The sequence below is a fragment of the Protomyctophum bolini genome (genome assembly GCF_963924005.1).
Source record: "Protomyctophum bolini genome assembly, chromosome: 7".
NCBI lineage: Eukaryota > Metazoa > Chordata > Actinopteri > Myctophiformes > Myctophidae > Protomyctophum > Protomyctophum bolini.
The window spans coordinates 8,008,511-8,152,689 of record NC_137868.1 but is presented as its reverse complement, the minus strand read 5'-3'; the positions used below and the strand labels follow the sequence as shown (position 1 = coordinate 8,152,689).

The 144,179-nt window shown below is 43.4% G+C and overlaps 6 protein-coding genes across 11 annotated transcripts; 4 read left to right on the top strand and 2 right to left on the bottom strand.

Moving 5' to 3' along the window:
• Positions 1–19,482: 19,482 nt before the first annotated feature.
• prdm13 (PR domain containing 13) lies at positions 19,483–24,695 on the bottom strand (the record flags this gene model as incomplete). Its single annotated transcript, XM_080767867.1, has 4 exons — positions 19,483–21,053; positions 22,666–22,786; positions 23,030–23,161; positions 24,519–24,695. The coding sequence occupies 4 exons, from the start codon at positions 24,693–24,695 to the stop codon at positions 19,483–19,485; spliced, it is 2,001 nt and encodes a 666-aa protein (XP_080623993.1).
• A 14,833-nt stretch (positions 24,696–39,528) lies between these two features.
• tstd3 (thiosulfate sulfurtransferase like domain containing 3) lies at positions 39,529–45,231 on the bottom strand. Of its 2 annotated transcripts, XR_013964394.1 has the most exons (5): positions 44,703–45,231; positions 43,607–43,792; positions 42,347–42,506; positions 39,842–40,282; positions 39,529–39,806 (listed from the first exon to the last, which is right to left on the bottom strand). XR_013964394.1 is itself a non-coding variant. In XM_080768670.1 (4 exons), exons 1-4 carry the CDS (start codon positions 44,857–44,859, stop codon positions 40,225–40,227), a joined length of 561 nt encoding a protein of 186 aa, XP_080624796.1. In that variant the 5' UTR covers positions 44,860–45,231; the 3' UTR covers positions 39,529–40,224. The 2 variants fall into 2 exon arrangements, 1 of the variants encoding a protein (XP_080624796.1); XM_080768670.1 differs by having other exon boundaries at positions 39,529–40,282.
• Positions 45,232–45,386: 155 nt separating this feature from the next.
• Positions 45,387–92,692, top strand: usp45 (ubiquitin specific peptidase 45). 4 transcript variants are annotated; one of them, XM_080768667.1, is made up of 18 exons: positions 45,387–45,676; positions 46,871–46,973; positions 50,186–50,355; positions 51,563–51,663; positions 52,439–52,539; positions 67,746–67,897; positions 71,572–71,667; positions 72,081–72,211; positions 82,472–82,559; positions 85,069–85,150; positions 85,584–85,675; positions 86,450–86,506; positions 87,172–87,303; positions 87,435–88,179; positions 89,411–89,508; positions 89,648–89,734; positions 89,902–90,046; positions 90,852–92,692. In XM_080768667.1, exons 2-18 carry the CDS (start codon positions 46,871–46,873, stop codon positions 90,980–90,982), a joined length of 2,511 nt encoding a protein of 836 aa, XP_080624793.1. In that variant the 5' UTR covers positions 45,387–45,676; the 3' UTR covers positions 90,983–92,692. The 4 variants fall into 4 exon arrangements, with proteins under 4 accessions (XP_080624793.1, XP_080624794.1, XP_080624792.1 ...); XM_080768668.1 differs by having other exon boundaries at positions 46,865–46,973; positions 87,438–88,179; XM_080768666.1 differs by having other exon boundaries at positions 46,865–46,973.
• A 2,610-nt stretch (positions 92,693–95,302) lies between these two features.
• On the top strand, positions 95,303–103,260 carry pnisr (PNN-interacting serine/arginine-rich protein). Of its 2 annotated transcripts, none has more exons than XM_080768562.1 (12): positions 95,303–95,415; positions 95,918–96,021; positions 96,293–96,463; positions 97,152–97,387; positions 97,785–97,944; positions 99,209–99,405; positions 99,503–99,643; positions 99,773–99,872; positions 100,511–100,564; positions 100,828–101,025; positions 101,184–102,288; positions 102,897–103,260. In XM_080768562.1, the coding sequence occupies exons 2-12, from the start codon at positions 95,934–95,936 to the stop codon at positions 102,928–102,930; spliced, it is 2,484 nt and encodes an 827-aa protein (XP_080624688.1). In that variant the 5' UTR covers positions 95,303–95,415; positions 95,918–95,933; the 3' UTR covers positions 102,931–103,260. The 2 variants fall into 2 exon arrangements, with proteins under 2 accessions (XP_080624688.1, XP_080624687.1); XM_080768561.1 differs by having other exon boundaries at positions 99,188–99,405.
• A 964-nt stretch (positions 103,261–104,224) lies between these two features.
• coq3 (coenzyme Q3 methyltransferase) lies at positions 104,225–111,999 on the top strand. Its single transcript, XM_080769264.1, has 6 exons — positions 104,225–104,467; positions 105,447–105,584; positions 107,232–107,328; positions 108,373–108,621; positions 109,948–110,107; positions 111,437–111,999. Exons 1-6 carry the CDS (start codon positions 104,304–104,306, stop codon positions 111,619–111,621), a joined length of 993 nt encoding a protein of 330 aa, XP_080625390.1. The 5' UTR covers positions 104,225–104,303; the 3' UTR covers positions 111,622–111,999.
• A 1,133-nt stretch (positions 112,000–113,132) lies between these two features.
• Positions 113,133–136,523, top strand: faxcb (failed axon connections homolog, metaxin like GST domain containing b; the record flags this gene model as incomplete). Its single annotated transcript, XM_080767509.1, has 6 exons — positions 113,133–113,395; positions 116,102–116,237; positions 117,012–117,208; positions 128,898–129,115; positions 133,557–133,673; positions 135,922–136,523. 6 exons carry the CDS (start codon positions 113,133–113,135, stop codon positions 136,242–136,244), a joined length of 1,254 nt encoding a protein of 417 aa, XP_080623635.1. The 3' UTR covers positions 136,245–136,523.
• Between the last annotated feature and the right edge of the window lie 7,656 nt (positions 136,524–144,179).

Here is a 144,179-nt window from a genome sequence, read left to right as displayed (position 1 = left end):
AGGGTCATTTTCTACTAAAACGTCTGGTATGAGTCTCAGAAGCCCAAACACATGCAGCCACATACATAGGTACACACACGCACCGTGACGCACGCACACACACCTCCAGACTCGTACACTCAAAACCACTTCATTCTGAAACCCAACGAGTGCCTCCTGGTGCCCTCGCCCTCGTCATTGCTCTTGTGAAGACAAGCAAGTGTTCATTGAAAGCGCATGAGAACATTGATATAGCAAACAGACGCTTTTCTTTTTTTAAATCAATTTACATTATACTACAAATGAAAAAGCTCATCTTATTTTCTGGTTCTTATAGATAGTTGTGAATCGTGCTGCTTTTTCCAGTTAGGTCACCCATGGTCAATGTCAGCCAGCGTCTGAATTAGAGTCTTTAAACAAAAAAATATTGAGTTCATATTATATCACATATTCATTTAGGTGATTCATTAGGTGACTACAGAATAGTCTAAAGCAGGGGTTGGCAATCTTTAACTAATTGCCATGTTTTGTCTTGATAGTCATTGTGCCATATAGCCATTGTGCCATATCAGCATTAACATTGACACCACATAATTATATTTCCAACAGATTTTGAATTCCCTATACATAACAACCCTTTTCCCCCCTTCTTCTTTTCACATCAGGACATTGTAATGATCATTCATTAGACTCCCTCGCCAGTCAGAGTTTGGAGTTTAAATGAATGTAAATTAGAATGAATTATGTACAGGTTGTAAAGAAATAATACTCTCTCAATGACAGCTGTGTCATTGATGACCCTCCCCTGTTGGCACCCGTGCCTATGGACCGATTCCGTAACGGGTTTCATGGTCACAGCCTACGTATTTCCTGTAGGTTTCCCCTCACCAAGCTTCTACTACAGTGAATGGAAAAGTGACTGATGTTAGTCTGCCTCAAACGTTACTCTTTTACCTGCTTTTTACTAAGACTAACATTACAAAGATGCCCAGAACATCGGGATGAACCTGTGTAGTTTATGGCTGCTCCAACAGTAAAACATAAAAAAAATGGAATATCAAAATATCTACTGCTGTGGCTGAGACCAGAGCCATTGAGTAATGGTTGAGACAAAGCAGTGAAAGGTCCTGAAAGATACATAACGTCAGTCTTACCCAATACCCAATCTTTCTGTTTTAGGAACACAAGGCTGCTGTACTTTATACCTCATACTAAGCATTAAAGTATGAGGTATAAAGTACAGCAGTACAGTACTAGAGTACAGTACAGTAATGGAGAAAAACTGACGTGAACCAGGGGATGAGCGAGTGACGTCCGGACTTCGGCGCTCTATAATAAATACTAACTACTACACTAGTAGACTACTAGTATAACTCTTGACAAACACATCAACCAGTACTGGACCTATATATATATATATATATATATATATATATATATATATTCTATATTATTTCGTGCTTGTTGTGTCGCTTGGCTTCAGCGTTGCCTGTCATGCTGCACATTGCAGATTCATTTTCTTCTCAATCCGCTCGGCCAGAGAATGGGTTGCCCGTTTTGGAAACTGTCGTGACAGAAATAAGCTAACCAACCTCCAAAAACCAGGCAAGCAACTGTGGGGGAAAAAAACAATCCAAGGAAATAAATAAGCAGACTTGGCAACCCTGGAGTCGACTATAGGCGAAGTGGTCGTGTGTACATTTCATGATCGTTGTCTAACCAGCTTGCTAAAGCAGCTGGTAATAATATTTAATTACTGAAATCAGTTGTTTGTAACCAGTTTGAAGTTGTGTATCTGATGCGGTAAACCAATGATGGGTCATTTGTGTCATCCGGCCCTATCAAAGACAACCGCTCAGCATGCTGTATGTATTGTATCCCCTGTCAGGTGCAGCAGTGGAGGTGACCCGGTCCAGACATCAAAGGGTGCGGCAGCTGTTTTCTCAAACCGGGGGGTGGAGGGGAGGTGACTGCTGAAGAGGAAGATTGAGATGGTATGTTGGATCTCCAGGAGTGTCACTTGGCGTAATAGGTGAGTGGTGGGCATTCATCTTCCTTGACGGAGATATGGCGTGTTAGAGAGAGAGAGAGAGAGAGCACTACGCCGACTTCAATGAGACTTCAGTAATTACTTATTACTGCCCATATGGACAAGAAGGGCAATGAGAGGCCTTGAGACGTGCGTGCCTCTTCCTCCCTCAGAAAACCACCTCCAGAGTGACTTTCAAGAACATATCCATAATGCTCCAAGACAAAATGCTCATTACAGGAAATTATGGACTGCCTGTTTTGCCCCCTTCCAATGAGGGTCCTATACCCCCTCTACCTCACCCTCAATACTTGTATTCCCTCATTCAACACAAGAGGAGAGACGGAGAGGAATGGAAAAGGAAGGGGCCCCCGCGGCTATTACCTGAGAGCCGACCCTGATCACGGCCACTAATGCTATACTGCAGTTCCATTCATGTGGAGTGGTTCACTTGCAGGCAGCAATTACCGACCAAATGATTCAAACTGAGCCTTCTGATGGAGTGACTGGCAGAGTGGGGCTGGCTGGCTGGCTGCCTGTAGCTGGCTCGCTCGCTCACTCACTCACTCCACACTTTTGCCCTCTGCTCGTGGCCACTTTCAACAAGTTCTTCTATTTTACATAGTTGCACACTTTCTTTGCACCTTTTCTTTGTGCGTGCGTGTGCGTGTGCGTGTGCGTGTGCGTGTGCGTGCGTGTGTGTGTGTGTGTGTGTGTACTCGTGTGCATTAATTCAGGCTACAGGCCCTTGCACGCGCCCTGTTCCCCTCTCACCATGCTATCCCCAGTCTAGAACTGGTTGCAACAAGCAGGGCTGTCATCCACAGATCAGAGGCAACAATGGCGTCTTCCTCCGGCCACCTTTGAGTATGTCACTGTGGGAACAGCATAATCAACCCTGTGTCACCACCAGCTGCTCCCCCCAGAACACATTAGAAGAAAAACAACAGGAAAGGAAGAGGTATAAGGGGGGGGGGGGGGGTAGAAAAATAGGGAAAAGAAAAAGAGCGTTGGAAAGATTGCAGCCCCACTTGTTGTCTGCAACCGATGGCCTGATGATATTGTCTGGTTATTTGGCTCACTGTCAAAGCCCCGTGCTCCATCTGTGGCCTCTGTGAATGGAGTGACATAAAGCACAAAATTGAGCCGGTGATTGAAGTACAGCGAGACACGAGGACTCTCCGGTGTGCATCTGTACCCGGCAGACCACATCTCTTCTCAGACAAAACTGGTGGGCCAGAAAAAGGTCTTGAGGGCTTTCACTCAGGAGCAAAACACTGGAACTGATGGCGTTAGTTTCCTTATTATTGTGTTCTTTCACAGCTGTCTGTATATATATATGTTATACTGGTGAGTATAGTGCATAATATGCTGTATATATATCCATAGTATGCTGAGAGAGGTTTACTCGCCGTTTACCAGTGCCTTCGCTGAATAAAGGCCGGGGAAAACAGACAAAGAGAAAGAGAGAGATGAACACAGAAATTGTCCAGCGCCATTACCAGACAGACTATAGACAGACAATGGGATGTCCTTGGGAAGCTAAGAGAAAACGCAAATCAGGGCTTGTCATTAGCTTTGACAAAGGACCAGTGCAAGGCATACGTCCAATTTATCGGTGGGTCAAACACGGGTCACTTTCAAAGTGAAATTTACACCGGCCCGCCGAACATTTTATGATGAGTGCGTCTTCAAAAGTAAAAAAATAAATGAAGTCAGGTATTCAAAATGATAAAATAATGAATGGTAAATGGGTGTGGTATGTAAGTTTTGCATAGACCACTCTTGTTTCAAGTGTCATCTCACATGGCAAGATCTGTTCCCATGCATCTCTTGTAGGCCTACCTTGAATTAGGCCTACAGAGAATGGCACCAAAAGGATGATATATTCATTCACCATTGATTTTATCAGTCCATGTACGGTTCCTGGTAATCTCATTATAATGTGCCCTTTAGTACAATAGCCTCATATGAACCGAATTAAGGCCATCTTTTCTTTTCCTAGTCAAATAGGCCGTCTTGTAAATTATTATTTCACAAGTTAAAAGGCCCAATGCATAATCAGTCTATTATACCAGACGAATAGATGACCAGTAATTGCTACTAATAACTTATTACTCATCTACACAAATATTCTATTTGGGAGCCAATTTTTTCCCTTTTCTTTTTTTTCCCATTTTTACCCCCAATGTACAGCGAGCAGAGAAGAAAAACCTATTCACACACTAGACAGGCAGCGACACAAAGGCATGCTAACACAAAGGAAGCTTAGAAAGCAACCTGTAGAATGTTTTTCATTCTCCTGGGCTTGGATTAATATCTAACCTTATTCATGGGGATGTGAAACCCCTGCTTCATCTTCGCCTTCAGAGCTGTCTAGCAGCAGGGCTTTGTTTGCCGCGTGGGGGCCCTTTTGAGCGAGACGGACGCAGGGAATTATAGATAATGTCCTCTTCTCTCTATCCTCTCCCCCTGCTAGCCCTGCTAGGCTGCAGACACAGAGCCCACAGTGGGGACCAGAACGGTGGAGACACTGTACATGATTTGAGCTACAGCAGCCATTGTAGCCCCGGCAGGGGCTCACAGGTGGAAATGCATTCACGTGCAGCCAGGCGGTGAGGAATTACCCACATGAGGCTTAAATAATACACCCGAGTGTACAGTATTCACACTCCATTGTCATGTCTCCTGGTAATATCCTAGTGTTGTTGAGGGAATTCAATCCGGTTTTTTTTCCTCTCGTGATTTTATGTGAAAATGACCATTAACAATATGTCTATTGTCCACTAAAGAAAGAGGCTATCACTGGCATGTTGTACCGACAGTATACTCGCAGACCATCATCACAGCCATTTGCATCAACACTGTAAAAAAACCCAAAAAATAACCCACAAGAACCTGCATATAGTATTCATTGCGAAAGTCTTTCAAGTAACACGTCGCTGCGAGTCAACATGTTGGATAAGACGTCATAAAGAATATGCCCATTGACCATAGCAGCACATTTGGGAATTGAATTGGCCCGAGTACAATAGGGGAGGGGGGCAGTTAAAGGGGCAGGACACACACACACAACCCACTGGGACTATAGAGCCCCCCGCTGATCAATGACCTCATCCAGAGTCAGTTGCTCTTTCAAAGGCGGCGAGACCAAAGAGCAGAGGGGCCTTTTCAGCCCGGCAGATAACAAACCAACACCAGACACCCAATAAAGAGACTTCCACTTCATTTAAAAGCAATTAATATTCTTGGCTGGCTGGCATGGTCCCTTTGGTGTGGCAGGTCTGTACACGCCCCCCCTGCGCTGTAATGGAGTTGACTGGTTAACTCTGAGGTCCGTGGCCAGGCAGTGGCTGCCTGGGTGACAGCGCTGATGCGCAGTAGGACACAAGGTTTAAGATCACCCTGAATGGAGCCGTCTCACAGCTCACTGCACACCAAAAGATGCGCTCTCTCTCACTCTCTCTCCACATCTCGTGTGTGTGTGTGTGTGTGTGTGTGTGTGTGTGTGTGTGTGTGTGTGTGTGTGTGTGTGTGTGTGCGTGTGTGTGTGTGTGTGTGTGTGTGTGTGTGTGTGTGTGTGTGTGTGCGCGCGCCTCAGTCCTGTCTTGCTTGCTGCTTCTCTCGTCTGTGTCTATCTCGACCCAATCTGAGAATCCCATCGTCAAATATTCGGGAAAACAGCGCCTCCCCTGTTGTTCCTCGAAAGTTGACGCGAGGCAACAGTCTGTCTTGAGAGACTAATCTCGACCTTCATAGGCTGCTCATTTTTGGCTGTGCTTTTCCTCTCTCTTTGGTGGAATCGTATATTCCCGTCAACATAAATTGCAGCAGTAAAATTGCCCCGTGTTACTTTGACTTAACTTCTTCACTGACAACTTCAAGTTTATTGTCACATCGGCGAGTTTATCAGTTCTGCCAAGAGTGGGTGAAGTTATTTTCCGTTGTTTTTCAGTTACACAATATAGTCATGAGAATAGAATCGAAACGAGGGAAAGTAATTATACATATTAAGGTGCATGCTAAAAGAAATCTAACCACAGTCTCTTGTGTACAGCTACAGCCAAACTAAACGGATGAAAAGGGCTTTACCTACATATACATCAGGGGTTCTCGTTTTTGGCTGGCGATCCCCGGAAATGCTTTGGCCATGTCTCGCGACCCCCGCCCCCCTCCCCAACCCCAATACAAATAACCTTAATAATACAGAAAATACATCACAAATAAATACTGAAACCATAATCATTAAGGAAAGTTTATGCATGCACTAGCCTATATGTGTACTATGTAAACTCTTAATTTCCATTTTCCAGCCATTCAGTTGTAAAAACCAGCCACAGGTTGAGAACCCCTGACCTACAGTAGGCTCAATGTAGCGTGCGTGCGTGCATGTGTGTGTATATGCATATCTGCATGTATGTTATTGTTCATCCTCTCCAGCCCCGTGCAACCAGCCCTGCGTATTTGTGTCTACCTGCAATGTTCTCCTGCCTCACCTGCTCAGTCGGCTGTCAGCAGCAGAACAGTCACAATTCACACATCCTGTCTCGCATGACTCCCTCCCTTTGATGGAAAGTACATGACGGGATGTTCTGTTCCTTCACACGGGGAGGGAGATAGAGGGATATCAGATATGGGAGATGGGGACCCAAAACAGGACCCAAAACATAAAGTTCTAGCCTGTATGTACTGTACCATGATTATATCTCTGGTGTCGGGAAGAAACTCATTTTTCAGGAAAAGAAGAAACCCTTATATATTTTAACTAAGCAATACTGCCTCATCAAAGTTGGTATTGTGACTTTATATTTTGTCAATTTCTTGCAAGACATTGGGAGAGGTGGTAGAGTTAGCTGCTTTAGCAGACAGTTTGAGGGTCCAGTGGAGTTAGGTGTTCTTGTCCGAAGCACTTCTTAATACTTGGTTCCATTTTTTTTATAACCAACACACAGATGTAAAGGGTGGTCAATAGCATTAATTTATGGAAAAAAACAAACATGGAGTTAGGTGGTTTCTGCTGGACAGCGACGGTATTATAATTATTTCAGTACACTTGTATTACTGTCAGAAGTCAAATCATTGTGATGATATCTCCCTAGGGTGGTCCTTGATGTACCCTGGGGGCAGTTGGAGGGCTTTGGAACGCCTCGCCTCGCAACTAATGTTGCTCTGGAGAGAGAAGTCTGAAGCTCTCTGGTGGAGCTGTTGCCCCCACAACCCGACTACGGATAAGCGGTTGAAGATGGATGGATGGATAGACAGGTAATTGTCACACTGATAACGTGAACTGGTCTGCCATGTGTCTTCCTCCTGTCTCTCAGTAGCAGTATACGTAAATATGAAAGGCTACGCTTCTCCCAGTTAATCACCCGCCTGAAAAACAGCCAAGACTTACACGGCAATGACAGAGAGTGACAAAAACAATGCAGAAAGCATGCACGACCGCACGTACACTTATCGGCCAACACACACCTGCACACACACATCTGCACTGTACAGTGTACGCAAACATGCACAAGCTGCCATAATATGCAGGCAGAGAATTAAGTTACATTCAGTCCAATGCTATTCTGTCTTTGAAAAGAAATGAGCCTTGAACATGTTTTCATATTCTCAGCCAAAGTTCAATGACCGTGGATGGAAATTGTGTTTTCTCAATAAGGGAAAGCCACCAAGTTTGTCAATTCTCAACCAGCCAGGCTTATTCTCCATACCCAATAGAATACCGTTTTATTTTTATTTATTTTCTTTATTAAATAAAAGTCTGACTTCAGTGACACACGCACGTTCCTCTAATATCCCTATAGAATGTGTTATAATGCTATCTAGGAATACTGAACAATACATAGCTGTCCTTGTGGACTGTGGAGCGATTAGGCCTGCATTTGAAGAACTTGTGCGCAGTGAGTGAGTCAGAATGGTAAAGACCAATGCATTAGCAGTCGCCTGGTTGTTTATTAGGCTGAGGTTAATGAGGAAATCAATGGCCCAATTCAACAGATCTTTAATTATAGACACTGTTAAAAGCTTTAAAGGGCCACCTAGCACTTTCACTCTGATGCAGCAGTCACATACAAGCGTAAGCGTTAGTACCACATGCCGTGTTTTAACCACTTAACCCTGTAAGACCTGGATATATTTCTACTTGCAAAAAAGAGATTTCAACCTTACTACTACTTTGTACTACTAGGACTTATGTTAAACAAATATGTAAAAAATAAAAATAAAAATAATTTACATTCGGTGGATATCTTTCACAATAATACTACATGTTCTAGACATTGTAATGATCACACAAATATATGAATATATGTATTACATGCATTTTTGTTACTTTTATCAGGGTTAAAGATTAAATGTCCAGAGATTTGGAAGTAGTGTAAATTTGTGCCTCTGTGGGGGGTATTTATATGCAAATATCATGACCAATGGCATTGCAAGACTAAACAATGAACATCAATGATGATGTACGCCATAATGTGCCTCGTTACGTCATATGGTCTCTTTATTGTTAATGAGCGTTTAATGTTTGTCGTTTTAAATCACCATTACATCACCTAATCAACATGAGTTAGACTTTAATATATTAGCGCCCCTCACTTCACACGGGTGAGATTTTTATGTACTATTTCAGTCATGTTATCTAAATGCATTTGAATGGAAACACAGTGATTAGGTGCAACACCCACCCACACCCACCATGCAGCACAAGCAGCACGTCAATAGTAGCCTGTAGCAGCCTGTGGTTTCCAATGAAATCCAACTTTGATTCGGTCAATCGGTCAGTCACATAATATCACTTGGTGTGAGACTGTTTCCTTCCTCCCTATAAAGTTTTGTTGGCATTTTGTAGTAGCCTACTTTATGCAGAAGCAATTTGGTGTCAAATTGAATACCGGTATTTCTTTATATAAATTATTATAATATCAATGTCATCAAATATTTTTAGGGGTATAAGCGGATGTTCATTAAACTGAACGCAGGGCTTGTTATTCTAGTAGTACTTTTGTAAACGTGTGTGCCAGCATGTTTGTGTGTGTGTGGGTGTGACATCACGTGTATGTGTGTGTGTGTACATGCATGTATGTTCATCCTCTCCAGCCCTGTTCAACCAGCTCTGTGTGTTTGTGTCTACCTGCCTCACCTGCTCAGGGTCGGCTGTCAGCAGCAGAACAGTCACTTCACATCCTGTATGACATGACCCCATTTGATGGAAAGTACATGAGTGTGTGTGTGTGTGTGTGTGTGTGTGTGTGTGTGCGCGCATGTGTTTTCTTAGCTTTATGTAATGTGTTATACCTGCGTACACAGACCTGGCCACAGGTCACGTTTGGTGTGGAAAACGAACAATACAACATTAGCCGCTTTCAGAACCCAGTGCAAATGAAAATGCATGCTCATTATTCGTCACATCAAACAGGGTTGTGGGGCCCGAAAGCGGGCTCATTTGCAGCTGAATGTGGGAGACAGTGGGGTCTGTGGCCTGTTTAGCATGTGTTTGTGTTGCAGTGGGTGGTGGAGGGACTGGAGAGGAGCAGAGGGTACCAGTGGGCTACAGCTGGTGCGCTGCGGCCTTCATGCTTAATTTATACTTTGGTGTCGTTCGTCGAAAGATCTAGAAGCTCACAAGACGCAGCAGAAGTATAAATCAGGCTGATTCCTTCTACGTGTCACTCTCTCTTTACGAGTGCCGTGTTAATGAGGTGACAGTACTTCATTAGACCCCTTGGTGTAGTTCTTATGTGCAATGTCTTCCCTTTGCATTTAGGATTTCTTCCTGGAGGCTGAAACCTTGACAGTCAATCGTGCCAATGAAAAAAAGCAGTGATATAGTGACACCACAAGCTCATCCCCTCTTCAGTTCAGGTGGATCACCAGTCACCACCCACCAGGCAAACCAGGCATACTTAATGAATTGGTGGGCCTGTCCATATATAAACAACATTTTAACAAATACTGTACACTTCTTCCTCCTATATATAATAATAATACTGATGATCATGTTTTAGGGTGGGAAAAAACTCACGGCACTCCATCTTTAAGCTTCCTGGACTGAATCTTAAAATCCTCAGTTCCACTCTCATTTTACGATGTGTCAGCCTTGCTGTTGTTTTTCCCTGACTTTTACACATCTTTTACACACAAATGGATCGTATAGGGATCAATTATTACACTGTCAGAATTCAATTCACACTGGATTTTGCTGGTAAAGACAAATGGCAGCCAATTGGCAGAACAGTTGTTACTGTTGCTTTCAATAGCATTTTCATCAATCTTCTTACTGTGTTACTCTGTGAACCTAAGCTTGTCACCAACAGCACGAGAAACCAAAATGAACACCATGCCAAAGATCACGAGAACACGAGAAGCATCGCTTTAACCTATTGATGATTTTTAATCAACTGATTTAACCTGACCTTCAAACACGCACGCACGCACACGCACGCACACGCACACATTGCCGTTTGATTCTTTCCTTCTGAAGATCAAATGAAGAGTTTGAGGGTCCTTTTGCTTTGAGGCTCGATAGTGTCCTTAGTCAATCATTGACCTGCAGATCTTTTGACGTCTGGAGCACAAAGAATACGCTTGTAATCAAACGCAAGAGGAGTTTGAAATGGTCTTGACTGAAAGAAAAAAGGACCCCGTTAGACAGAATGTGCAGAAAACATTTGTTTCTATTCAAGAAATATTAATTACTGTATTGTGATACTCTCCTTTATCTGAACATCTCAAGGAAGACTAAATACAGAACATCAGAAAAACAACCCTAATACAGTTGTTTTTTTTAGCTCTGGAGAGAGAGGGAGGCAGAGAGCCACGATAGGACATCACGCTCGGGTGATTGATGGCAAGTACATCCCCTGTCATCAACTCAGACAACTCAGCGCACCTGTGCTCATCAGCACACCTGAGCGCATCAGTATAAAAGGGAGAACTCTCTGCCTCACTAACGGATCCACTTTCCAGAGACGAGGCGAGGCTGTGGGCAGGCACGTTGGGCGGTAAGCAGACAACCACTACCGGGCATGCGCTCTTTGGCCAACAAGCGCGTGCATCAAACCGGCTTATATGAAGTGACTATTCGGCTTATGGAAATGGAAGGAAAGCAACCAGAGTACACGGATATGGAAAAGGAGTAGAAATATACGGCCCCAGTACACAGCCTACGGCGAAGGAGTACAAATACTAGAGTACAGGCTGAGTAGAAATGCTTATCTTTCTGAAACCCCGTTCTGAGGGCATTTATTGACATTTATCCACCTGTTTGAGTTGACCCGTTGATATCTGACCTGCGGGAAGGAAAACCTATACGCTAAGAGCTACGCTAGGCCTAAAGCTAAACCTGTACCTACCTCATATACTCACCTCTGGAGTACTTATACCCGAATCCTCTGTGAAAGTAATCCAAACTTACCCGTGACGTCCAGCGACGACGATCCTCCTCATCCCCCTGGAAACGAACTTTAGGTTGAAATCTCACCTTTGACTGCATTCCCATGAAAGAAAGAAAGAAAAGTTCATTTCTGATTTGAATTTATGTTCAATAAATGCCTCAGTGAATATAGGTGTTATAATCTGATCGCCCATGGCTGTGTACTTGTACGTAAGTACACAGTGTACTTGATATGTATTGGGTACTGCCTGAACTGTAGCATACTTTTAGTTGGGCTACGAGAGACATCTCAGACAGCATGAAGGTCAGCTTGCTGCAGTTAGCGGTTATTATGTCTCAAATGTTGTTGTCACGTCATTGGGATCCAGCTCTATATATTTCCTGTATGTAATTGCGAACGCAGTGAGCACTTACTATGAGACCTAGCAGATCATGTCTGTCCGTGTGTGTGTGTCTGTGTCCCCCCCCTTTGTGCCCATATATGGAGCTGAGTGATTTGTTTGTGATTGATGCAACACACTCCATATTTGGACGTATAGCTGCTTTGGGGACTCCTTATATGGTTATGGCTAAAAATAAAAACTTAAAAATAAATCTTAAAAAAACCCAAATATGTACGAGCTGCGTTCGCTTCCCGCGTTTGCGCGTCTTACTGGTGTGTAATGAACTTTGTGAACCTTTAGCGTGATACTGTCTCGTGTCGCCATATTGTTCTCCCGGGCCTGCCGCCGCAGTCGTCATACCAAAGGAATAATTCAACTGGATTGTCACACACCACCCAGCCGGCACACACTACCTACCTGTCTGTCAAACCAGACGAGGGTCCAGTACTTAGAGTTTACAACAATAGGCAACCCTGACTTTCGCTCCTGAGTTATCAGTCGCCACATTATATATTCACACCCAGTCTTTTCGGAGCATTCAACATTGCCACTTCTTGTACCACATGTTGAAGCTCTCAGATGGTCCATAGTGTCCAGTACATTACCTTTCTTAAACATACTTGAATGACATGTCCAATGTTCGTTTCTGTGGTGTGGGTGAGTGTACTGTATATAAGGCAGCTGCAAGATATCAATAGCGACTCTGTTGTATGAACGGTCGTGTGGCTTTGCTAGTTTGCTTGTTTTATTGTTATGTCTGTCTCTCCAGAGAATGGACTGGTCGATGAGCGAGAGAGAGCAATGTTGAACGAGATACTGATACTGAAACCTGAATGATGCTGTACCTTGACAGAGTTGAGTGGGCGAACATCGAGAGAAGAGGAACTTTGTGATATATAATGCACATGGAAGGCTTGCCTGCTCCAATGAAACTGATCGACTTAATGCTAATGTTTTGCTGGTTTCAGCCCAATTTACCAAGTATGTTTTGCAAACAACACTGTTCCAAAATGTAGACTGAACATTGCTGTTAAACATTATATTCCCAAAATATGTACCGAAAACAATGTTTGAAGTGCATACAGTGTCCAAAGTTTGACATTTTTTATGAGCAATTACTGGAAAATGCATACATGTTACATGCATTTAACTGGTCTGAACCAACATAGTGACTTTATCTTCTTCGACTATTACAATATCACTGATGATGGTCTGACCCATTTAGGTGAATGAAAAAAGTACCTTTTTTTCTATGGAGTACTGTAGTGCCGTTTTAATACGTTGTCTTGTTGAAGCTGATAGTTGGATGTAAGCTGATACTGCAAGAGTTAGGCGAATATCATGATTGTGGCTTGTTATAGCGCCACCTTCCATGAGATTTGAAAACAATGGGGTAGAGGTTCCTTGGCCTACTGGTAGTGCCTGTGAGTTACCACTTACAAACATTATGCCGCTCGAATCGATTCGGCCTGGCAGAGAAAATGTTAATTATAGTGTTGCTTTAAAGTTACCTTTTTTTGTAGTTTATTCTGTCAGACATAAAGGCTGATTTATACCTGGCAAAATAAATATAACATGCTATATATCATCAGATATCAGATCAGATTAGATCTGTCAAAATGTATTTTTCTTTCCATTGACAAAAAAAGAAAATCCTTAAAATATCAAATTGTAAAATAAGATTTATTTTTCTTCCTTCCATAACACTGCAAAAATGAGTAACAATACCGTCTTTACCCCATGGCACCTGAAGGGGTTCCAATACCATTAACCTTATGTGGTAAATTGGCTCCTAAAGCTTATTGTGTACTCTTAGCTTCTTGAAGACTACATGTAGACATAAATACACACCCCACTGGCAGTGGCAACCAAGCCACCTAAGCCTCTCACGCTCGCTCGCCCGTGCGTGCGTGCCTGTGTGCGTGCGTGCGCCTGCCAGAAAAGTGTGCCCGTGCAAAAACTGGTCCCTTGTCTATTCTGCACGCAAGAATCATGCTTCAAGATCAGGTATTTTCCAACCAGGTCTAATCAGTCATAATTGATTGATTTATTGAGTGAATACTTCATTAACAAGTTTGATAACGGTACATGAAGTACAGTCAAACGTTATGCTAAAAGGATAAAACAAAAAGCCCGGGGTGGATTGTTTCCATTGTGATCCATTGTTCTCGATTCATCAGTAAGTCATGAACGCACGCACGCACTGACAAATGTTCCCTATGACGTTTCCACATGTCCTACGGACTGAATGTGTATTAATGGATTTTGCTAAGGCATTGACATTTTTCGTTGGCAGCATAGTAGTAGTAGTTATCCCCATGTTTGAGCCAAATTTTGGGGGAACACCCTCTGGTGTTAATTAATGACAACCTCTCAGGCATCAACTAACATGCTTCTGAGAAAATATGTTATGTGGTAAAGTGAGCGGGAGTTGCTCTTTAACTTCCAAGTGCTAATGTGTTTTTCACATCAAGGAACTGATTATTTGCTTTTTGACTGACTTTATTAATAACTTGATAAATAAGACTAATCGTGTAAGTGTGTCACTGTTGCTGCCTCTTGTCTTAAACTGAAGAGAATTTAAAATACTCTGGCATGTGCGTGCCCCCTCCATCCACACACACACACACACGCACACACACACACGCACGTGGTGTGTGAGGATGTGACACTGCATACTACTGCATGCTTTCATTACTTAATGCTCTCTGGCAGCTACCTCTTGTATTTTCCCATCACAACTCCTCAATAGGCACCACTGAACAAAGGCTGTGTGATTTCACACCGCATGACAGTCACGGGCAATATTGGAAAAACACATACTGTATGCACAATAATCATCTGATCTCCCCCTCTTTGTTTTACTTTAAATCCAAGGTCACTCACCAAAAAAAAAGTTTCAGTTTTTCGGTTCACGTTGATTTGATTCATTTAATTGCACGAAAACATTGTGACATCTTTCTGTGTTTCTGTTGTTCAGCGGATGTTTGAACTATAGAAGTACTGTACCTATAGTACTACATTTATCAGACTTGTGTCTTTTGTTTTAAATTACTTTTCATCTTTCTCTACTACTTCAGTCACTGCCCATTCCCCCCTTTGTGTACTGCAGTCACTGTTGCTGCCAAGCCCTTGTTGGTGTGGGTGAGGGGGCCACTGTTTCATCGGGAGAACGGAAAATATGTGGCAGACAACAACAACAACCAGTAGGAGTCACTAGTGCAGCAACAAGTTCAAAATCCTCAAAAATAACTATTGTGGTCATTGAAATGCCAAGCAAGATTCCTTGCTCCTCCAACCCAGGATTTTGGCTGTGTCAGTGGAATATTTGAGATTGTTCATTCACCCTCAGCATAACCGATCAGCATTCTGCTCTCACTTTAAAATGTGGAGTAATCTACCTCCTTTCACATGGCAGGAACTATTGATTGAGTTACATATAAATCCTGAAGTTCTGTTACGTCCAGCCCTCCAGGCTGTTAAGAGATATCAATGATATCAGAGTTCTGTACTTCTGTTACATCCAGGCTGTTAAGAGGCCCACAATGATATCAGGAACTTTACAATTACAAGATCAACTTTCTTAATAAGTTGTTCTCCGTCGATTCTTAAGTTAAACCAACTTTGTGAGATGGACCTGAAGGCTGGCGGTTGTGATTGTGTCATGTTTCCTCCACAAAGTACCAACATCTATGGTTCCCTTGCCAGGCTACTGAAGTGCAGTGCTTGAAATGTTCTTTTTTTATGCATTCAAAATGGAGAAAAAACGAATTGCAATTACACCTGATAACTAGCATATTCATCAAGAATCTACAAAATAATCTATCTTGAAACAAACAAAAGTGTTACAAATTTGAAGGGGAAATAAATTGTGGAGAACAAATAGGCTTGTTTTGGTGTGGTGGTTGCCTGGTTGGCCTGGTGTGACCAGCCGGTGGAGTCTGGTTTTGGATGAACATCTAGGCTACGAATCAAACTCTCTCAATCAAACTCTTTTTTTCCAGTGTTCCCTCTAATGAACGGCACTAATTGATTGAAAACGCTGGTGGGAGGGGATGGGGGTGTGTGTATGTGTGTGTGCTCGTGTGTGTGTGTGTGTGTGTGTGTGTGTGTGTGTGTGTGTGTGTGCGTGCGCATGCGGTTACTTTGAACAGGATGTTAGTGTGAGAGAGTATTGCGAGCCAGCCTGAACAGTGGAGAGGCCATGCAGTCCTGAGCATTGTAAGTCCAAAAGAGTACAGTGTGAACACAAGGGAGCTGATGCATAACGTTTTAGTGGGAGTTTTGTTCCCTCAGCCATATATATATATATATATACATATATATATATATATATATATATATATATATATATATATTTATTTGGAATGATAGTTTTGAATGAAGAAATTGCATTGTGTGTATAGCATATTGGACAACATGCTTATTTTTTAGACAAATAGTATAGTATGACCTTGGTGTTGATGATGATGACATAGGAAGTTGAAGACCAGCATGCCTCTGACATTCTATTTTTTTACTGTTCTTGTCCCCTGTTCAGGTTTCCAACGCAACATGACATGGTTTGAACCACGGAGGAGCACAGCGAGCCAGGAGAAACGGAGGCCACACAGCACAGGGACAGTCAAACAGTGAACATTGACGTCGCTGAAGGGGGAGAGATGTGCTCTGGTAATCAGAAGGTCCTCGGTTTGACCCCCAGGCCTGCCTATAGTCTATGTTTTGAAGTGCCCGTGAGCAATCCACTTAACCCCTCACTGCTCCACGGGCACTGTGTTAATGGCACTGCTATACCAGTTTTATAGGGTGGGTTAAATGTAAAGGACATATATTTAGGTTGGGTTTAGGTATAGCTTTTCATGTTAGGGTCAGCTATATTTAAAATTCTCATTTGTTAAATCTTATGTGAAATACTGCCGTTGTGGTCGGATGTGTCCCATCCCGTCACCACTATATGGCTTGAGGTTGTGTTGGTATGCAAACATAAGTGAAAGTGAACTAATACAGGGGTTTGACACCTATAGCGGAATGACCTGCATAAGCTGCCCATTCCAACAAATAATTCAAGTTGAAACACTAAATTAAGTAAGAACACATGCAGTTAATTCACAAGCTTGTTTTAAAAGTTAGGCTGCTGAATAGGTTTTTGAGCTCCACGGAGCACACCTTGATTTCTCGTTCCAAAATGTATAGATCTACTCAGAAATCGTAATAAAATCGCTAATATTACTAACCAGTGGAAATAGTAGTTGACATAGGATAGGATATTTTCAAGTGTGGACCAAGCTGCAGAAGTGCCAGAAATAAGTGCTCGGGTGGTGCAGTGGTAAAGTCCCTGCCCACCGTCATGGAGGTTGAGGGTTCGAGTCCACCATGCATCCAGTGGTAAAGTCCCTGCCCACCGTCATGGAGGTTGAGGGTTCGAGTCCACCATGCATCCAGTGGTAAAGTCCCTGCCCACCGTCATGGAGGTTGAGGGTTCGAGTCCACCATGCATTGCTTGTTGGGAGGGGGGAGGGGGAAATTCAGTGGTGGAAAAAGTATAGGCTACTCAAATGTTTTACTTAAGTAAAAGTATACTGAAATACTCCATTACAAGTACAAATGCGGAATTCAAAATGTACCCGAGTGAAAGTACAAAATGTACTTAAAGTACTAATTTTCCTATTTGAAGTATATATTTAAATGTATAAAATCTTTTGAAAATAGTCAAAATGTGCTGAAGTGGTTAATGTATATGTTTTGTAATAATTATTTAAAACTACAAAGTATCGTATAAAGTTTTCAAATAATTGTAGTAAAAGTACAATATTTGCTATATGGTAAAGTACTCATGGAAATAAGAATATAGGCCTATAAAGTATACAAGTATCCAAGTTCTAAGTGCAGTACCACATCATGATATTGGTCATTGCATTTATTCCTATGCTGTGGCACCTGTCAACAGTGACTGTTGGGCGGGAGGCGTAAAGACCCCTGCACGTCCTCCCGGTGGAGACTCCTCAGTCCTCACTGGCAGGTATGAGTCAGACTCGTGATGCAACAGTGACATGCAGCACAGCACAGAAATGTGCAGAATTAATTGGCATAATGACTATAAAGTCAGGAGAAAAGGCAAGAATAAATGGGTATTATAAATAAAAATAAAGGAAATGCCAGCAATTAAATATTTGATTAATTCAATTAATTAACGAATTAATTAATTAAATGTAATGGAATTAAACCTTAAATCTCGCGCAGTTTAGCCATAATTGCAAAAAAAGAGCATGCTGTTGGTTTTTACTTTTTACTTATTATTATCTAACTGGCCGTGGATATGCACGAATGCAATTCTTTCATGTGGATTCCAACTGAAGGGATTCGATTTCCCAAAAGTTGCGTAACTGATCTGACAGCGCCTGTTCCTCTCCGACGCTGATGTGCATCACTTCAATGTCCACAACTTCAGTTATGATATTTAGCGTGGTGACTTCTCCTTGCACCAGCCATCCAAATACACTTTCCAGTGCAACTATAGTCCTTCATTCAGTCTCTCCATTTTTCCTGTGACCATTTTCCAATATTGGTCTCCGCCAATTATAAACGATTATAAGATTAAGACCATAGATTTGTTTTAAGTTTAAAATGGTCAAATGTAAAAATCGAGCAATCATTGCATTTTTAGAACCAAATTACATTTATATTATGTGTAATTATTTTTAATAAATTAAAAGCCTGCTACTCAGCAGGGAAAGTGAGTATATAGCCTTGCAATTTCTTAATGGCAAGAGGTGCTCCTAACTAAACCACCATCTTCGTGTGCTTTAGCCTGCCTCCACAACAATTTAGCTAAAATACAACTTTATAAAACAAACTTATTCTGTATAGAATGTCTGTTGTCTAGATTAGAAAACAATCGAGAATTGGGTGGCAATGGTGTTGTGGTGGTGCAGGTGCTTGTTGACATGTCTTAACAGGTGTTATTAATTTATTTTCGTTTATCACTGCAGCAGGTCTTTCGGGCATCACATGCAAAACAACGCTTTGATATTTTAAATTAGATTTATTTAAAAAGGAACGACTCAATGAACAGGAGGACAATAATGTCAATGTACAATAGTCTATCACTTATATATAGGTATAGGGGTAGGCTATACACAAACGTATACGACACTCCACCGAACCTTGACATATCAAAATGTATATAAGTACATTTTCTAAAAAGTATTTAAATAATTGTGTGCCGCTGCTTCTTTAAGAACGGCGTGCATCGACAAGAAAGTGCAAATTTAAGTACAACGTTATTCAATGCAGGCTTGACAGTATCAATGGAAACAGTTTATGAATTCTATCACGCCAATATTCAACTGAGCTGGACGGAGTAAAGTCAATGTCCTTGATGTTGATGCTGTTTTAAAGTGCAACTGGGGACAAATTGGAAACAAATGCAATGTAGGCAGTTATATAACCATTGGCATGACAGGTAATGAAATCATATTAACCCGTTGGAATGAATTCAGGCCAGAAACAAAACAAAAAAATAGGCCTGCAATGTGCATATCAGTTTGGGGGAAATCCGAGACATAAACAGTGAACATGGCCATGGGTGGGGGGGGGGGGGGGGGGTATGCTTATGCTATTTATTATGGGTTCAGGTTGTGCTGTGCATATAGGCCCTTATATGTATATCTGCAGGCTGGTATATAGGCTATATCTCAATCATTGTTTTTGCCCGATTCTTGATCACTCTGGTCGTCCGTGAAGCACACGTCCACGTCGCTGTCATTGTCACTCTTGTGCTCGTTGTCCTCGAACATGTCCCCGTGCTTCGTCATGTCGTCGCCGGCCTTTTTGACAGTCTGCCCCGGGTGCCTGGACTTGACGTGGCGCTCCAGGTCCCTCCGGCGCACCAGCACCTTGCCGCAGAACTCGCACCTGTAGGGCGTGTTGCCCTCCGCGTGCAGCCGGATGTGCTTGTTCAGGTTGCTCGGGTCGCCGAACGGCCGGAAGCACACCTTGCACTTCAGCGGCTTGTAGCCGGTGTGAGTCCTCATGTGGATCTTGAGGCCGTACTTCCTCGAGTACAGCTTGCCGCAGTACAGACACAGGTGGCCCTTCTTGGGCTTGCCGGAGCCCGCCGTGTTGCCGTGGTGGTGGTGGTTGTTGTTGCTGTTGCTGCCGGGAGGCATGGCGTCGAGCCTGGCCCGGTTCTTTTCCACGGCTATCTCGGAGAGCTGCTGCGTGTGCATCGCGATCTCCCTGTCGATGTTCGTGATGGAGCCCAGGTCCTGGCCCAGAGACGGCGACGCGCCGAAGTAGGACATCGACTCGGGGTACTTCAGGAGGTTGCTGAAGTGGAATTTGAGCGGATAATAAGGGGGGCTGTAGAGGAGCTCCCCGTTGTAGACGGTGAACGGCATGAGGGGGATGTTGCAGTCGCCTCCGTAGGGCTTGACCCCGTCGAACGGGGGCAGAGAGAACCTCTCGAAGTGGAGTCCGGAGGGCATGTGGGCGTAGCGGGACGGGGACACCACGCCAGAGTGCATCCGACTCTCCACGTGCTTGAAGGCCGAGCTCTCCTCGATGTGCGGGAGCAACGGGAAGCCCCGCATGGCGTTTGCCCCGCACGGCACCGCCGGAGACGAGGGCTCCATCGGGTGCCCGCACTTGGCAGGGTGGCCGCCGCCTTCCAGAGAGTCGTTCAGCGGGCGCGTTGGTGTCTTCATGTTCCCCACCATGAGTTTGCTGCTGAACCCCAGTCCGTTGTGCTTATTCCCGCTGGGCTCCTCTCTGGAAGGCTCGGCCGCCACCACCGGGGCCTTGGAGATGATGCCCATCGGCTTGAATGCAGAGCGGACGCCTGGATGGAAGCCCATGTTGCTGAGCACCGAGGACGCAGCGCCATGAAGGCCGAGAAGGTGGCCTGCATGGTTCCTCGCCGAGGTAACGCTCATGTCTAGCGCTCTGTCCTGTTCCTCGGAGGAGCTGCTTTTCTTTGACAGACCGACCACTTTGTGGCTATTAACAAAAGGCGACGAAGACGACACCGCGAGCCGCCTGCCAGAGTCTGAGATGGAGGTGTTTTGGCCGCTCCTCGGAGAGGTCGAGGTGTTGGGGATGTCGCCGGATTTCGGCGACCTGCTGAAGTTCTCCGAGCCTCTCGCCTGCTCACTGTTCACGAAGCCCCGGCCGTTGCTTAGAGCGCAGTGGAAGTGAACGTGGGCCTTCAGTGTGTTTGGGTACTTGAATATTCTCCAGCAGTACCAGCAGATGTAACGCTCCTCACCTGGAGAAGGAACCGAAAACATGTGTTAGAATAATGATGATAATAACACATTTATATATATATATATATATATATACTTTAATGTTTTTCATTTTACCATACGCAACACAAGTTGCATGCATGCATGCGTAAAGGTGGCATGCATATATGGATGTTCACAAATCTAAATTGGCTATCATCACCCATGTCTTAATGTTTGTATATCATGATCATACAAAATAGCAGTTAATATAAACCTTTAGAATTATAAATCTCCATCAAGACCCATATAAACGACACCAGTTGAGAGCTGGTTAATAGAGATGTGCGGGGCTAATGATTTTGTAATGCGCATACGGGCCATTCATTGCATATTATCCACATCAAAAGAGCAAACGCCCTCCCCAATCTGGCGCTCGGAAACCAATGCATTGAATATAGACTCTCTCTTTTGCGTGGAAGTGACGGCAGCTGTGCCTTGAAATCGCAAGTCGCCAGAAACAATGGCGCTTACGGCGGCTTGCCCATCTGTTGACGCCAAATAATGGGGAAGCGTATGTCAAGGAGCGCACGGTGTGTTTGGCCGCGGAGCGGCGCGCACAGTGGATTCGTCGCAAATCAGGGCAATATACACCCCACATAAAAGTTAGCTTTCATTAGGCAACAATACCTTCCGCTCCCAGCTAATTTACCGTGAAGCACCTTGTTTGAATTTATTTGCTTTTGAATACATGAATAATAATGATGCGATGACATGTGTTAACCCCTCTGTCTCTCTCTCTGCCGCAACTGAATATAACCATCCGCTACTTCGATGGTCATTGAGACACATCAATCTCCGCTTTTAATTGCTGGTTTTTAATCCATGTTTCGTCCACTGTAATTAATTAGTTCAACACACTTATCATTTTGATTAATATGAGGGTCAGGCTTGCATAGTCTATAGGCCTATATGTCCCTAAAGTATTTACATGGCTTACCAGGTTCGTATAAACAGTAGCCTATTTATAATGCAGCTGAGCAGCCCCCCTGGAAGCTTTGCGTTGATAATAATCTTTATAAACCAATTAAGTAACCGGATTAGTCTGATGGCAAGAAAATTAATACTTGAAAAGATTAATCCCTGCATCTTCGTCCTCAACGAAATGTTTACCCTATCATCATCGGGTATATGTATAACTTAACAAATTCATCAATTTAATAATGGTAAAAACTAAATGATAAAACGAAATCACGTTTGTTTTATATTAATAACAGGCGCCCATCAACTAATACTGCAATATGCATAGCGAATGTTCATATAGCCTATAAAGCTGCAGGTCTGTGTTTATAGCTATAAACTAATTAATTTAATTTAATTTACCATATAATTTATATATGTATTATATTATATATTTTGATGTTTTGATTTGTGAATTGAAAAGTGCAGCCTGCATACATGGGGAAATGTAGCAGGCCAATTGATTGACATGATGACGTTATTGACAGTCACTTAAAGTTAAACCGATGAACCGTTACCTCTCAATATATCAACATGTGTTCCATGCTTTGCACTGTCTGCAGCCATGCAACATTATATCAGGATAGATAGCCTATAAATTAGATGCATATATATTTGCAATCCTATATTTACCTTTCTCGTCGTGCGTTGGAGTAGCCGTGGTTGGGATGTCGTACCATTGGGCTAGCGTGTTGGAATACCACACACTCAGCTCTTCTCCGGCAGGAATCTCTCGGAGCACACGGTAGAAAATCTGTATGGTGGAAGATGAAGTTTAGCAGTTTCCCCAAACAAACAGCATGGCTAAATATCCCTCTTTTTGTCTTAAATCGAAAAGATTTTAAAAAAAGTATGTCACAAATAAAATAAATCTAATAATCTGGGTCTTGAACTATACGTTTCAGTTGGTTCCCAGTTTGGGAACCACTGCAGACATAAAGTTTTAGACCATTTGCCTAAAATGTGCACAATTTCATAAGAAAGTCAGAAAACACACCTGTCCAGCAGGTAAATCCGAGACCGCTTCCAGGTTTTGTTCTTGGCTGTTCCTGGCGGCACGTATGAACCCAATCCAGTCTGGGACAGGACAACCCGATTCATCCACGAATTCTCCCCTGATCAAACGAATCTATAAGGGACACACAATACAATTTGAGAAATTAAACAGACATCCCACCACCAGATAACATTCAACAAAATATATTTCGAGACCAATGATTTAGTTATCGCTCTGCGTATATATATAGCCCTCATGAATAAAATAAAAATAGTTTACTATATAGCTACACCGTAATTATTTTCAAATTCACATCGTTCGTTCCAACAATACCTGGAGGTGTGCCCATAACCAAACCCCGTTTAATGCGTCTTTATCCGCTCTGTTGGGCCGCTGTTGCTATAATGTATAGCCACTAAGGAGAATGACATATACGGGCCTAATTGAGTTGATATGGGAAACGAATTTGAGGAGTGTCAAAGCGTTTCTAAACTGTTCAAGCAAATTAAAGATTGAAGCGTGACATTTGACACAGAAATTGCACCTGATGATCGCGATGTAGCCCGGGGCCATGCATTTAGACGCATCAATCACAAATCGCTGACAGCTTCAACAATAAGAGGGGTGTATTTATGATGTTAGTTATAGGTTGAAAATGTTCGCATCCTATACATTCAATACATCGTTTTGATAAGTGTGATGCTGGCCTAAAACAATATTGTGTATAGCTTCAAAAAAAATCATGCTGAATATATTGTTGTTATATTTTTGTCAATTTTTGTTTTGATTTAGAATGCTTTTTAGACTATTTCTCAATTTCCTTCGCTTGGGGCTATATATATATGGCCCAGGCTGGAGCGGCATCCTTCGATGGCCGGATCACATTAAAATTAAATGGCTCATTGGAATAACTAGCCCCGTAGCCTGTGTGAAATGTGAGGCGGGTTGAGGGCATGAAATCCCACACAACGTCCCAGGTCACCCATTAGGCCGGTTAAGTAGAAACACAGACTTGACAGTCAGCCCACTAATAGAACTCAATTATTTCCGACTTGACATGCAGCACACACCAATTAATAACCAAAGGTCCAATGGGCAATGACAGCTCTGTTGGAAAATGTAGAAAAATGTTCTATTCCGTTCGTTCCTTTTACTTGGTTTATTATTATTATTGAAAGAATATCAAAACAATAGTTTATTTATTATTTTGATAAATGTATTTTCCATATAGGCCTATAGGCATCAATTTATTTATTATCAAAGAATTATACGCTCATAAAGTCATCGAATAATTCAATTTAAACATGACTTTTGAATAATAATAATAGGCTAAATATGATATATCATTAATTATTAAATGCAATCATTCCACTTGGACTGAATGCAAATTCACTTCGATAGCAATTGAATTGGGGAGAGAGAGAGGGAGGGAGAGAGGGAGAGAGAGAGAGAGAGGGAGAGAGAGAAAAAAAAGTTTTTAATTCTGTACCTTTTTCTTGGGTCCAGCAACTTCTTTACGGTCCGACACGTACTTCCCTAGTTTGAAGATGCCCGGCACCGGTCCTATCCGGAGCCCAGCCGAGATGCTGCAGTCTGCAAACACACTGATAGTGGACGCCCGTGTGGCTTGCATGGCTGGCGCTGCGTGTGCTGAGATGAGAACCATGAAGCCCACAGCCAGTGACTGATTGAGACAAGTAGAGAGAGGGAGAGCTGAGAGAGGAGGAGAGACGAGGACAGGCCGATCTCCGCCCGCAAAGTGACGCGGTGGCGTATGTGGTCCTGCTTTTCTAACGGAGCGGGGAGCAAGGTATCCCCTCGACACATTAACGCGCAAGGACGAGCAGGGGAGGGGAGGGGGGGATTTGTGTTGTGTGTGTGTGTGTATAGTATCTAGGCTTATGTGTGTGTGTGTGGGAGATTTTGGCTCTCCCAGCAGCTGTGTGGGAGAGAAAACGGGCCGGGGTTGGTCACATGGAGACTTTCCCTCACCCCTAGCACATAATGAATTGCACCAAAACGGTCAAGAGACAATAGGCCAGGCGACCTTCCCATCCCCAAAATCCAATTTGTCAAGGGCAGAGAAAAGAGAGTGCAGAATCAAAGGTCTGGAGCAACCATTAATCCTCAGCATGTGGCTTTGTCCGCCAGACAGTTCCGATATTTTAACTGACAAATCCACTGTATAATTTATCCATAAATTCTCCCCCTTTTCATTCTTCCCTTTCAAACCTGTTTTTGGAAATCAGTGACTACTTTAAATCTACTTGGCTGGCCCTCTTTTGGTTTTTATATACTTCAAAGCACTTTATTCTCCTCCTTTTGTGCTCGTCCTCGGACAAAGGCGGCAGGAATGTTTAGAGGACTTGTTAACTTCTATTGACTCTCGGCGTGTGCCGGGTTGAGATCAGGCAGGTACTCAACGGGAGAACGACCAGGGGGAAAAACAGCTAACCACCACCGTCTTTAATATTTCATATACACACACTTTATGTCATGTCGTCGTCTCAACTGAAGATATATTTTTTATAGATTCTTTATAGATTTATAATTCTTTTTTTAAATTTATTTATGCAAAATCCACAATAGGCCTATTCATTAATAGATAGATTAAATTAATTTACACCCACAATTAAATACATTTATATGAATACCTTTTTAATTTGTTGTCGGAACGGTTAGGATATGGCAACTTGAATAAAGTGATATACACAATCAATCTTCTCTGATATAGCTTCTGTTATGGCACGGTGCAATATGGATTCTAAATATTTTTCAAAACACAATGTATACATAGTAGGCCTATACAGTTATTGGACGTATGCCTTATGGCCTGGCTGAACTATAAGTATATCGAATAGCTGCTATCTCCGAAGTATTGCTCATCGGTTTATAAACAACAACAAAAATAAATCATTCCATATATTTAAATGGCATTCCATTATGGACAATGCATGATGCCACCATCACCGGTGATGGTGGTTTGTGTCTTATTGTCACAGAAAGCTTAAAAGGGGGTGACAGTGCCAGTGACAGTCGCTTTGTGGCCCGCAGGTTTTAAAACTGTGTTTGACCCCTTTGATCATGTGGCGTGGAAGCCTCGCGGAGAACAAGAACCTGTGGGCGATAAATTCAGGCCATGAACGTGTCTTTCTAACCTCTGCCCCTTCCACTCGATGACACTGGGCAGCAATGGAGCAAGAAAAAGATTGTTTTTCTCTCTCTCTCTCTCTCTCTCTCTCTCTCTCTCTCTCTCTCTCTCTCTCTCTCTCGTAAAGGCATCCCACTGCTTCATTCTCTGGGGCTTCTCTCCTCTCCGCTTCACAAGTCAAAAGAGCGTGAACGACACGCGAACAATTTCATCAATAGGCGCATGTTATCGCCGGCTGTGCGGATGGTTATTTATTAACGTGTTGCCCATTCGTGGCTGGTTCCCATCCACTCGGGATGAACGGGTCCATGGGCCTGCCCTGCCTGCACAAACCCTCTCTCACAGTGGCCGGGCCGCGATTCTCTCGCATCCTATAATGTGGGGCTGCTGAAAGTCCTATACAGTTACCATAAGTGAAATTAATTATTCGAGGAGGGGAAAAGGGAGACATTTCCTTTCTGTTTGCGATGCCTCTAAAAGTAGAAGGGTGAATCCCGCTCCAATGCGCACTGAAGCACGGCGAAATAGTCAAAGGATGGGTGTCAAAGTGAAAGCACTGTTCGAAGCAAATGGGATGGAAAATTAAATGAAATTAAATGGCTTGACCGGCGGCATTGTCCCTCTCCCTTTCAAAGACACATTAATTACATGGTCGGATCCTTATTCGGGAACAATATTGCGGAGTCAATCACGGCATTCCACAAGTTCCCTATTCTCTTAAATGAACTCCCCATCTCTTTAATGAACTTAAATAACGACCTTTTCTTTGAAGAAATCGGAGCTTGAGCGGTTGCGGACGTTTTTATGGGAGCTGGCCTTTTATACCGTTGTCCCTGGAAGACTGGAAGTTGCCAGCGCTTGGATTTGACCGTCCAGCGATATATATGGGGCTCTGATTTAACTGGTTGGCCATTAATGAGCCATGAATATAGAGGAACAACCTGCCTGCAAAGCAACGTGGTAAATACAAGGAGTAATGCTCCCACCAGGGATCTCCATTCAGGCTCGCAAACTACTTTGGCGAGCCAAGGGGTCCACCACCACCTCTCCTGGACCGGCTTCAATAGGGCTGCCATTTGAAACCCCTCCGAGCTTAGAAAGAAAACACATTTTTTATGTCGACCCATAAAACGTTGTTTGTATCTTTTTTTTTTTTAAAGGGCCCTTAATCCAATCATTGTCCCGGGCACCGAGCAGTATGGTCCAATTGTTGAAGATTCCCACGTTTTATAAAGTGTCAACATCTTCCCTGCACCATGCATATGCTGCAGGTGCACTTGACACACACTGGTCATATTGAACAAAAATACATATAAATATAGCCTTATCTTCTGCGGGTGAAAATCTAAATTCTAAATAATAATAATAATAATAATAAAGAGACCTATAGCATATACTGCCAACAAACTGAACATTTATTATTATTTATTTGTCTATATTTAATTCGTAATTTTGCATTGGCCTATATTTTAGGCTGAACCCCGTGTATTTTTTCTTCCTAAAAGCTTATGGGAGATGCGGGCTTCACAAAAGGCCAACCAGCTGTGTTGGTGCGGGTGGGACATTACTGGCGCGTTTGAATAGTAATTATGCTTGTATGGGACTCCCACCAGATGACATGATTGGGATTTTAACCCAGACTAATATTCAAAATCGCATTAGAGAGCAGCCAAATAAATGGCAACCGATTCACTGCTGTTCATGCGTGCTCTTATTTTCAATGCTTTCTTTAAAAAAGAAAGAGGGGAGGGTGAAGTGGGCTGCCCCATTTTGGTATTCAAAGTCCCTACAAAGTTTGCGACGGGCTTTTCAGAGAGATTTCCCTAACTTCAGCTTACTTGTTTCGGTTGAGAAGACGCGGATAATGGCGTGTAACGTCGTGTGAATTGATATGTTTCGGTGTACCTTATAAATTCATACCTTTTCTCACTCGACCGCCTCAGAAAGAAACTGTCACTCCATGCGATTCTCTCTGCTGTCGAGCGCATTTAGCGTGAGGTCTATTTGTGAAGTTCATTCCTAGGCAAATGTATGCAAGGGGGCTCGCCATGAATAGAGCAGCGTGTCAGCCGACCCTAATTGGGATTTAGGCACTTAAAGCATATGCAGAACGTGACAGAAAGTCACAGGTTTCAAAGAAGTCAAAACTTTTGCCCTCCTCGTTGAATATGGGAAACGTTCCTTATAGTATTTTAACCAGCATTTTCTTATACGGAGTGAGGGTTACTGACCTAAGTGGCAAGTGCAACTTGTTTCGCCTAAACAACCCACGCCAATGAAATATAAACAGCTGTAACCTTGACTAGAAAACATTGGCCTATGCTTGAAAAGGACCTGCTATTTTTTTAGTTGTATATGATTCTGCCTTCTTTTGAGTCTGATCTTTTCTTTTTGAGTGCAAAGCAATTAGTATTCCCTTTGCATTTGGTTTGTCAGTTTGATTTAACTGATCTTGTGTATATATAGTGCAAACAAAAAGGTCTGAATTGTTGGACAATATCGTATAGGGCAGAATAAAAATAAATAAATAATCAAGAACCCAAAAGAGCTCAATTCAAATACCACAATTGTAATTTATTTCCTCAAATTGCAATGCTTATTTTGGTGATTTAGCAATCTAAGCTAATTTAGAGAACATGTAATGTAATGTAATTTCACAATGTAAGTAATCACAATTTAGAGGTTTTAACATTTTTATGTAAACCGTTTTAATGTAAATGCTAATTCAAATTGCCACTTGTTGTTCAAGTGGCAATTTGTATTTATATAATTACAATATAATATTATTTTAACAAATTACAAAACAAATCATTTTTATCAGCTTGTTATTCTATTTCCACTATTTTTTCACTATTTTTCCATGCAGTGGCCCCATCACCACACTTTAAAATTAACATGACAGTAGCACCATGGACAGCTCCCGATTTGCAGCCTACATAATTCTAGGTCTATATTGGTAAATCACCTCATCATATTGATGTTTTTCGTGGATCAATGTGGTTGGCTGCACATTACTAAGGGTATTAAAGTGTTATCTCATGATATGAATCGGGGCTAAACGGAATGAATAGATTAGAAAATGTCTTGTCCCTCATTAGAGCGCTCGTTTGACAGCCCGTAATCCGTGTTGCGTTTCTGCACAAAGCGGAAAAAAGGGGAAGCGACTATAATTGTCCCTATACGTCTTCGGGTGGGATGTGCTTGTGGAGATGATGACCCTGTAGTTCACAGAATAGACTAACTATGAAATTATAGAGATTATGTGTGTGTGTGTGTGTGTGTGTGTGTGTGTGTGTGTGTGTGTGTGTGTGTGTGTGTGTGTGTGTGTGTGTGTGTGTGTGTGTGTGTGTGTGTGTGTGTGTGTGTGTGTGTGCGTGCGTTTCATTGAAGCTGACAATTCATTGATAATTTAAATGTTTGCTATTTTATTGATATAGAACCACATGCTTATATCTAGCTCTATAATGAGAAATATGAGTCATGGAAAAACTAAATGCCTACTTCAAACATCTCACCAAGGTCAATCAAAATGTATATGTGTATACCTTACCTTGTGATTATTTCCTATATTGTTACATTATAATACATCCATATAGGCCTATAGACATTTTCAATCAATAACAGGCATGCACCAGCATGAGCAGTGTATTCTCTCTTTGTATTATTTATTCTCTCCTGAAGGACATGCTGATCAGCAACAGGAAGAAAAGGTGGACAGAATGCGGCTGCCATCACTCCACTGTGGGAAAGGATCTGACTGATGGCTCTCTTCTCCAAGCGTGGGCAGGATACCAGGTGACACACACATGACTTCCCTCATGACCTCCTTTAGCCCAGTATGCTCAAAGTGTGGTCGGGAGACCCCCAGAGGTCCTTGAAGAGACCCATGCAGCAAAATGAGGAACAGTTTAGACTTAAGCCATATTCCCCCCTCCCCTTTTGTTTGCTATTCGAAAATATAGCTGATTTCCAAATGTGTTGCAATGTGATGTGTTGGGAGCTTGTATGTGTTATTTTCCCCCAAAATATTGAAACGTCTTGACAAATCTTCTATCATGGGGGTCCCTGGCAGAGAATATATTCAAATAGGGGTCCACGGATATATATATATATATATATATATATATATATATATATATATTGTTTTGAGAACCACTGCATTAGCCTATTGTTCCCACAATGTCTCACTCTTATCAAGTGAAAATATATATTTAGCTTACTGCTTTGGCTTTCATGAAATTTGTTCTCAAAGTGGGATGGGTCTTCCAGGGGGTCCCCTATACAACAGCGGTTCTCAACCTTTTCAGGCTGTTAAGCAGTTCAATTTCACTATTATTTCACCATGTAAAAAGTATATAGCCAATAAGAGAATTTATAAGAATGACTATTGTGACATTATTCTCTCCCACTTGTATTTATGTATTATAACAGCAAAATTATTCTCTTATGGGGTCCCTGGGACAAAATCCTTTTAAATGGGGGTCTGCACTAAGTCTATACATATCAATGTGGGTGTCCTTGACATGAAAATGTCTGAGAACCACTGGCGTAGAAAGAGCCGAAAAGAGCGTAAAATGTAATCTATGCGACATTGTCAACCTGGCATCCTCACAGATTGGGCATGTCATATATAGGCGGAAAGTTTCAAAACTATTTCAGATCATTTAAACTCCGAAACAGTAAAAATAGCTCATGTACAAGCTCACACAGTGTTAGTGGGCTTTAAGCATTTTACATATGCTATTTTCAACGAGCAACACAGTTGACAATGTATAAGATTGGGCTTAAGTGTTTAAGGCAAGGGTTCAAAATGAATGAGATATCAAACAAGACAAGGTAATTGAATGCTGATTGCTTTATTTGTGGCTAATAGGAAAAAAAAGGGGATAGGGGGTGTGTAAGGGCACACAAAAGTTTCAAGATCACATTTCAGGCCTATATGGTCAAGGCATGACTCGCTAGAAAGGGGTCATCCATGGTCTTGCATGTCCAGGTCAAAGGGCAAAGGCCAGAGCCCAGACATGGGGTTTTGGTCAATGCAAAGCTCAAAGGGGGGCGTGGGGGTTTATAGGGTGCGAGAAGGTCACACGGCCACTCTCGCTTCATTCACAGTCCGAGTCGCCTGCTCCAGTGATGATGTAGGTCTGCTCCTGGTGGTCCGTCTCCATCACGTCTTCAGTTTTGACAGTTCTGGAAGGGGGATATCGGTATTATGTTCATATATCTTCACTTGAATGCATGGGCTATATGCATGCACGCCATTTTGGAAAGAACTTGGGCCACTTCCCTATATACTTCCTTCACAGGTGTTACCGCCGGCGATGCTACTAATGAAGGCTCTGTTCCATTCTGGTCAAACGGAGCAGGGCGCTGCTGCTATTGTGCATGTTGGCTATTTGGCTTGCTGGAATCACTCTGCTACACCAGTGTGTCTCAAAGTGTCCTTGAGTGAGTTCCAAATGGCCCGGTACGGGTGTGTAACTCTGAGTGTACAAACGGAACCAAATGGGTCCATTTTGGGTCCATTTGTGCACTCTCAGAGTTATAGGGGCCCTTGAAATAAATTAAAAGTTTGAGAACCACTGCACACTAAATGGAAAAGAGCCTTAATTAGTATCATTGGTATAGGGAAGGGGCCCGGAAGTAGGAAGAGTTTTTCTGTCTGCATATATATAGCCCATTGAGTGATTTTCTGAAAAACCAACCGTGCATAATTTATAATGTATAAATTGCTGAAAAACCAACTGTGTAGAACAATCCCTGCACGTTCTTACCTAATGAGAACAGTCCTGCGCTCTGTCAACTCCACGGCTTGTCCTCCATAGTCCTCGAGGGTGGCGTCGTATCCTTCAGAGGAATATCCCAGAATTCCAATACCCATTCCCCCTGAGCCGCCCTTCAGCCCGCCGGTTCTACTAACAGTGCAGCCGTCTCCGCCCATTCCTCCCTTGCCCTTCACAGCGCACCCGTCACCTCCCGTACCACCACCCATCCGTGCAGCCCCTGCTGCCCCAGAGCCTAGACCCCCATGAGGACCACCTGCCCCAGAGCCTAGACCCCCATGAGGACCACCTGCCCCAGAGCCTAGACCCCCAGGACCACCTGCCCCAGAGCCTAGACCCCCAGGACCACCTGCCCCAGAGCCTAGACCCCCATGAGGACCACCTGCCCCAGAGCCTAGACCCCCATGAGGACCACCCGCACCGGCATATCCTCCATCACCTCCAGCACCGCCCATACCGCCAGCTCCATCATGGCCGCCGGCTCCCATTCCTCCTACCCCACCAGGCCCTGTCCTTGAAGCAGCATTTACTGAATCTCTGCGGCCGTCTCCGCCACTACCCCACATACCAGCACCGTCCGTGCTGTCTGACCCTGTTAGGCCACCATCACCACCCCTACCGCCTGCTGCTCCAAGACCTCCGCCTACCTGGACACCCTTAGAGGTACCGAAATCACCAGAAACCCCGTCTGCACCTGCCCCTCCAGCCCCCATACCAGCCCCCATCCTACCAGCACCCATGCCGGTACCATCAGCACCCACACCACCAGCACCCATGCAGGTACCATCAGCAGCCATACCAGCACAAGGAGCACCCATACCTGCAGCTACACCTCCAGCACCCCTAGCTGCACCTAAACCGTCAGCACCCATGCCGGCACCACCAGCACCCATACCACCACCAACACCACCAGCACCCATGCCGGCACCACCAGCACCCATACCACCACCAACACCACCAGCACCCATACCGGCACCACCAGCACCCATACCACCACCAACACCACCAGCACCCATACCACCACCAACACCACCAGCACCCAAACCGGTACCATCAGCACCCATCATACCAGCACCCATACCGGCACCACCAGCAGCCATACCACCACCAACACCACCAGCACCCATACCGGTACCATCAGCACCCATCATACCAGCACCCATACCGGCACCACCAGCACCCATACCACCTGCACCAACACCACCAGCACCCAAACCGGTACCATCAACGCCCATACCAGTACCACCAGCACCCATCATACCAGAACCCATACCAGCACCACCAGCACCTATACTGGTACCATCAGCACCCATCATACCAGCACCTATACCACCAACACCAGCACCCATAACGGTACCATCAGCACCGATCATACCAGCACCCATACTGCCAGCACCCATACCAGCACCACCAGCACCCATACCGGCACCACCAGCACCCATACCGGCACCACCAGCACCCATACCGGTACCACCAGCACCCATACCAGCACCATAACCACCAGGACCCATACCAGCACCACCAGCACCACCAGCACCCATAACGGTACCATCAGCACCGATCATACCAGAACCCATACCAGCACCACCAGCACCCATACCGGCACCACCAGCACCCATACCAGCACCATAACCACCAGGACCCATACCAGCACCACCAGGACCCATACCATCACCACCAGCACCACCAGCACCCATCCCTGCACCATAACCACCAGGACCCATACCAGCACCCATCCCTGCACCATAACCACCGACTCCATCAGCACCACCCATTCCTCCTGTACCACCCATGTCTCCTACACCTCCCACCCCGGCAGTGCCCATCCCTGCAGGACCCATTATTCCACCCACTCCTCCGGGAGAGCTGCCCATCCCTCCTGCAACGCCCCCACCCATTCCTGCACCCGCCATGCCTCCGATGCCACCAGCAGCCATTCCTCCACCCATTCCACCAGGACCACCCATGCCTCCTCCACCCATTCCACCAGGTCCACTCATGCCTCCTCCACCCATTCCACCAGGTCCACTCATGCCTCCTCCACCCATTCCACCAGGACCACCCATGCCTCCTCCACCCATTCCACCAGGTCCACTCATGCCTCCTCCACCCATTCCACCAGGACCACCCATGCCTCCTCCACCCATTCCACCAGGACCACCCATGCCTCCTCCACCCATTCCACCAGGACCACTCATGCCTCCTCCACCCATACCTATTCCACCAGGACCACCCATGCCTCCTCCACCCATACCCATTCCACCAGGTCCACCCATGCCTCCTCCACCCATACCCATTCCACCAGGTCCACTCATGCCTCCTCCACCCATACCCATTCCACCAGGACCACCCATGCCTCCGATGCCACCAGCAGCCATTCCTCCACCCATTCCACCAGCACCACCCATGCCTCCTCCGCCCATACCCATGCCACCACCCATGCCTCCTCCACCCATACCCATGGACATGCCACCATACATGGTGCCGCTTGTAATGGCCATGGTTTGCACGTGGCCAGCAAGTCGCACGTCCTCTCCCTCGATCAGTTTTCTGTGAATAAAAATAGATAAATAATGTTAAATAATACATTTTTTGACATGATAAAGCAATGCCAATGTACCAGTTCATGGCACCAAGCTAGCATAGCTTCAGCTTGTTCCCTCACCTGTAAGTTGTGATCTCAATCTCTAGAGCCATCTTGATATTCAGAAGCTCCTGGTACTCACGCAGGTGCAGTGCAATTTTCCCCTTCATGGATTTTAGCTCAAGCTGCAGGGCTTCAATCTTTGCCTGTTATGTAAACAGGACCGACAATAGACTGTAAGACTGCCATTTTGTCTGTGTGTCTATCTGTGTGTGGCAGTTCAAATTAAAACATTAAACGGCATATAGTGAATAGTAAACTACACTAAATGGTATAATAATATCTTTACCTGCAATTCCTCTAGTTCCTTCCTGTATTTCTCTTGCGACTCTCGTATCTTGGCCTCAAGACCATCATTTTTAGTCGTCATGCCATCCAGGTCTCGCTCCTTATTTTGTATCTGGAGGAAAGCAACATTTCAACATGCTAACCTTTTTTAATTAAATTGAAATAAACAGTTTTAAACATTAAATGTCATCACTTTTCACACTCACGTCCTTCTTGGCGTTTGTAATTGCTTCTCTGCCACTTCGCATTTTATCCACCTGGTTCGATGACTTGCTGGTCATGTCTTGAAACTTATCTCCATACCACGAATCCATTTCCTGAAACATATACAATGGATATTTGGTATTTGGTTGGAAGATCGAAAACACATTTGGCTTGGCTGTATGCTGCAATCTAGACGGGGTCAGCGTAATAATTGAGTCATACTCAGCCATTAAAAGTATAAGTTGTGCATTGTTATTATTTTACCTGGAGATTCTTGGCTGCAATGTCGTCATACTGACTTTGGATTTGTTTCAATGCGCCTCCAAGGTCAGGCAAGGCGAATGCACTCTCTGCCGAGACTTGAGCCGAGTAGATCTGTTTCATTAATTCATCAATTTCCTGAGAGAAAGAAAGATTAACCAATCAGAAAATAATTGAACAAAGTCTGTAACTATGGATACAATCTTTATTTAAAGATGTGACCCACCTGTTGATGGACCCTTTTCAGAAATTCTATTTCTATCTCCAGCTGCTCCAGATGTTTCTCCAGGACGATGCGGGAGGTGGTGGCTTTGTCAACATCCTGTAAAATGCACAGCATTGTCATGATACGTGAACTGAGGTTAGGGAAGAATTTTGTTGACAAAAATAGTAATTTAACCCATTCTGAACGGGAACCCATTTTGGTGTTCGCATCATGTCGTGCTTTAGCTATTGAAAAATAGCAGATCTACAAGCTCATAGCGCGCCACCAAGTGGCGCGCTACGAGCTTGTAGGTCTGCTATTTTTTTTAAATCAAAGAACGACTGACATTTTTAGAATCTGATCTCAGGTCAGAATGGGTTAATCAGACCAGTGTGTGTCCAGTGGAAACCTCTTATGAATCTGATCTCAGGTCAGAATGGATTAATGGTAACATACTGGACGGAAGACTTCAATCTCCATCTCGGCTCTGTGCCTCAGCTCAAGTGCCTCTTCATACTTGACTTTAATTGCCGCCAGTTGACCATTCATGCCCTCCTTACTAGCAACGGCTCCATTCTGAGGACCAAGAAACCATGTAATAGTGTCATCCATCAGATGTTTTAGGTATGAGTAAAGCTTGTGTAAAACCTAGATCAGTTTATTGCATTCCAAACATGTGCTTAAGACCCGTGTCTGTGTGCACGTGTGTGTGTGTGTGTGTGTGTGTGTGTGTGTGTGTGTGTGTGTGTGCGTGCGTGTGTGTGCGCTCGCGCATGTATTGAGTTACTTCTGTGCATAAAATCTAGCTGAACTCGAAGACATCCGCACTGCGTCTTAACACACGCAGGAACCTCTGTATTATTTGCCTGCCAGAAATATAAGCCTGTTTCCAGGTTAAGAATATAACAAATATAAATAGACTTGACAAATTCTGTCTCACCCGCTGAACTTTCATCTGCTCAACAATTTTCAGTAATTCCTTCAGCTGTTCCTCGTACATGTTGCTGAGAGCTGATGGCTTCTCAAAACGGTTCCTGTAGGCATTAATCTCTGCCTCCAACATTAGGTTCTGTGCTTCCAGGGACCGAACCTGTGACAGTGGGAAAGATAACAACTTGTATTGTAACACTTCATGTGTCCCTGGCTGGAACAGACCTCTCATAGTAGTGAAAATAATATTCCTTCTTTTTAAGGATGGCAATGTCAGTCACTTTGGTGGTCCAACTAGAAAATAATGGTTGATTAACTTTGATGGGGATTGTACCTTTTCGATGTATACGGCCAGCCTGTCATTGAGCACAATCATTTCCTTTTTTTCATGTGTGCGCGTGGTTAGGAATTCCTGATTCTCTGCGGAAGCCACTTCCAGATCAATAGCTGGACGTCCATCATACCCCACGCATGCCATTGCTCCTGCTCCTGCACCAACACTGCAATAACAAGTGAGAAAGCATTACTCAATTACCTGTTTAAAATCCATTATATAATTAAAATACTGTATTACAAACTATGAGAATTATAATACACTATGATGATCCTTGCCAAACAGACTGTGTGTGAGTGTCCCACAGCTATGAAGCCTTAGCCTTTCATTTGGCCATCCTTTTGTGGCTTGACCTTTTGCTGACACAGCTTACCTGGCTCCGCGGGATTTGCGTGCAGCGGAGGCCGTCCTCCGTCCCGCTGTCTCCATGCGCATGTTGCCGGCCCCAGCGCTACGCGGGCCGTTGGCAGAGGCATGGCGGGGCTCTCTCTTGGTGGGGCAAGGGCTGGTCACCCTCGACACCTCGTAGGATGCGCTGGTGTCCGTCTCCTCAAAGTGACGGCGGTAGGACGAAATCCTCTCTTGGCTGTGGCTCATGATTGCTGGTAGCAGTGCAAGGCCTCTTGTTCTCTGGAATGGAGTGGAAGAAAAATGCACCTCGGTTGTACTGTGTGGTACTACTGTCGCTGCAGCTTTCTCACAATGTTAGCTCCGGCCCTTCCTCTGGGTTTTATACTTACTGTCCAAGTCAGCTGGGCTGTGACGACGGGACTGGACAGTGTGTGGTGCATGAACCAAAGCCTTTGGAATCTCTAACCTCCACACCACCCATGGGCTTGACCTGCTTGTCTGATATCTGTCAGCACCTTGTGAAGAGCTGAGCTGGGTTCATGAAACGGCTGGGTGGAGGCAATAGTTGAGGCTATCAACGTAGCTGACATGGCTCTATCTCATATAATATGTAAAGTACACACAAATCGGGCTAATTTCCCCGAACCTCAGCATCCATGGCATCGTTGGGTGACAGGCAGAGTTCGGTCTGTCACGGAAGCCAGTAGGTGCACTGCTGATGTGATCCGTGGTGATGGCATGAGGGACTTTAATTGCTAGCTGAGCAGAAGCTTGAGAGTGACTCGATTAGGTCATGGCAGAGGGACAAAGGACCCCTGCGAAATTTGACATAAATTAGTACTTATTAGTCTGGTCTGTTTTCTACATTAAAACATTGGCATGCAGGAAAAGAAAGCTGAATTAAGTGCTTTGTAGAGGAAATGAGGAGCCAGGGGAGGGGGAAGGGTGGTCTTGGCTGTAGTCTGGAGTTCACGGTTGACATGGCATAGAGATATGAGAGGGGAAAATAGTGTTCTGGCCTGTCCAGCAAAACGCTCCATTGACACCTATACTGCACAGGCCAGGCCCCACTCTGACTGTCTGACACAGGTCAGCAAACACTGTCTGCTTTACTGTAGGCCTAAACATTAACTGGCCACTGCCATGAACTCTCTTAATCCTTAAACACAAATATAAAACATTTATGCTGTTTGAATTATTTAATTCACCTCAGACTTGAAATTATTTAAGAGGCCTTTCCAATCTCTACTATATCAGTGGTTGACTGAATGTCCAGTTCCTTCCATTGACCTCAGATCTTGCAGTTGTGTGTCACACTGTCACTCTACGTGTTTCAGAGATGTGACCACGAGTCTATCTTCACACACCAGCACTTGTTGGCATACAATAAATATGATATCACATAATAAATCATTGCCTGGGGCACTCTGGCTATTATATTATTTCAAGTTAATGCTAGGTTGTCTTTTTCCCTCCACCGGAGGGGGTTTCTCATTTTGCCATTCATTGTGTCATTCACTGTGTCCCACAGTATGAGGGTACAAAATGTTCACTCCAGAATCCTTATTTAAGTTTTCATTCTGTAGAAAGGCCTACATTAGTTTGTTGTTGATACTAGACTATTTATGGACAATATATGTTCCAGGGAGCTCAGATGAGACTTATCTGCTCCAGGAGGTCTTCCACTATTTTTGTGTCCTCATTGAATATAGTCATTTCTCAAGTAGCCATCATAACGTCTCTGAACAAGAAATTGCATACCATTATCCACAAATCCAGTATCAATAGTTCCCTGGCCATAGATGAGAGATGTGCTATGATCATACGAGCAAGACTATAGTGAAATGGAAAACAATTGTCACATTCGTCATCATCATAAACTAGGAACCTGTGAATGTCCTCTGGAGGGCTAGTGACAAATTTGTAGAGAGGCAGTGGATATTGGACATGGTTAATTGAATGCCGTAGATCATGCTAGCCTTTGTCAGATACATATTTGGTGGGTGTCTTTATTTAGCTGCCAGTGACATCACCATCTTAACCACATTACACACTAGCCGATCTACAAGCTCACAATGTGCCTCATTGTGACATGTTGCGAGCTTGTAGAGGGGGGGGGGGGGGGGGGGGGGGAGTGTACCTAAGTAGACCTCAGCTCTTTTTATGTAACAGAATTCTGAGGAAGACCTGAATGTGTCACTCAGGCAGGTGAAAAAGAAAACTTGTAATCTGTCAAATGTTTGTGGCTGTAAAATAAATGAAAAAAAACAAAACCCAAACCATCACCTTCAAGCTGTCAAGTATGTCAACTGTAATGTAGTGTAGTCCTCAAAACAAAACAAATCAGATCAAAAGATTTTTTTTATTTTGATTATGTTGACAAACTATATTAACTGAGGCACAAATGGATATCAAACTATGGTTATTTACAATATATCAACCTGAAATGTGTATTGTTTTCTTGGTAATTTGCAGTGGTGGAAAAAGAACACACAATTGTTAGTAAAAGTATCGCAATTGCAGTATATAAATACTGTTACAAGGAAAGGTCTGGAAATCAAAAGATATTTTAGAGCATCACAGTTCATTAGTCGTTTGCATAGAAAATCTGTATGCACTTAAGAATCTGAAATTAAATCTTAACATTTTGTCCTATAGTACTGTATGTGTATATACATTCTCTCCCAAAGCGTACAGTCTAGGTATACAAGTAGTAAGGTCTAGAACTGAACCCTTGCATACTTAGTTGTGCCTATGATAACCCACTGTTCAGTGGTTGTAAATGGTTGTAACAGTATGGCAGCAGTTATAGCAGCTGGTAGCAAACAAATGGTTGTCGCAGAGCTGTGGGGAAACCCCTGCGGGTATTAAAAGTCTTTGGCAGTCATTCACACAGCAGATTTATGCCTTAACAATCGTGTATTATATAATAATAATAATATAATAAGTGCACAGCCCATCTGAAAACCTTTTATAAGAGCCTTTGAGAGAAATTCCAGTTATAGACTGATTAAGATGGGACTTCAAGTTTAGCGGTCCCTCCATCAGTTCAGCTGTTCGTTTTTTGCCCAGTCTTGCCATCCACCAGGGTAATGCTGCACACTAAAAGAAAGAATGACATTTGTGAATATAGTGATAATACCTTGAGATCAATACATCATGTTATTCAAAACAAAACAGTTCAAAGGTGCCACGAAGCCAATCAGCATGTTCATTTTGTATAAATGTTCTGGCAACACACTTGCGTGGGCTATTTTCGGCAAAGCACAATAGTGTAGAATTCTGTAGATATAGTAATTCAAAAAGCAGGTAGCTGTCCGGGCACCTAGGCTGCAATGGAGTGTGTCATGGGTTTGAGGAATCCCAATCCCGATGACATTTGCTGCATTTCACTTCCATCTCTCTCCCCATTTCCTGGCAGTATACTGTCCTATAAATAAAGGCACAAAAGGCCAAAAACAAGAAATCTTGGGGGACTCCAGTCAATGACATAATATGGGAGTTTAAAACATGGTTAAAACATTAAAAAAAAAGTAAAACTATTTCTACCCTGATAGTTTGAATACAGTGTGTACTGCAGCTCTCTTATGACATTGACAAGCTACTGTAGGTAGATACTGTAGTAAAGATATTACCTATTGTAGTGCTAGTCCGATACTTTAGGACGGTGCTACAGTCGAGGATGACGTTTAGACGTGTCCTTGAAAAGACTGATGTCTAGAATGGTCTCTGAGTTCAACATACTGTAGATATGTAATAACTAGGTGCTACAGTCGAGGATGAAGTTTAGAGTGACGTGTGCTTTAGAAGACTGATGTCCAGAATGGTCTCTCAGTTCAACATAGATATCTATTAACTGTTCAAAGTCCTATACTTACGTTCTCATACATGGATAATAAAATAAATAAATCAACAATCAAAGTAGAGAATCAACAGCTCTGAGGTCTGTTTGCCTCCTTCTATCAGCAACAGCTGTGCTTGATTACAGACCTTCGTTAAATATCAGGGAAACCTCATAGTAACTGTTTTTGTATTGGCTTTTGTTTGAAATGTACCCAGTCTGCATACTGTAAAATACAATTATCATTTCTCAATCAATCAAACCTTGGTCTTGACTGACAATGCATTGACATCATCAAATTGGCAGCTCAACAGCTCAAATGGCTCTTTAAGTATTCTAACATCAAACCAGTGCCAGCTATTCATCAGCTTGCCAAAATTATCCAATATCCATAGAGGTAATATATCGAAAAGTGAGAATCCAGCCAAAAGAATGTCAAGACAACAAAGTACCAAAGTGCATATTGCTGTGTTTGTTGGTAGCCCCGTTCTGTTATCACCAGATAAATGTAATCTCTTCTAAACACGTGTACCGAGTAATGCCATGGGCGCTGGCACAGGTCACTTAACTTTACATGCACACAGATAAGATTGTTATAACCTACAATTAGGAGTAAGAAGTAAGAACCTTGTGCAAAACACCATCAAGAAAGTCAAGACCTAGGACAATGGTCAAACTATTAATTATTCTTCTAGATTATTCTTTATTTGTGAGGGGCGTTAGCCCCTCCTCCTATATACAGGTTTAATGTTTGTCTTCTCTAGACAAACATTAAAAACGCCATTGACAATGGACAGAGTTTAATGTTTGTTTTGTCACTAACACAAACATTAAATGCCATTAACAATGGAGTTTAATGTTTATTTTGTCTGTCACTGAGCAAATCGGCATATGATGTTATGTTATCGCGATGATGTAAGATGATAAGGGTTGGTAAAGCGCCCCTCACTTCACACAGGTGTGATTTTTTAATGTTTACTTTGGGTCTTTTCTCCTTTATTTAGATGTGGAGAGACAGGGGGTGAGTCAGGGGTGACATGCAGCAAATCTGCCTGCCACTGTGGTTGGGAATCGAACCCAGGACATGCTGTCAGGCATCAAAGCCTATGTGGTATGCACCATAACCCTCGCAATTAATGTTGCTACTAAGTCGTGACGACTTGTGAGTAACCAGAACAAAATACTTTTACTCTTAAGTAGCTGCGCAGAGGGCTTAACAAAAAAAGAACACCGTGGTTCAATTTATGTCAGGCTTTAGGCAATTACAACATGATTATTTTGATGATGGACAGTTGTCTGAGAACTGTGTAGCAAGTCATTCTCACGCTTTATATCCCAGTGAGGTGGCCATGTCGAGGGCTTTCTTGCTCCTAATCCCAGCCAGGCAGCTGAAGACGATGTTATCCATAGGCTGGGGCATATCTCCACCATACTTCTCCTTGAACTCATCTGGATCCAGTTGGAGGGCATGGTCTACCTGTCCCACTGCAAAGTCAAAGGAGCACATTTAGCTAATAGTCCAACACAGTGGTCCTCAAACCTTTTGTGCCAATGGCACACTGATAGGCAAGTCAAAATCTCAAGACACACAAGCTCCAATACAATATACTGTACATGCTCCAAACGCTGTAATCTAGTATATCTGCTATTTTTTCCCCAGCCTTTATTTTATATAAGGACAGAGAGTAGGCGGACAGGAAATGGGGAGGGAGATGGGGGAGTGACTGGATTACCAGCCAAGGTGCCTGGACCGCTGAGCCACGGCCCAGGCCTTATATCTGCTATTTAAAATGTTCCCCTATAACAGTGGTTCAAATATACAGTAGGCCTACGGTATATATATATTTTTTTATGTTATAGAATTTACCTTTGGACAGTGTGAAATGAGAGCTAAATTACTGCAGTAAATTAAAAGATTCATAACAATTGGTATACAGTATATTGCAATAATGTGTGGTTGTCACAAAACCCCACGGCACACCTGGACAAATGGTGTGCCTTGACAAACCATGAAGTGAACTAGTTGTCACAGCACACTTATATTTGTGTTGTAAACATGTGCTCTCCTCCTATAGGATTACACTAACCTGGTATTTATGGTCTTGGTAGTACAGTGGAATCACCTGACAAGACTTATCAGCAACATTATGTCACATGGGTCTTGTTATGAAATGTTTTTTTATAAGTAAAAAAAATGCAATATGATTAGATAATTACACCTTCACGGCTTCACCTTTGATACACCATGATAAAGTCCTCAGTGTTAATTTGATTAATTAAACATGCTATAGAGCAGTGGTTCGATCTACAAGTTGCCTCTTTCTTAGGTGATATTTGACAATTTGTCCAATGTTTGGCAATTTGAGTATGCTTTGTTTATTTTTCATTTTAGAGGTAGTAAAAAAAGGTCTTAAAAGTCCTTAAATATTAATTTTAGAAATGTGCAGCCAGATACCATATATAGACGTATACTTTTATGTTCGTGGTGTATTCACTGTCGGGTGAGAAAACATTTGGGGGCCACCCTGGGAGTTCAGAGTTCCGACCCACAGTTTGAGAACCACTGCACTAGATGAGGAACTCACAGGGTACGTTGATGGACCCCGGGATGCTTCCATACTCTCGGAGCTCCCAGGGCTCCCGCACATCGCAGACCACTGCCTTGTGTCCAGCCAGGATCTGCTTCAGTTGGTCATAGCTCACGTCTGCTGCGTTTCCTGACGACGAGCTGTAACACCGTAGCAACAATTCTGTCTTTGAGGTCAGTGCATCTATAATGTAAACAAAGGATGCAAATAAACAGATTCCATGTGAGGATTGAGAATGATGCTATTCTTCTTCTCTTTTTTTTTTACCTGGACCTGGGTGATATTATGGACAAAATCAACTCAATATTATTATGACTGTTGGTGCATTCAAATCATTTTGATCAGTATAGTATAACCATTGGTGCGCAGTATTTAAGTACATTCACTTGAGTAATGTACTAAAGTACTTTTCTTTTTACTACAGTACATTTCTAGTAAGGAAAGTAGGCCTATATATGGCGAGCCTTGTCCCATTACAAATAATAGTGAAAATAGCAGATCTACATCAACATGCCCACAACGCGTCACATTGCAGTGCATTTTGTGAGATTTCTCCACAATTATTTGATAGAGCAAGGCTTCACTGTAGTGTATTTGACCACCAGTAGGCCTATTTATAATTTCACTCTGGGGTTTGTTTAGCCCCGCAAGCAGAACCCGAATGTAGTAAAGTTTCTGACACTTTTATGACTTTACGTTAAAGCGCCCATCAAATTTCATAAAAGCTTTATGTAGGGTTCCGAGAGGGGCTAGGGTTTGTTGAGTACTGGCGGTTCGCGAGTGTCGGATAGCGTTACGCCAGTCTTTTAGTCCAACATGCACTGACAGCAAATAACAGAACAACAGGAATGCAATGCAAAGAAATGCCGTCGCAATGCAAATATCTATAGTCTCCTCATCACACAATACCATCCCAGCCCTCGCTGCTTACTTACAATAGAATAACATCTAGGCAACGCCTTAATTGACACACACATTAAAGTAATTTACGACTTCTGCCGTTTAATCACTACTTTACTAGCCCCATATGTGCCCTCTCCCTACGCTCATTCTGGAGCTACAGAATGAGCACATATGGGGCTACTTTACTTACATGAACAACGAGCGTGAGTGTTGCTGAGCAGACTGGACACCGTGGTGGTGGACAGTGGAGATCTTCCCGAGGCACAACACGCACCACAACGAACTGGGTTCAAGATCAGACGAGGAATGACACCCGTCGCAACCCGCAGGCACCTTCTGAGAGCCATAGAGATAGATAGATAGATAGCACCACTACAACTTTCTTTCTACACCTACTACTACACGGATTTCGTATGCCAGATGAGATCCCTGCCTGTGTGTACACAATACACACACCGACCGACTGTTATGGTGAAGCAGGAGCTTGCAATGTTGCTCTTCAGTTTGGCACTGACACTGACATGCGCGACGCGTGCTTTAGGTTAAAAAAAAATACGGGTCACGGTCAAGGACACACCGTTTAAGGCAATTCCAAACGCAGCATATACGTAACAAAACCGTTTGGGACCGACATCATATATTAAAGTTGGATCCCACGTATGATCGTGCTCCTCAAACAGGACCGCTGTGCGCTGCGAGCGACGGACCCCCCTTCAAGTCTTCAAATCGATATTAGGCTGTTTAAATCAAAGGGCACGGCGTGTCCACTCTGAGCCACCGTTATTGCGTCACGTGTTGACGGTGGTGAGTTGACCATGTGACTCTTGGTCTTGGTGCCCCCCCCCCCTCCCTCCCTACCAAATGCTATCGATTATTATGATGCTATCCTGATTCCTGACAGGCTAAACTCCTGATGATCGATTTGCTTTCTGATCGTCGCTGTGTCGCAGTTGGTAGTACCGCATGTACCTCGTCAATAGACCGGAGTTACATCGTTGCGATTGACCCAATTAAACCCTCTATATCTGTCTACTCTTCTACACCGCTGCTTTCTGGGATACTAAACTAAACTATATAGCTAGCTTGGTGGCTAGTTAGGAAGTGTTCCAACTGTTGGCTCACATTGGCTGATAAAATAATAACCAGGGGAACACAACGAACGAGGTGAGAGTTTACTTTTTGAGATATGTGTTGTTATTATTGGGTACGTGTTTAGTAAAAAAAAACGTCTTCTACAGGTTCGTTGTTTTTTTTGTTGAGTAGTTTTGATGATAAAGCATGATGAGCCAAAGAGGCCTTTTTGCTGCTTATCTACACTGACTGAGCCTCCCATCAGGTCCTCTCCTTATATATCTGATTACTAAACACCTATAGGTGGACTATAGCCTGGACACACTACCCTGTTAGCCTTGGGCCAATGTATTTTAATGCCGATTGACTGATCTGTGACATCTGTCTGAAGAATCGGCCAAAGACCTCTCTGTTAGCCTTGTATTGGTCGAAGGTTACTACTCTACGTGGTAACACCTGTGTCACCTGATGCTTTGTACTTGTTTAAACACCCGAGTGTAGTAGTGTACACTGTACAGTATGTACAAATGTAGTGTCCATTTATTTTTATTTTTTTACTTGTACACTCGTTGTGTAAACACATTTACACAACCCATCACTGAGGAATGAGGATTGTATGTTTGTGATCATGATACTAACAGCTGGTAACCTCCTATGTTGACATTTGACACCTGGACTTGGTGTAGCTGTAGCCTAAGATTTAGACTCTCATAGAGATATCGTAGGTATAGCAGTATTTTTATTTTATCGATTCTGACTAATTCTCATCTCAAGGATCCCCAAATAAATGTAGATTCTGAAAAGATTTTGTGCCTGGCACTGGTAGGTAGGGCTACCAACCCACGTTGGTTCTGCAGGAGTTTCCTTGATTTCACAACCACATCTCCTCCCAGATAAAATCCACCAGAACACAGGAAATGACTCAACATTACAAATAAACCTTGATTCTCACAGTTTGATGTTGGCAGGCCTGCCTGGGAAGGACTTCCATAAATGATAAACAAAACGTTTCAAAAATAATTACAAGGTCACTTTTTTATAGCCTATATATATATACGTATGCATATGTATATATAGGCTGAACGTTGGTTTAGGTTTACTAATTTTGCTTTAGGACCCCTTGGAACCTCTCCAAGGAGGACCTCTTGAGAACTTTGAGAACCACTGCAGTAAGACATACACATATTATCTAGTGCTGTGACTGCTGTCCATGCTGTGTTGATAATGAATGAAATTAATAATGAATGAAATGAATCCTTACCTGGCCTGCACTCTGCCCAGCTCCAGATGCGACTAAAGGACCCCTTCTCCCTGAAAGCCGCCGACATGACCAAGCGGTCTAACAAGCCGAGGAAACCTCGAGACGAGGAGTCATCGGACGAAGTCAGCGGTAAGCTACTGATAAAATATCGTACCAGTCCGCTACCAAGTAGGGACTGGGACGATTGGAAATCAGGGCCGATCATGTGTCATGTCATTTTCAAATGATCAGAATTGGATCGGGAGCAAATAAATGTGATCGGGACATCCCTAGTATCAATATAATTTATATCCATATCATGATATTAGACTGGATATTGTCTGTGATTATTTGATATTGTACTATTATTATGGCCTAAGTGTTATCTGGCTCCAAAACTGTGGAATGCACTTCCCATTGCAGTCAGAACTGCAGCATCACTCCCAATCTTCCGCCGTAGTCTGAAAACCCACCTTTTCAGACTCCATCATGGCCCATAGCACTTACCCCACCCCCTTAGATAGCATTTCTGTAGACTTAGATAGCATTTGATACAGACTTATAGCATGTTATATAGACAGCACTATAATTGCATTGTATGTAGTCATAGCACGTCATAGTACATATGTATAGCATAGTAGTATAGATGTATAGTTTATATGTATAGCTTCATTATATAGATATTCCACTGTTACTTTCTTAGCTTACGCATGTTTCTTGATAAATGTTTTTATGTGATGTATTCCCATGCTTTTTTGTTCTTGCTTAATGTAAATCGCTCTGGATTAAGAGCGTCTGCTAAATGCCTAAATTGTCATTGTAAATTGTTCTGTAAAAATATAAATATCGGATCGGGAAAATGACATTCGGGGGCTGTGAGTGGTAGTGTATAGAATAATGTAATGATCCAGTCAAAATGGATTGGATGTTTTCAGGTTTACTTGTCTTCCCATGTTCTCTCTGGAGCTTTTCTGTTCTGTCTTTTCACCTTGATGTGACTCATGTCCTGATAAAAGGCCATTCTGTGGCCGAAGCTACCAGCTCAGTGGCCTTGTGGTTAGAGTGTCCGCCCTGAGACTGGGAGGTTGGGGTTCGATCCCCGGCCGGGTCATACCAAAGACTCTAAAAATGGGACCCAGTGCCTCCCTGCTTGACACTCAGCATCAAGGGTTGGATTGGGTCCCTGCGACATACTAGCGTCATGTCCAGGGGGTGTACTTGTACATCAAGCTGCCTCACGCTACAGAAACAGGAGATAGGCTCCTGCCCTATGGGCCTCATGGCTCGGCAAGGCTACTTACTTACTTTACTGTGGCCGAAGCTACTTAACCTTGTCGTTTTCCACTCAAAGTAAATGTAACATGTTCCATTAGAGAGCCTGTTATCTGTTTTTGATAAGAAGAGACTTGAACTTCTAGTTTTCTTTACCCTGTCGTCTGGTCAACCGCTGATCCGACCGATTTCACGGCCCCACACTCCCTCGCTAGTACACACACAGAGTTGGAAGTAGGACTGTCACCATTATGACATTTTACTTCACGAATAATTGTCACTCAAATAATTGTGATGAACCTTTTTAGTTGTGTCTGTCATTATTGGAACGTTACAAATACAACTTTCATTTCTATTTGGCTTTTAGGCTTTGTAAACAAAAGTTGCACAGGGCAAGTTTAGAGGGTATGCGCATGCATAAAGTGAAAGGGAAATCGAGTGGCAAAGTGAGTTTAATGTCGTTTAATGCAATCAGATAGGACTTTTCTGTTTGGATGTGTGGTCTGTCAAGGCCAGAAAGTAGTTTTTTGCGGGTGCAGGCTTTAGTTCCGACATACTATTGATCCGAAACCTCAATCCTAACCTAACCCTAACCGCAAGCACGGGAGCAGCGCATGTCGGACCATCGCTTTTTCGCATCGCATCGCATGTCCCCCCGCTTCGGATCTTCGGTGTGTCGGAAAAGCGTGCACACCCCGTTTTTTGCAACTTAGTAGTTGTTCCTGCATAACTTCCGCGTATGATGATGATGTCACGCGCATACCCTCTATTAACTAGAAAAGAAGCTCCTGCAGAAACCCGGTGGGCTCGCTTCACTTTTTAAGCCCTCGGCCAATCAAATCATCGCTATGGGCTACACACAGACACACAAAGCTGCGCATAGGAGCCCCTCAAAAAGGGTAATGACATCAGGGTCCATATATGAGCATAAAAGCGACACAGACAGACGGGTACTCTGACAAAGTCCCGGCACTACAATTCATGGACATATTGGTTGGATAGTTGGAGCAACATACTATACTGTAGATGTGAGAAATACGAGCATAAATAACTGCATAAAGCTGAACATATTGAAGTTTGAACTAGATTTCTAGCACAAAGTATGTGGAAGTACTTAGATTCCGGAAAAAGTGGCAGAATGTAGAAGAATAAAGAAATTATGAATATAAACGGTAGAGAACTAAATAGTGTGTGCTGCTCGCTGGAGCACACACTCGAGAAAAGAAAATATATTCTTGAAAATATATGAACATTTTTAACATGGAAATGGTTAAGACGATTATGAAGGAAATGATTGTGAACAGTCTGCCAGACAGAATATTCTCCCTAGGGGGCACGGTGGCACAGTCTGTAGTGCTGTCGCCTCACAGCTAGAAGGTCCTGGGTTCGATTCCCCCGCTGGGGATGCTGTGGGCGTGTTCCCTCCTCCGCGTCATCAGTGCCCATACCCGAGGCGGGGTTGGTGAAAGGGCCTTTCTGTGTGGAGTTTGCGTGTTCTCCCCGTGTCCCCTAGGGTAGGTATACCCTCACAAAAAAATGCAGTTATCCTGGTCTCTAAACTAGCTCCCCCTGGCTAGCCGGGCGCCTGATGGAGGGGAAAGGAACTGGTCGGAATAATGTGTTCCTTTCACGCGCTACGTCCCCCTCTGTCAGGTGAAAAGAAGCAGCTTGGACTCTTCATGCATAGAAGGAAGCATGAGGTCAGTAGTGCGCTGCCCCCCCCCCCCAGGTTGGCAGAGGAAGCCTAGCGCCCAGGATTTACATTCGATAATTGACACTGGGTGAAAAAATGGGTTGCAAAATTGTCAGATAAAAATGTAAGAAAAACTAAATAATATTCTCCCTACAGTATAGCAATTGAGCAACTTACATTTTTGATGCCCACGGTTCCACCCACAACAAGGCAATTTTGATACAGGATGAGTGAGTCCCATGCTGTTTTGAGATGCTGCATGGTTGCCCATAAGCAAATTATTTAGTTTATTCAGAAATTCTGAACTGCGATTGTTAGAAAATAACAATTTTGACTGAGTTTTACACTGTGTGTGTGTGTGTGTGTGTGTGTGACGTGTATTTGTATTGTTTTGCAGGGCTGACATGCCAACATGTGAGCAAGGCGGTGGACCTGAGTTCAGTGAAGAAGTCTGTGATCTCCAGTCTGTGGTCGGTGTGCGCCGAGTGTCTGAGAGACCGGGTCCTCATCGACGGAGATGCAGCCAGCTCCCACGACATCCTCGTTTGTCTCAAGTGTGGATTCCAGGTCAGAGTTTAGCCTGAAGCTTGACTTTTATATTATATATGCATACCAATGTCACGGACCGAAAATAGTTGTGAAAAGCTCACAACGCATCACATTGTTCAAGCGTTGTGGGTTGAGTTTTAAAGGACCACTTCACCACATTTCAACCTATCTTCATATAATATGTCCTCACTAATAATCATGATAAAATGGCACAATTCTTTTCTACTCAGTCTGTGTCTCATAGGAGGGCTGTGGGCAGTTTAGAATCCTGTCCACCAGTGACATGATCATCGTTAGGAATGTTTCGATTTTTATTATCGTGAGAACAATGGCTTCCATTTTAGCATTGCAACTTTTCAGGACTAGAAAGCCTGCAGTTTCTATTAGCTTGAATTCCCCATCGATGATGTCACTGGTGGACGGGTTTCTGAACTGCCCACAGCCCTCCTATGAGACACAGACGGAGTAGAAAGAAATTGTGCCATTTTATCATGATTATTAGTGAGGACCAATTATATGAACATAGGTTGAAAAGTGGTGAAGTGGTCCTTTAAGATCAGCAATTGGCTGATTGTTGGTGTGCAACTATATATTAAGTATGTTTTATATGCTGTAGTACAATGTTGTCGCTCGCTGAAAATAACTGATTTTGAAGTTTGCTAGAATGCAGCCACGAAATCTATGCAGTGGAAAATATTTCCAGAAAGACTGATTAATGCTTAATTTTATTTGAACATTGTTGGCCTTGTAGGCTCTCTTAATACTGAGATGGTTGGCTTGTGCGCTCACACTAGTCTCATGTTGCCAGACTGTTGCCTCTCGCAATTTCCAAATGCTTGTATTTATGTCATACAGTCTGGAGCAACGGAAGCTCTATCATGAGTAAAATATAAAGCGGAAGTGGAGCCTCCTCCCCACCGTGATTACAGTTTATACTAATATAAATAGAAATCATCTAATAATATATATAGCTTGTTGCTTAGCAGAAAAGGAAATAAAACAATGAAGATATTTTAAAAGTATTTTCGTGAACGGAAATAGCAGCTTCCTTACTCAGATTTTGGGAGGTGTAGTTCCAGACTCCATATAGCATTCGGAGATTGTGTAATGGTTGTCTGGCTACGCAAGACTACGCTCGCATTGAATTGCTCTAGATATACAGTAACTCAGTTTGTCTCCAGAGTAGTGTTTTTGTTTTAAAGTCCATGCTGTGTTCCTTCTACAGGGCTGTAACCAGTCAGAGATCCAGCACTCCGCCAAGCATCACCAAGCTCTCCACCAGGAGTCTCACTGCATCACCATCAGCCTCAATACCTGGAAGGCCTGGTGAGAAGCCTTCCCTTGTTCAGATCTGTAATGAAAAACCAAGCTCTGTAAACATTGTAAATGCTCCCATTTACATTAAAACAAATCATGTATGTGATTGTCAGTGCTGGAAATCTAGTAGGTAGTAACAATTGTTGCGCATAGTGGCATCTTAATAATTACTTAACACAATCAGTCCCGGGATTCCTTCAAAATAGGAGCTCTGGGGTGCCGGGACACGTCAGATAGACGGAACCTGTTAATTATGTATAAACCAGGCATTTAGCCCAAACCACACCAGTTTGCAACTAGTCGCAACTCCTTGCACCAAACCGTCAACCACACCAATGCAACTCCTTGCACCTGCCATTGGGGATAATGGTTGCATGTTGTAAGGAGTTGCGTGGCGATACATTGGTGCGGTTTGGGCATTAGAGTGGGCAGACTAGACTGTGTGATATACTGTATATACTGTGTGAATATGTTTCTGACAATAGTTTTAGGGCGCAGTCACACCACACCTTTATTCTACCTATGAGGGCCTATGCATTTCAATGGGAATGGAGTGTTTTTTTTGTGTGTTTGCAGAAAACAATTCACAAATGGAAGCAAACCACTCCATTCCCACTGAAATGCAATGGTAGAATTCGCCCTAAAAATTAATAAAAGAGCTTTGTGACTGTGTCCTCAGGGAAGTGTTTGGTAAACGCTCTGCTATTCGAATTATTTGTCATCATTTAATAATGTTGTTCCAACAGTTTTTAGTCATTTCGGTGACCTTCTGTCTTTTTAACAGGTGTTTTGAATGTAATGAAGAGCTCTCCACTCACTGTAACAAGAAGGCTTTGGCCCAGACCCTGGACTTTCTACAAAAGCACTCAGTCAAGGCAGCATCAGGTAATTTGTTTGGTTGCGGACCTCAAGGCCTTGGCTCCTCTGCATCTGGTGAAAATGAGCTTTTTGTCCCTTTTCTTTCCCTGGTCTCACTGTGTACACCAGGGAAAGACTAGATCTGGTGTTGTTTTTGGCAGCAAATTACGATTTTAGTTTTAGTCATTGTCTCTTGAATAGTTTTCAGCATGCAACCAATTGTAAAATGACTTATAGCCTACTGGACCTCTTGTCCACTATAGTCCCTTCCTAACATTTTAGTTTTAATTTGTTGACGAAATTGTCAGTATATTTAGTCTTAGTTTTATCATCATAGCTTAGTTTTCATTTCGTTTCCATTTAGTTTTCGTTAGTGAAAAAAGGTAGTCGACGAACATTTTTTGTCTTATTTTATTCATGAAATGGGTTCTAAGCCTGTATTTAATATGATTTAGTGAAGTAGACCGCGACGAGATGTCAATATAGCTGTTCCATACCTGATGGAAAATTGACCCAGACCAGTATGGAACTTTGGGAGATGTAAATGAGTTGCCTGTCTTGTATTGAAATGGTGCACATCATTGTTGAACTGGAACATTTCTGAGCTGAAATGGATTAGAAAGAGGTCTTGTGTTCAGAGGGAGTGAAACGTCATAATATTGTAGTGGCCCAGGCAGAGTGATCACACACACACACACACCACCGTGTTTCAATTCAATTCCCCTCCCAGTCAGTGACCACTTACTAATAGCTAATACAAAATGTTGAGAGGAAGCGAGAGCGATGGAGAGCAGGTTAAATGACTAAGGAAACAGAGAAGGTGCTATTCCAGCAGTCTACTACTTTTAAGTGATGAGGTTATTGCAGCTCACCTACCCCCCCTAGTGGCAACTGACATATACCCCCCCCCCCCACAGATACACACACACACACACACACACACACACACACACACACACACACACACACACACACACACACACACACACACACACACACCACCCACATCTTTTAAAAGACAGTTTAGACAAGTTTCAAATGTGCCAGTCAGTAAACTTTTTATCTGACTGGCACATTCTCTCTGAGAGAGAATGCATTCCATTAACCCATTCTGGGCAAGAACCCCTTTTGGTGTTCTAACCCTTCTGGACGGGAACCCCTCTTGGGGTTCTGTACAGTATGTACAGTATTCAAACATCTTAAAACGTTTTTCAGAAAACCTAGGGCAGTATTTAGAAGACATTTTTAGAATCGGCCTCAGTCCGAAAATGTGTTAAGTAAGCAGATTGTTGTTTGTTCCAAGTGATCCTGCTGTATAAGTTGGATGGATATACTGTAAAATAATGCACAACCATTGTGGCGGTGCTGAAAAAGATTCAAGCTAAAAGGCCTTCTGTTGGAAAAAACACACACTTTTTTATATACAATGCAAATGCAAGCTTTAAACATTTCATATATCCGTCCACACAGTGCTGTCTGAAACTTGATGTTTTTTTTTAATGAAAAGCAAGTTGTAACTTTAATAGGAAAATGGCTTCCCTGTTGTATAAAGACACAATTTAGTGGTTGCCTGTACAAATATCAGGAACTGAGGTGCAGAGGTTTTGGAATTAATAGAGAATGTCCAGTTCTTCAACTCTCTCACACACAGCCATTACCATTTTATTTATGGCTTACTTTCTTTGCAGTTCTATTTCCCGTTCACCTTACTCAGGCCATCTGAGCCCCCTCCACTCAACCATATGAATATCCACAGATGCCCCCCTCACCCTGTTTGTTCACCCTCCTCCCCAACCCCCTGCTGTCCGACCCGTGCCTGCATCCCTATGCTTCTGCCTGGGGCTGGCATGACGGGACTCTCCGCTCCGTAATCTGGTCGGTGGGCTCTACGCCATGTGTCCTTTTTTGCATCCCCTCTCTCTGCTTGTGCTCAGCCTCTCCTCCTGCCCGGTAGGCAGTGTCCAGCATGGGCCTGGTCTCGGACCAAGTCAGACTGGTACCCCCTTCGTTCTCTCTCTATAGCCAGACTGCAGAGACGCGGGGATGGCACTCCAGCCCCCCGCCCGTCCCTCCGCCTGCCGCATGGCTGCACATATTAGAGGAATTAGGCGCTTGAGCGACGCTTCCCGGCTGGGTTCCCTGAAGAACGAGTGCAGCTGTGTGGGCTCCAGCCACTACTCTGTTGCTCTCTCTCTATCTCTCTCTCTCTCTCTCTCTGGCATACTCTCTCTCTTTCTCACTCTGTTCTGCCACCTCTGTGCCTGTGTGTGCTGTACTTGTGGGATCCAGGGTCCTTGATAAGGCGAGGGACAGGAGTCCAACAGCTGTAGTGCACACATTTTCACTGGACACAAGCACTCATTCACTCACTCACTCTCTCAGCATATAGAGCTCTATAGACTTGCAGCAAAATGTTTAGCAAACCATGATGAACACATGACTGAATTCCGAACATTTCTGGGCCACAATAACCTATACCTGACCTGTCCTTCGAAGATCACTTTCTCTATAGTTTGTTTATTCAGTATAGTCAGAAAAGAGATACAAATGAATGCACACCTGTGTTTGTGAGGTGATATGACCTTGGCTATATCATATGTGCCTAAAGGAAAAGTAAACAAATGTTAACCCCAAGTAATGATTTGCCCTGTTCAATATAATGCAAAAGAATATATACCGGTATATAAAAAAATATTAAAAAAAGTACATTTACTTAAGTACAATTTTGAGGGATTTGTACTTTACCTGTACTTTTACTCGACTACAATTATTGGAATACTTTAGTTCCTAGTTACTTCGTAGATCTTGATTATCATCGCGAAACGCACATGAACTACTTCAGCCCTATTATATATACATTTTGGCCGTTTGAAAATAGCCGATCTACAAGCTCACACTGCGTTGCATTGCGACGCATTGTAGAGCTTGTAGATCTGCTATTTTGGAAACATTTGAAAACTTGAAATGGGACTGGATAATGATGAGTATACTTTCTACTTTTGGTACTTTAAGCACATTTTTATACCAATACCTTTGTACTTTTACTCAAGTACATTTTGAATTCCGGACGTTTACTTGTAACGGACCATTTCTACATTCCAGTATTCATACTTTAAAATTCAAGTTTTAAAACACTTGAGTAGGCCTACTTTTTCCACCACTGCCCACACATTAGTTGAAATTGTAAATACTGTATTAGACATTTTAGAGGTCTATTTGACAAATCTTCTGTTAACCCAAACCAGGAAAGCATCTGTGTCATTTTAGACTTTAGCGTTGGTTATTCAAAAATGGCAGATATACAAGCTCACAGCTGCGAGCTAGCTTGTACATCTGGCTTTTTTTTTTTTTTTTTACATTTTTGAAAAATCTTGAAAGAACTACCGGATTTAGCAGACATTTGTAGGGTCGTCCTCAGGACAGGTCTTTCAATTGTTTGAGTAATTTCTTCCAACTGCCTGCCAAAGGTATGAATTTGCACAACTGGTATGATATGAGTTGCATTTAAATAAATAACATGAAACAAATGGATGAAGGTAATTAGAAAAATATATTCTTATACCGTACAATTTTACATTACATTCATACCAACTACACATTACTTAAAGACACTAGACTTATGATAATTATGTTAATAATAATAATAATAAAAAAAGAAGCATTGTCGTTTTAAACATAACAACCACATATGAAACATGCATCTCTATAAGAGGTTAGAAGGTAGGAAGACTGTATAGTTTATTAATTTAACATTTTGCAAGGACAAGCACAGGAAAGTACAGTTCAATACAAGGTCTGGTAATGGGATTAAATACCCAAGAAAACACTATGGCTTGTTTGAGCCCACCCTGACTTCATCAAGTCAAGTTCCATCATACAGTTTCTGCATGCATGTTATAGTAGGCGAAGATTAGGCCAACATTGGAAAACATTCAGCAAAAATCTACAAGCTTGGTGTAGAGGGGAAAAAAAGTACAGACCCCTGGGGGACCCTGGTCAACAAAGTATTTACTTTATAGTTAGTTGCTGCAACTTTACTTTATAAGTGGTCATTTTGCTAAAAATCTGTTTGTTTTGTCACCCACCCACCATCTAGTTCCTACATTCTTCCTCTTTGCCTCTCTGAATTACCTGTCACCTACCCTGCACCTGATTGTTCCACCGTCTGGCTAATTGGGTAAAGAAGCAGGCAGCCATTGTTGTATTGAAATTGACTGTCACTGTCTCTTGGGGAGCTTGTGAAATTGCATTCTAGCTTGAAGGCCAGGTTTTAGGCAGCGGCTGTTGTTGCGCTCTCTCCCCCCCTCCGCCCCCCCCATAGACCTCGGGCACAAAAGAGCCCCAGAAAGGAATTTTTCAGAATGTATAATAGTTTGTACAACAACAGCTTGTGGAAGAAAGAAAATCTATTAACTGTGCGCTCTCACCATCAAGGCCTTCAGCTCAAGTATCAGAGTCCCGGTAAAAAGCAAATTGACCTCTGGGAGCCCAGCTCAGTCTTGTAACACAGCTGGGGTGTCTTTGTGGAGTAAATTAAAATGTTGCCAGACGCCAGTACTGAATAGACATCAGAGCTTGCGGCACTCTGCCTATATTTCTCCATTTTGCTTTCCTTGTGTTTATTGTTATGAATTTACCTGAACGCCACTGTCTCAGGAGGTGGAGTGAGCGTTTGACAACCGGAAGGTTCCCGGTCCGATCCCTGCCTCTTCCTCGCATTGTGTTGCGAGTGTCCTTGAGCAAGGTTGGTCCTGATGAGCAGGTTGGTGTCTTGCAGGTTCGCCACCGTGTGTGAATGGACGAACGTGACACACTGGATAAAGACGCTATAGAAATGACAGACCAGGCATTTATCAATATCAATCAAGATACTTTTTTTGTGTTTTGATTGACCAGAGTGTGGACACTCTATCACAAAAGCACTGTGTGTGTTCCTGCCGTGGTGTTCAAATAGCAGGCTTTAGAATCAAACAAATCTTTCGTTTTTGATCAAGGTAAGACTTCCGAAGTAAAGTCTGAACGAAAAAAAACAAATTTCACCCACTTTTTACGTGTGTGTAAATGGTGATGTGACAAAACAGTGTATAACTGTCCGTTTCTTTTGCCTTCTTATTGTTAACCCATTCTGACCTGAGATCAGATTCATACGAGGTTTCCACGGGACACACACTGGTCTGATTAACCCATTCTGACCTGAGATCAGATTCTAAAAATGTCAGTCGTTCTTCGAATTTTTCAAAAATAGCAGACCTACAAGCTCGTATCGCGCCACTCGGTGGCGCGATATGAGCTTGTAGATCTGCTATTTTTCAATAGGTAAAGCATAACATGATGCCAACACCAAAATGGGTGCCCAGTCAGAATGGGTTAAGACCTGGCCGAAAGCGTAATAAAAAAAAATTCAGTCCCCTAACACAGCCAGTCAACACCAGTTTAAAAAAGAAAAACAAAGTGTCCTTGAGCAAGTTTGGTCCTGATGAGAAAGGTTGGTGCTTGGTTTTCTCCCCGCCGTTGGTGTGTGAATGGATGCATACATACAGTATAACACACAATGTAAAGGGCTTTGAATAAAGACGCTATAGAAACGACAGACCATTTATCAATATCAATCCAGATCATGCATTGGGAAGGAAGAAGGCACACAAGGAACTACACATAAGTGTAAACGCATGATCCTAGGGTCATAATACAATATATACTATTGAAAGGGCTGAAGGTCATGGATATGTAAAGTATATATACATTTACTGTGTCCCTTTAGATACAGAATTAACCCATTCTGACCGGGAACCCATTTTGGTGTTAACATCATGTAGTGCTTTAGCTATTGAAAAATAGCAGATCTACAAGCTCATAGCGCGCCACCGAGTGGCGCGCTACGAGCTTGTAGGTCTGCTATTTTTGAAAAATCGAAGAACGACTGACATTTTTACAATCTGATCTCAGGTCAGTCAGAATGGGTTCATCAGACCAGTGTGTGTCCAGTGGAAACCTCGTATGAATCTGATCTCAGGTCAGAATGGGTTAAGGTGACATCTTCCAGGTCACCAGGGGTACAGTATTCGGGGTCCATATAGATATGCACTTTTGTATCTTTTTTCCACGTGTAGCCTAAAGATGTTTTTGGCCCCCACAGTGCTTTTGTGATCGAGTGTCCACACAAAAAAGCATCTTGATTGATTATTGATAAATGCCTGGTCTATCATTTCTATAGCGACTCTTTATCCAATCTTTTAAGAATTGCTCTTCGGTTTCACTTCAACTAATGTAGTATATATGCAATACAATGAAGAGAAATACATTTCATTTTGAGCAGCTTTGGATAAACATTGGTGTTGGTTAATGCCTGCTATATCCTGGATGGCAAATGTAGAGCTGCTGTTTTCGGTGTGCAAACAACCAGTCTTCCAAAACACAGCATGTAGAGACAACAAGGTCGCATCACGCTGCGCTGTGACGCGTAAACCAAATCTACAGTAACACAGGCTTTAGAGAAGACTTATTTATTTTTTCTGTGTGTGCTTATTGTTCACGTCACGTAAGCTTGCCTATCAGTTATAGGCCTGGTTATCAGTCAAACAGCCAGCAAGAAACTTGTCCCCTGGTGGTGGTGCTTTCACGGAGGTAATCAAGGGTGATTCCATCTTTATTCCCACCACCGCACACGGAAGTAGGCCAGATAGTGGGCAGTGTGTGTGTGTGTGGCTGTGTGTGTGTGTGTGTGTGTGTGTGTGTGTGTGTGTGTGTGTGTGTGTGTGTGTGTGTGTGTGTGTGTGTGTGTGTGTGTGTGTGTGTGTGTGTGTGTGTGTGTGTGTGTGTGTGTGTGTGTGTGTGTGTGTGTGTGTGTGTGTGTGTGTGCGAGACTGTGCGCGCGCGTGAATGGAATATGCTGCTTCAGTGTCTTCTTGGCCTCAGATGGCAAAGAAACGGGCTTTTCGTGCCCCGCAGTCACAACAAATTAGCAAAATTAATAAGACATTTGGTGTTGCATGGTCTTCCTCTTGACTGGCCGTTCTCTGACTGCATGAGGGGACGTGGCCTTGGCTGTCCACACCGCTGCACTGTATACATGAAACCAACTGGCCATATACAATGTCTGAGCAGATTATAATGAACACCTCGTTGGTCATCATTCATGATCCTTGTAGGATTAGGGCTGCAACGATTATCGATTATCTTGGTGATATCAATTACTTTTTTTAAAATTCATTGAATAATGGAGAAGCTTTAAAAATATATATTTAGCTATCCGATATAGACAAATAGATATCAATGTGATTTAAAAAATATATTATTCTTTATACTTCTTTATACTAAATTGTCCATTTACAAGCTTACAACTAATTCTAGATGGACTCAAAATGATTGTTATTAACTGATACCTGAATTTGATTATGATAATGAATTCATATTTGTATGCTGAATTATTGCTGCACTGTAGCTTCCTGCATTGTACTAGTAGGCAGATTTTCTTTTTTTCTACAATTTAGTTTTTGGCATGTAGCCCATTTTAATACAAAAAAACACATTTAGGTTTCTTTTCAGTTAATGGAGGTTGTGATTACTACCAATACAAAGACCATAGCCATAGTAATGTCATATTGTCATATGTAGGGGGGTGAGGTTGTCTGACCGAGTCCCACTGTAATGGACTTTGTCTGGTGTTGGCTTTTGTTAAGACAACAGTCAACTGTAAAAATCTACACAAATTGGATAGTGCACAGAATTCTGTCACCTTATTTCATCTATGCTTATTACTTTACTGGTGACTGGCAACTTTTTTTTTAACCCATTTTGGGCAGGAACCCCTTTTGGTGTTAGCATTATGTTATGCTTTAGCTATTGAAAAATAGCAGATCTACAAGCTCGTAGCGTGCCACCGAGTGGCGCGCTACAAGCCTGTACAGTAGGTCTGCTATTTTTGGAATAATCGAAGAACGACTGACATAGAAACATAGCTTTTTCAGAAAACTGTCAGGATGTAGAAGACATTTTTAGAATCTGATCTCAGGTCAAAATGGATAAACAGTCAAATGTAAAACATACAAAAATGTGATAGTGCACAGAATTATGTCGCCTTATTTCATCTATGCTTGCTTATTACTTTACTGGTGACTGGCATTTTTTTTTTTTTTTAAGTTTTAAAGTTTAACCAACAACAGCATCACAATTCCAAATTCCTATTGCATTCCCTCCTGAATGGCATGTGTGGCAAAAGGGCAGTCATTGGAGGATTCTCGAGCGTTTGTGTCGTGCGGCACGTGTGTTGCGCTCCGCTCTGCGCTCTGCTCCGCTCTGCTCTGCCCTGGGGACAGGCTCCACAGTGCTACTGCTGTCCACACACACACTGGGTGGGTGAGCACGGGGAGGGCCAGGTGGTGGTTTGCCGAGCGCGGCACAGTCAAGCGTGGACGCGGCGCATCCAGACGTTCGCCTTCCCCGACGACTGCTGCAGGGAGAGGAAAAATCTGCTTTTCCATATGCTTGTGCTCGTCGGCAAAACCCTCGTCCCTCCTCCACCCACCCCACACACACACACACACACACACCCACCCCTCGTTTCCCTTACCAGATGGCTCTCTGAGCATTGTTTACCTTGGGAGACGGTCCCAGATGCAGAGTAGTGTGTGACCATGCTGGGCATCCTCATTCCGCTAGGCTTGGTCCTCTGCCATTCCTCTGCTGCTTATCCTGGCAGCTCAGGTTGCACATCCAGGCCTAATTGGTTTAGTGTCTTTGACTCTCTGACATGGAGCACGGCGACGTGTCGGATCGATATTTATGATATGAAAGTTCTAGCTGTGGTCTAGGACGGTGACGAGTGGAAGAGAGGGAGATTAACACATTTTGGGGTGGGAACCCCTTTTGGTGTTTCAAGCATTATGTCATGCTTTAGCTATAGAACAATAGCAGATCTACAAGCTCATAGCACGGCACCGAGTGGCGCGCTACGAGCTTGTAGGTCTGCTATTTTTGAAAAGTCGTGAAAATGTGGTGCAAATCTTTGAATATATATATATTTCAGAGCGAACATTTTTAACTAAAATATTTGCTTCTGGGGGGTCCCTGGAACTACATATTTTGAGATGGGGGTCCCGTGGCCCAATAGAGATAATTCTGGGGGTCCTTGACATGAAAAAGGTTGAGCACCACTGACATAGAAACATGGGTTTTTCAGAAAAAACCCATGGATTTTGAAGCCTTTTTTTTTTATCGACCTCAGTCCAAAATGGGTTAATAAAATCAAACAATATCTACATATTTGCACATAGTGCTGTATGTCTGTGCGGTGAGTACCTGAGGTAAGGAATATCGCATCGATATTGAGGTATAAAGTATATTTTATTTGGTCCATATCGCCCAGGGCCAGCACTAGTTGCAACATTCCCAAAATCAAATATCTATAATATTTGTGGGGAGGATTATTTTCACAAAATATAGTGAGATTTTGGATCAGTAAATAATAAATATAAGTACTAAATGGGTAAACCAAATAATAGAACAGCTGGAATAATATATATAATAATAATATAATAATGTAGGTTCAGATAATTTGATCAGTTTACTGTAATGCATAAATATTATATCACTATATATAAATATGTAGATATATTTTTTTACAGATCACCACATCCGGACACCACTCATATTATTCGCACGATAAAAACTGTACAACAACAAAGGTAACGTTATTAAAAGACAGAATTAAGTGCAGGTGAGAAAGTAAACCCATAAATGGCTTATACGTGGTTCTCGTCTAAAATGATAAACAAGTAAGTTAAACATAGTAATCAAACGTATTGACATGGCATCGACTAAACTAATACACTATTACACTCGTGTTGAGGTGTGTGTGTGTGTGTGTGTGTGTGTGTGTGTGTGTGTGTGTGTGTGTGTGTGTGTGTGTGTGTGTGTGTGTGTGTGTGTGTGTGTGTGTGTGTGTGTGTGTGTGTGTGAATGCGCATATGTGTACACGTGTCTGCACATGCGTGTACGTATTGTGTATATGCAGATGTAAGGCTACATTATATGGTAGGCTTGAGTCATCAGGCTGGCCCTCAATCTATGTTTAAAGTTTCTGCGTGAAGATGAGGAGTTGGCAATAAGTGTGTGTGTGTGTGTGTGTGTGTGTATACCAGGGTACAGAACATGGACTGTAAAACCTCTGTCTTTAATGGACAGTACTGGCGGGAGGATGGAGATAGTCAGATTGTCTGGTATTAGACAGTCTAGACAGTCTATTATCGTGAACTTGAGAGTTGGCCTTAACATATTCTTTGAAAGGTGTAGCGAACTAGCGTGTACGGAGGCATATTTGAAAGGTAAGGCATTTATAGATGAAAGAAAGAACAGGACTGTGTGTTAATGTCATAGATAGACAATACATTTAGATTTTTAACCCATTCTGAACGGGAACCCATTTTGGTGTAAGCATCGTGTTATGCTTTAGCTATTGAAAAATAGCAGATCTACAAGCTCATAGCGCGCCACCGAGTGGCGCGCTACGAGCTTGTAGGTCTGCTATTTTTGAAAAATCGTAAAAATGCGGCACAAATCTTTGAATACATACGTTTTCTTTTTTTCTTTCTTTTTTTTTTGACGGCTGGCCTAAATGGGTAAAGTGAGAGTTTTGTGTCCGGGTAGCTCAGTCGGTAGAGCTCTCGTCTTTGGACCACAAGGTCGTGTGGGAAGTACTGGGAGCTGATGGTACTGAATGGTACCATTCCATCTCCCACGGGTCTAGCCAGCGCATTGTAATGGGGATACATACAATATGATAAAGCCACTCCCAGTCCCGACCGACTTCTTCTTGAAACTTTGTTGGTTACTATTGAATTAATAACATTGTAAATGCTGCATTTATATAGCGCTTTTATCCAAATCACTTTACTATACATTAGATTGTGCATTACATTCAACCATTCACATACACATTCATACACCGACAGCGGAGGAAATCACCATCCGGCCGCTACGGGCCACTCTACCCCTGAGCCACTGCCACCCCATTAATAGACGACAATCACAAACCAACACTATTATATTGATGTCACTGTGTTCACTATGACATAATCGATATTCCCCAGCCTTCTCGCATACATAAGAAGTAGGCATTGTCCCCCTCTCTCTCTCTCTCTCTCTCTCTCTCTCTCTCGCTCGCACACACACACACACACACACACACACACACACACACACACACACACACACACACACACACACACCACACACACCCTCACAGATATCCATGCATCATTTCACACCTGCTTCACACACATTCCAATATACGACGTTTTTGTGAACCCCCTCCCTCCCATTTAAACCTTTCTCCGTGTCCTGTAACCACAGCCATATGGGTGTTCCCATATGGCTGTGGTGTTGGAGGGAGAGGGAGGAACAGGAACCAAGCCCCCAGATGTTTGCCCATCGTGGATAGCCAGATGCTGTTGGCACCACTGGGCGGATCGCCATGACGGCCATCGGTCCTGCCAAGCTGTAGCACATCTCTGTCCTCCTCCCTCAGGCTTCACTTCTCTATACTCCACCCTTTCAACAAGTGTCACTCACTGTATGTAGGTCTATAGAGCGCCGCAGTCCCGCCCCCCTCTCAGAAAAACGAGTGGCCCAGGAAATGAAACCCCAATGCATTTCCCATCGGCACTTCTAATATAATTTATTTAAAGACGGTTACGCCGCGGACAAAGCCAACTCGGATCGTGACAAATCATGACAATGAACACAATGTTTTGGGCCGATCAAATAATTTATAAGACGAAGAACAAAACAAATAGTGTTGTCTCCTGGCTTTCTTTTCTTCTTTACCGTCTTTAAATAAATTATATTAGAAGTGCCGATGGGAGAATGCATTGGGGTTTCATTTCCTGGGCCACTCGTTTTTCTGAAATGGGGAGGGACTGCGGCGCTCTATAGTCTCACACTGTAGGAGTGTAGGTATAGTCTCACGTAGCCATAGGCAACTATTCCACAATCTCCGGCATTTCCGTTCATGAAAATATATATTTTTTAATTAAAATATCTTTACATTTAACTTTTTAACATCCATTTCCATGGCTATGTATGCTTAGATGGTATCTATCTATCCAGTGTTCATTTAACGCTGAACGTGTACAAATGTGCCTAAAAATGGACCCCATTTGTGTTACTTTTTACACTGAGGATTTTTCTTTGTTTAAACATTTTCATTGGTCCAGGCAAGAAAAAGACAAACTTGGCCTTGGAGTACAATTATCGTTTTGTACTCAAAAGCGGATTTTTTTAGCAGTTTTTCTACCACTGTAAAAATGTAATAAAGAAATGTGTACCGCGCAATTGAATGTGGATTTTTCTTCCGAGTTCCAGTTTAATAGAGGAGTTGCCATTTTGTTTTCCTATGGCTTCACCTTCTCATGGGGGGGAAAATGGAATGAGTGTGTTGGAGGGCCACGAGTAAAAAGCCCTCGGTTTGCTATAGCGTGGCCAGGACACTCCTGTCAAGGTCCTTGTCCTTGGAGAAGAAAGCTTGCTGGGTAGAGGCCAGTAGTGGGCTGCTGACTGGACTATTGCATGAAAAGCCTTTCAGTAAATGTGTTGTGCTCGCGGAGAGTGGCTCAGCTCTATATGAATCAGAGAGCCAAGCAAGGGGCAAGGACAGGCTCATGTCGAGAGGAGGATTGGTGAGAGCAAAGGGCAGGTTGTTAATTATGACTATAAAAATTGGTTGGTTGGGTTCAGTTTCCATGGTTTTGGACGCACAGGTGGGTTTAAGCCAGAGAGACCCTATAGGCCAACCTGCTCTTGTGTCTTGTTTTATTTGGGTGAAGTGTGTAGTTGGACCAAAACCATTTCACACATTGTACTGTGAAGAGATGTAAAGTCAGTGGGCCTTTGAAGAATTTAAGATGAATAGTATAAATTCAGAGTTGTGTGTCATCGATCTATCTATAGCTTGTTCTTTACAGCAGGTTGGTGCCTTGCACCATCAGTGTGTCAATGGTAAACGTTCCTTTACAAGTGTAGCACATTGTAAAGTGCTTTGGATAAAAGCGCTATAGAAATGCAGAACATCTCTTCTTCCCTAACTGCAGAGATATGGCATTGGAACTGGCTGGCGTATTGAGCTGTTTACTGCCTTGTTTATATGCAGTCTTGCTTCTGGTTTGGCTTCATGTTGAACTAGTGACCGCAGAGGACAATTCTGCACCTAAGCTTCCTCTTGACTCCTCTGTATTAGTTCAAAGACTGTTAGCTACCAGTAGGGATGGGTATCGTTAGGATTCATGAGTCCGGTACCGATTCCACTTCTCAACATCCATTCCATTTCCTAACGGTTCCATATTTCGGTTTCAAAATGGTATTCCGATGAAAGGAGAGCTCAAGTTGTTGCAAATGAATAGTTTTATTTCATAAAAGATAACGTTCTGGTGATTAGACTCTAATTGCATTTAATGTATAAGATTAGCTATTAATAGGGGGAACCCCCCATTAGGGTCTAGACGCTGGTGGTGGCAGTGCAGATGAACATTCTTCCTTCTCAACACTAGATGGACAAGGTGGAGTTGAGGATGGAGGTGGTTTGCTTGTTGCAAGCTGAAAAGAGAAGTGTCTGAGGCAGTGTTCAAAAGCTGAGTCCAATCGCCTGACTTTTAAAAGGGAAGAAACAGTGCGTGACTTTGTGTCTGTGGGAACCAATGGGGAGAACCAGAAAATGGAATTATTTTATCTTTTTATAGGTACCCGGTACCCAAGCAAGTTCACTCATTCACTGCCAAGGACGAGTTTGAACGAGTTTTTCCAAAAGTTCACACTGCCAAGGACGAGTATTTTTTTTATTTATTATTTTTACAGAGCTTTCATCCAGGTGGCCGTGGTTTGGAGGTTATTCTGTGAGTTTAGGTTTATTCATAGTTTTTGAGAGGTTAAAGCTCTGCGAAAAAGGCAGTCCCTTCAAGTCCCAGTGAAGCGAGGAACAAGGAAACTGCGTGGTCGCAATCCACCCCAGACTATTCTAGAACGCTCATGTCTTCCTTCCGGTATAGTTCCACTTTTTCCGCGACCACCATTTTCAATTGACTCTTAACTATTGAACAGATGAATATGAATATAGCATGAAGATACATTTTCTGTGACCACTTACACTTACAGCGCTTCAAGTTTACGATCGTCAAAATAGTAGTTCTACCGTATATATGTCTACCTGTAACCTCGGGTTCTGGCCATCTAAGTGAGTTCCAGACAGTTTTTGGTTAGTTTGCACAGTGGTGTTCAGGAGTAACAGCTGGCTTCAGAGAGCTCTCGCCCTCGCCCTCTCCCTCCCCCCCTCCCCAACCAACGGAAACTTCTCCAGCTGTCATCTGCTGCCCCAGATGACCAGCCTCTCCTTACAGCTGTCACCACAGCACCCTACTCCCAGCTACTGTAACCAGACTGTTTTTTTCAGCTCCTAGACCTGATTCCAGTCTCACGATCTGATGTTCCCTTCCAGCAGCCACGGAGTCTGTAACAGTATCCAGTTTACTTGTGAAAGCTCGGCATCAGTCATTGATTGATTGATTGATTGATTGATTGAAATATTTATTAACAGTTTGCAGAATTACAATACAATTCAAGCACAACTCAATACAAAGACTGTTAACTGTGAGTGGACGACCCAATAAAGCATTACACTTGTTTACAAGAGGGTCCACCTTGTTCAATTCATCAAAACATTTAGGGACATACAAATATACACTTCTATATAGTAAAAGAGCAGAATGGGAATTCATCATAAAGGAGGTAAAAAGGGAAAAGTAACAAACAGTGAGGGGGAAAGGGGTGGGTGGGTAGGGGGGGGGGGGATTCAGATTTTACAGGGGCCAGTTTCGAATTGCAGCCGTCCGTAGGTGCCCTTTGAGAGTGGATTTGAAGGAGTCAGGGGATTTGCATGTCTTAATGACTGTTGGTAGGGCGTTCCACATAGGAGTGAAAATAATTTAGTCCCTTGTTTGTGCCGAATCTGGGTTGCACATGGTTTGTTGCACTCCCTCTGGTGTTGTGGGTGTGGACTTCGTTGGATCATGTCCTATATCACGGTGCACCAGATCTGACTCACTCTACTGTAGACGTTGTATAACAGTCCCTTCCCAGACCCAAGGCCTATTGGCTCAGCCCTTTGCTATTTACTAGTTTATATTCTATTATTATTCTATTATTATTATTTATAGTCGTCTTTTTCTGGCCTTCTCTCTCTCCACCAGGGTCGTCATCCAGGGTCATTAAACTGCGAGAGGAGCCTTTTGACTATGCAGACCCGCCCAGAGGGAAGAGTCCTGCGATCAATAGCACACTGGCCCCTGTTAAAGGCATCAACAACCTGGGTAACACCTGCTTCTTTAACGCTGTAATGCAGGTTGGTATTGCAAGAAGTACAGTCCTATGCATATATTTCATGAGCACATTATATAAAGGGCAGTTAACCAGTGTACTATTGTTATTATGACTGCATTTGTATAAGCAACCACGGTTGTTGCAAATACATTATGATAAATCCAAGGCCTGGCCACTTTGTGCTAATATGTAGAATGAATGTCATTGCTTCGTATTCGATTTGTATACCGGTAATATATTATTATGCCACCCTTTGGACATAATTGCTTTTTCACGCTGCTTTGACATTTATGATCATGCATCATGTGCACTGTAGATCCATACATATCCCACTGTCCCTACCTCTCTGTTCAAGTGGAACCTTTTACAAGACATGTTCATTACAGCTGCAAACCAGTGTAAACAAGCTAGGCTGCCTGTGATGCGTTTCGGCTTGCTAGGTCATTTTGAAGCATTGTCTGTGTAGCTAGCAGTACATCTATTATTTCAATTGGGAGAATTCCACAGCCACATTCCTCGTGGCGACAGTTTTGGCGACACATTTCTGGCGACTCTTCACAAGCGTTAACTATAGGGGTGCATGATTATGAAATTATGACTGATATCCCATCTCCGATTATGTGTGCATGGTCGTATATCTGCCGCTACCGTTTTCCGACCGATTCCGATATTATACGGATTATGCTGCCCTCGAACATTAGAAATACACAAAACAAAAGTGACAGTCAGAGACATGGTCACATTATTATTGCATCATCAATCAATCTGTGAAAATAATCTGTGTTATTTTGAGACTGATCTGAGATGGCATTTTTGTGACCGATTTCGATAAGCTACCGATTTATATCGCGCATCACTACCATTAACGATTTAACCGGGACGCAGCATGACGTCATAAATGAGCCCAGAATGTCCACGTTCGGAATCGCGGGACGCAGATGCAGCCTACATTCCGAGAAAAATAGTTTTTTTCATTTTCTTTTTTTCAATTAGTTTATTTTATTTTCATTTAATTTGTATTTACGCGCAGTGTTAGACGTGAGCACTCCGAAGCAGTGTTGTCAAATATTATATTTTAGTCATAGTCTTATGAATAGTTTTCATTTAGTTTTAGTCACATTTCAGTCACCTGGAATTTTTAATTTTAATCGACTAAATATCATTCGATTTTAGTCGACTTCATTTAGTTTCCATTTAGTGTTCCTCAGTGGAAAAAGGTAGTCGTCGAGCATTTTTCGTCTTAGTTTTAGTCGACGAAATCACCACCGCTCCGAAGGCGTGTGAACTTAACCCATTCTGACCTGAGATCAGATTCATACGAGGTTTCCACTGGACACACACTGGTCTGATTAACCCATTCTGACCTGAGATCAGATTATACAAATGTCAGTCGTTCTTCGATTTTTCAAAAAATAGCAGACCTACAAGCTCGTAGCGCGCCACTCGGTGGCGCGCTATGAGCTTGTAGATCTGCTATTTTTCAATAGCTAAAGCATAACATGATGCCAACACCAAAACGGGTTCCCGTACAGAATGGGTTAAAGAACCGCCATTCTTCTGTGCGTTAGAATCTGGTCTCAGATCAGAATGGGTTAAGGCACAAGGCTGGAGGCAGACGCTTTCACCTGCCCACAGATGAGTGGCTCTCAGGTGGTCTCAGGTGTTTTCCATCCATCACGGCGACAGAGCCACGCTGGTCCTTTTCTGGTCATGTCGTGGTGACTGTAAGCTGGCATTCTTCCTCCACAATAACACTCTTTGTCTGCCATTTTGGTAATCAACCTTCAGGGTCGTCTTCGTTGATTGAAAATTTTCGAGTGAGCGCAGATCTACAAGATCACAATGCGCTGCAAGCGCTGCGTGTTGTGTAACGGGCCTTTCGCTCCCATTTGTGTTGTGTCTCTAAAGGAAATTGCAATCTTGCTGGTGAAAACATGTAATTGTCAGCAGGAGAGCCATGTCGGTACTCACAATGATGGCGCTATTGTGTGTTCTCCATAGCAACTGTCTTCATTGCCAGAATGTGACAAAACAAATATCTGTTGAAAGGGTAGAAAGAGATGCTCCATTATCACGGAGGGGCGATGTTGTCTCCTCACCAAGGATCTTCTCCTCGTTGCATTTCAAATCAGATCGTCGGTTCGTTTTAAGCCTCTCTCGGCTGAAATGAACAGAAGCGAGAATTATTTCACAAGAGTACATTTTATCGGCCACTTTTACGTTTTCCACTAGCTCAGAGAGAGAAAGCCGCAATTTAGTCTCTTTTGAGTGTTTTATTTTATTCAGAAGGCTCGTCTTCTTTTAATTTTATAAACTCACTGTTTGATGACATACAGACGGGTGACAAATTAAAGCAAAAACCGAAATAACTGACAAATGCGACGGACTGCATGATACAATTAAGCAATTAACATCCTATCATGCTCTGTGACATGTATAAAAATGCTGAGCAGGCCCGCTTGACCTCGATTTGGGATTAAAGATGACAAGAGAAAAATATCTAAATGACTCTGAAAGAGGGTCTCCTTATTGGGGCAAGTAACGTCAGGAGTTCAGTCATAAATACAGCTCAACTGGCTAGTGTTTCAATAGGAATGGAGACTGCGTTTTATGAAATAATATAGAATAGGATAGAAGAAAAGTGTGTTTGTGTGTGTGTGAGTGTGTGTACGCACACACAAGCTGCTTAACGGTGCCATCCAGTGGTATTAGCGAGGTGTTTCAGCTGTCGTGCTCGTACACAGGGACACGTATAGGGACACATAATACTGTAGCTGCGTATAGGAGTGGCTAGCACCGCTCAAAAATAAGAAATATCCAAGATTTTTTTTTAATCCTTTTTTTTTCAAAAATAGCAGATGTACAAGCTCACAGCTCAACACATTAATAATAATAATAATAATAATAATAAATTGTTTAGCACCTTTCATGACATGAAATGCAGCTCAAAGTGCACATTAGTGCTCATTAGTGATGTGATTTAGTGTAAGTGTCTCTGCAAATCAAACACAGTTATTCTGCGTAATCACATTTATCCTATGATACTTCTATCCTGATGCGGTGGTGGTCTCTCTTCCAGGATGACATTAATGCCCCTCACCCACAGACTAGTACACGAGGGCTCACTGAATGGTTTGATGAGTATGACAATTATGTGAATCATAATGTTATGGCCTTCGCAGTCACCACCAACCTCAACCCACTTTAACGGGACGTGTTAGACGGCACTCTTAACACCATCAACCACCACCATCAAAACGCCACACATGAGGGAATATCTTTATTTAGAATGTTCCATCTCTCTAGTAGAGATGCAGAGACTTATAGAGAATGTACATATAGTATAGGCAAAATCTGTTGTTTGTCATAGCTTCTGCTTTATTTGTGTTCTTAGGCTTTAACCCATTTTGGGCGGCAACCCCTTTTGGTGTTTCAAGCAGTATTCTGTTATACTTTAGCTATTTTTTTTAAATCGTGAAAATGCGGCACAAATCTTTGAAAATTGAAAATATATTCTTTCAGAAGACTTATTTATTTATTTCGACGTCAGGCCTAAATGGGTTAATTTTGTTATTTTGCCAGTTTTTCCTTTTTCCCAGCTCCTTTTACCTCACATAGTACCTGTTAAATAACTGAAATGATATAATGCAAGTCTGTAATTATTTGTATGAAAGTATCTGTATTCTCTCTTCACAGAACCTGTCCCAGACACACATGCTAAACGACCTCATCCAGGAAGTAAAGGAGAAAGGCCACAAACTGAGGATCAGCCCCCCTGTAGAGGCCAACCTGGTACTGCCCATAAACACACACACACACACACACACACACACACACACACACACACACACACACACACACACACACACACACACACACACACACACACACCCTGGTCCATTACTAATATTACTTGTTATTTATGATTTAACGAAAGTTGCTTTTTGTTTTATTGCATCTGTTCTCTGACAGCATGACATTAAAGTTGCATTGTTTAGAATTACCGTGAATGGAAGTGTGAAATGTCAAAAGCGTGTTCTCTATTGTAGGCATTCAGTGCTGGGGGGGAAGAAAATTATTCCTGTAATTTGGAGCTGGGAGGTGGAGATCATGATGGGACATCTTATCCATTCCTCACCTCATCAAATTGGTTGGAAGTGCAGTTTTGATATTCTTTTCATTTGAGACGGTTTCCCCTCCCCCAGGGTCTGTTGACGGTGTCCCTGCCCAGCCCGGAGCCTCTGACCTCAGCCATGTTCCTGTTCCTTCACACCATGAAGGACACGGGGAAGGGACCAGTCAACCCCAAGATCCTCTTCAATCAGCTCTGCCATAAGTAAGATGTGCACCCACCCACCATTACAGAAACCTGATTATAACCCCAATATGGCCATTTATATTCAAGATCAGCAATGATTTGTTTAAAATAGGGGGTAAGTCACTATGGACGGTATGCACACATGAAGTGTGAGAGGGTTTAGGATTCATATCCGTCACCAGATCAACTGATCAAGTCGGATCCGTTTGATTTTTTATTGTAATGTGGCCAAATTTGAACGTGATCCTATTCCTAATATTAGTTAGTTTGAACTGGTTCTGAACAGTCTTGGAAAAGTGTGTTCAACGTGAGTCTTTTCACTGTCTCTGGATTTCAAATGTCTTTCAGTGTGTTTGAGGTATCACAGATGGACGCTTGTTGCTTTTACTGGGTTACCGGGTTTTATTTGAGCTGATTTCTTTAACAAACACATTATGAACTTATTCATGATACAAAAGTTAAGTCCCCTTTATTGTTTTGCCAAATCATTGAATCAAAATGACAAAGGGCCAAAAATGTTCTAGCATCGACATCGGTGGTCCACTCGAAACAGTCGCGCGACCTTAAACCAAGCCTTCAAAGTGAACACCAACTGTTAGCCAGGCCAACATACTGGGTGTTTACAACACTCGGGGGCCACAGCTTTCACCTGCTTCTACCCCCCCTTCCTACCATGGTGACCACTTCACCGAGGGCTAGATTTCAACCAGCCAGTCCAAGCTCCACCTGGTCCCAGCCAGTCCAAGCTCCACCTCGTCCCAGCCAGTACACCCACGACTCGCGCTCCATAAAGAACAGCGGTGAACACCCACAAACACACACACGCTGACGGCCTGACACACACATAACATCAAACGGAATGCAGACTAGTCTACCGTAACCAAACAAATGGGAGCAGCCAACTATTTGTGTGTCCTTTGGCCCCATCACTGCCGCAGCACCTGTGTCGTGATTGATCAGCGGTGGGCTCTAACCAGCCGTGTGACAGGCAGGCAGTCACACCGCACGCGGCCCCACATGGTAAACGTAGCCGTCCACAGGCTTGTCTTTGAACTCTCTGCACGGTTGGATGGCTGTGTCTTTTATTGACGAGTGGTGTGTGTGAGTGGTTTGGCTGGTTGGGCTCTTGTTGTTTGAACATGGTACAGTGCTGGTTGGCCGCGCGCTGAGTCTGTGTGATATATAGAGAGCTGCAACTATCCATTATTTACTTGGCTATTATGATATCCATAGTGTGTGAGTTTTAGTAGTTTTTATTTATCGAGGGTTACTTCCCACTGTCACACTGTGACCGTGATATGTTGTTGGCTTGTAGAACTGTTCTTTTTGTCACCTTGGCTTCGAGTCTGTCTTTGGGGCACTGATGTAAGAGCCTCATCATTGCTCTTCCATCTATGATTGCTACAGGCCTGGACATGGGGCTCACAATGTGTCCCTAGAGGGGCTGAGGGCAGTCTGCTGCTGCCTCTACAGTGTGTTTGACTGTCTAAAGACTAGATTGCTCTCTGGTGCTGCATTTTCAAGTGCTCAGGTACCTACAGTAGCTTTCCTAGCTTCCAGTGTGTGTGTGTGTGTGTGTGTGTGTGTGTATGTTTGTGTGATGCCACCTCACCTGGTACCATCTCAGCCTGCAGCATATACGCAGTCACTGGTGCGTTCAGACAGGCAGACATTGCATGCTTATTGCTTATTGCTTACGCACGCACGCACACACACACACGCACGCACGCATGCACACATGCACACACCTTTCCCTTGCACCTTGAGACTGGTAGGAATAGGAGGAGTAATAGAAGAACAGATTTGCACTTTGCACTCTATTTTGAACAATATTGAAAATGAGTTCAATTTTGTTTTCTACTGCCCGTTGTACCATGAGCTACGTCAAAAGTTATTTAACAGGTGTAAAAACATATATGACTTGCTTGGATTTTTTTTTAATGATTTTTGCACTTGCAGAATATTTAGAGACAAACAGTCCTTTCTTTGAGTATCATTCACTTTACTTACACAAATGCACTTGCTTTAAGGCTAGCAGTGTTTGTACATTATGGAGACTTATGGAGACATGACTGTCTCCTACCTTTGTTTTCAAGTCGCCAGCCAGCGCGGAGACAGATAAGTTGAGTCGACGCACGTTCAAAAAGTGTTTGTAATCACAGCGTTATTGAACTCTTTGGATGCCAAAGAGGAGATATCTTGTTTTTTATTTGCTGAATTATATATATATATATATATATATAAATGTATGTGTGGGTATATGTGTGTGCGTGTGTGTGTTTATCCTACACCAGCCACTCAATCACAGCTACAGTAGGATAACTGCTAAGGACGAAGGTTTACTATGTCATCTGTACACGCCATGTTCCATTGTGTTCTCCCCGGGAAACCTAAGCTCTCCCAATCAACCGAGGAGGAACAGGAGGAAGCAAGGTCAAGAGTTGCCCTCTGTTTACAGGAAACCTTCTTTTAATTATTTCATTTCTCCAGTGCAACGGCCTTCAGAATAGCTATAGAGAGATACAGTACTGACACTGTGCCCTCCGTCGTCACCTCCTCTCCACACAGAGAGCCGAGAGGCTCGGCTCTGACCTTGACCTTTAGGGCGACGGCTTCCTTTTCTCCTCTGCACACCGCCCTCGTGTACAGTATGTTTGTGTTGAGAGGCAGGTTAATAGGCAGGTTAATACGGCTTAGACCAGGCTCGGTGCAAGTGTTTGTGACATTGGTGGTATGTGTGTGTGTGTGTGTGCGTGTGACCGTGTGTGTGTGTGTGTGTGTGTGTGTGTGTGTGTGTGTGTGTGTGACCGTGTGTGTGTGTGTGTGTCTGTTAACCCATTTTGTGCGGGAACCCCTTTTGGTGTTAGTATTATGCTATGCTTTGGCTATTGAAAAACAGTAGATCTACAAGCTCATAGCTACGAGCTTGTAGGTCTGCTATTTTTGAAAAATCGAAGAACGACTGACATAGAAACATAGCTGTCATTTTCAAACAGACATTTTTAGATTCTTATCTCAGGTCAAAATGGGTTAAAGCACGTGCACATACATACATGCATGTGCTTTCACCCGTAAGCAGCTGGGTGCCTCCAGCCTGACACCATGGATTGTTGCCAGGCCAGGCCAGGCCAGGCCAGACCTCCCTCCCCATGCCAGCTGTACGGGGGGTGCTGGTCTGAGATCAGATCAACACCAGGCCAGACCTCCCTCCTCATGCCAGCTGTACTGGGGGTCCTGGTCTGAGATCAGATCAGATCAACCCCAAGCCCAGGCAGTCGCATGGAGGATGTTGTGGTCAACAGGACACACTCTCTGGGGCCAGGGGAGGTCTCGGCCGGGCTAGTTAGTGGGGGTCAGAGACGGATGACAAGTAGCTTTAACTGTTCCGTATTCTTTTCATGTAAGAGTCTACACACAATGTCTGTCTGCCAGATACTGAGGATCAGATCTCTTCATATGCAATCACTCAAGGCTAGCAAGCATTCTGCTATTCAATGTCTTGATTGTTAGCTTAACCCATTCTGGGCGGGAACCCCTTTTGGTGTTTTAAAGCATTATGTTATACTTTAGCTATTGAAATATAGCAGATCTACAAGACTTGTATGAACGCTACGAATCTTTGAATATATATTATTACAGGGTGAACTCAAATCTTTGCTTCTGGGGAGGTCCCTGGAACAACATATTTTCAGATGGGGAGGCAGAGGCATGTTACATATAATTTTTGGGGTCCTTGACATGAAATATTGAGCACCACTGATACAGAAACATAAGGTTTTTCAGAAAACTGTCAGGATTTTGAAGACATTTTTCAGGCCAAAATGGGTTAATCTGTTGAAATTTTGCCCAAGTGGATGAAGAGGCCTCGCGATGGCATTCATTGTACACCAGCTTTCCTCTTGGACTTCAATCAAGTTCATTTTCCACCATGGCCATTTATTGTGTCACACGACGATGCATTTTTCAGTTGCAGAAGTACACGTTCCTCTCGACAAACCTTTCGAGTTGAGCTATAAAGGCTCCTTTATACAAGAAAACTGCAGGGGGTTCAACAATGAATCCAGTCTAGTGCTATTTTCTTTTTTTATCACAAAAATCATGCATACGCACAAAGGTACAGATAACATCCTGCTGTATACAGGCTGAGGACTCGAGGAAATAAAGCACACTGAAGGTTGTTTTTCATCTGGTTATAAAACGTCAGACTGCCTTGACTAGACTAGAGAATCACTATACAGGCTACTGTGGGCCCAACCTGTCTGTCAATAAGAATCCTCCTGTCGGAGACAAAAGAGCATTGTATATGTCTAATAATAGTGAAAAGCCCCCTCCATACCGTAGCCTATTCAATATGTCCTGTTCTGTTTTATTGTACAGCTATACTGTATATACTATTATACTGATACTGTGTATTGTGCGATATATTTCACTGGCACTAGCTGTACAGGTTAGTACATGGTGTACAGGTTAGTAACCACTAGCAGTGATACTTTTGACAGTTTTAGTCCTAGTCTTTTGAATATAAATGTCATTTCTTTCTTTAGTCTAGTTTTAGTCTACAAAAAATAAATACGATTTTAGTAGACTAAATCTTCAGTTGATTTTGTCGACATACTATTTTGACAAGCGTTCGTTGGTGTCATAATAGCAGATCTTACACACTTGGTTGCAATAGAGCTCACAGTGCGTCTCACTCGCGATGCGTTGTGAGCTTGTAGATCTGCAACACCCGAGCACAACCAATCTAATGACTTATAAAATAAAATGACTTATCTAAAAATGTACCAGCAAAATAGAAAACCTACTGAAGTAAAAAGAAAAATACCTCTGGTAAAGAAATGTCCCAGTATTACATTGTATTATAGCAGTGAATGCTGAGGGTTAAGGAGATGATGTAAAATGTACTTTAACCCATTCTGACCTGAGATCAGATTCATACGAGGTTTCCACTGGACACACACTGGTCTGATTAACCCATTCTGACCTGAGATCAGATTCTAAAAAATGTCAGTCGTTCTTCGATTTTTCAAAAGCTGAAGCATAACATGATGCTAACACCAAAATGGGTTCCCGTTCAGAATGGGTTAATAAAGTTGAAGTTGGGGCGATGTTCTTATTGTGCCCAAATATGGAAATGCCCAAGTCCGATATCAGCGCAATTCGGCGTTGCTTGGCAATGGTCGACATATAGTGCAAATTGGGGGATTATTATGCCCAAAAATGTACATTACATGCCAAGATGCGGGGGAGTGGATTATGCCCAAATATGTCTGATTGATTGAATACTTTATTAACAGTGCAGAAAAAGCATGAAGGACCATTTTGGTCCTTCATACTCAATTCATCAAAACATTTAATGACATACAGTACATCATAGACACACATTATTTTAGGACCGTTGGTTCCAAGTCTCTCGATGGGTGCTACACCAGAATGTTGCGGGCAGTACTCAACATCAATAAGAGCACACATGTTACAAACACAACTCTCTATGATGGAATGCCAAGGGTGACCCAGAAAATAGCAGCCAGGAGAATGAGACTAGCAGGACACTGCCAAAGACACCAAGAGCTGCCAGCCAGTAAACTAGTGCTGTGGGAACCAACGCACGGGCACCGGTCACGAGGACGTCCAACGCTAACATACGTGGATGTACTCAAGAACGACGCAGGAGCGCAAAGTACCAACGAACTGGTCAGATGTATGGAGAACCGGGATGACTGGAAACGACGATGGAGGGCTCGTCTGAGGACGACCTAGAGAGAGTTGGTTCCAAAGAAAATTAGCATAGGAGGTGGTCTGGTACCTCAGGTGCTTTGACAGGTACATGGGTGTCTTTGTGGTCTGGTAGATCAGGTGGTTTGACAGGTACATGGGTGTGTCTTTGTGGTCTGGTAGATCAGGTGGTTTGACAGGTACACGGGTGTCTTTGTGGTCTGGTAGATCAGGCGCATTGCAAGTTGCTGTACTCTGTCCTCTGTACCCCTGAGCCATCCCAAACTAGCAAAAATAAATATAGGGGTATCGGTGAGTTGAGTATAAGGCCAAGCCGTGGCCTGACCAGTTTGTGTCGGGAAGTCTGGGGCCTTGTTTTTGGGCCTTTTGCTGTGCTATGGTAACATGAGGTGCATGGCTGCATGCATAGTGGTAGTTCCTTTGAATTAGTGCTCCTGTTAGAGTCCTCAATATTAGTCCTCAGTATTATTACTGACATCAGCGTAAATCGGCCTTGTTAGAAAGACAGTTTACTGTACTGTGTGTACGCTAAATTATAGTTCTAATTTTCTCTGTACTGTGTGGGGGTGTGAGTGGGGGCAAATGTGTGGTGACTCTTGTGCAGGTGCATTCTGTTGCGTGCGTGTGTGCGTGCACGCGATGTGTGCCTGCGCATGTGTGCCTGCCTGCCCGCCTGCCACAGCATTCAGAGATAGATTCGCCTTGTGTCTGGTACCAAGTCATCCGGCCGTTAATCGTGTTTGCAGCGCAGCTGTTTGCATGGGCCCGGGCCAGATTGGGAGCAGTGCTACAGGGCCCTTCTGCCTCTCTCTTCCACTGGGATGAGCTTCAAGACTGGCACATTCCCACTGATCATCACAACCGAGCTCCTCTCTACTTCTCTCCTTTTTTTTAACCCATTCTGACCTGAGATCAGATTCTAAAAATGTCTTCCACATCCTGACAGTTTTCTGAAAAAGCTATGTTTCTATGTCAGTGGTTCTTCGATTTAAAAAAAATAGCAGACCTACAAGCTCGTAGCGCGCCACTCGGTGGCGCGCTATGAGCTTGTAGATCTGCTATTTTTCAATAGCTAAAGCATAACATAGTGCTAACACCAAAAGAGGATCCCGCCCAAAATGGGTTAATCTCACTCTCTTGCTCTGTTTCTCAATGTCTCTCTCTCTCTCTCTCGCTCATGATTCTCGACTTGCTGCGAGCACACTGTGTTTGCTTGTCAAGAGCCTGTTTTTTTTTTGCTGTTTGCTGAATGGGTACCAGTCCGAGATTATTCTGTGCTCAAATTATTGGACAAGCGATGTTAAATTGAGCATCCTTGCATGATAACGTAAAAGTTCACTGTCATTTTCTTTGGTTTGTCGTAAATAGTTTAGTATGGAGGTAATCCATGTGTTTTGAATGAATGCATGATTGCATGAACATTCCTCTAAACCTATAGTAAAACATGCCTGTGTATATTTAACATGAGACATTCCGTTACATGCTCACCATCTTTTCAATTTCAATTTCAAAACACTGACTAAATTAAGCAAGAATCCATTCCACGCTGGTAAAGAAGGAATGACCAACCTGGTTGGATGCATACCAAATTAATTCATGGTCCATTTGAGTCGACCTGCTAAGTAGTCTACTTAGAGGTGTCCGTGAGAGTATGATAATAGTGGCTGACTGATTCATTTTTTAGAGGTAATTTTTGCAACATAAATGCTAAAGTTCCCCCATTGTGCAAGTAAATAGAATACATTTCTATATACAGTATATTGTGGGTTAATACATAGGCCTACATATTAAAGAGGTTATTTCAATCGGCGCGCGCGTGCGTGCGTAGCCATGTGTTGAGGAGGTAGGGACGGATCGGCTGTCTATCTTTCCACAAGCCATGGTCACCCATCCCTGTGTGAAACAAGTTGCAAGTTGCAAATCTGTTTTATACTTCACTGCGATATTTACATTATTATTGTCATGACTTGTGGCTGCACTTTAACAATCATTGGTATCAGATCGGTACTCAGGTCAGGCTATCGGTAAGGAAACCATGGTTTTGGATCATCTCTAGTTATACTGTGAGGTCTGTACTCTGTACTGGCCAACAGGTTGCTATTGCTCTGGCCATTGGGTGCCCATCTGCCCCAAACATCTGTCTCACTGTGTGTGTGTGTGTGTGTGTGTGTGTGTGTGTGTGTGTGTGTGTGTGTGTGTGTGTGTGTGTGTGTGTGTGTGTGTGTGTGTGTGTGTGTGTGTGTGTGTGTGTGTGTGTGTGTGTGTGTGTGTGTGTGTGTGTGTGTGTGTGTGTGTGTGTGTGTGTGTGTGTGTGTGTGTGTGTGTGTGTGTGTGTGTGTACTCAAGGAGAGGCGCATCTGGCTAGCGCTCGGGCTACCAATTTGTAGTTGACACACTCTGTACTGCAGTGGCATCCTGAAGCTATTGATTCAGTCTGATATCATTATGATTTGCATAGCTCCTTGATGCCAGTGTTGACTCACTAAGGCTTGGACCATGAACACACTATGTATGGTAGGCAGTAGGCACTTGACTAGGCAGCAGAGTGGATGAGTTAGGTTAGCAGATCTAGCATGCGTTGCTGAATACTACACGATACCTACCCCACCCCACTGGGGCAGCGGTGGCTCAGGGGTAGAGTGGCTGGATGGTAACCGCAAGGTTGCCAGTTCGAACCCGGGGCTCTCCCAGAGTTAGTGACGGGATGTGTTTTTCTTGCTCATACCTGAATAGAGGGAGTTACAGTAATCTAGTCGTGAAGATGTTTACCTAATCTGGTAGTAGCAGGACTGTATGACTTTGGTGACTTGGGTGTTAAAATAAATCGGTGTCAAAGAAAACACCCAGGTTGCGGGCTGTGTTTGTGATATTTGCAGATAAAGTGCCAAGTTCAGAGTGGAATGAGTGGGTGGAGTTTGGGGGACCGAAAATGATCATTTCTGTAGGACATTTTGGGACATCCAATTCTTAATATCAGAATGACACGTGAGAAGACGGGACATGTTGCCAGTAACACCAGGTTTTAAGGGGATGTACAGCTGCGTATCGTCAGTGTAACTGTGACATTATATAAAATGCACCATTTAAACTTGATTAATTAAACAAAAAACGAATGCCTATATCCAAACTGACACAGTTCATCTTGCATTTTCCTGCAAACCAATTCATTCTAAGTGCTACAATGATGTGTTTGTGCTTGTGAGTGTGGATGTTTGACACGGTTACAGTGCACATGTCACCCTCACTGGTTTAACTAAAGCACATTGAATGCACCACTGACTGTTTATAAGCTGCACAAACCTGAGAAAGCAGAGAGGCACTTAATAAGCATGAATACCATGGTGTGGCCATTCAGCCTTATGGCACGTGTCTAACAATGCTCATTTGCGTGCCTAACAACAGCTATTGCTTTCCATGGGAAAATGCATGTCTGGAGTCCTTGAGAAAACAGAATATCCATTTTCTTTCTTATTGATGGTTGCATTAGATTTGATTGTATAGGCTGTCGATTTCTTTCTTTTGTTTTACTTGTGTGAGCAATTGTGTGAGTCCCCCTATGGATATCTGGGAATTCAATCTCATCTCCACACCCCCAAATCGATGTGTGATGTGATTTTATGCTATGGGGTGGTAAAGTATTTATGCGTGAGGGTGGTGATAGTTCATGTTTATTGGCAGCAAAATGTAATCCACCATAAATATTATTTCACCAACGTGTTGTGTGTGTGAGCCCTGTCCAGACCAGTGTACTGTACATGTCATATGGTTCTCCAAATAATGGGAAAGATGGGCATATTATTTATTTGCATGGTTAGGGTAGGGTTATTCACGTTGAGTCATATTATGTCTTTACAAAATCAAACATGCACATTGTCAGTGGAATATTGCTGACTCGACTACATCAGGAAAGCCATATCCACGCCGATGGTGTAGGATCACAATACTTCAGTGTTGGAAAGTAACTATAAGTACATTTACTTAAGTGCTGTACTTAAGTACAATTTTGAGGTATTTGTACTCAGTTGAGTATTCCCAATTTTCAACACTTAATAACTTCTACTCCACTACATCTCAGAGGCAAATATTGTACTTTTATAATCCACTGCATTTATTTGAAAACTTTAGTTACTTTGATTATTATTACAAGAATTCAAAAAGTAATTGAGTACTTTTTCCACCACTGCAATACCTGCTTATTGGAAGTCAGGTGTCCCAGTTCACCACCCTCAATCTAGACTGGAGACCATGCTCTTTTTAGAGTGTTTTAGAGTGTCTTATCGCTGCTTGCAGCTATATTTCTTAACCCATTTTGGGGGCGGGAACCCCTTTTGGTTTCGTTTGGTTTTAATTTTGCTATTGAAAAATAGCAGATCTACAAGCTCATAGCGCGCCACGACCTTGTAGGTCTGCTATTTTTTTTAAATCGTGAAAATATTTATTTCAGAAAACTGGAGGATTTGGAATTTAAAAAACAAAATTGAGATCGGGCCTAAATGGGATAATGTGTCAGGTCCCTCATGTCCACCCTTTCTCCTTCCTCAGGGCTCCACGGTTCAAGGGCTACCAGCAGCAGGACAGCCAGGAGCTTCTGCACTACTTACTAGACTCCATACGAGTAGAAGAAACCAAGGTGAGTTTGGATGTCCCCCAAATGTGGTTATTGCTTGTATCTTAACTTTAAAATCTTATAAGAGTTTGACTTTTCAAATTGTCATGAAACGTTTTCAATTGGATTGCTGAAAACATGTATAGCCAAAAGAACAATGCAAGGCCTTCCATTTCAAAAACATAAGACTGTATTGACAAATCTAACAGTCAAGTTAGTTTGACCACAACAATCAATGTACAGTAGCAATGATAACACAACCATACATACTGATTCGGTGCATGCGGTGTAGACGGAGGCAGCTGAATCAGGTCTAGAAAACACACAGCAGACTTTTCTGTGGCGTTCATGGTGTGCTCCACTGGGATCAGTGTCCCAAACACACCTCTCAGAAAACGGCACATCTCAGTCATTTGGATCACGACTAATCTGCTCACACCAAAGTTATTCAAGACCTGTGAGAAAAGCGTCATGTGGGACATTGAGACAATTTGTACAGGCACACAAGGTTTTCTCCAGCCAGCCCATTCTTTGTATTTCAACCTTATGGTGCCATGTTTTCTGGCAAGTGAAGAGTGTTCCTCCCCGTGCGGGGCAATTAGACGAGGACCCCACATCACAGCGGCCCGTTCGCAGGGCTGAGCCTGGCTCCCCCCCCCCCCCCCTCGGCCCCACCAGCAATGCTCAGTGGGCCCAGGAGGAGGAGGAGAGGAGAGGAGCGGGTGTGCGTGGAGTGGTCACCCCGGGGCCTGGGAGGGGGCACAGGCAGGGCCTCCTCCCTGGTCCCATTCAAAACTTGTGAACGCAGACAGTTGTGCCACTTGGGGGACTTGCAAGTGGCACGACCGGCATCATTGTGTGATCTTGGGAAACCCACAGCTGGTGAATGAGCTGCGGGGCCGGCCCATTGTGCTAGAGGGTCAGCCCCCACGTCCCCCTCCCTCCCTCCCGCTCACTGGCGCACACACACACACACACACACACACACACACATTGGTCCCCCCCCTCCCCAAACTAATCAAGGCGACAGAAAAAGGGGGTGGGCAGGGGGGGTACAGGGTTAAGCCTGCTCTCTTCATCCACTTCAGACAAGCATACAAGTATATACAGCCCAAGCACAGATACAGTAACTTACTACCCTATGCGAGTAGATTCTTAAAATGAAAGACGGCCTTATGGAGGTTCCCACAATGCATTGTTGTAGTGCTCAAAAATATCCGAGACACAAGAAAAATAATTACATCTGACACGCATCCTTGCATGTTTAATTTTGCTTAGGTCAACAGTACACTTTTGATACTTTTGTGAATGCAAACTCGTCTAAATCGCAACATCTTAAATCGGAAAGTACACAATGCACTCAATTAACCCACACGACCTCGCCTCGCACGTGTCACATGACTGGTCCGTACGGCGGAGGGTGTCGCCAACCTTTGAGCCCTCTAAGTGTTTGTGTTGATGGGCCATTAGCATGGGAGGTCTAAATATGCTAATTTTAAACACAGGCCAATTATCGCCGATTAGCTGAGACGCTAGGTATTACTCTCTCAGGGCATGGCCTGTCCTTCTTCAACCCATCTTCTTCTTTTAGCTTCCACCACCAACCAACCAACCATCTCCACTGCACTGCACTCCACCCCTCCCCGACCTCCCTCCCCCTCGTCCCCCTCTCTGTTGGTTTGGGAGAGAGAGAGAGAGGGAGGGAGAGAGGGGGGTAGGGGTGGGGGGTGCTGGTAATTAATTAGTAGGCGAGTCTCTGCGTGGCCTGACCGTGTTGTTGGCTGAGTGGGTTGCGGGCCGGCCGGGGCCTAGGATGGGATTAACAAGGTTTTTTTGACCTAAATAGTCATTCCAGTGCGTGGGCGCCAGGACAATGGGGGACGACTGGTCGGGCTCCACAGACACAGACCACGGCCAATTATCTATTGATTGGTGCTTTGCTGTGGCGGGACGCCCTCTTCACAACTCTCTCAACACCAACACACTCACTGACCACGCCACCTTCAATAAGAGGATGACACTGACACACACACACACACACACACACACACACACACACAGTAAAATCCCAGTGTTAACTACTGAACTCAGAAGAGTGTAAATGAAACCAAATTGACGCATAGTGTTCCATTTGTTTCTATTTTTTGCACAAACTTCGGAGTTAAATTAACGCTAAGGATTATTATACTGTGCGCACACATTCCCAGACGACGGATCACGCTAATGTCACTAGACAAGTACAGTGATTGCTTCATCTTAATGATGCCTCTAATAAATATGTGTACCTGTCAAACTGACCATTATCTGAAAATCACATTTAGCTAATTGACGTAAAACACAGATCATTAATCCACTTCTACACTTAATGTGTTTTCTTCCCACTCTTGAAGTCAAGTAATTTAGGTTCAGTTCTCTATCTGCAATCTGCATCAATGTATATTTGTGTGTGTGTGTGTGTGTGTGTGTGTGTGTGACTGTGTGTGTGTGTGTGTGTGTGTTGTGCGTGCGCGTGCGTGTGCGTGACGCTTGCCAGAGAGTGAAAGCCAGCATCCTGAAAGCCTTCAACAACCCCACAGAGAAGACCGCAGACGAGGAGACCAAACGCCAAGTGAAAGGTTCGAAGTTACACTGTACAGACACAACATGGCCTGGATCAATAGCCCCATCTTGTGGCGTATGTTGAAATACACCTCAGGCCATTTTAAGCAGCAGGGACTTTGGTCCTACTTATTATATAATACTTTAACTGTAAGCCAATTATAATGACTATATTTGAAGTGGAAGAGGTTGGGTTAATGTTGCTGTGTTTGCCAGGCCTACCAAGTGTTGGTATCAGAAGCCTCTTGACCACTACACTGCAAATTACCTGTTCACTGTTACTATTAATAATGCTGTTCCAGTGCTCGTTTGCCTAGTTTGACTGAAGTCAGAGTACTAAGTGGAATGGAATATGTTCGTTATGGCTCTGTTTTTTATGCTGACTGATGAAACAGTTAATTATAAGCCAGAAATGCTTACCGGTACATGAATATCTCATTTTTCCTACAGCGTATGGGAAGGAAGGTGTCAAGATGAACTTTGTCGATCGTATCTTTGTAGGCGAGCTGACCAACACAATTATGTGTGAAGAGTGTGAGCATGTAAGTGATTGTGTATGTGTGCACAATTAAAGAAAAGCAACGTATTAAATCTATTATTCCAGGTTCTGTTTTTGTTTAGTTTTTTGTTTCTAATGTTTGACATTCTGTTGTTGGCGTCTATATAGTCATTTGAGAATACATTCTCCCTAAACAGGCTGGTGCCTCATTGTGTTAGGTTAGGTGTTCTACGAGGGCTGTATGTGTTCCTGGCAAGGCGGTGATTGCCAGTGCCACGGCACCTGTTTCCCTCACCCTCAGTCATAGGGGGCAGTGGTGGCCGAACGGTTTGCGGAGCGGTCTTGATACCGGAAGGTCGCCAGTTCGAATCCCCGGACCGGCACGTTAATATTACCACTGCTGAAGTGCCCTTGAGCAAGGCATTGAACCCCTACCATGAAATGTTCTATGAGCAGGGTGTGGCTGTAAACAAGCATCTCAAGCTTAGTCCACTTCCCTGGGTAAACAAAGAACTTTGCTTTGCTTTGAAGCCGAGGCCCAAGGCTGTTGCCGTAGCACACTCCCAATGTTTTGTCTTTATAGAGCAAATTACAAAGGTAGCTTCTAAACTGGATGTTCACAGTGTATTTTGTAGGCTAATCAACCAAATTGTTTCTGCTTTAGGCTCTCAAGTTGTTTTGATTTAAGCTGCACGATGTAACTTCTACCCTTTATTGGAAACTGGTTTCCTGGTTTTGTTGACATTTAGTGATGTTTATTTTACTGCTGAAAATATACACTGAAATATTTTCTTTCTTTTCCTTCTCTGCCTCTCAGATTTCAACAGTGAAGGAGGCCTTCATAGACATCTCTCTACCCATTATAGAGGAGAGGGTAAGCCTTTATATAACAGTGACGTATAACGACTATGCCAGACAGTACAGACAATACAAGAATATGACTAGAAAAAGTGTTCGTCCTATCTGGGAAACTCCCCCCTGTCAGGTGATAAAAAGCGGCCTGCTCATGCATTGAAGGAAGCGTGAGCTCAGTTCGGGGCTCTCTCCAGTTTGGCAAAGGTAGAGTAGTAACGTCTGCCGGGATTACAATTTAGGCAATAGAGTGGAGAATTCCCATTTTTCCCATAGACGTTTAAAAAAGTATTTATTTAAAGTCCTTTTAAGCCTCGGAAAGCCAACTGTTGTTGTGACAAATCATGACAATAAACACAATGTTTTGGGCCGATCAAATAATTAGAAAGAAGAACAAATGGCAGGGTATAACACTGTGATCAAGTCAACAGTACCAGAGATTACCTGATCACAGGCGGACGGACAGACAAAACATAGCTTCTCCAGAAGAGACTATGTTTTGCAAGATTCTCCCCATGCCTTCGGCCTGGTGGAGATAATTAAGCGCAGAAATCCCTGGTTGATTGATTAATGGCGAGACCATTTTCATCAACAGAAAAATACATTCTGCTACTGTATACAGACCATTTCTTTATGGTTTCTTCATAACATTGAAATGCGGTCATCTTTTCTTTTCGTCATGGTCAGATATCCAAACCGTGCAACCCTGGAAGGCTGGGTAAGATCCCACGGGAGCAGGAAGGTCACGCGTCTCACACCGACGAGATGGTCGCTGCAGCGCACTCTCACAACAGGAACACCAGGAAGCTCAGTGGGCAGGTGTGTGTACAGTGTGCACGTGTGATTAGTCTTACGCTCTTTTTCATTCCATTGAATTTCTTCACCGATGTGCCTGAGTTAAGAGTATTCTTTAATATTTACCCCTCCTTGTTGATCCTCTGTCCTGCCAGAAGCTGCAGACCAAGAGGTCTCCAGGCTGTGTGGAGGAGAGAGGAGCAGGCTGCGGAGCGGAGCGAGCCGAGGAGGAGGCGGTGGCGGCGGTGGCGACGGCTAGCGGAGCGGCGGTGGCGACGGCTAGCGGAGCGGCCCGCGGCGTCTCGGTGTGCAGGATGGCGGCTGCGGGCAGCCTTTCGGACGGCAGCGAGAAGGACTCGGGCCCTCAGGACAGCAGCAACGACGCCGACAGCGAGGCCTCGGAGAGCGAGTGGACCCCGCGGCCCCCCTCTTCCGGCCAGAGCCACTTGCGAGGCTCCACCCCGACCTCCACCTCCACCACCACCACCACCCTCACGCCCTCCCCGACGGCCATCTCCAGCCCGTCCCCCTCGCCGTCCCCGTCTCCCAGGCAAGGCGGCGCCGTGGAGCAACTGGTCAGCGCCGTCTCCAAAATGAACCTGAGCTCTACCTCGGCGGCGGACTGTTCGCCTGCGACGCACTGCTCTCCCGAGGACCCGGGAGAGACGCAGCCTCAGCAGCCCCGCGACGTCCCCCAACAACACCACCATCACCACCACCACCACCAGGGGGCCTTCCAGGCGCTCTCCCACAGCTACACGCCCTGCTCCAAGGAGTGCTCCGTCCAGTCCTGCCTCCATCAGTTCACCTCCGTGGAGCTGCTGATGGGCAACAACAAGCTGCTGTGTGAGAACTGCACCGAGCGCAGGCAGAAGCAGCTCCGCAAGAGCGGCTCAGCCGGTGAGAGCAGGGGTGTCACAGGGTATCTGAGGGGAGGGGGGGGGGGGGGGGGGGGGGGTGAGCGTGGGTAGAGCGAATTTGGTGTTTTATTTATTTATTTTGTCCTATTTTAGCTTATTCCCGACTAACAGAGTTGTTGTCAGTCGGGTGGTCCAAACTGGGGGATGAAATCGCGTGAGGGAGTGAGGGTGTCGCGACGTACTCGAAGTGAATGGTGTTTGAACTGGGGATGGCCTGGTATGTCAGCCATACTGGGGGTAATAATAATAATAATAATAAACTTTATTTATATAGCACCTTTCATACATAAAATGCAACCCAAAGTGCTTCACATAAAAAATAACAAACAGCGGAATGCCGAAAAACTAAAAAACAGGTCAATACAAGACACAATATATACAAATAGAAATAGCAATACAAAACTAAAAAACTAAAAAAATGGTAAGGAAATTTGTATCCGAACATTGAATATGAAGACAAGATAAATGCCAAGTTGGAAAAAAAAAAATCAGCTCGCTCTTAAAAACATCAAGGGAGGTCGCCCTTTTAAGGTGCAGTGGTAGTGTGTTCCACAACTTGGGGCCATAGACCCAGAAAGCGGCCTCACCGGTGTTCCCATGTTGAGCTTTTGGTAATTTTAATAGAAGAGTGGATGAAGACCTGAGTGTTCTAGTGGGAACATAAATATGTACAGAATCCTTAATATACGAAGGTGTCGGGTTATTAAGTGCTTTATACACAAATAAAAGTGCTTCGAAATCTATTCTAAATGATGCTGGTAACCAATGTAGTGACTGGACTAATGTGATCTCTTTTGTTAATATTCTAGCTTCCACATTCTGGATTATTTGTATGGCCATGGGATGGCCCGGTATGTCAGCCGTATCGGTTATCGCCTGATATTCGCCCCATTGACTGCCACTAATACTGTACATTGACGCTCACTGATGGCAGTGGCTGATGTTCGCATGGCTGATCAATTTTGCACTGGCTAATTGTTGTTGTGTGTGTTATCTGCAGAAAAAAAATAAACAATAACATCAGTATTGGCACAGAATTTCCCAATCGGTGCATCCCTAGTTTGAACTACGCACTGACAGTAATGGAACCTAGATCAGGTTCAACCTAGAGACCACTGCCCCATTTGTTCACTGACATTATTGTGACATCTTTTCGCGGCAAGAATACTAAGATTCGACTTGAACTTTTTGTAAATGTGTTGTCTGCACAGATAAGAGGGCAGAGAAGGTGTACACCAGTGCAAGGAAGCAGATACTGATCTCTTCACTGCCACCTGTTGTCACGTTGCATCTCAAACGCTTCCACCAGGTTAGAAGTTTTCCCTTTGCACATTTTGCTGAGGTTAACCCATATCCCTAGACATATTTAATTCATGCACAATGTTATGTAATGTTAAGTCACAGTGCGTTCAGGCTGTAATGGCGTGTTGGGGTTTTGCTTTCTTAAGGCAGGGATGAACCTACGAAAGGTGAACCGCCATGTTGACTTTCCTTTAATCCTGGATCTTTCTCCATTCTGCTCTGCAACCTGCAAGGTAACCCTGCTTTTACTGCATTATTAAATGACCTTCTGATATTACTGTTAATAGAGAAGATACCGTTTTATTTATTTTTGTGTTGATCCTCTCTGATTGTGAAGAATGACAAATAAACATTTATCTTTGTGAATGTGTGTCACCTCATCTTATTTTCTTTCTGGTAGAACCTGGCTTCTGCAGACCGTGTCCTCTACAACCTCTATGGGATTGTTGAGCACAGTGGCTCCATGCGTGGAGGTCACTACACGGCTTACGTCAGAGTCCGTGCTCCCCAGCGGAGAGCAGAGCCACAGCGCAGGAACCTGCCAGGTAAGGGTTTTTTTTTTCCTGTAAAGTCAAATACATTATTGGTAGTGCTGGTTGATGGTTTTTTTGGGCTGGATTCTAAAGTGTATAGTAGTTGCTTAATTGGGCTTGCTTCCGCATTTCTTCACAACAAGGAAACCCAGATGAATACTATGTAATTGTCCACAGACATCCATCTGAACATATTTTGTGCCTTTTCTATTAAAATGTTTAAAAAATATTAAAAATATTTCGATTTATTCTCAATGTGTTTTACTTTTTAAATAACGGATGTACAACCTCACAATGTGTCGCTGTGAGCTTGTAGATCAGCTATTTTCTATAAGCTATAAGCATCTAACTTGCAACATTGTTTTTAATTGCGTGATTTTAATTGCTTGTACACTTATATGATAACGGAAATATGATAAACATCCTACAAATCTCATAGGACATTGCTTTACAAAAATAGGACTGGTTGTTAAAGATCCCTAAATATAGTATTAGTTTTATATGCATTTTAGAAGTGAAAACATATGTTTAGATGCATGTGACAGCCTGTCAGCTGGTCAGACGATGCTGCTCCACTTTTCCACGACAGAAAAACAGGTGAGGACAAAGCCTTACGACAGCTCCCCGACCTGACGTGATATTTGGCCCGGGTGCAGGTTCAAGTTCATGCGGGGATGATGAATGCCGAAAATTGCGGTGTTTCCAGTGTACGCCGCGTTGATAATGAAGGCCCTAATGACTCCCTGCTGTGTGTCTGTGTGTGTGTGTGTGTGTGTGTGTGTGTGTGTGTGTGTGTGTGTGTGTGTGTATGCTCCAGGTACGAGGGAAGCCAGCGGAAGCTCTCCGGGCCAGTGGGTCTATGTCAGCGACACCACCGTTCAGACTGTACCAGAGTCCAGGGTCCTCAACTCTCAGGCATACCTGCTGTTCTACGAGGAAATGCTGTAGTACAACTACGTGGCATTTTGCTAATGATGTCATCCTTTTATCTGCTTTTCAGAGCGAGAGTACTATCTTTAATACTATTATCTATAAATAGGAGGTGTGAGAGAACAAACCGAAAGATGTTTGGCAGTTTGGGCCTGATGGGCTTTTCATGTAGCTGTCATTTTTGCTTACAGTTCCTCGATTTGAATATTGGCACTTTATATCCGACTGCATAGATCAATGAAAGGTTTGACAATTTGACAATTTAATTAATGCTGAAGTGATTTGAGTTTTGCTGCTTTAGTATAATTTGAGGGTCCAGTTTTTCCACTTCAGCATGGTTTTTTTTCACCGAGGACCTTAGACATCTGAGACGGGTTAGAGAGAGTCGTTGAACCATTTGAAGAGCGAGCGAGAAGCTGAAATGAACTTTTCTTCTTATACTGTACCTCTACTGTATACCTCTACAGCTCACCTAGGCCTGAGTTGCACACACTGCATGAAGGGATTTGCTAGCCAACGAGAAACAAGCAAGACTTAACGCATGTTGGACTGTGCTCGGCACTGAATGGTTGAAGACGGTAATTTTCGGGCTGTCTTTCTGTTTTCTGAAAGTCCTTAATCATTTTTCTGTGTGCCTGCGTGCGTGTGGGTGCGGGTGCGTGTACGTGTGCGCAGCAGAGAAAAAGAACATTTGCTTAAAGATTAGCACAAATTAGGAAAAAGCTAAGTTATTCGCAACCTGAAGTGGTGGAATGGAATGTAGTTTATTTTTTTCTTTTACACCAGAATAAATGAATGTATATCTCTTACTGATTTATGATAGCCAAAGAAGAGTTTGGCAATTGAAAGTCCTATCAGAATATACGTATAAATTAAACACCCAAGGTGTTTTCTTCATAATGAGTTTCTTGGATATTTCCTTTTATCGCTGAGGGTCTTGAGTGTTGCAACATTACGAAGTACTTACTGTATGTGATTAACAGAACAAACAATTCACTCTGCCTCTGTTGTATTTCAACTAGTTCTAGACATGCAACCGCAACATATGACTCACTTTGATATCGGGAACGCAGACAACTTTATTTTATTTTTTCCTCAATACCATCACTAATGTTGATTGGATTTTCTTTTTTAAGAGCAGAAAAGAGGAAGAGCTATTAAGGCTCCAAGCCTGACCAAAAACATCTTACATGACAATTGCATGGGCTCATAGTGTAGTGAATGCCTACTATTTTTATTGCCTACTCTTAAATTCCCCTGTCTTGTGAGTTATTTATCTTTTTATATGAAAATATTTTAAACGATAATGTTGTTTTCATTGCTTGTCTGACAATTGCCAAAATATTCAGATGAGGTGAGGGATTTTCTGTACATTAAGGTAAATAGATATAATGTTTCAAAAACAAGCAGATTTTCAGTGCCTACATGTGTGCTTCAGATTGAATAAATGCAAAGGGGAATGTGTGGCATATTTATGTACGGTATTAGCCTTCTGTATGCAAAAGAGTACAAAATAATTTCATGTCTATTGGGGAAACAATATGTACTGTATGTATGGTGCCTCAGGCTTGCAGGGTTTTTCTTCCAGGCTGATATTTCCGGTTTGTTTCCTGAAAATGACGATGATTTCAGTTATAAACTGTTTAAAACTGTTAGGATATGTACAGTATATCAGATGATAGGCTATTAAAAAAAAAAACAATAAATCTAATTTATGAACTGTAGTACTCTTAAAGGCTATTGTCTTTCTTAGCACATTTTATTCCTTTTCATACAACGGTGTATAAGGTAATTTATCATTTTTTGCTCAGTGCAAGGCATCTGTAAGTCCTAGCCTGTCACTGCAGATACAGTACAGCCATATTCACTCTGTCGTTGGTGACTATGTGCCCTGACGGGTGCAACGCAGCGCTGTTTCGGAACATGTCGCGAGCTGGTGAAGAAGAGGTGGGTGTGGAATCAGGGAAAGGGCAACGTCTAAAACTATCAGCTTAACCCGTCCTCTTGTTCTGGCACATGTATGACATCTGGATCACACTGTTGCGACATGAAAACAGGTTGTCAAGCCACCACCAACATAACGGCAAAATCTTTTTGAAATGTATTTGTCTATTTTTAAAAGGAGGAGGCTGCTGCTGCATTTTGCTTGGGGACATGCTGCTGATTCAGGATTAACTGTGATTTTAATCCCAGTTAATGAAAGGCTCCCAGCACTCCTGTTAAATGGCCACAAAGCAAGAGGGTGATGGTAAACTCAACGCTGATCGTATCTTCAAATTGACCAGTAGGTGAAGGTTAAATTTCACCGCACTGCTATGCGAGTCATTAACCAGGCCAATACACCAGTACCACACTACATAATTTGGGACACACCAGAAACAATGTAGCAAGCACAACTACTACATCACAAAGCAACTGCCAATGCCATTGGCCCTCAAGGTTACATTGCACCAGATACAAGACATGAATAACATAGACATGAAATGGATTTGCATATTTGGTGCACATTACTCTCATTTATCTGTCATGAAGGTATCCCACAAGGGCATAAATATATAGGCAATAGGGTAGAATGAATCCCATCATTAGATCAACAGAATTATGATGTGGCAAGCATGCATTTTATATTATTTGATTTGTTATCTATTTTTCCGTGCATTTTATATGTAATAGGCTGCTGTAACTGCAGTATAAAAAGTGGCTGCAACAATAAATTAATCTTTGTCCTTTTAGATTCAGACAAGCAGCCGCAGACTGACTGCAAGTGCCGGTCAGCCTTCTCAAGATTACAAAACAAGATCAATCATTTTTAAGATATCATTTTAGTCCTTTTTTTAAAAAGCCAATCTGAATTATGCAGTGTGTTATAACTAGCACATACACAGCAGTGGTCAGAGGCAGTCTGCTTCCCCCAACTCTTCCTTTGAGAAATGTAGACCCTGCACTGTTGGGTTGGACCCTGCGCTGACAATTAATAATATATCTGGCGGACAGATATTGAGCTTATGAGTGGCCAGATTCTGGCCACTTGCCAAAGTGAGGACTGCCTTTGATGGATTGGTATAGGAAATAGGAATATGGTCCCTGGTGTGGGAACTAACAGTTTGAATATTGTCATAAAAGTCATGGAGCATTTAAGCCTTTCATTGCACAAAGCAAACTGTCTGATATGCATATTTGTTTTTAAACTAATGTTTTTGTGTTATTTAACTTATGTTACGTATTAGGTTGACTGTGACTCATGATTATGACAGTCATGTTTCAGGGCTAGTGGATTTCAGATGTAGCCTACATACACACATACAGAGACACGGCGCATAATTAAGTTGGTTTCTAGTAAATAGCATACATTCCATAGGGCTGGACCACAGACAAATAACTTGGAACTATGTTGTCCTTGTCCCTAAATAAATCAAATATTTAAGGTGTTATTTTTTAATGTAGTTATAGAGCGCAATACATATAAGTATAAGTCAGAAACCTTGCTGTTATTAGATCTCAATTTCAAAATAGGATAGCATTTTATCAATAATGAACATCTCCAAAGTTAAAAGCTTCTTCTTTCAGTCTGACTGGAAAAACTGGTCTATGCATTAATTCACTCCCAACAGGTTAGATAAGATTATGGCTATTCTGGACTTCCCAAAAAGTCTAAAAATTCATTAGTCATTAGTGCATTAAAGAAAAGCTCAACATATTAATAGTGTAACTAAACTTAAACTGTCTAACGTGCATGGGTTAACTTTGGTCTCAAAATTGATTGATTGATTGAAATATTTATTAACAGTTTGTAGAATTACAGTACATTTTAAGCACAAACTCAATACAGAGACTGTCAACTGTGAGTGGACGACCCAATTAAGCATTACACTTGTTTACAACAGGGTCCACATTGTTCAATTCATCAAAAGTATAGGGCATCTGAAAAAGGGGGCCTTGACATTTTTTTTTAGAAGACTTGATTATTTAAGAATGTATTGAATGGGTGTGCTATTTTGTTTGTATGTTATATTATGTGTATGTATTCATTTATTTAGCAATAGCATTATTTTCTCATTCCAGTAAAGGAATTGAAAGTTATTAAATGACAATTTTGGGGTCTAAATAATGCCAACATCCCATTATTCCGTTACGTTAGTAGTTTGCTGGTTTGAAGGTTATTCTTTCTTCCGTGTTATGAAATATATTACCTGATTTACCATTTCCCGGTATGTAAAAAAATAAATAAATAATAGACAGCTCGCGTGCTACGGTGCTACGGCCCTCCTCCAAGATGGCTCGCGTGCACGAGACTGTACCCGACACCACGCACGTGTCGTCTCAACTCACAGGCACAGCTCGTGCCCGGCCGTGGCTAGCAGCCAGCTCACTTCTCCGTTGACTGAAGCCATTTTGATTATCTGCTAGTCTGAAAAACGGTGGAAAACTGATTTCTTGGAAAGACGGAAAAGGTGGGAATGATAATAATTATAGGCCGGAGCAACTGTATTTTAAACCCGGTTTTATTCCAGCCTCGTAAGAAGTGAGACTGTACGTTGAACATTGATCTTGCAATCCAAACGGCTGCTTGAGCTCAACGCGTCGTATTTTATTCTGTAGCGTTAGCATTCAGATTAGCATGGGTATCCCGTTCCTCCTCAGCTCTTAAACGTTTTGTCAACAGCGGTTTCGAGGCCCCCGATTTGAGTCTACGGAGGCTAAACGCACAACATGATTATCAACGTTAACCGAATAATGCCTCGCCACGGTGGTTCCGAGTTTATTTCACAATCTGGACGGAAATGGATGCTAATAATGTTAGCTGTTTAGCTAGCTGGTGTCGGTTAAATATTCATTTTCGCTTTATTTTGTGTCGAAGCTGCAGCCACTATCTGCTAGCGGCAGCTGTCCTCTGTGTGCTTCGACGTTGTGTGTTATAAATAAAGTCATAAAGATGTTGTTGTGTTTTTGCAGGGCTGCAGGGACAGGGATGTGGGACCAGGGAGGACAGCCCTGGCCGCAGTGGCCTCTCAGCCAGCAGCAGTGGATGCAGTCTTTTCAACACCAGCAAGATCCAGGTCAGTGAATGACAACAAGATCCGATCTCATATTTCACTTGGATCAGTGGTTTTCATATCAAGTGCACGGACCATTATTTATTCGGCATTTGAGCCACCACCACCATTTGACTACATTTAACCTCTCACGCAGACCCAAAACTTGATGTATTGATAGACATAACAAATCTTCTACATTCTCTAATTGTGCAGACTTGAAAACGTTCACCACTGAGTTAGATAAAACAAAATGTTTTAGTTTTAAACCTGTTTGACTTGTTTCTTACACCAGGTCAAGTGGACTGGGCAGCACTGGCTCAGGCCTGGATTGCACAAAAAGAGTCGACGGGAGCGGAACAGCTCCAACCCAACGGTCAAGATATCCCGGGCCTAGACCCTGTTCCACAGAACAACCATGGAGCCTTCCACGGTGACCCATCTTTTGGAAGAATGTGGCAGCCTGGTACGCAATTTATAGAAATCAGTGATCTATCTCTAAATCAACAACCGAGATGATCTGTTCGGGAGTAGCCATGGATCAAGATCATTGATATATTTCATATCGAGTCTGACTTTTGCTTTCGTATGATAGTCTTGGTCTCTCTGTACCCCCCTAATAGTCACTAGACATCTGCACGGAGAGCCCGTACTTCTGTACATGAAAAAAACAAAACAAAGTGCTGACCATGTAGCCAAGGATGTTTGTTAACTCGACATTTCTGTGTGCTAGTGCTGCAAGAATTGGCCAAAAATGACTGTCGAATATTCCTTTTAAAACACAGTGTGAACATCGAATGTATATCATTTTAATATAAAATATTGTACCCTAAAATATGCAGCAAAACGTTCTTTCTTTCTCTATATGCGCCGGCCGCAGGTGGTGCTGAGAAATGCGCTTTCTTGCGAGATCAAATGAATGATTCTCATTCATACTTAACTTTATCTTATAGCCTATTTTTTTGTAATGGTTTAGTTTAGATACAGAGACGATGTGCTCATTGTGCTGTGATAGTAAGTCTTGATCCAAGGCTAGTTCGGCAGCATTCTTACTTGGCGATTGCATATTCAGTATCATTGACTTGAACTTCCGTTCTCACAGAAAAACATGAATGAGCCTTTGACCATTTTTGGCTTCCGTCCATCGTCCACAGAATGGGGAATGCACGGCCAACCCCCTCCCCCGCCTCCCCCGGACCAGGCCTGGATCCCGCCGGCGTCGGTGCCGATGGACGTGGTGAACCCCAACGAGGACAGCAACAGCCAGGACAGCATAGACTTCACCTCCGACGCCCACCATGGGGTTTACCCCCAGAACAGCCATGGGTATGGGGCTCAGCCCGACAGCTACGCCATGGTCCCCTTGGCCATGAACCAGTTTGATTATCAGGTATGCAGATGTCACAGTCGGATTTGTTGAAGCGTTTGCGATTATAAGTGTGCCAGCCAAGTAAAAGAGGAGGATCCATAGAAACTGTGCTGATTGCCACAATCTAGGCGCCTTCTAGAACAGTCAGTGCTTTCTTGATGCCTTGCAGAGAATGTTCGATTGTTGAAGACCCAGCATGGTTTGGTATGATTTTTATCCGTTAATCTTTGCTTTTTGATTCATATTTTAACTTTTTAGACCATTGTGGATTTGATAAATATTACCTGCCTTGTTCTTTGAAAAGGCACAAACCACACCAAATCCTGTAAATGCCATTTGGTGGCAATTTGCCAGAATCTGTTGTGTACAGTAATTAGTTTGAACGTTAACTTTAAATGTGTGTTCTACCATTCTACAGCATGGCGCTGCTCCAAATTATGGTCCCGCTGGGGGCTTCCATCCCCCATACTGGCCGGGCCCTCCTCAGAACAGACGAGACAACAGAGCCCCTGGATTCAGGGATCGGCCCAGGTCCCCTATCCAGCTCCCTATCAAACCGGATGCCCCGTCATCACTAGGTGAGTTGTTTGTTGTTCTTAACTTTTAACACTTTGTTTAAACAGTTGCTATTCTTTTGAGCAGACACGCCCCCCCCCTCCTGTTTAAGCCCATTCAACTTCAGAGTGACTCCACATTAACCATGTTGGACTCTTTGAAAAACTTTTTCTGGTGACTGACATTGTACTAGTAATGCATGAGGAGATTCACTTTTTTTATTTAATAATTTTATTCCTAACATTAGACATTTATAAAGGGAAATAAGGAATAGAAAAATGACAGCTCCCCCATACAACATTAGAGGGGCAATATCAGTCACCAGGGTCATTAGTTTTAGTCTAAGATTTTAAATTGAATGGGCTTATATAGAAGGGTGTGTCAAATCAATATTGGATGTCCAAATAGGAGGCCTGGATACACACTGCACACAAAAAACAGCATAGATGTTAACACGCAGCCCGCAAGAACCGTAGTAACCGTAGGATTAAATTAATCGTCTAGCCTGCCAGAACCGTAGCCTGCGTTTTCCAGGGTTTATATTCTTTAATCCATGTTTTGATCTGATCGTATCGTTAGCTGCCGCTCGTTAGCATAACAGTCAAAGTGGGACAGTGGCAGCGGCCATTTTGAAGATGCGCGCATCCACTTTCACTCGTTTCTGGTGAAAACAAGGTTTTTCAACAGCCTCCACCAGCGTTGTGATACTCACGTTTTTTCACCACCGACCGAGAGAACAACAACCGGTCAAGACACCACACACAGCATTTTGTTATTGTAACATGATCCGGTTGCGGATATTTGGCCCTTCAAAATAAGTGGTGCGCGCGATAAAACCATGGCAATGCGCGATAGATAGATTAATTAATGCTGGCGGCAAAACGTTTAAAATGATCTCAGAAGTGTAAGTGAAATGACATTGAACTCATTGTTACATTATGCAATTCCCTAAATTGTGTTGGTAATATATTTGTTACTTGGCTCTATTCTACAAGTTCACAACACATTTTGCAATGCGAGCTTGTAGATCAGCTATTGTATTTTTGCTATTTTTGAACAAATAAAATAATGTGACTGTAATGACATGCCCAATATAGTAATGCCATCTTGAAAGTGGTAATGAAAAGTATGTATACAAGTAATTGTAAATATGGTGGGAAAATATACAGATTGTTAGAAAGTGTCGTCATGATGAAACCGAATGTTTTAAAAAAAGAAAGTGGCACAATTAATTAATTTGCAATTAAACGCTACACCAAAATGTAGATCTGTTACTCTCGGCTGCAGATGCTGTGAAAAGGCGCACACTGCCTGCATGGATACGAGAGGGCCTTGAGAAAATGGACAGAGAGAAGCAGAAGAAAATCGAGCGAGAGAGAATGGAGAAGGAGCGCATCATATCGGGAAAAGATGAAGGCCTCGATGAGGACGATGAGGAGGACGATGGAGGGGGCGAGGCCCGTGTTCCCCGCCGGAGTAAATTTGTAAGTTAACAGATAGAGGCCATCTGGTATTATTCTTTTACAAGTTCTGCCTACGACGTATTTCATTGAATGGACTTTCTGCATTAATCGTCAACAGGACAGTGATGATGAGGAGGGGCATGAAGAAGAAAAAGAGGAAAAGGCCTCCCTTAAAAAAGAGTTTGCCAGCCGTAGCCCGTCTCCTCCCTTGGAGGACAGCGAACCAGAGATGACCGAGGAGGAAAGAGAGTTCCAACTGGTCAGTGTCCCTGTCTATGAGAGCATGATGAGGCTCATCATTGTTTTATACTGTTCATGGCTGTTGTTTTGCCCTGAATGGTTAAAAGCATTGGGTTGAGCTTCTCTCGTTGGCCAACCTCTTCCCCAGATGTTCCTGACCAAAACGCTGCTGACCGAGATCTTGCTGGAAGTCACGAATGAAGAGATCCAGCACGTGGCCAGAGAAACGCACCGCAAGGCCACCAAAGGTCTGCTCTTGTTTTCTCCAGCTCATCCATCATCTGTGCCTGACACCAAGACATTGTGTTTAAGTCTGAAGAGAATCCATTCTGTGTTTCATAGTCTCTAAAATGGACTCAATTGTGCCCTGTTAACCAGGCTAATTGAGAGGCACACTTGAGAATATCATGTCTGATTATGGTATGCTTTCTCAACCATTCTCTGCTAATGCATCGGAAGGAAAGAGCAGAGCAGGGTGTTTTTTAAGAGCACAATGACAAAAAGAGGAAAAAAAAGTCCATTTGGTTCCTTGGCTTTATGGGACCAGGGCTACTTGACTGGCTGTAAGTCTGACTAGCGTCTCACCAGTGACTGTATGATCACCTCCCGCCTATAAATACACAGGTTCTTGCTCGGTTGAAGAGACAGTGCATTAGTACAGAGTGGTTTCTATCCCTCCTGTCCGACTGTTTGACTTGGATTGTGTGGCAAACCGCTTGTTTGTTAACCCTCTCTCTTCTCTCCATTTTTTTTTCTCTTATCAAAGACAGCTCTTGTGAATAGTGCGTTATCTGTGACCCCCTACTCTAGCGACTCTCTTGCCGTTGAGAAAGTGGTGGCTGTATGTGTTTTAACATGTTGTTCCTGTTGTTGATGTGAATCAAAGCTCCTGCAAAACAGCTGGCACGGTCAAGTGCATTGGCTTCTCTGACTGGTCTCAGTGAGTATCCCATTTCTGTTACTGGGAAGGGCACGAGGGTTGGACAGTGGGTGGGTGGGTTGAGATTGGGGCAGAGTTGACAACGTCAATGATTCCACAGGGTTTTTGGACTTTCACTGAATAGAAGCATGCTCTCTTAGAAATATTGAGAAGTAGATCTATTTTTAAGGGTTGATGAATTAAAAGGGGAATGAGCGTGCAGTTTTGAGTATATGATTTTTGTCCCTTCTTATCTCAACAATCGGGACTCTGTCGTCTGACAGGCGGGCTTGGTGATTACGGTTCGGACGAGAGCGAGGATGAGGATGACCATAGCACCCGGGGGTCTGAGTCGTCCGATACAGACGAGGAGGAGTTGCGTCACCGCATCCGTGAGAAGCAGGATGCCTTCCGTCGTAAAGAGAGGGAGATGCAGCAGCTACAGGAGAGACAAGCCCTGGAGGCTTCGATGCTTGCACGTGGTGAGAGTTTGATGTTGGTTTCTCAGCATGTTCAATGGATTGATGTCCAGTCAGTCAATTTAAACTTGATTTATATAGCTCATTTGAGAATCTCTTTTAAATGTAACCTTGGACAGTAAATATTTGCCTCTGACCAGTTTGTTTTTCTGTGTTCACAGAAGAGATGGCGAAGGAGAGATTGAGCAGAGAAGGGGGGGATTATGACGAGGTTCAGGCAGAGAGTTTACACAAACAGGAAGCTAGGGAGAGGGAGGCGGAGCCTGTGGTAGAGAGGCGTAGGTCCCGTAGTGAGAAGGAGGGAAGTGAGGGCAGGCACTCGGGACGAGGGAAGGACAAAACGGCGCGAGGTGGCAGTGAGTCCCCAGCTAACGGCCACAGCAGCAGTTCCCCGTCCAGCTCCAGCCGGAGTTCTAGTCGCTCCTCTTCCCCCTCCTCTTCATCTTCGAGCTCTTCCCGTAGCTCTTCGCGGTCCTCCACCCCACGCAGGAAGAGGAGGCGCAGTCGCTCATCCTCCCACAAGGCTCGTGGCCGCCGTAGTCGCAGCCGCAGCTCTCACAGGCGTCATAGTGACAAGGTCAGGGACAGGAGGCGCAGCAGCACAGAGCGTTCCGGACGACACAAGAACGGCCGCAGCGTTTCCAGGGAACGCAGGAACCACAGGAGTAGATCCAGGGACAGAGGCAGGGCCAAAGAGAGCCGTAGTCGCAGCAGAGACAGGGAGAGGAAGAGGAGTAGGGAACGGAGGGACAGCAGTCATAGTCGGAGTAGCAAACATAAGCAAAGGGTCTCTAGCAAGGACAGAGAGAGGAAAAAAGACCGGAGCCGCAGCCACGATAAAGACAGCAAAGACAGCAAAGACAAGAAAAAGAAGGATAAAGACAGGGAGAGAGAGAAGGAGAAAGAGTCTGATAAGAAGAAAGACAAGGCAAAACCTAAAGAGAAAGAAAGGGATAGGGAAAAAGATAAAGGAAGCAGTGCTGTGTCCGAGGAGAATGGGAAGTCAAAGAAGAGGAAAGAGAGCGACTCTCACACAGACTCTCAGAGTGACAAGCACTCCAGACATGACAGCAAGGCCAGCAAGAAGGGCTCCGCCAAAGCTAGCAAGAAGCGCTCCGAATCTGAATCTAGTAGGTCCCCAACCCCTGAAGTTAGCAAGGAAAAAAAATCTAAGAAATCCAAACGTAGTCGTTCAAGATCCACGGAAAAATCTCACAAGTCTGGTAAGAAGGCAAGCCGCAAACACAAGTCTAAGTCACGATCAAGGTAGTATTCGTTCTTTTCTCTCTCTTTTTCTGTAGTATGTCTTTGTTGTATGTCTCTGTAGTCTGTATGATTTAGAGGAATTCTAATTTCTAGCCTATAATGAATAATCATTGTAAAACTCAAGGAAAGATGAAATTTCATGCAGCTTGTCCATATTCTATAAACGCAAATGCAATCCTAGCCATTTCCTCTTAACATTTCGATAAGCATTATTATTAAGGTTCAAGTCTGATTCTGATCATTTGTATACCAGAGCGCTAGTTACGTTATGTTTCCATCAGTGTATTTTCCCTAAATTATTATTTATCTATTGCCTCTGTGCCTTTGTTGAGCCGGTTTTAGTTGATTACTGTTGTGTTAATGTTTATCTGGCTGCCCTTCAGTGGATATGATTTAAATGTTAAAATATCAATGAACAGATCTGCCAAAGAAAAGAACAACAACCCTCTAGCACTGCTTATAAGTGCTAATTATCCACAAGTACTAATGAACTGTATGTTTGTGTGTTGGAGGGAAGTGGGTGCGCTTGTATTCATGTGTGTGTTTGTGTCTGCATGGCTCGTTGTAACTAGTGCAGTACTAAAGTTTGTCCCACGACTCTCTTTCAGGTCCACGTCTCCTTCCCGCCGCAGCAGGCGCTGAGGAGTACAGAGTGCCTCTTGAACTGTGCACTTTTTAAATTCCATGAGTTTAAACAGGCTTGTCTCATTATAGAGGCAACGGTGTAGGTGAAAATGCCACTCCTACCCTCAACCCCCCCTCTCTCCCCTGTTCAACTGTGTAAATAATGTTATTTTTAAAAGTGAATACTGCGGAAAGAAAGGACTCTTTGAATGCTAGCTTTTTTTCCTTTTTTTGCTTGTAACATTTGTGGACATTTAAAACTCTGAAGTTGTATCGTTTTAAAACCCATAACAGGAGTGACCGTATCCAAATCATGTAAATTGTCCCAATAAAACTGATTGTACCGTGGCTATTTTCTTTCATGATGCATGCATGCTTGCTATAAATTGGACAATTAATTGCAAATGAAAAGCTACTAGTCAGGTTTCATGTAAAGTAAATTAATACCGTACATGACTTCGGTATTAATTCGATAATAAGCTATTAAATATTCATAATCCAAGCCAAGGGCAAAATGTGTGCCTGTATATTATAATGATTAAAATAATTATGAATATGACCAAGCATTTTTGAGTAGTCCAACAAGCCTTGGGGTTTTCTGTATTCACAAAGCAACATTAGATTGGGTATGATGGATTTATGATTTCTGGGTTTGATGTATTTATATATTTTTTTTAACGAAGGCTCTCACGAGAGTTCCAAATATCTACAGACGACACAGACATTAGCATTGACGTCAGGTCAATGTAGAAACTTGCATCGTTCATCGTGACGGGCATTCAGACGACTGTCATCGTGACAAGCATTGTGCAGACCCTATATAAAGAGTGGTTGTACAAGTGTATGGCCTGTATAACGGTGCAGTACCGAACTGACCACTGGGAGGAAGCAATACGCCGATGGGCGTCCAGTCTGCTTTTGATTGATTACATTGAAATATTTATTAACAGTTTGCAGAATTACAGTACATTTCAAGCACAAACTCAATACAAAGACTGTTAACTGTGAGTGGACGACCCAATTAAGCATTACACTTGTTTACAACAGGGTCCACCATGTCCAATTCATCAAAACAGAACAGGAATTCATCATAATGCCGGAAAGCTAAAAGAAGAACCTTTTTATCAGAGACATTGATCGAAAGATGATATTAAATGCATTACATTTATTGTTATTTCTTCAAGTGACCTGGCTGCTATCGGTCATTCGGGTGAAAGGGATTAAAGGCATTGATGTGTCCTGGTCCTGAGAAAAGTACTAGGAACTAATAAAGAGAGTTAAGTTTCTACCCGAACCTAAGTGGAGTGGGGAAGCGACAACGGTCACATTGGCTAACCGCTAGCATAGTGCATATAACCGCCAATGTAAACATAAATATATCACTTTTCAAAATGTACTCAAGGAAGTTCGGGCGTCTAATGCTTGGACTAGTTTGCACAAGTCCAAAAGCAAGCGTGAAGAATCCTGTCCTGCAGCAGAAGAGTGCGTTCAGCTGGACCTCCGTATGTTATCACCGCACACAGCTGTTGCAGAGTCAAAATGCCCTGCATATCGGGTAAGTTTTAGGTTATTATTATGTTGATAGACGATTATTGATCAAACAGGGGAAATTGAGATGACCTGCCATGATGACTGAAATAATGTAAGACCCATTTTTAATAATAACCAATAACCACATTATGCATTAAAGTGAACATTGTGTGATTGAATTCACTGCCCAGATCCCACCCCCCCACCCCATAAACTTTAACATAGATGTAAACTTAGCCCAAACATTTAGACTCTCGTAGAGGTTTTTATGAGATTCGTCAGAATCGAAAAAACCCTCTGTTTTTTCGATTCTGACGAATCTCATAAAAACCTCTACGAGAGTCTAAATGTTTGGGCTAATGTAAACTGTGTTCTGGTGAATCTGGGGACTTTGATACCTAATCCAAGAGAAATGACGATGCAGGATATGTGGGCAAAATGCAGGAGATGCCTTCAGGATCCAGTAGGAGTGTTGGCAGCCCTGGATCATGGCACATAACCATAACTTAATTTTGTCCAGAATGTTGTCCAAAAAATATACACAATTTTAGCATGTAGGCCTATGTCATTGTCAGACTTACATTTACCCTTCAATTTATTGTTTATGCCCAAAATGCCCATAATTCCTAAGTGCCCATTTGTCCTTGTTACCTTTTGTAACTGAAGCTAGGATTTGACAGCAGCATGATAATGGAATGCCATTACAATTTACAATTTAGCAGACGCTCTTAATCCAGAGCGATTTACATTAAGCAAGAATAAAAAGCATGGCAATACATTACATACATAAAAAGTAAATGCTATACAAAAAGTTCTATCTAAGGGGGCAGGGTAAGTGCTACGGGCCAAGATGGAGTCTTAAAAGGTGGTTTTTCAGACTGTGGTGGAAGATTTGGAGTGATGCTGCAGTTCTGACTGCCATTATGGCAAATGGATACATCAACACAGGCTTTTACTGTGAATCGTTAATATTTCCCTCACAATTATATTGTCATCTTCTCTAGTGTTCGTTCAGCCTCCCAAACTACAGTGGACCCCAATGAGCTGAAGAGGTTCCAGTCACTGGCCAGCAAGTGGTGGGATGAAGGAGGAGAATTTGCTGCTCTGCATTCCATGAATGACTTGAGAGTGCCTTTTATACGGTGTGTGTGTGTGTGTGTGTGTGTTTGTGTATTTGAGGGCACGCATTATATACTCTTACTCTATATACTGTCCATTATTTATTCTGCATTTGAGCCACGGACCACCGTTTGATGGGATTTAGGCGCCTCTCAGACCCAAGACTTTGTCCACAATTCCATGCTGTACCATTGGTACCATTAGGAGAGACAACAGGCAAATGTTGATAAACATAAAAAATGGTCTACATTCTGTAAACGTGTACACTTCTTGTAAATTAACTGTCCAGATTTGGACCAATAATTAAAATTTTGATGGCGTAAAATGAAACCAAATGGACCTGTAACGAAGGGCATTTGGTTTCATTTTCACGCTGTCAAGAGTTAAAGATCTATAAGGGCCAATTTACCAACTCCATCATTTAGCTGGGGACTCTCAAGGGCCACTGGTGGTCCACCGACCACTGGTTGAAATTAAACCACTCTTTTAAAGCAATATGTTTATTTCAATCAGCCACAGTCAATAAAATTGATAAACTATCAGGTTAATGTACTAAAAAATATCCAGAAGGGGGGGGTGAAACTTAGATAATTATTAGGCGTGCCAAGGAAGTAGAAAAAATAACTACCAGCTTTTTCTACTTTAACACCCAACCAATAAGCAAAGTGAATTCTCATTGCAGTCTGTGTACTGTACGAGTGCATGTTTTGGGTGCTGGTTGGGGGGGATAATCTTTTGATTGATAAGATCTGCTATTGAAGATCATTGCGTTATCCATGTATGTAAAGAGAGAGAGAGAGCCGACCGTTGCTCTCCCCTTCCCCCCTCTGTTGTCTCCCAGATGATGAGTCTCTATAGTGGCAGTGTGACATCTACTGCCTCTGTAGGTTGAACCTGACACGGGATGAGTCTGATACGACTCTGCCCTCAGGCTGTGTTTAAATGAGGCGATGTGACAACACTGCCCCTGTTGCTGCTTTATCTGCTACTAGTACTCCCCAGTGTACCTTTAAAATCTCTAACCCTGCTTTTATTTTAACTTCGTTCAGACTAGGTTGAGTAGTTAGTTTAAATAACGGTGTGTAGTGTATTGTTATTGGGGGACATACCATTACACAAGTGTTTGGGTTCAGCAGTAGTCTTATCAATCAGTCTTGGTCTTCTGGACAATCTGCCTATGATGAACTTTGCTGCCTCACTGCTTGTGCCAACGTTATGGCGCCGCACCACAGCTGGACTTTAATGAGGGACATACTGTATATAGACAGACGTGTGTGCCTTGTGCCTGAGGGAGACAGCTGTCAGATAGCTTGGGAAGGAAGAGAAAAAAGAGAGAGGAGGTGGAGAGATAAACAAATGGGCTGAGAGGGAATGGGCAGCAAGCCTGTAATTTCTCCAGAGGATCATTGATGTCGAGCATTGCTTAGGACGATAGTGTCTTGGTTGTGACAGTGAATGGTGGGAAATACGTTGAGATTCTCTGGGAGAACCAACCAACACTCTTCTTATCCCAAAGATCGACGTACATGAGATGCTGAGGCATACTGTGTGTTTTCATTGAAGATTACATTCCCTGTCCCTTGCATTATATCCTAAAATGTGTGTTAATGGTGTGATGGTGCCATGGAAGGAGGCCTTAAATGTGACTTCTGTCTCGTCCATGTGCTCAGGGACAATCTGTTGACTGTGCGTGGAGGGCAGCCAGGGAAACCCCTTGCAGGATTCAAGATACTAGATGTTGGCTGTGGAGGTGGCCTGCTCACAGAGGTAAGTGTGTGTTATAGATGCTATGTAGGCCAGTTGAATCTCATGGACGTCAGCCTTGTTTGACATACCTGCCATGAGGTCCCAATTGTTTGAATTGCTACTGTTCAAATCAGATGTCCGTTCCGTCCCTATGGCAGAATAGTAATCTGTGTGAATAAGATAGTGCTTGTGGTGTTGCTCTGACGTGGTGTGCCCTTTCACACACGCACCAGTGCTTTAGCATACAGTACATGTAAATGTCAGCCGGAGTCACGTTGTGTCTTCGCTGTCTTGTGGATTTGGCTGGTCGTGGTTTGGTGGAGAGGACGGTCAGGTGGTTTACACTTGTTTATCCGTTTGTGTGTTTTGATAGGTAGACGTAAGAGGACAGGGCTCTTGTCCCGGCCTTCATTTGAAGTGAACAAATACCAGCTCTCTGGTGTGATCCAAGTAGACAAAATCAGGTCTCATGAGAGACGTCTCCCTTGCACACTCTGGCACATTTATACATGCGCACAGACATGTGCCCAGATCTCTCACATGGACACACACACACACACACGTCTCTTACAGTGTCTGTAAGCATTGGAATTCTGTGTCTTCTTTCAAAATACCGCCTCTATGACTATTCCACTCTGAAGAAAACAATTGTGGGAGAGTGGAGATTTGCCTTTAGGTGACACACACACACACACACACACACACTCACGGGTCTCACACTCATGCACACGGGTTTGCTGTGTGTTCACAGCAGTTCTCCAGCAGAGGGCACTGGATATCACAAGCCAGCTCTTGTTGTTTTGCTCTACCAGTTTATGTACAATACATACTTTTTGGTAACTAGTCTGACATGTCATGTTCAGTCTACCAGAGTATTATTGATTGAACTGTATTTCTCCCTCTAATCATCCTAATCATTGCTAGTGATAAAATATTTCCAAATTGAAATATTGTCTGGTGGAATTATATATAAACCTAATTTTTTTTCTTCTTAAAAATCAATCTTTATATCAACAGTGAACACAATTCTATTTGTTCTAAGAATGTTCCTCTGCATCTTTCCAGCCTCTGGGTCGCCTGGGAGCCGACGTGTTGGGCATCGACCCCGTAGAGGACAGCATTGGCACGGCCCGGGTCCACTCGTCCCGCGACCCGGACCTCCGGCACCGCGTGCAGTACCAGGCCTGCACTCTGGAGGACCTCACCGGGGAAGGGGACGAGGACGACGGCTTCGACGCTGTGGTGGCCTCGGAGGTGGTGGAGCATCTGGCCGACCTGGAAACATTCGCCTACTGCTGCAGCCATGTGCTCAAGGTGGGTAATAATGGGACGAGCTTAGCTTTTCACTCACTGTTAACCCATTTTGACCTGAGATCAGATTCTAAAAATGTCTTCTACATCCTGACAGTTTTCTGAAAAAGCTATGTTTCTAGGTTCTAGTCGTTCTTTGATTTTTCAAAAATAGCAAACCTACAAGCTCGTAGCGTGCCACCGAGTGGCAACAATGATATGATAATTTGATGTAGTTAGTGTATGTAGTGATCGTATGCATACACATAGGACAATTGTGAGTCGTCGTGAAGCTTTTCATGTCATATTTTGCCCACACGTCGCCCTCTAGAGGTGAAAGCCACATACAGTACGGTATATACAGTACGTGACCATGAACATAATCTCCTGGTTCAGTGGGTCACAAAACAAACACTTTGAGGGGGGAAAGGGCTTCTGGTAATCTCTGCTTAATGCCACTGCTTTCAGGTCAATTGAAGATTCAATTTGCTGTCTATTTTTGCATACCGGATATGAAAAAAAAATCCTTAAAGGTTTTATGACATTCATTTTCATTTATTTTAGTTTTTCTTTTTTCTTTTAGGTTTTATGACCTCAATTACACCCAAAAAACCTGAACTTTGAACATTCAGTGGATTTTCTGTGGTCTGAAGTTTCCTTTGGGGTTTGGAAGCCTTTTGAGCTACAATGAAAACAGGCAAAACAGTGAAAACAGTGACATCTGCTGGCAAATCCCATTGACATGTATGGGATTTGCAGGATCTTACATCACAAACTGCCGGCAAATCAGAGGCCTGTTTGAGCCAGAAAACCCCAGATCACAGAAAATCTACTGAATGTTAAAAGTTCATGTTTTTTGGGTGCAATTGAGATTAGAAAACCTAAAAAATAATAAGAACAATTCCAAAACCTTTTTTTTAATGTCACAATCCCTTTAAATAAAAAGACCTGGAATGTGGTACAAAACTGCCGAGTTCAAACGCCAAACGGTGACATCTTTGCATGTCCACTTGTATGTGAAATGCTTTTATTCTGCAACACTTGGTCTCTGAATAGAACAGTTAGGCAGATGAACCACAATAAAGGGTTCTGTGGAGCGTGCATGAGGCTCTTTTTATGTCCGTCTGATTGCCCGAGGTTGAAATCGGTGTCCTTTGGCACTGAGCAGTGTGACCACCAAGCCAAGAAACGTGATGTGTAAACAACAAAACAAAACAACTGTTGTGACTCATGAGGGAGCGACTGATGGAAAACCATTAGTACCTCAATACTGTCTATAAAATAAATGCAGTCATTTTTCCATATTTGAAACAGTTTGTCGTGTGTGTGTGTGTGTGTGTTCGCTTACAGCCTGGCGGCTCGCTCTTCATCACCACCCTCAATAAGACCAACCTGTCCTATGCGCTGGGTATCGTGGCGGCAGAACGGCTGCTACGCATCGTTCCGATGGGGACCCATGACTGGGAGAAGTTCGTCAGCCCTGAGGAGCTGGAGCGCCTGGTCGAGTCCTGTAAGTCTGTGGTTTATCCTTCCTTCTCAGACCTCCTCTCCTCTTCCTCATTTCCTTCTCTATTCAGGAGCAATATATTTGTCACTATGCAGCCTGCAGGTCAGTACTGTAGTTGAGTTTTTTCTCGTAAGGCTAATGTACTTACGGCAAGTGGGTGTGACAGCACCCCAGAGAGAACATTGACCACACAGCAGCTGGTAAAAACGCTTTGGACAACTCCATTGGACCCTCAAACTGTCTGCTAAAGCAACTAACTCCCCCTCTCATGCAAGTAATTGACAATATATAAAGTCACAACGCCAACTTTGACGAGGCAGTATTGTTTTGTTTTCAAAATATAAGGTTTTCTTAATTTCCTGAAAATAATTATATTTTTCCTTTCCTGAAGAATGAACATTTTGAATAATTACATGGATGGCACCCAAAAGATGGTCACCATTTACTTTGTTTTATTGAGGTTATACTGGAGGTTATTTTGAATATACCTTGAATATACTTTGCTTGTTATTCTGAAGAAAATGTGTTCTAATAAACTAAAGCTTAAATCATGCATGCAGGCTTGCATCCAAATGCATGATTTCTAGCCCCTCCTATACACAGATTAATGTTTGGCCTCTAGTCTATTATATCGCTAGAAGCTCCAAAGCATTCATATTTTGAACGAGAGGCATGTTGAAGTCAGAAATTAAGCGTGTAGTATATTCATCACATCAAAACCACGGAGACCGCCCTGGATTAGGAGAGACGAGGAATTCTTTCTGCCGTGCTAACAGCTAAGTGAACGGTAAGCTTCACTCTACGGTGGCCGAGTGTCCGACTGAAAAATAAAAAAGGAACAAATTCAGAATATTCTCCCCTCACCTGATATCATTGAAGATGCGCTAGGAGTAGGACGTGTACACCCGTCCCATGTACGCGTCGATTGGTTTTCCTAGGACGTGTGGAGCCGTCCTACGGACGGAAACGGTTAATGGCGTTTAATGTTTGTATTTGCACCGTTTGTTTTATATCACCAATACATCACCTAATCAACATGAGATAGACTTTAATATACGGGTGTGATTTTTATCTCTCAAACTCAATCCTTGTATTGAATTCTTCACAGACTATTCAAAAACCAAACAAAAAAGACAAAGTTGCTGTACCGTAATTCAGTTTTTCATCATGGAAAAAGTGAGAACGTTCTACCAGAGTGAAACACTAGGTTAACTTTATCTTTCTTCTGCGGCTGACATTACTTCTGTGACTGTCCCTCCTTGGCTTCTATGTTTCCCCTCCCACCTTCCTTCTGCCTACCCTGTTTTCTCCCTCCTATCCTCCTCTTCACAGATGGACTGTCGGTGCAGTCTGTGCGGGGCATGCTCTACAACCCTGTGTCAGGACGCTGGAGCTGGACCGACAGTACGGCCATCAACTACGCTCTGCATGCCGTCAAGCTGGGCGAGGAGCCTCCGACGGACCCGGCCGAGGCAGACTGCCCCGACCCCGACCCCCAACGCCAAGCTGCTTCCTAGAAGCCAGCTGTGATGCAGCGTTTATGAGACTTTAGTGAAAGAAAGGAGATGGACCGTCCAAACCTATAGCATTGAAAAGCTGTGAAGAGCGGAAGATGTGGTGTGGTTGTTGAGTGGTCTCCTGAGCATTATGAAAGTTCTGATGTTGGTTTTGTTCAGGGTTGGGACGACCTCCTGCTCCTTCGATGAGGAGTTGACAGACCAGCTACTTCAGAACCATTAAGAATTGTGTTAACTGTTCAGTGTCAAAAGGTTGTCTACAATTGTCAATCAATGCACTTTTGGATCATCACTGTCCTAAAGAAGAGAATACCGTATCAAAATATATTGTATGTTTTGTGATTGTACATCTTGCCATGATGTCAAATCTCTTCAGATTCTCTAATAATATGACAACAGAAAAGAAAGCTTTCAAACTTGAGTTCATTGTGTGACTAGGCTGAAGTCACGTGCGCAGAGGGAATTCATTACGGGGGTCGGGGTTAGCAATGGTCTCAGCCGCTGCCACTACTATACTAACATTAGACCAATTATAATGTGGATGCCTGGATTTATTGCATAACCCGACACGTGCCTCTGACTCACTGTACTTCATTACTGCCTGACATCAAAGGGACCAGTAGGTTGAGTATTCAGGGACACACGCGTCCGCCTCTAGTGGCTGGATGCACAATAAAGAACCCCCAGAACTCAAGAGTGTACAAATGGACCCTTAAGGGTTTCATTTGTACACAGTCTAGAGTCGCAGATCTTTAGGGGTCCATTTTGGAACCCACTCGCAGGCAAGGAAGATCCCAAGGTGACTGTGAACTAGGAACAATCTTCATTTTCACAATCAAGAGTTATTCATAGTGATGGTAATGAATGATCAACAACACCAATATGAATGACTTAAAGCTGAGTAGGCCTATCACACTTGGTATCATCTACCTGTGCTGTTCCATTAGCTAGACCTAATATTTGTTTTAATATTTATTATTATTATGGTGGCCTAGTATATAATTATATTTTTCGTTTTGAATATTTTCTTATCCAGTAGTCTATGATAATATCCCTTGGGGATTTCCCAAAAAATCTCGTGAGTTGAATTGAATTGTGGGCAAGCTGTTATTTTCAGACCGTTTTTAGAGTTTATTGCGTCAATGGAGTCGTGGTGTGTGTAACATTTAAACATTGCTGACAGTGTAAACATGGCAGTATTTTAGGCTGTTTTCACTGGCATAGAGGGAGCCCTCACCGGTGTGGGCGGGGGTGACATCACTCGCTTCCATTGGAACAGACAAAAGACACACCGACCGAACGCCTGCGGAAGACGCCGAACTGGGTGCGGGCACCATCAGGGCGAAGAGAGAGAAGATGATGCTTTTCGCATCGTTTGTCTGGCAGATAAACACAACATCGCCATGCCGTAGTGGACCAACTGCAGGAGTCTTTTGATGAAACTGAAAGCGGGGACTAGGAGGACTCGGAGGGAGGCAGTCGGGAGGGGGAACTGAGCGAGAGAGAGAAGAATGTATTGGGCTGCTGGCTTCGCCTCTTCCCGACCGTGTGTGGTGGAGCTGGGGCGGAATCACAGCCTGCCGGCTCTCGGGCTGTGTGGCTCCGATGAGCACCAGTCCTTGTATGGCTACATCATTGCGATCCCTTTACATGAATACGGCGGGATCATGTCGGCGTTGGGGTCCGATTCCTGGTGGAAGAAGACTCTCTACATCACCGGCGGTGCCCTCCTCGCTGCTGCTGCATACCTACTGCACGAACTGCTCGCCATCAGGTTGGTGCGGTGCCTGTGATGTAATAACACGTCAATTCAATATGTTGCCATCGTCATAATCCATATGTGATAGACTTTGCATTGTAGTATGTGTTGTTATGTACTAGTACTGGTTGGATATAGGGGTGGCGGCCAAAACAGTTTGCATATTAGGCTACATTGCTTCACATTTTCCCGACTGGGAATATAGCTGCAGGTTTGGGTAGGATTCAGCCATATTTGCCCCCGCAAGGACACGAGACTGGAACCGGAATCACGCGTGTGTTCGTGTTGCCAGGTCCCGTGGGCCATAGTGCTGCTATGTCCACCGAGGAGCTTGTGCGTAAATAAAGCACTCCTCTGGCGCTGCGGTGTCAGGACGACCTTTGCTGAACTCCTGTGTGACACGGTGCTGCTTGCTCTAATGGCGTTCAATCAAAGGCTTTCATGATTCCATCATGCCTATCATTTATTTCCACCATCTGAAAGCGGATGGACTGCATGATGGAGAATGACATCCATGCAGTATTCTTTGCATTGCGAGATTCGTTCGGGGCCTTCGGGCCTATATTGTGCAATGAATTGTGCTCCCCCTGACCGTCAAGGATTATTTGGATTGTCTAGTTCTGCACCGTTACATGCAGTGACCATGCAGGCATGAACGTTTATCATTTCCGCCTCTGGGTAATGATCTTCTGCAGCGTTGCATTGCGTGCGGAGACGCTGCTGAATCACGTGTACTGTAGTCTCCCGTGGCTCATCTGCTGCAGCTGTTTACTTTAGACCATGTAACATGATGTCGTCGACAGTGGCATCGGTTTAGTTATGGCATGATGATTTTCAGGCCTGTCCTATCTCTGCTAGAGCCTTCATGTTTTCAGAACGTTTCAGAACCACTTTGCGAATAGACAGCGTCATTGAATGACCGTTTCAGCACCACTAAAGTGAACAGCGACACTGAAGGCATATAGGCTATATTATATAGCTACTACAGTAACTTATTCTGGTGTAAATTAATTGAAAATGAACGCTAACAATGCACGCAGAAATACAGATTGTGTGAGGCCAGAAGGAAGTGTATAACCAGCTATATTGTCTTTGCAGTGATACATTCTCAATATGTTGTGATGAGCGCTTTGACATTTTGTCTTATATGAACCTTTCTTGAGAAAAGGATATCCCCTTGAGATGTATCATCTCGTTTTTGAGGGTGTGTAACAACATAGGCCTACAGCAAATGCAGAACAATACAACAAATACATTCATGCATAAACAACAAGGACAAAACAAACAACAAAGCTATCGCCGCTCCCACCCCACCTAATCACCCGCAACATTGTATCAATAAATCAATATATTCATGTAATTATATATTGCGTGGTAGACGTGTATATTCAGAGTACAGACCTATCTTGGATAGAAAAAGGAGACTATACATTAAGTGTGGGCGACTGCTAGTCCTGACCTAACCCTGTAGTTACTCTGAATTATTCACACTCAAAGATATGTGTCAGTGTGTGTACTCAAAGACTAGCCAAGCCAAAGAACAGACCGTTGCTGCAAGAATAATACCCTAATAATCATCACATTATCTCCATCATAATACTACATGAAGACTAACAACTTAGTACTTTCAAATTGGTGATTCAGAGGCCCACCATTCTGGATTGATTGATTACCAAATGAATAAACCTAAACCAGTCGCTAACTGGGTAGTCCCCAAACTGCCTGCAGTGGTTTTCAACCAGTGGTCCTTGAGGGGTTTCCAGGTGGTCCCCAGCTAAATGATGGAGGGTTGGTAACCAAATGTACCCTTATAGAGCGTCGCAGTCCCGCCCCCTTTCATGACAACGCCAGGCCCAGGAAATAAATCCCAATGCATTTTTCCCATAGACATTTCAAAAAGTAATTATTTAAAGACCTTTTTAAGCGTCGTACAAAGCCAACTCGAGTTGTGACAAATCAAGACAACAAACACAATAATATTCGGACCAAACAAATAATTACAAAGAAGAAAAACAACAAAAAAAGAAATGAAGCAGATCATAAAAAACAAAATTATCAACCTGCTGCTCGTTATTGATTCCAGGTTGTTGTTGGCTGTATAAAAGTTTCTTCCGACATTCTGTTTTTATTTCGACAGAATTTGGTCTGTGCAAAAGTAGCGACATTTAACATTAGGTCCCTGAGAATATGATGGTGTTTGACAGTTAATAGAGAAACCGCTGTCGCTGAGAATAGGGGGTGTGTGTGTGTGGGGGTGTGTGTGGGGGTGGGCATTGTTCTTTAAAAAACACAGCTCAGGGAACCAGGGACTGTCCCAGCTGTGTCAACAGCCTATAATAAGCGGAAGGTGATAGCCTATCGCTTCCTGGGAGAAAAGCCTCCAAATGAACAGCATGCACTGCTACTTTGGTCCAGTCATGGTATTGTATATCACAGTGGCATGCATTATGTTACACAGCAATTGAGCTACGCTGTACGCTAGCTTTTCACAGACAAATCCTTCAGCCTTTTTATACGTTCATTGAGTTCACCTTTTTGTTTGTGTGCAGTGATGGAATGTACAGCAACTAAGTGCATGTACTATATGTCGTCTTCTATGTATGTCACATCAGCATTATGTTACACAGCAATTGAGAAATATGCTAGTTTCTCTCTCGGGGCAGATTTTGCCTCTGCCTTTTAGAGGTTCATTGAGTCTTTCTTTCCGTTTGTGTTCTATAGGAAGGAGCAACAGCTGGACTCTAAGGATGCCATAATACTCCATCAGTTCTCCAGGCCAAAGAATGGCGTTCCCAGCCTCTCACCGTTCTGCCTCAAGATAGAGACATACCTGCGCATGCTGGACCTCCCCTACCAGGTAAAACTAACTGGATTCAATATATTCTTTTAATAATAATAATAAAAGCTTTAATTTATATAGTGCCTTTCATGAACCCAAGGACGCTTTACAAAATGTACCAACAACAAACAAAAACGATATGCCATAAGCCTGAGAGAATAAGTGTCTTTTCAAGGCAGCCTTGGAAAAGAGAGTTCCACAGGGGGGGGGTGGGGGCTGCCACACTGAACGCTCTGTCCCCGAAGGTTCACTTGACTGCCTTGGGGACAGAGAGGAGGTCCAAGTTTGTGGACAGCAGGTTCCGTGTCACAGGAGGTTTATGGAGGAGGCCTGAGAGGTACTTTAGTTTTCAGTGTTTGCTAAACATAGTGTGCTGAATAAAAAACTAAAAAAAAATCTCCAATGGAAATATCCTAAAATACAGGTTCGTATAGTATAATCGGGGACTATAGACTATTTGACATTCAATGTTGTTTTTCCACAAATGAGTCTTGAAAGAATGGGAGTCGTCTTGTAATCAGAGTCGCCATATTTTATTCGGCACAATATGGTATTTGGTTTCAATTCTTCACATGGTGCTTATTGGTCCAGAAAACTCTGCCCACTAGCTTTGATCAAACAACCATTCCAAGTGTTTATAATATATTGTCATAAAACTATTTACCCTCAACCAAGGTGTGAACATGTATTCGATGTGTTTAACTACAACTGCACATGATTCATCCCCCCCCCAGAAGAATGTACACTGTACAGTATACATATTCTACAGTATATTCTAATTTCCCCTTGCAGAATTTCTTTGACGGGAAGCTGTCGCCACAGGGAAAGATGCCGTGGATCGAGTACAACAATGAGCAGGTGTCCGGACTAGAGTTCATGGTGGACTTCCTGGAGGAGAAGCTGGGCGTCAACCTCAACAACAACCTGAGTCCTCAGGAGAGGGCTGTGTCCCGCGCCATCACCAAGATGGTGGAGGAACATCTGTACTGGTGAGTTCAAAGACAGACTAATATGTGACTCTCTAAGGTCTGATACAGATTTACAGAAGAAAATAAGATTATGGCACAATGGACCTAAATGTCAACATCTAATTAAAGCAGAACACTTGTGTGTTAAAGTGTGGTAATTGTGTGTAAAAGTGTAGTAAATCCTCCAGTTTTATGAAATAAATATTTTCACCATTTGTCAAGAATAGCAGACCTACAAGCTGGCAGCGCGCCACTCGGTGGCGCGCTATGAGCTTGTAGATCTGCTATTTTTCAATAGCTAAATTATAACATAATGTTTAAAACACCAAAAGGGGTTCCCGCCCAAAATGGGTTAAGATACTTTAAGGGACATTAGACTTTAATAGCGACCATGAAGAGGCCAATATATCTCTCTATATCTATCTGAACATGAGTGATAAAAAAAAAAAAACAGTTGTGAGAAATGAAATGAAGAGTGAGGACCCACCTGTCACAAAGGGTGGTGTGGGCTACTCCTTAACTATAAGGGGCATACCGACCCGTCCCGGCTAACTTTGGGTGTATAATGTGATCGTCTGTCACTAACGGGATGTCCTCTGTGGTACTGATGAGTCATACGTCTGCTGAGAAACACCCTGTTGCTAGGAAGTCATGTACTGTAGTAGCACTCTGTCTTGTCCCACAGAGGAGTAGGATTATTTTCCATTACCTAAAAGCATTATCCATCATCATTCTGTACTTTCCACTCAGAGCTCCACACTGAATGCCGTCACCTTTTCTCCTTCTTGGTTGTTTGACAATGTCAAAAATAAATGCCTGTTGTTGGGCCTCAGTATGCATTGCAATACTCAACGTCGTACCTGTTCATCTGTCCCTTTTCATCTCCGTCTCCGTCTGATCTCAGTCTGGCTTTGGCGCTTTTTTTCCCTGGAAAAGCAGTCTGCAACAAGTACCTTAAAGGGACACTTCACCCTTTTTGCAAAAAAATATATGTTAATGATGTTTAGAAGCTTTAGAACACTTTCCTGGGGGTATTTATGTGTGTAATATGTGGTTTTAGATTGTAGCAGTGAGCCTGTTGTCTCTGTCATGGACACTGGTCTCACTACCTTCCTGGACTACAATTCCCATAATTATTTGGTGCACTGCTCCTCCTTGTGGATAGGGGGGAGAGCTGTCTTACTGAGACAACATGTAGTCCAGGAAGGAAGTGAGCCCAGTGTCCATGACATCAGAGACAACAGGCTCACTGCTACAATCTAAAATATCTAAAACCACATATTACACACATAAAGACCCCCAGGAAAGTGTTCTAAAGCTTCTAAATGTCATTAACATATATCTTTTTGCAAAAAGGGTAAAGTGTCCCTTTAATATCACTGTGTAGATATATATACTGTCTGGAACTTGTTCGTTGTGAAAGATTCATCTCCAAGGGGGCGGTTACAAACGCATTGAAATGTCACAGCAAAAACATGTCCCACTTTGAATAGTGGGTTCAGATTGATCACCTACAACTCTAGGGTGAGTGAAATGTAGGCATGTCGGTCTGATTGGTGGTTCTGAACAACCAGACCATATATGGGCTTCATTGGGTATATTCATATTGGTCGTATCAGCGATTCTGGACGAGCGCCCAGCCGACCACCGTCACCACGTCACGCTGCATGGGCACTGCAGTGCCCAGCGTCGGGAGTTTATCATTATGTGGTCAAATGGGTTGGCCCACGGTGCGTTTCAAGGTTTTCAGGTCGGCCCTGATCCAGAAAATGTCGGGGACTATTGAACTATATGTCTATATTTAAATGGAAGGGCTTCATATTTAACACACAGGGCTTTAAAGCATGAGGAATGACGATATTAATTTAGCTTCTACTTGAATCTGTATCTGAGATCCAGAGTGCCATTTCATGCAAGCTGCCAAGTAATACGATTGATATTTTGTAGACAGAGTTCCCCCCCGCTGTGACCTCCTCGTCCTTTACAAATTCTTGGCATTTAATCCCCCCCCCCCCCCCCCCCCCAATATATCATATCCTTTTGATGTTGGCACTTGGCTTCTTTATGATGTAAACCACAATTTCAGTCAACCCCCTTCAGAAGAGTAGACTCAAGATGAATCACTCAATTATAAAATGGTATTATATATTCTCCCTGCTCCGCGTGCAGTGTGCGTACAGACAGTAACTCAGAGTGCAGTGCAGGGTACTGTAAATTACATAACCCAGAAGGCCCTGCCTTTATTATTACATATTGTTACTGTCGGGCAGAAACCTCGTATGTCCAAATACATTACTTTGTTATGTGTTCCAATGGATCCAATGAAATTATTGCAACTATAGGTCGCAGCTTACTATGAAAACCTGCAAATCCCGTACGCCAGTCAGGTCACGCCTCCATATATGGTTGTCAGTCCACGCCTCGACATGCCTCGTGACATCACAAGGTCCATACATGGGCATTCTGAGTATTAAGCCCATATATGGGAATGTCAATATACAGTATGGCCATATTGTGACAGTCTCATGATAACCAGTTTTCCAACAGACCAAACATAGCAGATATATATATACAAGCTCACGGCATGTTGCACCGCAACACATTGTCTATTTTAGGCTATTTTTGCAACTTTTAACGTACGGTCTGTGTGCCCTTGTTGTGCCCTTGTGTTTCCTGGAGATCTGAGTGAAACAGTTGTAGAACGCTTGTAGAGGTTGTTTCACATTAACCTAAATACCTCCCATTCTTCTCTCTCTCTCTCTCTCCTTACCACTCTCTATATCTTCCCTCACCTCCTTTTTCTGCGTTTCTACCACCCCCATCCAACCCCCCCAGCCAACCAGTCCTTGTGCTATGTTTAGACCATGGTTTAGACTCACGTATTGATTGAATTATTTATGTCAAGGAAGGGCAGTGGGGCATCTTGTTGCTCTGTGTAGGGCCATCTGCTGACTATCAGCTGTCACCATGGCGTTGTGCTCACACACACGTTCTTTCACATCCATGAGCGAGACTGATTGAAGTTACTGTAACGACTGTGACTGTATAGCTCCAGGAAGCTCCTCAGTGGCAACCATGTTGACTGTATCTTAATATTGTATACCTCACTGGTCCGAAACACTGGATCTGGGGACCACCAGGAGGACGGCCTTTTTGAATCCTTAGTTTCCATCGTACACTGTCAGAGTTGCAGACCCGTAAGGGTCCATTTGGGAAACGTGGAGAAACGGTGATCTATCTGGAGTCAAACACTTCATTATATGTATGCATCGTTGATTAATGGCTTGGAAACAAGGTGCAATTGATTAAAATGTTGTCTTTTTAGCCTGTAACATTGTATTTGTGGTATTAACTGAGAATTAATGATGATCTTTAAAATAAATATAATTTTAAACATGGTGATGATTTTTCATTTAGTTTTTTGGGGGAAACGGTTACAGCAGCTTTAGGGGACGTTAACCAACATTGCAAGCATTTGAACATGGTTTTGTTTTTAGTGTGTGTTTATCCTTTTAGAGTGTATGTAGTCTGTATATCATGTTACGGGAGGACACAGTGTAATGTATGAGTACTGGACAGTCAACAGAGATGTACACCAGATGCTCTTATTTAATTTCCAGTCATCCAGGAGACTGCAGACTGGAGCCAGTGGGTCTAAAAACACCACCATTATCTATAGACATATCACAGGAGAGGGTTTTGTCTTTCTTTCCCAACAGACAAGACTGTTCCTAGAAAGAAAGTATCTCATCTACACGTCTCTCTTCTATAAACACATATTCATCAGTCAAGCTTGATATTTTCAGACAAATATTGCAGCTGAATCTCCGATACATGTCGGCTAATTGAGACAAGGTGAAGAAACCAGAAAGTTGTTGATTGAGTCAGCAGATGGCCAGCTAATGTGTGGGTAGCACCTCCAAAACAATTGACAAAATGGCAAATGGTTGGTATTCACCCTTGCTATGAGTTGCTTAGTGATTGGATGATTGTAGTAATAAGGAAAAGAAACATCAGGGTGGAATATGAGTCTGAGAAATGGGAGTGATCCGTGTTGATCACATGAGTATAGAGATAGTGTATACTGATTTACGTGATGTATGGATACAATGTGTACGAGTAATGAAATGTGTCTAGTAAAAATCGGCCTCATGGTGATGCTATAACAGGCCGTTCTGAAGAATTTAGTCGTTGGCATCCAGGGAGTGTGCGTGCGCAGTTTGGCATCGGCCGGGCCAACGGTGCCAGAGATTAGCTGTACACGGACAGACGGACACACAGACTGATGGATGGATGGACGGATGGACGGACAGAGTGTAAAACATTCTCCCCCCCATGCCTTCGGCTGGTGGAGACAACAATAAGCTGCTAAAATATCATCCTCTTTGTGACTGCAATCCATCTCACAGGTTGGGTATGGGTAGGTCGGACATGTCAGCTCAGTGGCCTTGTGGTTGTCCTGAGACTGGGAGGTCAGGGTTCAATCACGGCCGAGTCATAAAAAACAGACTATAAAAATGGTACAAAATGGCTCCCAACGGAGCCATTTGAGGAGATTCCTCAAGGACACTTACTTATTATACATTAGGTAGGATATGTGTTTTCGTCAACTAAAACTATGCCGAAAAATATTCGACTACCTTAAAAAAACTAAAAACAAATTAACTAAACTATGCAGACTACAAAATAGATTAAATTGTTCGTCGTTTCGTCAAACAAATTAGACTAAAATGTGGAGAAGAGATTGAGCCGAACTAAAAGACAATTAAGTAATTTTATGTTTGGTTGCGCTCGGGTGAAAGTAGCTATGCAAACAAGTACAGTATATGACTCAGGCATTACACCATCAAAATATTTGTCTGCAATATAAACTGTAGATAGGGTTAAAAAATATCAGATGACCCAAACTAAATAAAAAAATATTCAAATACTATAACTAAAACTATAAATTTAAATTAGCTGTCAAAATTAACATGTATACACTATACAGTACATTATAGACACGTGCACAGGTTGAACCATTCTTTACAAGAAATGAAAAAAATAGCTTGTGTTCCATTGGGTCCAATCAAATGTAGTTATTATTTAGTTTAGTCCCAAGCTCTTGTTAATTCTTTTCATTGGTTAAATATTTATAGAAAAAACCTTAAAGCTGGTGTCTCGATTTTGGGCATGTCATAATTATAGGCAGAGAATTATTTTGGAAATAGTCAAACTAGCAGATTTTCAAGTTCAATGCCTTGCGATACTTTGTGACGTAGGTAGAATCCGCTTAGAATCAGTTATTTTCACTAGTTTCTCGTCATATGAAGAAGTAATAATAGGGGCATTCAGTTGTGAAATTAAAAAAGAACAGTGAGGATATACATGACGTTAGTACTGTCTACTGTATTGAACTGCATTGTTATCCTGCTTACTACAACACTTCACCTTGCACCAGCGCACAGCCTCTTCTCTCAGAGTGTGCGTGTGTGTGGGTGTGCGTGTGTGTAGAGACGAGGAAATGGTGCATAAACAATTTTGGCTTGCTTAAATGATCGGAATGCGCAAAATACAAATATCTATTCTGAAGAATCAGCTCTTCAGACGACACCTCACCCCCTAGCATAGGGCTCCTCTCTCCTTGTATCCCATCTGTGACCTTTTTTCGATATATGGTATAGTTTTTTCCCCATCTACTTGTTCAGTTTTCGTTTTATATTTAGTTTTGTTTTTTTCACCACTAATGTTAAGAATGTGATTTAGAGATGTTGTCTGGACAGATGATAAGTAAGTAAGTAGCCTTGCCGAGCCATGAGGCCCATAGGGCAGGAGCCTATCTCCTGTTTCTGTAGCCATGAGACCCATAGGGCAGGAGCCTATCTCCTGTTTCTAATCTGTAGCCATGAGACCCATAGGGCAGGAGCCTATCTCCTGTTTCTGTAGCAGGAGCCTATCTCCTGTTTCTGTAGTGTGAGGCAGCTTGATGTACAAGTACACCCCCTGGACATGACGCTAGTATGTCACAGGGACTTACCCCCAATCCAACCCTTGATGCTGAGTGTCAAGCAGGGAGGCACTGGGTCCCATTTTTAGAGTCTTTGGTATGACCCGGCTGGGGATCGAACCCCGACCTCCCAGTCTCAGGGCAGACACTCTAACCACAAGGCCACTGAGCTGGCTTAATATAAATGTTTACCTGGTATCCTACCGTAGTTTCTTTGAGGCAATACATTGTTCTCGCTTCACTCTATTTGTGTGACTATTTACAGTGCTGTTTGTTGTCTTTAGGGCTCATGCTTACTCCGATCTCGCACTTGTAAGTCAGTAAGTCACTCTGGGTAAAAGCATCTGCTAAATGCCTAAATTGTATTCATTTTAAGTAGCCTACAGTGTCACATAAAGTTGTCTTATAAGCGTTGTTTGAATATTATCTATTAATGTACTGAGAATGGTACAGAACGGGCAGAGGAAGCTGTTTTATACGCTCCAAGGTTTTAAGCAGCTCACCATGGTTTTTCATTACTTTTTCTATTACTTTAAATGTCCCCTCAATTAATTTCTTATTGCCTGAATTCTCAAGTTAACTCAAAGCATTACATTTGTATTGCTTTGGATCATCAAGTTCCATTTCTGTACAGTTAACTTGATGATTGTGTTGTTTTCCAAATTCCAGCATTTCCAGGATAATAGTTGTATCTAATGTGTGTGGATATTATGCCATGTCAATATGCAGTGTTTCATTTCAGTACTGTATGTCTTGGTACTGGAACTGGCAGCCTATTATAGCATCTGTGTTAATACTGTACACATACAATTATAGAATATAAAATCCTCTCTGAGAGAGGTCGGGGCTCAATCCCTGCCAGATCCATACCAAAGACTATACAAAAATGCCACCCAATGCCTCCCTTCTTGGCACTCTGCATTAAGGGTTGGATTGGGGGTAAGACCCTGTGACATACTAGTGTCATGTCCAGGGGGCGTACTTGTACATCAAGCTGCCTCACGCCATATGGCCTGCATGGGAAGCATTGGTTCCCAACGGTTAAAATACGAGTAATGAAATGTGTCTAGTAAAAATCGGCCTCATGGTGGTGCTATAACAGGCCGTTCTGAAGAATTTAGTCGTTGGCATCCAGGGAGTGTGCGTGCGCAGTTTGGCATCGGCTGGGCCAACGGTGACAGAGATTAGCTGTACACGGACAGACAGACGCACGGACTGATGGATGGATGGACGGATGGACAGACGGACAGAGTGTAAAACATTCTCCCCCCCATGCCTTCGGCTGGTGGAGACAACAATAAGCTTCTAAAATATCATCCTCTTTGTGACTGCAATCCATCTCACAGGTTGGGTATCGGTATAGGTCGGACATGTCAGCTCAGTGGCCTTGTGGTTGTCCTGAGACTGGGAGGTCGGGGTTCAATCACGGCCGAGTCATAAAAAACAGACAATAAAAATGGTACAAAATGGCTCCCTACGGAGCCATTTGAGGAGATTCCTCAAGGACACTTACTTATACATTAGGTGTGTTTTCGTCAACTAAAACTATGCCGAAAAATATTCGACTACCATAAAAAAACTAAAAACAAATTAACTAAACTATGCAGACTACAAAATAGATTAAATTGTTCGTCGTTTCGTCAACAAATTAGACTAAAATGTGGAGAAGAGATTGAGCCGAACTAAAAGACAAGTCATTTTATGTTTGGTTGCGCTCGGGTGAAAGTAGCTATGCAAACAAGTACAGTATATGACTCAGGCATTACACCATCAAAATATTTTTTTTGTCGGCAATATAAACTGTAGATAGGGTTAAAATATAGGGTTTTGATGACCCAAACTAAATAAAAAAATATTCAAATACTATAACTAAAACTATAAATTATGTATACAGTACATTATAGGACACGTGCACAGGTTGAACCATTCTTTACAAGAAATGAAAAAGATAGCTTGTGTTCCATTGGGTCCAATCAAATGTAGTTATTATTTAGTTTAGTCCCAAGCTCTTGTTAATTATTTTCATTGGTTAAATATTTATAGAAAAAACCTTCAAGCTGGTGTCCCGATTTTGGGCATGTCATAATTATAGGCAGAGAATTATTTTGGAAATAGTCAAACTAGCAGATTTTCAAGTTCAATGCCTTGCGCTACTTTGTGACGTAGGTAGAATCCGCTTAGAATCAGTTATTTTCACTAGTTTCTCGTCATATGAAGAAGTAATAATAGGGGCATTCAGTTGTGAAATTAAAAAAAGAACAGTGAGGATATACATGACGTTAGTACTGTCTACTGTATTGAACTGCATTGTTATCCTGCTTACTACAACACTTCACCTTGCACCAGCGCACAGCCTCTTCTCTCAGAGTGTTGCGTGCGTGTGTGTGGGTGTGTGTAGAGACGAGGAAATGGTGCATAAACAATTTTGGCTTGCTTAAATGATCGGAATGCGCAAAATACAAATATCTATTCTGAAGAATCAGCTCTTCAGACGACACCTCACCCCCTAGCATAGGGCTCCTCTCTCCTTGTATCCCATCTGTGACCTTTTTTCCATAGATGGTATAGTTTTTTCCCCGTCTACTTGTTCAGTTTTCGTTTTATATTTTGTTTTGTTTTTTTCACCACTAATGTTAAGAATGTGATTTAGATAGCATGTTGTCTGGACAGATGATAAGTAAGTAAGTAGCCTTGCCGAGCCATGAGGCCCACAGGGCAGGAGCCTATCTCCTGTTTCTGTAGCCATGAGGACCACAGGGCAGGAGCCTATCTCCTGTTTCAGTAGCGTGAGGCAGCTTGATGTACAAGTACACCCCCTGGACATGACGCTAGTATGTCACAGGGACTTACCCCCAATCCAACCATTGATGCTGAGTGTCAAGCAGGGAGGCACTGGGTCCCATTTTTAGAGTCTTTGGTATGACCCGGCTGGGGATCGAACCCCGACCTCCCAGTCTCAGGGCGGACACTCTAACCACAAGGCCACTGAGCTGGCTTAATATAAATGTTTACCTGGTATCCTACCGTAGTTTCTTTGAGGCAATACATTTTTCTCGCTTCACTCTATTTGTGTGACTATTTACAGTGCTGTTTGTTGTCTTTAGGGCTCATGCTTACTCCGATCTCGCACTTGTAAGTCAGTAAGTCACTCTGGGTAAAAGCATCTGCTAAATGCCTAAATTGTATTCATTTTAAGTAGCCTACAGTGTCACATAAAGTTGTCTTATAAGCGTTGTTTGAATATTATTTATGAATGTACTGAGAATGGTACAGAACGGGCAGAGGAAGCTGTTTTATACGCTCCAAGGTTTCAAGCAGCTCACCATGGTTTTTCATTACTTTTTCTATTACTTTAAATATCCCCTCAATTAATTTCTTATTGCCTGAATTCTCAAGTCAACTCAAAGCATTTAATTTTTATTGCTTTGGATCATCAAGTTCCATTTCTGTACAGTTAACTTGATGATTGTGTTGTTTTCCAAATTCCAGCATTTCCAGGATAATAGTTGTATCTAATGTCTGTGGATATTATGCCATGTCAATATGCAGTGTTTCATTTCAGTACATGTCTTGGTACTGGAACTGGCAGCCTATTATAGCATCTGTGTTAATACTGTACACATACAATTATAGAATATAAAATCCTCTCTGAGAGAGGTCTGGGCTCAATCCCTGCCAGATCCATACCAAAGACTATACAAAAATGCCACCCAATGCCTCCCTTCTTGGCACTCTGCATTAAGGGTTGAATTGGGGGTAAGTCCCTGTGACATACTAGTGTCATGTCCAGGGGGCGTACTTGTACATCAAGCTGCCTCACGCCATATGGCCTGCATGGGAAGCATTGGTTCCCAACGGTTAATTACTTATGTAATATGGAAATGCAGTGTTTCATCTCAACACGTGAGTTTACTGGCAAGTCTGGCAGCCTAATACTGCACATATATATATATAATACTGTACATACTACATATAATACAGAACATGTCATCCGTTCCTCTCTGCTATGACGGTGTACATTCCTTGATTTCTCCAGGATGGGAGCCAGCCAGTCAGCCAGCTCATTTTTATTTGATACTAGCACAGCGGTGCCCATGTTGTGATGTCAGAACAGATCCATATAGGGGTGATCAGGTCCAGAGCCCGGGGCAGAGGCTTTTGTGCTGGTTCTGGACAACCGGAAATGAATGCCCCAATATTATACACGTGTCCCTTTTATGACCATATATGGAGTTCTTCGTCAAGCATTGCAAATGAGGCTTTTGTGTACCCGTTCCACCCATCTGTCTGTGTCCCTTTAGTCCTATATATATATGGAGTTCTGTACGTGTCAGGCATGCCCAAATATGGAGTGGTGTGATGTCAGAACAGACCAGTTCCATAATGGACCATGGGCGCTTTGAGCAGGGGCCCTGTGGATTACAGACGTACGTGGTGCAGAGACTTGCTGCATTTATAGTTAGATAATATTGTGTGCATTGGGTTCATGCCGTGTATCAAATGTGACAGATGCTATACAGTATGTCTTGCACTGCTGTGTGCTGCTGTGTCTCTGCTGTGGATATATTGATGTCGTGTTGTATTTCACGTCTTCTCCAGGACCAGCCAGCCGGGGGCGGCGGTGGCTCAGGGGTAGAGTAGAGTGCCTGGATGGGAACCGCAAGGTTGCAAGTTCGAACCCGGGCTCCCCCAGAGTTACTGTCGAAGTGTCCTTGAGCAAGACACTGAACCCCTAATTGCTCCCGATGTGCTAGTTGGTGCCTTGCATGGTTTCCGCTGCCATCGGTGTATGAATGGGTGAATGTAATGCACAATCTATGTAAAGCGCCTTGGATAAAGGCGCTATATAAATGCACCATTTACCATTTATAGTAGCATCTGTGCAGTATGCAGCGGTGGCCGAACGGTTTGCGGAGCGGTCTTGATATCGGAAAGGTCGCTAGTTCGTATCCCCGGACCGGCACGTTAAAATTACCACCGCTGACGTGCCCTTGGACAAGGCATTGAACCCCTACCATGAAATGTTCTATGAGCAGGGCCTGGCTGTAAACAAGTTCTTGAGCTTAGTCCAGTTACCCTGGGTAAACATAGTACCTTTCCTTACCTTTCCTTCAGTATCTGTGCAGTATGCTAGTCCAGTGGTTCCCAAAGCTTTCAGGTCGAGACCCAAAAGAGAGATTAGACGTTTGCCCGGGACCCAAACTAGTGGCAATAGCAGATCTACAAGCTCACAACGCGTCGCTTCCGCGCCGCGTTGTGAGCTTGTATAACTGCCGTTTTCACTACTTCTTCATTATTTGGATTTCTTTTATTCACGGAATTTCTTACATTTCTTGCTTTGTTTGTATAAAATTATATAAATGTTTGTATTAAAATAAGTCTTTGGAGTGGCACACAAATAGGTTTTCTTCATTCTCGTCTGTTAAAACAGTCTCCCTCCTGTATATGAGACAGTACTGTATTATCTCCTGTCTTTTCCCCACAGGACGATAACGTACTGCCAGTGGGTGGTGGACAACTGTATATATGAGACGGTATATGTGAGTCTCCTGTCTTTCCCCCTGACAGGACGATAGCGTACTGCCAGTGGGTGGACAACTGTATATGAGACAGTATACTGTATTATCTCCTGTCTTTTCCCCACAGGACGATAGCGTACTGCCAGTGGGTGGACAACTGTATATGAGACAGTATACTGTATTATCTCCTGTCTTTTCCCCACAGGACGATAGCGTACTGCCAGTGGGTGGACAACCTGGAGGAGACCCAGAAGCTGCTGTCGGTCAGCGGGCCGCTGAGCGACGCGCTCCGGTGGCTGCTGGGTCACCTCAACGGCAGCATGGTGCGCCGGGAGATGTACGGCCACGGCATCGGACGCTTCTCCAAGGAGGAGGTGTACGCCCTGATGGAGAGGGACATGAGGACGCTGGCCACGCTGCTGGGTATGTATGTATGCATGTATGAGATGAGATGAGGGTCGCTAGCCCCTCCTATGCCCAGCTTTGTGTGTGTAACTGTGTATCCCATAGCAATGATTTGAATGAGGATGGGGGGGGTGCAAAGTGAGAACGCCAATTGTGATTGGCTGAGCAACGATATTGAGGATAATAAGTTAGGACGCCTAATCGCCTATTGTGATTGGCCGGAGTGTGATGATGATGTATGATGATAAGAGCTCCTCTCACTTCACACAAGTGTGATTTAAAAAAAAAAAACGTATTAGTAAAAGTATCAATACTACAATGTAGAACTACTACTAGTTACAAGTGAGAGTCCGGGATTCAGAATGCCAATAGAAAAGTGTTGGCATTGAAATGTACTTAAAGTACCAAAAGTAAAAGTACTCAACATGCAGAATGTCCCATTTCAAGTTATCAAAAAAATGAGTAGTGGAGACAAATTACTGTCGTCTAAGACAAGTCCATAGTAATTATCCATAATGTATGGATAAGTGGTCAGGACACATAGGCCTTTTCGGGGAGGGGTCAGAACAAATTATGGACTTATGGACAAATTATGGTTATTCGTCTCAACTACTATAAAAAAAATATTTTGAAAATAGCCACCGATTCGGCCTCAGGTCTTAATGGGTTAAGAATGAAGATACAATTACAGGGCAAGAGCGGGGTGACCTTTTCTCCCTCCTAATTGGATTTATTTGGATGTATCCTCTGTCGTGTCCTAAAATTATTATTTATTATTATTTTGTTTACTGAAGAGATGGAAAGACGGGGAGACCACTGGTATTGGTGTGCGTGCCGTGTGTGTGTGTGTGTGTGTGTGTGTGTGTGTGCGTGTGCGTGTCTATGTACATCTCTGAGGTCTAAATGTGGAAAATGGAAGGAGGGATGGGCCAAAGTAACAGATTGTATTGGGGTCTTCGATCGCAGGGCTGTCTAAGTGAGACATCAACATGGAAATAAGCAGTCCTTTCCTATGGAGGAAACTCGTTTTCCATTGATCTGTGCGTACACTGTTATGAAAGATATTTGGAAAATAGAAGTTTCTCCCATACAGAATGCATCTGTATTTTCAGAACCAACGCCATCCTTTGTATATAGCTTCTCTCCAGAGTTTGTGAAGTCTGTGTATACTTTCAAGTTTCTACGTCAAATAATATGACTATTAAAGGTCAAAGAGTGATGATAAAAGCACAGTTGGTTGCCCATGCTCAAATTAGTTTATATTTGTATAATGTCTCTAATAAAGGATAAATGGTTGGGTGAGATCATCAAGTCTACTGTAACACCTTTTACAAGGCTTAAGGAGTTTAATTTAATTAATTCATTGGATCCTCACCAGGTCTGTGCAATGTAGCACAGGTAACTGGGGACTCAATATTTGCCATTGACAATGAAAGGAGAAATTAGGTCAAAACTCCGCCAAATATGACGTAAATTAAACATCAACACATCAATCACATGTCGGTGGGAGCGCTTGGCCAATAAGGGACCACCATTCTTGAGATTTTTAAATGAGTTGGTTGCTTCGAGAGTGAGGTCTAGCCAACACCAATTCGGGATTCCTGGATCGCTGCCCTCCATAAATTCCTATCCATCAGGTTCTTCAGCTCTGCAGTGTTTTTTATTTATTTTTATTATGTTTTATTTTAGTGGCTTTCGCCTTTTTTAATATTTTTTTATGGAGGGACAGACAGTAGGCAGACAGGAAATGGGGAGAGAGATGGGGGGGGGGGGGGGAAGACATGCAGTAAAGGCCGTCGGGATCGGGAGTCGAACCCGCGGCACACTGCCAGACCGAGGCCGAGCTTTGCAGTGTTGTTAGCCAAGCTGTCGCACAGCAGCATGTCTACATAGGTGGTACGCTTCTTTCCCCTCCTGGCTTTGCCCTGGGTTGGCTCCCATAGGGACAATTTACTTGCCTCAAGTTCTGGGTGCCTGACGCAGTGCCATGCCAGCCTCATCCTTCTCTCTCTGACTTTGTCCGTGACGCGTGGTAGGTCCCCATAGAGGTCCACATTTCTGATGCGGTGACACCTAGGGCCATTCGTAGCATTCTTGTGTAGACTGACTCCATCCAGGGCTTTTTCCCTGTTGTACTGTGAGGGTCCATGTCTCATTGTCTCGGCCCCATACAGCAGTACTGACTCCACAGTAGCTATGAACAGCCTCATCCCGTGCAAGGCTTTCCAGGCAAGTGCTCTCCGAGGTACTTGAAGTCCTCGACTTGCTCGAGCACCGTCCCGTCTGCAGTGGCAATGGTTTTGTCCTCGGTGTTGACTGTCATTGCCTTTGTTTTCTTGGCATTGAGCTTGAGGCCGACACCCACTAGTCAGACACCCACTCAGTTCAGACAGGTCTGATGTTTCTCTTAGTGTTGACTGTCATGGCTGTTAGCTCCCACCTGATGTTGTGTGGGAGTCCCAACCACTCCAGACCATACTGAATAACTGCTAGCTTGCATATTGTCTTCAGACTAGGACTTAAATCTAAGATATACAAGTCATCAGTTTTGCCTCCTCTGGACAGGATGATACGATCACCCACTATGCAACAAGCGTCTATAGGTTCGGAATAATCATCAAGTAAGAGGATGTAGGTATCATTAGTAAGTCGTCTAGGATGACCTTTCCTCTTGGGCTCAAGCATCTTCCAGGAGAAGGTCTCTGGGTTGAATTTCCACAGGTCATTCAAGTGCTCGTTCTTGTTGTTGCCACCAAATATGTACAGCTCTCCATTGTAGGCAACGGCTGAATGTTGACAACGTCCTTCTGGTAGAAGCTGTGGCGAAAGTGTGCTCAGCCAGGCGTTGGTCTCTGTGTCAAACACACTGATGTTGTCGTGGCATTTCTCTGTCGAACAGTAGCCCCCAAATACAAACATCTTTTTCCCAATGATGGTGGCGGTTTGACTGATTGAAACAGGTGGGGGAGAGCCTCTAGTTTTAATTAAAGACCACACCATTGTGGTGGTTTCATACATGTAGATGCCATTAGCGTAGGCAGCGTAGTATTCAGTTCTGTGGGATCCTCCATAAATATACATCGCCGTCCCCAAGACGCAGGCTGAGTGCAATGCCCTCGCCTGTGGAAGGGCACCAGAAAGCTTCCATTTGTGGGTGTTGACATTAAATTCATACAGCACATTGTAGTATGTATTGTATGTATATGTACTATTCATCCATTGTTCCCGACAACATCCCCCAAACAGGTAAACGGTATCTTCTATCAGGACAGCTGTAAAAGAGTAGCGCATGGAAGGAACCTCAAGGTGATCTTCTCTTCCAGCTGTTACTTTTGGTAACTTCTTCCACAATAAAGACACAGTGTCGAGGACGTGAACCTCCATCTGCTCCGTGTACTTCTTGAATCTGTCCCCTCCAAAGGAGTACACTTTGTGTCCCACTGCTACGGAAACATGATGGTATCTCTTTGCTCTGGTGTTCTGATGCACCGTCCAGCAAAACATACCTTCTATATAGAAGTTTAAATTATTTTACTTAAGTCTTGGAGCTTAAACAAGTGTCACTGTGTGTACCCTACCATTCATATTGTTTCTGTCGCCCAAACATCACATGAAGTTTGACCAATCCACAAACGATGTGTCACATTAGCCAATCAACCAGGTCGATGCCTGATAATCTCCCTAATTTGGAAGATTGATCACAGTGATGTCATCAGTACCTCTGATGGCATAATTGCTAGCTACACCAGTCTTCTTTCTGCCAAGGTGTCTTCGCTATACCCTGGAGTGCATTGCCAGATTTCAAACACTTTTTTTAAGTTAAAAAATAAAAATCACACTCGTGAAGTGAGGGGCACTCATCATCATCGTACTTAATTGTACATCATCATCTATGACTTAAAACTGTAATATACCAACAGTTTACACTGAGTGTGAATGCACACTTTAAACACTTTAAAAACAGAGTCAAGTGGGTGCAAATGAGAATCATCCTCTTTGGAGGATTCAAAGGAGATGACACTGCATTGATGAGCTGTTCATCTTAGACTTGAGTCCTAGTCTAAGACATTATGTAAACTAGCAGTTATTCAGTACGGTCTGACTCTGGTCAGTCTGAACTCCCACACGACATCAGGTGGGAACTGGTAGCCATGACAACCAACAACAAAATAACAGATTACATGAGTGTGCTCACTGCCAACAAGCTCACCAAAAGAAGGAAAAACTGAAAACATTGAGTCAACTAAACCATATGGATATTCTCCTTTCATTGTCAATGGCATTTAAAGGTTGTGTTGGCACAAAAAGCCGATTTGCTCAGACACATGACGTAAATTCTCTTTTCATTGTCAATGGCAAATGTGACACGGGTTAGGACAAAAAGCTGGCCCTAGCCGCCCTACTCTTACAAAACACTCTAAACATGGGTTGTGTATTTCTGTTTCTCTGTGTCTCACAGGAGATAAGAAGTACTTCATGGGTGCAAAGATGTCAACATTAGATGCCACGGTGTTTGGCCATTTAGCCCAGGCTATGTGGACGCTGCCGGGCACGCGGCCAGAGCAACTCATTAAAGGTTAGTTGGCATGATCCGTGTTAAAGCTACACTATTTTTTTGTGTGTCAATAAAATGTTATTTTGACCAATCTTTATGGTGGATGTGGACTAAACTCCCCATTGCAGTAGACTCATTCCCAGTTGTCCTAGCATTTCACTCTACCTTGCTGACTTGCTGTACCCCTTTCTTCTACCTTTTTATTTCGATTAATGCTAAGGTGCTAAGATAAGGCTTCTAATGCGGACATATCTTGGTCACTAGTCCTCATTATTTTACCACAGATGTCAGTAGCCTGGAAATAGCCAGACGAACGTGCCACAGCTAAAAAGAGAGCCCTGGGCAGATTGGTCTGGCTGGCACTCCTTGGTTTGAATTACATTTTGCTCACCCCGGAGTTGTGGGTGACCAATCGGAGCCCACTATTCAAAGTGGCACAGTTTTAGCTGTGAATGTGTTTGTACCCGCCCCTTGGAAATGACCCCTTTTGGTGTTAGCATTATGTTATGCTTTAGCTATTGAAAAATAGCAGAATAATCGAAGAACGACTGACATAGAAACATAGCTTTTTCAGAAAACTGTCGGGATGTAGAAGACGTTTTTAGAATCTGATCTCAGGTCAAAATGGGTCAATTCATGAAAACACATGCAGCAGCAGCAGCAGCAGCAGTCCACCTAGAGAAACGTGTTTCGGCACGCAGGCCTTCCTCAGCATTTCACACTTAGGAAGGCTGAAGAAACTCAAACTTACAAGAGAGTGCGGATATTCCATTTTTCCAGGAATTTGATTTAGACACTATGCTATATTTTGACAGATGCAATAAGTCTCTATGCACACTATTTATGTGATAATTTGTTTATTGACTAGTGTCTACTCTAACACACTGGATAAAAGCGTCTGCTAAATGCCTTGATTTTAATTGTTAACCCATTTTGACCTGAGATCAGAATCTAAAAATGTCTTCTACATCCTGACAGTTTTCTGAAAAAGCTATGTTTCTATGTCAGTCGTTCTTCGATTTTTCTAAAATAGCAGACCTACAATCTCGTAGCGTGCCACTCGGTGGCGCGCTATGAGCTTGTAGATCTGCTATTTTTCAATAGGGGGTTCCCACCCAAAATGGGTTTAATACAATAATAACACAATTGCAGTGGTTGCATTTGGTCTTCCTGTATATCCAGGTCTGGTCTGACCCCTACTGGTTAACATATGGTACTGTCTGAAGGTCAAAATTCAATTATCTTCCCTGAGCAAGTGAAGTGGTGAAAATGTCAGCACTCATGCGTGGTACTCTGAATCTAGAGAGTACCTTTTATGAACATGCAACACTATTTCATGTATCCGGCTTGTAATTATGTATTTATGTATACATGTATTTCCTTACAAAATTGTAATGTGGAACCTGAAATTGACAATATAAAGCATATTCCTGTTTTATAAGAGCTTTTTAATACCGCAAGGGATACTGTATATTTCCAGAGAACCTAGGGTTGGGTGTGTATCTGTCTGCCTCCACTAGATGGCAGTGAAGTACTGCTGCATTGCAGTGTTTGGTGATGACACAGGCTTTGATTTTGTTTGTGTATCTTCAAAGAGATTGTTAACAGCAGGGAAAACACTGGAGACCGGAAAAAGGTATTTTTTTTGTTTTTTTGGATGCAGAAAAGGATAAAGAAAATCAAAGTGTGAACATGAAATCAGATGTTTCGGGAAGGCATCAAGCTGTGTCTTTGTGGTTGTGTACAGCCTATAGTTTTTGATGAATGAGATTACAATAAGAACATAAAACACCTCTGACTGAGCCATAATCAAAGCATGAACTCACAGCCTGTCGTTGCCACTAAGTGTTATAAAGGCACTGATGTGTCTGCAGTCACCTTGTGGACCCCCACCAAGGACTTCTATTTCAGCATGCTTACTTTTAAGAAAGACGAGAGGCTGTATTTTCTCTAAGCTTGGAATCCCCATCGATGATGTCACTGGTAAGCAGGTCGCTTAACGGTCCACAGCCGGCCCTCCAATGAGACGCAGAGTGAGTAGACGGAAAACATGGCATTTTATAATGAGCATCAGTGAGGACCAATTATATGAAGATAAGGTTGAAAATGTGAAAATGTTCAAATGGGCTGTCCGTGGCCAAATACATGTATATCATTTTGGGGTTCCTTGGAACGAAAAGGGTTTCAGAACTACTGATTTGGAAGGCATTTGTAGAATCAGCCTCTTGTTAAAAAAAAACACTCCTGTCTCCTGTCTTGGCTTTTGTAGGTGAGCTGATCAACCTGGCCATGTTCTGCGAGCGCATGCGCCGGAAGTTCTGGCCCGAGTGGTTCGTGGACATGGAGGACCTGTACTACGAGGGGGACAGTGACGGCACCAGCACCGGCGGCTCCCCCAACGGCCTGCTGGACCTGGGCCTGTTCTCCAGGACTGACACTCTGGACGACAGTGACGCTAGCAGCAACTCGGCGGCGCCCACCCCGCACACCCCGCTCTCCTTCCACTCGCTCTTTGACTCGGACGTGGGCACGGGGTCGGACAACGAGGTTCAGCTCAAAGAGGAGTCCAAGGAAGACCGGCTGGACGTTTGAGATAGGAGGCGCGAGGTGACCAGGTTTGGCTGACAACGAGTCCCGACTGACTCCGCAGCCCTATAACCGGTCGAGAGTTACTGGCCCGCTCTGTGCTTTTACAGACGTGGAGCTGAAGGTCTGGTACTACTTCAACCGGTCGTTCCTATACAGGGCCAGAGAAGAACACTCACTCATGGAGCAACTGCTCCAGCTATTCCATCCTGATGACAAAATCCAAGTTCCCGAGAGTAACATCAGTGTGTAGCCTAACCGTCTCATGGACATTTATATGTGGGGCATATGAACTGAAAGCGCATACTATTATAAATACTATTGTTGCTGTCGGGCAGAAACCTTTTATCTCCATCTTTAAACTTATTTTACAAGATAACGTCTATTTGAAAGAGTTACAGTTTATCTGTGGGTTGTATACAACCCACAGATAAACTTTAACTCTTTCAAATAGTTGCTCTTGTTAATACTTTTTATTTTTTCCGATATTATTGGAAAAAATAAAAAGTATCAACAAGAGCTTGTGACTATAATAACTAGTCTACAGCTAGTGGAACACAGGTTATTTTTTCCATTTTCTGAGAACTAACCATTTTGGACATACAAGGTTTCCACCCGACAGCCACGATATGATTTGTTGGGACTGTTTATCTGACAGTTCCTCTTTGCCTTATTGGTCTCGTCACAACGCTGGTGATGGGTTATCGAAAGATAGGCATTCAAGTTGGCATTTGTTTACTTTTAAAGGTAGAGACTCGAGAGAGAGAAAGAAAATATCTGCACACTTCGTTAAAGCTCGCATATTATATGTACATTTCGACCATGTAGGTCTTCCTCCGGCAAATGTTTGATTGTCCCTGTGATTGGATTATTTTGCTAGGCTGCTTCTTCCGGCTCACAGGTGCTATACATTAGTCATTAGCCAATGACTTTGGTATAAATGCGATGCAAGAGTGCGGTCTAGCCGACACCAACTCGGGACTCCTGAACCGTTGCCCTCCACACTCTCCTATATCTAACATCAGGGTCTTGAGCTCTCCACTCCAGTGTTGTTAGCTAAGATGTCGCGCCACAGTGCATCCACGTAGGTGGTGCGCTTCTTGCCTTTCCTAGCTTTGCCCTGGGTTGGCTCCCAGAGTGTACAGTTTGCTTGCCTCTATAGTTCCGCGTGCCTGACGCAGTGCCCTGCCAGCCTCATCCCTCTCTCTGACGTTGTCTGTGTGACCCGTGGTATAGGTACCCCGTATAAATAGGCTTACGTTCCTTTGTAAGATAATCATTTAAAAAGAATACCTACTGTACATGCTCGAAACATTGCACTCTCAAGAAAATAGTTTGGGAGCTTTAACCCAGTGTGTGGATATTTTAACTTATGTTTGATACATGCCTTGTTAGCCAGCACTTGGCCTAAATGCAGGTACTACTGTAGATGTGCACACAATCTGCTCATTGAACAGAGTTAGAGAAGATACCTGTTGAAGACAAGGCATGTATACCGTCTCTCTTGTTGGAGGAAACACTGACTGCTCTGCTACTTTTTGTGTCTTGACGCACAACGTTATTAGTGTAGGTGGAAATTGCCTATAGCTGACAGTCGTCTATTCTGTTGCGTTACTTCAAAGGTCCACCTTCGGTCACTTCATCGCCGTACAAATAATCAAAGCGAAAGTGATTCATGAGTGTTTGCACGATCCACAATCGCTACGTTTCATCTGTAGGCCTAGAGCAGGGGGACTGGCATGGGGAGGGGTACGGTACGCCTGTACCTGTTTCCGTTGGTTCAGATGTTATGTCATTTTTTGTTGCTTTAGTTGTTGACGCCAGGGGGTCCTTGATGGGGTTCCAGGGGATCTGCAGCCAGGGGGTCCTTGATGGGGTTCCAGGGGATCTGCAGCCAGGGGTCCTTGATGGGGTTCCAGGGGATCTGCAGCCAGGGGTCCTTGATGGGGTTCCAGGGGATCTGCAGCCAGGGGGTCCTTGATGGGGTTCCAGGGGATCTGCAGCCAGGGGGTCCTTGATGGGGTTCCAGGGGATCTGCAGCCAGGGGGTCCTTGATGGGGTTCCAGGGGATCTGCAGCCAGGGGGTCCTTGATGGGGTTCCAGGGGATCTGCAGCCAGGGGGTCCTTGATGGGGTTCCAGGGGATCTGCAGCCAGGGGGTCCTTGATGGGGTTCCAGGGGATCTGCAGCCAGGGGGTCCTTGATGGGGTTCCAGGGGATCCGCAGCCAAATGAGAAGTATACAACAATTAAATATGTCGGAATCAGATATATTCACATCACAGGTTTAACAGGTGTAAATCAGTGGATGAAATGTATTTTAATGTTACTTAGTTTAGATTAGTCATTGGTTAGACATGGGTTAAGGTTGGGTTTAGGTGTGCTGCCCCGTGGGAGGTTAGGGTGAAGGTTTGAGATAGGTTGTAGTTGTAGGACTAATGACTGGTCTAACCAATGACTAGTCTAAACCAAGTACTGTCTGAACTAAGTACTGCACCACCCGGCACATTTATAAACGGTTACAGTTATAAAAAAAAACGTTTTAAACCAATACCTCTTCATATCAGGGTCTATAGGGAAAAATCATTTGAATGGGGGGGGGGGGGGTGTCTATACCCTAATTAAAGTATTGTCGGGGGCCTTCTGTGGGTTTGAAGACCACTGGTGTAGGCGACTTACATTTCTGTTGATTCAATAGAGCTGCAGTTACAGTGTGGCCGCTAGAGGGTGGTGTGTCCTCAAGCAAGTCTGCATGGCGTCTCCTCTGTTCCATAACCTCAAGGTCATTGGGAGGCCCTGCATGGCTGTCAGTGGTTCTTCTGTCACGGGCGGAAGGATGTGTATGGAATAGAATTATTATGCAGTCATTTACTTTCTCCTCAGTCTTGGCGCGTAAGTGATGCCCTTCCTCCTCTGATGATGAGTAGATTTGTGCACGATTGAGTGCAAGTGTGTGCGCCCGTGCGTGCGTGTCGTGTGTTCTTGTGGCCATGGACACGTGTGTGTGTGTGTGTGTGTGATATATTTCATGGAAAGACGTACCGTAATGGTGTGGAGCAGAGTGCAGCTAAAAACAAGCGCCACTCAAATCAGTAACGAATGTGGTGAATGTGCAATTTTGGTTTGGAATCTTATAGATTTTAAGTTATTTAATATCATATCAGTGCCACTTTAATATTGTTTATATACCAACTTATGTGTCAAAGCTGTTTATTTTTGTTGGTTTTGGTTTGTTTCCTTGTTGCTCTCAAAGAGATATATAGTTTTTTGCACTAGCGTGAATTTACTGTGTGTGTGCGTGCGCGTGCGTGTGCGAGTGCGTGTGCGAGTGCGTGTGCGAGTGCGTGTGTGTGTGTGTGTGTGTGTGTGCGCTGTGTGTAGATGATAAGAGGTTGATTATGAATGGCAGTGTGTAATCTGGTTAACGTTTCTTCAGGAAAATGCTGGATGGGAAAATAATGAAATCTGCACACACACACACACAGTCACAGTGACAGATACCAAATGAACTACAATACAACTGTGTGTGAGATTTAGTTTTAAAGGAAAAGAAGAAGCTGTACCTCCTCGTATTTACAACTGGAGGTACAAAATGGACCAAAAACATTTCAGAAAGTGGTCACATGTTAATTCTCTTCCGTTTTAGTTTTGAGAGGACTCACGGTAGCATTATGATGGTTGTAGAATAAAAAGAAGATAATGTAGTACTTGTACGTACATAGACAGCGTAATGTCAGGATATTATTGTGAATGATAAGTCTTGTTTATGGAAACGGATAACACAGCAAAATCTGCAGCGTTGTTTTAACTCGGAGAGTCTAAAGACTGACCCTTAAAGGAGAATTCCATGCTAGAAGGCTTTCTTACCTTTATTTGAAGTTGTTACGTCCCCACCAAAGAGCTCCAGTTGTTATTTTGTGCAAAAGCTCCTTATTGGCTATTTGCCTTACCACAAGCCCTAAATGAATTGCATTGAATTGAATGGGAATTGAAAGGGGCTATGGTGTGTTTTGCTAATTTGCTTATTTCCATCGCTCAAAATTATATATTTTTTTGTATATATCCTCTCTTCATAATGTAAATAATTGTAAATAATATCCCAAGCGGCGCAGTTTACTACTTATTTTGATGGAAATAAGCGAATTAGCACAACAACCCATAGCCCCATTAAATTCCCATTCCCATTCAATGCAATTCATTGAGCGCTTATGGTAGGGGAAATAGCCAATAAGGAGCTTTTGCACAAATAAACACCTGGACCTTTTTGTTGGGGACGTAACAACTACAAAGAAAGGTAAGAAAGCCTTCTATCATGGAATTCTCCTTTAATATATCGGCAGAATTCCTGTCGAGTGCACCAAAATTCTCAGTTGATTTTATCCATTTGTACCTCTGAGAGTCTGCAACGGGTCCATTTGGTTAACGGTTTACACACTCTCAGAGTTGCATTAACCCCAGAGGTGTTTCTTTTTTCCGTGTGGGGCGACTGACTTGAGAATAGGACATTGTATGTGGCCTGCCTGGGTTGTGTTGTGGGTTGTGTCCATGCTAACGCTACATACAGACTGACCACCATATCAATCTGGCCGCTTTAATCAAGCCATATTAGAGAATACATCAAAACGAAACATGTCTTGTTATTGAAACCATACTGTAACATTACAGCCATGTAAATACGTGTGACAAACTGTAACATAATATACTATAATACCCTGTAGACCTGGTAATATCCCAGAGTGGCTGGTTGACACTGGTCACTCCTAACAATTTCAATAAAGAATAGCTGTGACAATTTTACACTTTTTTTGAGTGGTCCTTATGTGTTTGTAATGTCTGTTGAAGATAACCTATTGATGTCATGACACACACACACACACACACACACACACACACACACACACACACACACACACACACACACAGTACTTAAGTATTCAGTCAACATTTTCACATCTGCGACATTCCTGTGTGTGTGTGTGTGCGGCGCGTGTGTGTGTACGCACGCTTGCATGTGTGAGGGAGAGGGTGTTGAGTGTGTGTTTTCAATCAGGCTAACAAGCGGCAGTCATCCAGGCACGAAGGAGGAGGCTGATTAAGGTTCTGCCATCCGCTGGAGGCAAGACGTGGGGAGAGGAGAGAAGGCAGGGAGGAGAGGAGGAGAGGACAGAAAGAAGGGAGGAGAGCACAGAAAGAAGGGAGCTGAGGTGAGTATAGTGAAGAGGAAGAGAGAACCGCAGGAGGAGGAGGAAGGAGGAGAGCTGTAGTGACACGGGGGAAGCTGAGGGGTGGGATGGAGAGAGCTGCATGGGGGCCTCAGTGTTTACTGAAGCACATGAACACTAGCGGCCTCATTCTGGGCCACGCCATAAAGTGAACTGGGCAAACATCCGGTGACAATAAACCAATGGCACGTCTCTGAGCTCAAGATTGTAGATCAGCTGTACTTTTAGTGTGTATATTCTCTTTCATATTGTACCTTTTTATAGTGGGGCTTTCTGTAGTCTTCGTTTGCAGTCTCTAGTCATGGTGTGGTGGGGGAGAGCAGAGGAGAGGAGAGGAGGCCAATGGGGCTTAGTGTCCCATTGGCCGTATAGAGCTAGTCTCCCAATGGCTTAGAGGCCAGCCAATCGTGAAAGTCTCGCCACTAGACCACATGATTAGACTGGAAAGTCCGAACATTGATCAAGCTGATAAAAGTTGATAAAAAGGAGGTGACAAAGTACAGACCCCTGGAGGACGCAGTTCAACTAGTATACTGTATGGTCTGTAAGTGGTTAAGATAATGTACTAGAATTGACCTGGGTATATTCGGATCAATCTTTACATTCTCAGAGTTATATTGTGTAGGAGAAAAGCTGGAAAAGTGAGCATAAGGAGAGAGGAGTTTTTGATTGATTTGAATATTGATTGAATTGATCGATTGATAATCATTTCCTCTCCCTTTAGCATGCTGAAAGGTGGATTTTCAGGCCTGTTTTATAGGACGCCAGGGATTTGCATTTTTTTAGTGAGGGAGTCGGGGCATTCCAGTGCTGTAGAAGGAGAATTTGCCCATTTGTTTTGAAAGTGGGTGGAACCAGATTGTTGTTGTCGCTTCCTCTTGTATTGTGGCTGTGGGAGTCGCTCACTTTATTTAGGTAGTTTGTCAGGTAGTTTGTCAGGTAGTTTGTCAGGTACAGAGGGCATAGAGGGAAAAGCTGCATTTATACAATTCTAAATGTCAGTCTCTAATTTCAATTGCTTAGCTCTGTTTTCTACCCGGAAGCAGGTCTAACGGGAGCAGGAGGTACAGAGGAGAGAAGAGGGCAGGCGGGTGGATCACCGAGAGGGCAGGCGGGTGGATCACCGAGAGGGCAGGCGGGTGGATCACAGAGAGGGCAGGAGGGTGGATCACCGAGAGGGCAGGCGGGTGGATCACCGAGCTGCTGAGTTAGGAGGACTAGGAAGTCAGTGGGGAAGAGAGGAGAGAAGAGGAGTCAGGTGAGCAGTGGTGGAAAATATAACTAAATACTGTAGTGTATACTTTTAGTTCTGCGGGCCGATTCTAAAAACGCCTTTACTTATAGTTTTTGAGGCGCGCTATATATAATATGGCCCCTCCTATATATTCAGCTATTAGTGTATATTTCTGTCCTACACAAACTTTGACAATTGACAATGAATGGAGAATTTTACGTCAATATTTCATTACAAAACATACATTAACCACTTAAGCCGTATTTTATACTTAGGCTATAGGCTATAAGTAGAAAATATGGCTAATGTGGTCAAATAGCCTCTGTACCATGCAGTTCGGCACTATGCGGGCGTATTCTTTTTTATTATTGATGTACTTTTGCTCAAGTGAAAATAAATAAATACATAAAATAAACTCTCAGTTGGGCTGGGCTGGGCTGGGCTAGGCTGGGCTGGGGGCTTGGAGAGACGAGAGAGAGGGGGCTGTGCGGGGCTGGGCCGGGCTGGGCTAGGGGCTGGGCTGGTCTGGGGGCTCGGGGAGAAGAGAGAGAGAGGGGGGCTGTGCGGGGCTGGGCTGGGTTGGGTTGGGTTGGGTTGGGCTGGGCAGGGCTGGGGGAGAAGAGAGGGCCACGGATCAGGAACCTTGGGCTCCCTCGGGATGGAGCAGGTGCAGGCTGCAAGCCAAGCCTTTGGGCCTGACGGAGCAGTCAGAGCTTAAAACAATCTGCACTGCTCCTTTTTTAATTTGGTTCTCTGAACACCCCACCCCTCTCTCTCACTCACTCATTCACTCTCTCTCTCTCCCTCTCTCTGTCTCTCTCTCTCTCTCGCTCTCACAGATCAACACGTAGTGCAAAATTAAAAAGGGAACTCCCCTGGCACGCCAAAACAAATTAGTGCAAACAAATGACACAGAGTCAACACACAGACAGTAGGCGCATCTGGACTAGCGGAGCCGGTGGCTACCTTCTATGCTAACCACATTTGGCTGCACTCCTCAAGTCACAATTTGTAAATACAGTTTTGTGCTTTAAAAAAGAAAGAATAAGAATCTAGGCCTATGTTTCTGAGCAAGGCTGCATGCTGCCCTCTGCAATTCTGCTGTGTGCATCTCTGACTGACTGTGTGTGTGTGTGTGTGTGTGGTGGACTGGTGGTGGTGAGCATTGTAGGACTTGGCTGGCCCTCTCCAGTGGCCCTCGTGGCCCCGTCGGGCCCTCTGGCAGTGGCTGCAGTCTGTCCATCTGCCTCCTATTGGCTCTGGTGGGAGAGGGGCCACGGGACCCCGGGCCAGCTGCTCAACATCCCCCCCCAGCACAACCTGCCTCCTGCTGCCAGGTGGGACCCCCAGGATGGGATACACAGTTGGACCTCTACACAGTGCACGCACGCACGCACGCACGCACGCACACAATGCACACATGGTGCACAGTACACTCAGATGCCCAGTGGACCACATGTATGTTTAAATGCGGTAAACAGCCCCAT

Excerpts from the sequence above, each read along its gene's own strand:
- tstd3 (XM_080768670.1), bottom strand. The coding sequence starts at position 44,859 with ATGGCTCTCAGAAGGTGCCTGCGGGTTGCGACGGGTGTCATTCCTCGT. Across the intron at positions 43,793-44,702 it reads CACTCACGCTCGTTGTTCAT|ATGCACTGACCTCAAAGACA; the intron begins GTAAGTAAAGTA and ends TTTACATTATAG. Across the intron at positions 42,507-43,606 it reads GGGGTCCATCAACGTACCCT|TGGGACAGGTAGACCATGCC; the intron begins GTGAGTTCCTCA and ends TTGACTTTGCAG.
- usp45 (XM_080768667.1), top strand. The coding sequence starts at position 46,871 with ATGCGACTAAAGGACCCCTTCTCCCTGAAAGCCGCCGACATGACCAAG. Across the intron at positions 50,356-51,562 it reads GTCTCAAGTGTGGATTCCAG|GGCTGTAACCAGTCAGAGAT; the intron begins GTCAGAGTTTAG and ends TTCCTTCTACAG. Across the intron at positions 67,898-71,571 it reads TCTTTAACGCTGTAATGCAG|AACCTGTCCCAGACACACAT; the intron begins GTTGGTATTGCA and ends CTCTCTTCACAG.
- pnisr (XM_080768561.1), top strand. The coding sequence starts at position 95,934 with ATGTGGGACCAGGGAGGACAGCCCTGGCCGCAGTGGCCTCTCAGCCAG. Across the intron at positions 96,464-97,151 it reads TGGAAGAATGTGGCAGCCTG|AATGGGGAATGCACGGCCAA; the intron begins GTACGCAATTTA and ends CATCGTCCACAG. Across the intron at positions 100,565-100,827 it reads GGCTTCTCTGACTGGTCTCA|GCGGGCTTGGTGATTACGGT; the intron begins GTGAGTATCCCA and ends GTCGTCTGACAG.
- coq3 (XM_080769264.1), top strand. The coding sequence starts at position 104,304 with ATGTACTCAAGGAAGTTCGGGCGTCTAATGCTTGGACTAGTTTGCACA. Across the intron at positions 104,468-105,446 it reads CAAAATGCCCTGCATATCGG|TGTTCGTTCAGCCTCCCAAA; the intron begins GTAAGTTTTAGG and ends CATCTTCTCTAG. Across the intron at positions 108,622-109,947 it reads GCTGCAGCCATGTGCTCAAG|CCTGGCGGCTCGCTCTTCAT; the intron begins GTGGGTAATAAT and ends GTTCGCTTACAG.